The sequence below is a fragment of the Ctenopharyngodon idella genome, chromosome 10 (assembly GCF_019924925.1).
Source record: "Ctenopharyngodon idella isolate HZGC_01 chromosome 10, HZGC01, whole genome shotgun sequence".
NCBI classification, from domain to species: domain Eukaryota; kingdom Metazoa; phylum Chordata; class Actinopteri; order Cypriniformes; family Xenocyprididae; genus Ctenopharyngodon; species Ctenopharyngodon idella.
This window is the reverse complement of record NC_067229.1, coordinates 42,391,306-42,515,000: the sequence shown is the minus strand read 5'-3', so window position 1 is coordinate 42,515,000 and position 123,695 is coordinate 42,391,306. Positions and strand designations below refer to the sequence as shown.

Genomic DNA, 123,695 nt, shown 5'->3' with positions numbered 1-123,695 from the left:
AAAAATGAAATGTGTTCTCTGTTCATGGATGATTTTTCAACTTCAACAAATAGAGCAATTAAGTGAATTTTCAGTTTTTTTTTGTGAATTTAATTGTTTTATATTCTGTATTATATATATATATATATATATATATATATATATGCATACAATATACCTGGACCACAAAACCAGTCATAAGTCGCACAAGTATATTTGTAGCAATAGCCAACAATACGCTGTATGGGTCAAAATTATTGATTTTTCTTTTATGCCAGAAATCATTAGGATATTAAGTAAAGATCATGTTCCATGAAGATATTTTGTAAGTTTCTTACTGTAAATATATCAATTTATTTTTGTGAGTGGATATGCATTGCTAAGGACTTCATCTGGACAACTTTAAAGGCGTTTTTCTCAACATTTTGATTTTTTTGCACCCTCAGATTCCAGATTTTCAAACAGTTGTATCTCAGCCAAATATTGTCCTATCCTAACAAACCATACATCAAAGGAATTTCAAAGAATTGACACTTATGACTGGTTTTGTGGTCCAGAGTCACATATATACATACAATATTTCATATATACTATATAAAACTAGTTTTTCTTTAAATATGTTCTATGCATGACCAGCTCAAATCCAGCTTCATGGGTCATGGACTTTTAGTGCAAACATTTCCACAAATCACTTTTAAATGTGAAAGGGCACTTTAGTGTCAAGCAATCTCACTGAGGCCAGATTGAGATTAGAACTATTGGTTCTGAGGGCAAAGGTCAGAGAGTGACCGCCGTAACTTACGCATTAGTACGGAATATTGCCAGAGATTCATTTCCACTCCCAAAGTTGAGGAAATTCCCCAGACTGACCCGTGAAACCTTTGAATTACACTTCATATAAATGTTAAGAGAGCTGGGAGAGGGGTAGCTGTCAGGTTTATTTAGTCTAATTAAAATGAATTCTTTACTGTGGATTCTTTGTGAGTAACATGCTAAGTGAGTGTTATTTTTAATTTAACCTTACAGATAACAGCTGTAACAGGAACTCACATGTACTTGCCATGGTGGAGCCAAACTACATTATGATCACATCACATTTAGTGACCTATGACATGTAAATCTATCTTATGTAATCAGAGAGAGCTGTGCTTAATTACTGTACAGGAAACATATTATAGATACACACATGCAGTGAAATATTTATCACACACTATAACTATCATGAGAGGCCAAACTCCGTATTTACACAGAGTTCCAGGGAAAAATCTAGAACAGGGCTACAAAACAACACATTCAGTGTCGTGGTGTTAGTAAAATGACACCTGGAGTAAAACCCTAGTGACGCAGATACTGCTGTTTGGGTCGTGTTCTCATTTGGGAGACTCATTCAGTGCCTTGAAAGGAGAAAAAGGTAAGTTCACAGCAAAAATGCACTAAAAAGCAGTAAAAAACATCCCAACCTCTGATCGGTGACTTTTTTTGTGTCCTTTACTCTGCTGCCTGGGTCAGAGTTTATACAACTTTGAATTGATTGAAAGCATGTACAATAGTGCCACCTGCTGGCAGAACACAGAATTATCTATCTATCTATCTATCTATCTATCTATCTATCTATCTATCTATCTATCTATCTATCTATCTATCTATCTATCTATCTATCTATCTATCTATCCAAGTTAATAAACACGTGAGGATTCAATATGCACAAAAAGGACCAATTACAACCAATATTAAGACGCATAAGCCAGACTGCACAACATTTTTAATTCATTTAGTATTTCACACTCAGTCTCTGCAGGGTCTTGCTTACACTTTTACTGAACAGAAACGGTTTCTTCTGTGAGAAAAACTTTCACTTTCGTTTCATGGATGTTAGAACTCACAGTCAGCTGACTTTGATTTGGCCTGTTTGTATGTAGCAGTGATTACCTGCTGTAAGTTATCACCTTAAAAAGCAATACAATTAATTATAGACTAATATTTGTTGGCCAAAGCAATGTATATTAAGTGTTACATTTTTGTTGTTTCCTGAATTGTTTTGTGTTTCATAATCGTTTTACTGTTTACGTTTGCTGGTTTCCATAACAACTTACTCCATACAGTGTGACAGTATACAGGCTATCTGTGTGTATTTTAGTCTTGGGAAACAACAGTTGATTTCTTTAGTCAGGTACTTATTAATTATATATTTCATTGCTTTGTTTATGTGTGTATTGTTTTGTTTATACATGTTTCAATGCGTGTTTACACAATCACTATGACGTAAGGGCGCGCGCGCGCGCGTGTGTGATCCAGACCCAGCTAATGGATGTCAGAGATGTCAGATGTGCTGCTCGTGTTCGTCATGGCGCCTTTGCAGAGCGGATGAGTACAGGGTTTTTCTTGTTTAAACTCTCCCATATTCTACTCCTCTAACTCCTGTATGCTCCGTTTTTACCCTCGAACCTGAGTCCAATTCCTCTGGATCGGAACCGGCCATGACCGTGGAGCAGAATGTCCTGCAGCAGCACTCTCAGAAGGTAACGCGCGCGCACCGCCCGAACACACAGACCCAGTTCGGTCCGGTTCGGCCCAGTTCGGTTCGTCTCGACTCGGTTCGTTCGGTGTCATAAGGCGGTTTATGGTGGCGTTGAAAGTGCCAGTGGCTCAGTTTGATTGCTGCGGCCTAGTTATAGCATCACATTAGCCGCGCCTCACGTTTTTGTGTTTGTTTATATTTATTAGAACATCTTGCACACTTATGAGTTTTAAATCAATTAAACAGTTTAGAACAGTAAATAACTGTAAATAAAACAACATAGGCCCGTATAACTTACAAAAGCCGCGAAACAGTAGCGTTTGTGCTAACAGAGCTAAACCTGCTAAACTTACCCATCAAAACACACTGAAATCTCAGTGAAACTCTCTTAAATCTTATTAAATACCCCGCAGAGTCTCTATTTGAGTGTTCAGAAGTGTAATGATACGTCTTGTTGGGTTTGTGTTTGGTGTAGCGTGTTTGTTTATGTTCTGACACCCACACAGCTGCTGAAAAATGTGTTTGTAAACATTAGGCATTTCATGTTCATTTGTGCCATTTATGTGCGTTTTTGTTCATTTATTTCATCTGTTTTTAAACATTAAACTTTTTCTTGTTGGTTTGTGTTTATGTGGGATTCAGTTTCATCTGTTTGTAAACAGTCTTGATGGGTATGTCATATTTTTGTGGTTTGTAAAAAAAAAATTTTTATGGGTTGCTTAATATGATACATCTTAAGTGCACATTGATGGATGGTTTTGGCTTTTAATAGAATGAGGATCTATTCAGTTAAATAGGCAGATTATTCATCAGATTATTATGTTGTAACTGAAGAAGCGATTTTGTGATCTTAATTACACAAGATGAGTTTTCAAACCAGAGTTGCAGCAGGTGGTGGGGAATATAAAACTTTGTATTTCACATAAACTGAAAGTGAACTGGCTGTAAGTTTCAGCAGCTCTTGTTTGGCACAGAGCTTGTGTTGCTTTATCATGTTACTGTTGAGAAATGTGTGTTACTTAGCCCAGTGCGTCCATACCACGGATAGGGAGGGGTGTGCCACCTTCAGAGTGTTGGGACGTGCACGCTCCGCACATACCACGTTTCATGTCATATCTTGAACGGAAAGGCATGTAATGCATTAGAAGGTCAGTGCAGCATCCCTTAGCCACTGGCTGTAAGTTTATGTAATGATGTCAGTAACTCGAGGCTTATTATGAGGCAAGCAGAGGAACATTTGTGTATGATTCGATAGAGCCCGAGCTAAAATGGTCAGATGAGTAGAAACAGATCAGTCATACTGCGTTTCGGTCTTGGGAGGAGCGCTGTTCCTCCCTCTTCTGTTTGGCACAGGTTATGTTTGTCTCATGCCATTCCTGATCAGAGCCAGGACTGAGATAAAGGGCCAGTACTCTGTGTTTCCCATCCCGAAGTGTGAGCTGTTGTTCTGTTTGCAGCGTGTCCTGATGCACCTGAGTGGTGCTGGTGACAGCAACCCATTTGATCCTGGTCTTGCATAGCCATACTTTTAACGTTTGATCCATTTGCCACATTATTCTTCCAAAATCTGCCCACTTAGACAGGAAGAGACAAAAAAAAAAAAAAAAAGTAAAATGACCAACCGCAGTTTGCTTTTTTTAATATGACATTTAATGTAAAAAATGTCATGTTTACTTTAGGGCTTTTTTAACGATTAATCGTGATTAATCGTATCTAAAATAAAAGTTTGTGTTTACATAATATATGTGTGTGTGTACTATTTATAATATGTATTTATAAACACATACACATACATGTATATATTTAAGAAATATTTACATGTGTATATATTTAAGAAATATTTACATGTGTATATATTTATAATTTAAATTATATATAAATATTTTTTGATTTTTTTTTTAATATTTTATATTTTTCTTAAATTTGTATATGTATGTGTTTATAAATACAAAATAAATATACACAGTACACATATATTATGTAAACAAACTTTTATTCTGGATGCGATTTTTTTTTTTTTTTGCGATTAATCGTTAAACAGTTTTGATAACACAAGCATCATACACTAATATTTTCATTTTATGGTTGTTAACTGATATCAGGTTGATATTAAAATTCTATTAAATGTTGTCTAAATAAATAAAAAATAAAACAAAACTAAATCAATCAGTTTTAAGTGCTACAAGTGAATTTAAGTGTCACAACAAACAGTATAAAATTGGATATTCATTTAGAGATTTGTTAAAGATTACATTTAACAGTGTTTTTAAATTATTAGTGTTATTAAAGATTAACTTTAAGTGAGCATTAGATGACTGCAAAGCTAATCTCAATGTAAAAATAGGGGAAATAAGCACACAAAAAATAAATAAACAGTATCAATCGATTTGAAGTAGTATAGAGAGAATGTATAGTCATATGAGCACAGGAAAGATTAATTTTGATTCAGCAGTTGTCAGTAGGGATGTACGATATTGAAGAAAAATGCAATATGTGATACAATAATGTACAAAACAGAAATTGAATAATCAAATGTAAAAAATAAAACTGCTTAGTCTTCACTGTATGAATTAAATAAACACTGATTCTTATTAAAGCATTAAAAGTTATTCAGTCAAGAGCAGTGAGTGATTTTATTTTTGTCTTTTGTTTGATTAACATTAATGACACAGACTGCAGCAGGTTTATTAGGCTGCTGTCACTTTAAGAGCTAATACACGGATCCAATATACCAATACACACGCGTTTTCTTTTAGGGCTGTTTAACGATTAATCACGATTAATCACATCCAGAATAAAAGTTTGTGTTTACATAATATATCTGAACTATGTATATTTATTTTGTAATTATAAACACATGCACATATACATGTATATATTTAAGAAAAATAAAAAATATAAAAATCAATAAGTATTCACATATAGTTTAAATTATATATAAATATATACATATAAATATTTCTCAAATATATACAAAATAAAACTGCAAAGTACACATATATATTATGGAAACTCAAACTTTTATTTTGGATGCGATTAATCGCGATTAATCATTTTCTTTCTCAGCTGTTTATGTTCACTTAAGACATAACCGACTGTTTACGTGAATACTCACCAAGACGGGCATTTTGATATAATTTTGTGTTTGGCCATATAAGCTGTGGAAGAGTACCACATTGAGTTCTTTTCCACGGCTTATTGTGTTATTATATGTACGTCAACCTAAAATTTTGAATTTACGCAACTTTTTGAAGTATTAAAATCATTCAGTTATCGCAAGCCATTGTGTACATGTATACATTTGCGATATTTCAATATATTGTGCAGCCCTAGTTGTCAGTTTCTGTTAAAAAATGTGTTTTCGCTTGTGTTTTCCTCACAGCACCAGCAGACATTACTGAACCAGCTGAGGGAAGTTACTGGAACTACAGATGTTCAGCTGTTACAGCAAGCACTGCAGGTGACCTATCAGTTTCATTAACTCTATAACCAGTATAGTATGACTCATATGCTTTATTTGCAGCTGATTTGATAGTTGGACTTTAAATATTATTTGCTCAAAGACAAGTTAGTTTCTTAGTGCATGTAATGAAAGGTGTTTGTGTCCAGGTCAGTAACGGTGATCTAGCCGAGGCGGTTGCCTTTCTCACCGAGAAGAACGCCAAGGTCCCACAGCAAGATGAAGCCACCTATTACCAGACGGCCCAAATCACCAATGATAGATACATCAGTGTGGGCAGCCAGGCTGACACAAGTACGTATTTAAATCTCAGAACAATGATTGGCTGAAATCCAGGGAAAGATTATGCTGCTCTGTGATGAAGTACAATGAAATGCCATGACGCAAAGGAAAGCTGAGTGAAGAACCAGCTGTAAATGCTCTGTTCCCGACAGCTAACAAAACTGATTTCTAAGCAGTTCTAAAAAATACAGTTTGTTTTAGATTTCAATTTGTATTTTGGTGCCTGAACTTGATAAGTGGATTGATTCATTAAATTCTAAACTGCAGTGAATTAGCACTGCTGTGTCAAACCAGAAAATTAATATTTTTGCCACGCGTCTTGCTGAAATTCCTCTTTAGGAAAGAGATACTGAAATGAGACATCATGTAACTCATAACAGTGGGAGTTCTGGCAGCTCTTTTATAAATGCATGCACATCATCTCAGAGAGCCAGACCTTTAAAGATACAGCCTGCTGATCCTCCCAGCTTGTTTTAAATGATGATGACACAAACTCCAGTCCTACTGCTGAGAAAATGCTGACAGAGGGAATGTTAGTTTGGCATGCCGCCTCATGTTTTTATTTGAGCTCTCGACATGCGCTTAAGAGATATTCTCTATATTCTCTATCACTATGACAGTGTGGTGTAACCTGTTGATCTGTCCAACTAACGAGATATCAAACAGGCTGATTAATCAGGTGATATTTGAGCATTTTGATATTCTTGGCATTGGCTGAAAAGTGTTCAATGTTACACAAAACGTTTGTATATTTTATTTGATGTTAAATTTCAGTAATTAATAAATTGTAATATTTTAAAATATTACATTAAAATTTGGCCTGTAAATATTCAAATATTATATATTGTATTATGTAATATAGGCTACATAGTGGGTTTATATATAAAGTTTATATATATATATATATATATATATATATATATACACACACACACACACACACACACACACAAACTTATATATATGGGTCAGTGACATATAAGGATTTTCGACAGGCTAATTTTAAAATACAAAAAAATAATATCTATTGCAATTGTTTAAACATTAAGAAAGTTACGTACACATAAATTCATTTTAAAATTTTAAATTAAGTGATTTTAGTGGGTTTTTTTTTTTTTTTTTTAAATCTAGATGAATTGGCCATAGCCTTAAAAAATGTCATATGGTGCAACCGTGATTTATCTTAAAATTAATTCATTTCCATAACATGCTTAACTTTTTTTTTTATTTTTTTTTTATTTTATTTTTTATACAAGTTCTCAGTAATTAAAGTGTTTAGAAACAGAGTATTTGCAGTTCTTTTGAGATTCTGTAAAGAATGACCTTATATTTTTGTTCTATAACTTCAGAGTTGCCTTCTTAAATGTAGTTAACAGACTTATTTTTCCTGTAAATCGCATAAAACTGATAAAAATGTTTTAAAAATACCATTTATTTAAGCATACTGTATCAGTGATTCATATTTCAGCCACAGAAATTAAATATTTTATTTTTAATTTAATACAGTTATTGCTATTATTGGTCGCACCACATGATGTATATGTACTGTATGTATATGTATGTGGTCACCCATTAGGACATCCATAGTAACACACTTTTGAATGTTCTTGTGATTGTTTCAGATGTAATTGATCTCACTGGAGATGATAAAGATGACCTTCAGCGGGCCATTGCTCTCAGTCTGGAGGAGTCGAACAGGGCCTTCAGAGAGACAGGCATCACTGATGAAGAGCAGGCTATCAGCAGGTGGGGTTTTAACTGTACTTTTAACTTTTTTTCTGCTGAATATTTTATATTACTGTAGATTTCAGTATAAAATTAATCACACAACAAGCAGAGTTATAGCAGAACCCTTTCATACCTTGTGCGACCAGACAGAAGTGATGTTTGGTGTCTTTGTGCTTCAGAGTCCTGGAGGCCAGCATCGCTGAGAACAAGGCCAGCCTGAAGCGCACGCACACAGAAGTATGGAGCGATTCACCCAACCCTCACGACAGGAAGAGGATGGAGAACTGTCCTGTAGGGCTGAAGAACGTGGGGAACACATGCTGGTTCAGTGCAGTTATACAGGTCAGTGTCAGCCGCTGTGATTGCTTTACAATTACAAACACATTTGCTTATTTAATGAACTGAAAAGCAACAAATGACAGTTTAATTCATTAATTTTAATTGCGTTTTATTTGATTTTATAATTCCCCAGACAGATTGATTGTGTTAGTCTCACGTATTGCAGATCTAAATGAAGCCGAGTGGCCTTGCATTGCAGTTGTTAAAAATGAGGGGTATCGCTGCATCAATGCTATATCAGTGAATCAGTATATTTAATATTTTTGAAGAAGACAAAATTTATTATGTGTATCTAGACAGTGCTGGATCATGTTTAGAGTGATAGAGTAGTTGAAATATATATGCTAAAAAATATATAATGAGTAAACATTTTTTAACATTTTAAAAATAAATTAACTTTTATTTAGCAAGGATGCATTAAATTGATCAAACATGACAGTAAAGACATAATGTTTTAAAAAAATATATTTCAAATAAATGCTGTTCTTTTGAACTTTTTTATTTATTATATATTATTTATTTATTACATTTTAATATTGTTTATTTGCCTAACTGTAGGCCGTTTACTATTACCAAGCAACTTGGCGTATTAATATGACACTCATATTTATGTGCGTATATCAGCTTTTTTTACTTTGAATGTGACTTCAGATCCTACTAAGGCCTGATTGTTTGTGTCTGTTACACGATGTCAGAACATGAACCATGTAGAGAGCTGAGTAATGATCGCTGAGTACTGTCACATGCTGTTTACCTCCTGTGTGTAACCCGACGCCTGAAGAAGCCCCCGCTCATGTAAGAACCGCAGCCGCTCTGGCGCTCAACACTCTGTGGATTTATAGATCTGGACAAGGAGACTCAAAATGTGTGAATCTGTCACTAAAAACAATGCGTCAGTCATTCACACAATGATACTGTAGTGACACTTCGACTAAGCATGAGAAAAACGCCAAATGTGTTTGTGGGAAAAATGTGCAGTCTTTTTGTGTCATCACAAGGTTGTGCTGACATTCAGTGCTGGAACACACTATTTTCAAACACTGATATTTATCTTTTTTATCTATATTTTTCAGTCTCTTTTTAACCTGCTGGAGTTCCAGAGGCTGGTGTTACATTATTCCCCCCCTGCACGGATGCAGGACTTGCCCCGCAATCAGAAGGTGAGATTGCCGCCTGGTACCCATGTCCACCGTGGTTAACAACAACTCGCATGCCATAAGAGCTTCCATTTCTCACCGAGACACACTTCCAGCAACTGTGACCTTGCTTGACCTGGTTTGAAAGCCTCAGTTGCATGCTGTGACATTATCGTGCTGTTGCGAGCAGTGATTTTCACCCATCTGACTGGCCTGTGACCAGAGGAGGTGAAGCAGAGGAAGTGCTTTATCAAAGTCCCTGTGTTCTAGCTGTTAAACTGTCACACGAGCTGTTCCAGACTGCGTTTTAAAGTGGAAAAAGTAGTGGACAGTGTCTGGCTCAGTAGGCCAACTGCTGTCTGTGTGATTGCTGTCTTCGGGTCTTTCTCTGAGGACCCTGAGTCTGCGAACGGGGTCAGCAGACATGGCCGCTAATCTGAGCTTAACCTCATCCACTGATAGAAGACCACAGAGCCCTGGATTCATTCTTTTCTCTCTCCTTATTGCTTTTACTTTTCATCTGCTGGGTCAGTAGAGAAGCTCTTTCTAGACTTTAATCTATTATTATTTAAGACGGAGAAAGAAAATCCTGATGATGTGAACAGGTGAAGGTTTCTGACCCCTGTGTGGCATTGAGATGTTTTTAAGGCAAGGATCTCCATAACTGATAGCAGACAGACCTAACTAATCAACTCTTATCATTCAAATTCACTTAAAAGGGATAGTTCACCTAAAAAAAGTTTCATTTACTCACCCTCATGTTGTTCCAAACTTGTAAGACTTTCATTCATTTTCGGAACACAAATGAAGGTCTTTTTAATGAAATCTGAGAGCTTTCTGTCCCTCCATTGACAGCTACGCAACTGAGACTTTAACGCTTCAAAAAGAGACTTGATCACTTTATATGATCAACAGATTTAATTTAGGCTTTTATTCACATATAATGCAAACATGCTTGAGCTTCCGTTTACCACAACTGCTTTGTAATTTGATGAATGTTTATGTGAATAAAAGTCTGTTCATCATATAAAGCAATCGAGTCTCTTCAGAAAATTTGGACCAAACTGCTCAATTCATATGGGTTAGTTTTTCAATCTCTTTATGAACTTTTTGAAGCGTCAAAGTAGTAATTATGTAGCTGTCTATGGAGGGACAGAAAGCTCTCAGATTTCATTAAAAAGATCTTAATTTGTGTTCCTAAGATGAACAAAAGTCTTACAGGTTTGGAACGTCCTGATTTTTGGGTGAACTATCCCTTTAATAATTTGCAATCATGCCATAATCAGTGTAAAGTTAACATTTTATGCATTTAGCGGACATTTTATCAGTTGTGTATTCTTTGGGAATCAAACCCATGACCTTCGCTTTGCTAGTGTTATGCTCTGCTGTTTGAGCTGCAGGAACACTGTTCTGTATGCCATTAAGAATATGTTCTCCATTCTCACAGGAGCACAGGAACCTGCCCTTCATGCAGGAGCTGAGGCGCCTCTTTTCCTTGTTGGTGGGATCCAAGCGGAAGTATGTGGACCCGTCCAGAGCCGTGGAGATCCTTAAGGACGCCTTCAAGTCCAGTGAGTCTCAGCAGGTAAGGCACTAAAAGACACATTATGGAAAACAAGATTTTCCTTGCTCTTTTAAAGTAAACAAAAGTGCTTCTGTGTAGACATACTCTAACATTCAGAATGCGAAATTTGGGGTCAGTAAGATTTTGTAATGTTTTTGAAAGTAGTCTCTTATGCCAACCAAGACTGCGCTTATTTGATCAAAAGTACAGTAGAAACAGTAATACTGTGAAATATTATTACACTTTAAAATAACTGTTTCTATTTGAATATATTTTAAAATGTCATGTATTCCTATGATGGCAAAGCTGAATTTTCAGCATCATTACTCTAGTCTTCAGTGTCACATGATCCTTCAGAAATCATTCTAGTGTGTTAATGAAACATGATTATTATCACTGTTGAAAACTGTTGTGCTTCTTAATATTTTTTTATGGAAACTGATAAATTTTTTCAGGATTCTTTGATGAATAGAAAGAACAGCATTTATTTGAGATCTAAATGTTTTGTAACTGTCTTTTATGCTTTCTTGCTGAATAAGTAATTTCTTTTTCTTTTCTTTTTTTCTTTTTTTTTTAGAAAAAAATCGTACTGATCCAAAGCTTTTGAATGGAAGTGTACAATAAAACCTAATCATTTAATCATCATCACAGTATTGACTTCCAAACAATTAACATGTTAACATATGCCTGCCGACATTTACATATTAATGCATATTCTGTATTCAGCAATTTGACTGGTGTGTCATTACTTACATCACTTGCAAAGAGGATAGCTAGTAATAACAGAACTTATTTACATACAGTATATAGTCTTAAAGGTACAGTACATCTTAAAGTCTCAGAGAAACAGTAGCAAAAACAGTCTCTTTCTTTCTAAGGTTCAGCAAATGGGTCATGAAATTGTGACATTTTTACAAGAAAAATAGATTAACATCATAAGTGGGCTTTAGGGAAAAACTAGATTCTACAAAAATAGGGACCTATTTATAGAGCTCTAAATATTTGTGTCAAGGGTCAATCTGTTTTATACCCTCTCAGCATCACAGATAAGCCTGACCTTTTGATTAATATGGTACATGTGATCGTTCTTAGTTTGGACCCATTTTTGGCACATTTGCACTTGGTAAGAGAACAGACATGGGCAAAATTATTTTCTAGGACCAATTGAGACCAGTTAAAACTTGAATACGTTTGTTCACGGTTTGAATTGTTTTGTTTTTACAGCAGGATGTGAGCGAGTTCACCCATAAACTCTTGGACTGGCTGGAGGACGCGTTTCAGATAAAGGCAGAGGAGGACAGGTGAGATCCTGTAACTCCGTGTTCCTCGCTCATATCATTCAGAATGATGTATGACCACATGACAGATTCAGCTGGAACAGGCATTAATGATGATTAATGTGGTACATTAACCTGCGTGACTTCAATTAGCACCGTTAAATACCTGCTGAATACAGTCCCCGTGTGACTCCTATAGCCAAAGGACACTGACTCCTCTAGTCCTGAACATTTCCAGCCCCATGCAACTCCATGTTTGCTCTTGTTCCACACAGGGAGGGAGAGAAGCCGAAGAACCCTATGGTTGAGCTTTTTTATGGACGTTTCCTAGCTGTGGGCGTCCTGGAGGGTGAGTATCCATCGGCTGTATGAGTCCTCTCCCCTAGTTAATGAAAGTGACCTTGTGTTAATGTGATGTGGAGAACCCAAGATGTAATGGTCATTGATGTGTGAGTGGTGTTGGGTTTATTAAACATGACAGCACTGATCATAGCTGTTTATTAGGTGACCTTTTTACCTTCTTAAGATGTCCTGCGTGTGCAGTTCTTTTGCTCATTTGAGCACCAAATTATTCAAAATATCATTGTAAATCTAGTAAAACCTCATAAAAAAAAAAAAATCAGATTTCTTGTTTAAAATGCAAATGTTTAGTGTTAGGAGTGTGTAGTGTTTATAATTAGAGTCCATTAATAAGTACACTACCTAAATTGCATTAAATTGACAGTAAAGACATTTATAATGTTACAAAAGTTTTTTTTTTTTTTTTTTTTTTTTTTTTAAATAAATCTTTTTAGCTTTCTATTCATCAAAGAATTTTAAATTTTAATTGTTAGTATCACAATTTCCACCAAAAGATTAACAGCACAACAGTTTTCAACATTGATAATAAGAAAAGTTTCTTGAGCAGCAAATCAGCATATTAGAATAAGGATCATGTAATATTGAAAAAATATATTAAAATAGAAAACAGTTTTAAATTGTAATAATATTTCAGAATATTGCTTTTTTAATGTATTTTTGATCAAATAAATGCAGCCTTGGTGAGCATAAGAGACTTCTTTCAAGAAAATTATAAAATCTTACCGACCCCAAACGTTTGATCAGTATTTGTATGTGCGAGTGAATGTAAGGCCATAAACATATTCTGCGCAAGTACATTAATGCAAATGATTCATGTAGCTCTGCTGTCTCAATTTTGCATGTTGTTGCATTACGAAATGTTTCAGAATGCAATTCATAATGCAACTCAAGCACTCATTTCATTCTCAGAATTGCCACAAGGGGCATTCTTGCAAGCATTAGTGTAAACCTTCTTCTATGTTCAATTTTAGGCCCACTACTTTTATGATGATGCAAGATTTTAAGCTGAGCAAGTTAGTAAAACTGTCAAAATATTGAGGTAGCTACCTGAACAATAAAACATCTACTGTAAATCTAGTGTGGAAAAATTCACGTAAAGTATGTACAAACTCCCTTTAAGACAAGTCATTTCACTCGGCGGCCAGAAACGCCTGTCGGGCATGTAAGTGCAGCTTCTATCTCTTTGAATGGGGAAACATCAAATTCTCCAAAGCTATTCGCCAGGCTTTCGATTAAATTTCATATTTGAAATCACCAGTGAAATCTGACAACAGCTGTCTCATAAATTTTGTTTCTAAATGCTGGAATCATGACAAAAAACTGCATTTTTCAGGCTGTATCAAGCTAATGCGCATGCGCAGTCCTAAGTGTGCATCTCTATAGGAAGCGCACGTCTGAGCTTCTAGCGTCAGCTGCAGTGACGTGATGACTTTACCAGTTGGTGATTGGCTCTTATTTAGAAGGCGGGACTTATTCCGCCATATTGCATGTTGCACTTTCTCCCATTCATAACAATATGAGTGCACCATCTTTATATATATAAAGTGTTTGGTATGTATAACAGGACCATGTGGTTATTCCATAGCCCACATGTTTCTGGCCTAAACCTAGCCTGGTTCCGGCAGATTTGCGTGTTTGTTGGTTTATTTTCCCTTGTGCATGATGTACTTTCACTGTGGTGTATCCATATGATGCCCACTAAATAAAGTGATTACATAGATAAGATAAGAGATTATAAATATTCGGTGCACATTACGGAGAGTATTTAAAGTCAATGATGTGAGTGTGTGTGTGTGTTCACAGGAAAGAAATTTGAGAACACTGAGATGTTTGGGCAGTACCCTCTCCAGGTTAATGGCTTCAAAGATCTGCACGAGTGTTTAGAGGCAGCCATGATTGAAGGAGAGATCGAGTCTTTGCATTCTGCCGAGAACTCCGCCAAATCAGGGCAAGAGGTTTGTAGAGACGTTTTCTTTCCACCCGAGTGCGCCACAATACCCTCAAACACCTAAAATAGTTCTCATATTCCTTCTGTTGGCCCTCCAATCACAATCTTTGAGGTGAAAGGAAAAAAAAAAACATGTGACCTCTGACCGAGATGTTACATAATGGCTTTTCAGTCATCAGTGCCGCCCTGGGCAGATCCCTTTGCAGCTGCTTCCTGCTAATTACTTCAGCTGAGTGCAAATAAAGAAGGAGATTCTCTGGTGTACATTATTCTGGGCACCAACAGGCTGGGATGTTAATGAAAGCCCAGCACACTGTGTCTCTCTTAGAATGTGATCAGGTCACCAGTGCTCATTCCAGCTGTCAGTATGGGGGGCGGAGCTGGGATGGGTCACATGGATAGGTCTCTCATGGATCATGTTGGGGTTAAAAGACTACTACAGACAGATTTTTGAAAAAACTTGATATCAGATCAATTAAAATTCATTTAAAGACATTTTATTCACTTGTTTCTCACTTGACTATTATTGATAAATGAGAAGTTTGACATTAGTGTTCTTATATGCAAATTTTTGCTGTTTTCCAGCACTGGTTCACAGAACTCCCACCGGTTTTGACCTTTGAACTGTCGAGGTTTGAGTTTAATCAAGCCTTAGGTCGGCCTGAAAAGATTCACAACAAGTTGGAGTTTCCCTCCATGCTGTACATGGACAGGTTAGTGCTATTTACTTTTTTCCAGACTACTTCAAACTAAAATCCTTCAAACTTGCAATTTTTAAAACTACTTCAAACTCTCAGGTCAGGCTTTCTCATGCCAACATCAAAGTTTGTTTTGACAAACTTTATCTAATTTCATAATATTGTTTTTAAGAGATTTTAGTTTTATTTAAACATCTTTTAAATATAGCCTGTTTTTTTTTTTCTTGAAATATTTTGTAAAATGGGGAAAAATCTAACATTGACCTGCATTGTTCACCAGTCAAAATCAAAACAATATCAATGACATCATTGTAATATTTGATTACTAGTTATTTTTTGCATTTATTTCATACTGAATTAGTTCTTTCTTGTATTTGTTGTATTTTGTGTTTTGGTTTGCTTTGGGTTTCTTTTTTTTATTTTTTTTTATTTAGTTTTGTTATGTTTGTTTCATTTTGTTTTGTTTCGTTTCCTTTTGATTAAGTTGTTTCTTGATGCCAAATCAAATAAGGATTCCATACAAGCAACACAAATTACTTCTAGTTTTCAGTGAAACTGTGTGATATGCGATTGATTTCAGGTACATGGACAGGAACAGAGATATCACACGGATAAAACGAGAGGAGATCAGAAGACTAAAGGAGCACCTGACCGTACTCCAGCAGCGACTTGAGAGGTTTGTTAACTCTATTTAACCTCTGCTCAAATCTAGAGATAACCTGCTGTTAACTTACATAGCAGGAAAATCTCAGCTTTCAGCAAGAAAGAAACTGTTAATGGAAAGATGAAAGTCACATGCTTAAGTTTTAAACAACACTTTTTCTTATTTGAGATCCGTTTTTCCCAAAACCTTCTCTGTGCCAGGTATCTGAGCTATGGCTCAGGGCCCAAGCGGTTTCCTCTGGCCGATGTTCTCCAGTATGCCATGGAATTTGCGTCCAGCAAGCCTGTGTGCACGTCGCCTGTGGAAGACATTGATACAACAGCACCACCTGGTGGCATGACTGCACAGCTGCCACCTCCAGCAAGGCAAGTTTTTATTCAACTATTCCAAGAGGGAAAATTTTTTAAGAATAGTTCTGAGATATTAAAGTGTTTTCTGCTTGGACTTCAGCACAGGGGATCAGCCGGATGCATCTGTCTCACCCGAGGGCTCCTGCTCTGGTATGCAGGCCCAGCAGCAGCAACAACAGCAGCAGCAAAGGGTTTCGATCCATAAACCATTCACTCAGTCTCGTGTGCCGCCGGATCTACCCATGCACCCTGCCCCACGACACATCACAGAGGAGGAGCTGCGGGTACTGGAGGGCTGTCTGCACCGCTGGAGGAGCGAGGTGGAGAACGACACCAGAGGTACAAGCGCCCGTGCATGCAAACATGTGCTCAAACTGCATACAACCTGATTTCGGTTTCCTGTTGCTTTGGGCTTTGTAAATTTACATGTTTCTGCTTGATCTGTGTCAGATCTGCAGGCCAGTATATCCAGAATCCACAGAACCATCGAGCTTATGTATTCTGACAAGTCCATGATGCAGGTAAGAAGCTTTTTGAGATCTCCGATAGTTTTCTCTCCATCTCAGAAATGACCCCAGAATGAGTTCATCTTGTACTTGATGCTGTGTTTTAGGTGCCGTACCGGCTGCATGCTGTTTTGGTCCACGAGGGTCAGGCTAACGCAGGTCACTACTGGGCATACATCTACGACCCACATCACCGACAATGGATGAAGTACAATGACATTTCAGTGACAAAGTCATCCTGGGAGGAGCTGGTGCGAGACTCGTTCGGTGGATACCGCAATGCCAGCGCATACTGCCTCATGTACATTGATGATAAAAAACCCTTCCTTATTGAAGGTAACCTCATCTGCATATGCTAATTTTTGATTCTCCTATGAGTCAACACAGTTGTGCCAAATAGTAAAAGCTAAAAAGCTTATATTTGCCATTTCAAAGTAAAATAAAGGAATCAATTATCAATTTATCAATTAATTAATTAAAAAAATACAAAAATAAATACTTTTGGCAAAAATGGCAAATAAATAAATAAATAAATGTTTATTTAACTCATTATTTAGTTAATATTTAAATTAAAAAATAAAATAAAGGAATCAATTATCAGTTTATTTCAGAAGTGAAATATACAGTAAATAAATAAATTTAAAATTGCCATATATATATATATATATATGCATTTAAAAGTGTTTATTGAATTACTGTTTAAATTACATTTTTTTTTAAAACTATTTATACATATATTTATCTATTTGCTAATAAACTGGTCTTTATTATGGCATTAATTAAAAATCATTTGACAGTCGCATTAACATAAGCAGTTGGCTTGCATTGTGCAAATTAAACCACAAAATGTTTAATTTATGTACCATATTATTGTTACAACTAACATTTTAAACATGAATTAAACCATTTTAAATATGTTTTTATTTTCGTTAATTTGGAAAGTGATTTATTAATTTTTTTTTTTTTATCACATTGCCAGTTTGAGAAGTATTTACATTTTCAGTTACATTTATTTACTTGCATTTTTATTTTTTAATGAATAAATTGATCCTTATTTTTAAGTGGCACTCCAAGTTCTCTATAGTTGGTTTATTTAGCTGTATTTTGAGTACAAAATTGTCTCTAAAAGTTTGCTAAATGTGACAAAACATCCTGCTTAGGGTGTTTTCAAAGAAAGAAAAGATTTTTTTTAAATAGATTTTTTTTTTTAAATTTAGAAAAGTCTTTAATGTGTAGATATCAGTTTCAAATAGTCTGTCGTACTTGTAATTGGCTTTATATGAATAAAACCGCAGGTAAGATATGTTCTCATTTAAATAGATGGATGTGTGTGAAATGCTGACTGTCTGCTTATGTATATCTCAGAGGAGTTCGATAAAGAGACGGGGCAGATGCTCAGCGGCTTGGACAAACTCCCTCCTGATCTAAAGGAGTATGTGGAGGCAGATAACAAGCTCTTTCAGAAGGAGATGGAAGAGTGGGATGCTCTACAGGCCCGCAAACTCCAGCAGGAGAAACTGGCTCTGGCTGCTGCTGCCGCCAGTGTGGCCGCCCAGCCCATGAGCACTGAACCCTGCCCTCCAGACAATACTGGTGAGCCTAGTCTGTGGACATACCGTCTGAGACAACTGTCCTTAATTCAAGGAAACTCATTTTCTGCTCTCTCAACAGCCCCCCAGCATGACCCAGAGTACATGGAGCAGCAGTCGCCCACCGGAGACTCCAAACACCTGCAGGAGGACACGGAGAGAGCCATCAGCAAAGCCGCAGCTGAGCATGATGAGAAGAGTCCAGAGGCCCTGCTCAACACAGTAAGACATACACAAACACATGATGAACCAGATCTGGGTCCTTCAGATGGTTCTGGAGACCAAAGGGTGTGTTTAGAAAGTGCTCTTTTCTAGTTGGATGGAGGGCAAACTTTCATGTCTACAAATGTGAAGTCATGGCAGTAGGTCTTATTTGTGTGGGATTAGTTTCCAAGATGTGAAATGTGTTAGTTTTCATCTCATACTATTTGTGCTTTTTTCATCTGTCTTATGAACACATTGGACTTTGGGTATTTGGTTCTGATCATTCAAATATCCAAAAAAAGCTCTTTATATCCATGTTGTGTTGCATTCACGCTTAGCTTCATCCATCTGAATGTGTATTTTTTTTCTACGCTTAAGTACTTTCCTATCCAAGTTTAATATGCACAGTTATATATTTAAAGGTTGTACACTCCGAAGGTCGCATGTGTTGTCCACATATGTCAGAGCATGTCTCATTTCAGATAAATTAAGCTTTATAAAATGGATTGTTATTCTTCATGAGGTGTAAATTTCTGTAATTTCTTTCTTTGAAATGTAATGGTTACTTTTCTGAATCGAGGCAGCCCAAAAGACATATTTGGCTGACAAACGCGACCTCCGGAGGGCACAGCCTTTGAAATGAGACACAGTGGTACTTTTATTATTGCTTCTATTGTTCTCCTCAGTTGTAAGTTGCTTTGGATAAAAGCATCTGCTAAATGATTAAATTTAAATGATTTCCCTGAAAAAGTTGTTTGGGTGGAGCTATTTGTTTGCTCGGCCAATCACAAACATAATCAAAATTCAGTTTGGTGACACTAGTGGCTAAGTGTGCCCAAAGTCCCTTTCAAGGAAAGTCTGTTCACTCGGCGGCCATATTTGTATATTTATATAACGGTTCCGGACAGCTGTTTCAGGCATCCAAGACCAAGTCCTATCTATTTGAATGGGGGAATCCTGAAATCTCAAAAACTGCTTGGCAAACTCACAATTAAATAACATATTTCAAATCAGCAACAAAAACATGAACCATCTCATAAATGTTGTTTCTTATGCTCAATTAGCGTTAAAAAAGTTTTTTTTCGGCTAGATGAGCCAATGAGCATGTGCAGTCCTATGCGCAAGTCTCAGGTTTCTATGGGAACCAGAGCCTCTAACGGCAGTTGCAGTGACACAATGACTTTATCAATCAGCGACTGGCTCTTTTTCTTAGAAGACGTGACATATTCCGCCATATTGCGCGTTGCAGTTTCTCCCATTCATAACTAATAGGAGTGAATCGTCTTTGGTGTGCCACACAAGTCCTGAAAAGTGAAGCCAAATCATTTAGTATAGGTCATAAACCCCGCCCTCTCCATGGGACGTGAGCCAAACTAAAAAATCCAATTACACTTCAAATATTTTTTCCCCAGAGATGGCTTCTGTCCTTTTAGGTGGTACTTATCACGCTGATGTATGTTCAAGTGTTCGTTTTTCCAGTAAGTTTGGTTTTAGTTATTTGATGCTATAAAAATGGGGTGTAATGTCATGATTGACAGCTGTGCTTGCGATTGAGTCTGCGGGAGTGGGAGTGGGGGTGGGACCTTGATACCGTTGCTCCACCTCAGGATCACTACTGTGCACATTCTGGCTCTAAATGACGTAATCGGCAAGGACCATTTCTGGGATATTTTGGCTTAATTTTTCTACAGTGAAAGGGAGTGGAGACGCGTTGTACATCTTTTTTACAATCTATGCTAGTGGCGTATAAACATCACACTTTAGCTTTTAAGTAACAAATCTGATTCAAACCAGGGCAGTTTGTATCAATCATGTTCTCACTGAAATAAAATATTATATTTTTTTTATATATATATATATATATATACACACCAAGAAAGATGATTAGTTTACTCACAAGTACATGGTCTGTCAGTTCTTCTGGTCCACTTTCTTTTGCGGCAAGCTTTTTTCCCCTCTCTCTGTCTTTTTTAGTCTCAGTCATCTCATCCCGACAGCGAGGTGACCTCTGACCCTTGCCCTCCACCTGACCCTGAGCAGGACGACTCCGCCTCTCCGCCCGCACCTCAGCGGGTGGTGGAGGTGGCCATTCCTAATGTAGGAACCTTCGTCATTCAGTCGAAGGAGGGAGGTTATGATGATGAGGTAGAGTTCTTGGAGGCGTTTGGTCATGAGAGTGCAGCCCTAAAAATCCCAGCATCCCTTTCACAACGTGCTCTGGCTTGCCAAACCCATTTCAGATTATCATTATTTGCAGTTTACTCCCACAGGACTGCCAAACCACTAATGTAGGCCCCTGTAAAATGTTACAGAATAGGAAATATCCTTCCATTTTGCTTGATTTTTGTCCTTCGTGAAGCATGTAGCACAAGCTTCAGATCATTGTGCTGTTTATTTTCACTTTAATTTAACGTCTGCACAGCTGACTATGGTGTTCGTAGCTGATTTAAAGAAGCAAAAGACACACTAACCTGCATGATGCTCCTGTTTTGTATGTTTAATCATCCTCAAGTGCTGTGGGCATGATATCGAATTAGCTTTTCTGTACCAAGCTAATTTGTTTACTTTAATGGGTTGGCTCAAGTTCGTTCGCTGGTGGCTGAGCTGTGGTGTGATTGGCATGCGGACTGCCCAATGAGAGTTTTGGAGGTGTGGCCGGTGTAGTAATATCCTTCCCTCCTTGGGCAGGCAATGATGACCCCAAACATGCAGGGTGTCATAATGGCCATTGGCAAATCCAGGAGTGTTTATGACAAGTGTGGGCCTGAAGCAGCGTTCTTCAAGGTACATGACCTGCTGCATGCCACACCCCCTGTGCATCTCATTAGCTCTTTGACCACACCCCCTCCCCCTGAGCATCTCATTATCTTTGTGAGCTCACTTTTTACACCACAGGCTATGAAAAAACCCTCTGCATCCTGTTTTAATATACAAATGAGGTTCTTTATTGTGTATATTACTCATTGTCCAGTGTAGATAGAGAAGTGTGTGTAGTTCTGCTAATGAGGTTATCTGGGTGATGCTGACACAAGATTGGATCGATACCAGTACTGGAAGCTTGTGTCAACACTGATGAAATTACACTAGTGCTGTCGATACATAATTCAGTGTCAGTTATTCATTATTAATTTATTATTATCTAGGTGATTAGCATGCAGTTCTGTTTAAGGAGAAACATAAAGTAATTTGTAAGATGATTTGTATTTGTTGGGTTTAGCAATTAATTTGTAATTAATGATTAAATTAAAATATTTATGTAATATTTATATATATACTAAATAATTTTATATATTTACTAAACAAATAATTTTTATATAATTTTTTATTTATATTATTTAAAGGGGCTATATGTAGAATTATTTTATATATTTACTAAACAAAAAAATGTATTTATATTATTTAAAGGGGCTTTATGTAGAATTGTTATTAGCAACACCAGTGGGCGTTAAGTGAACTGCAGCCAGCAACTTACTAGAGACTGAGTGTGATTTGTTCTTCGCTTGGAAGTAAAAAGAAGTTCCCTTTGCAGCGATATACTTTTAATGAACATCCAGATGCCGTCGATAAATATGTGCTCCATGCTTTCCTCTCAATAGCAAAATAAAAACACAACAAAAATGACAGTGGTGAGAAAACAGCAGTTAATAAAGCATCTGATCATAGCAACATGTGAACAGATGAGCTAAATAAAATTACACAGTTATGATTATAAAGTGTATTTGAGACCATAGACTATATAGATCTGACTATGTGAGACTACAGTTTAAATGAATCCCTTTTCATTGCATGATACATTGACATTATACAGAAAGCATTCATTTCATCTGTCATTGAATGGAAGAGGGGCTCTCCGGAGCGCGCGTAAACGTCACGTCCTTTTGAATTTCCTGGCAAAAGCGTCCTGGGTCCTTCATATAAAAATCAGTCTACAGGTTTTCATTGTCAACCTAGGAAGTCGGGGAAGGTCTCGATTTTAAATTTCGTTACAAGTTGTTCACACATTGGCAATAATTAAATAAATATATGAAAATTCTTACATATAGCGTCTTTAATAATTCATATGTTAATTGATAAATATTATAACAAATATTTATAATACGTGTAGCAACTTCCCTCACACATAAATTTGGTAAATGCTAAAAAATATATATTTAATGAATCTCATGTCATTGCATTATGCTTCATGTCACACTGCGCCGTTTGGGAACGGTACCGAAATTTTTCAAAATTATGATCTTGAGGTACTGCAGTACGTTTTTGCTATAGTATACTGTGCAGTCCTACGGTCACCATCTGCTGTCAGCTAACTGTAATTGCTGCTGTGTGTTGAGAAGAGTTTTTGTTTTATAAACATCAGTTTTGTTATCTTAGGCAGTGCAGTATTGTGTACTTCAGACAACATAGCAAAATAAAGTGAGTACTAGTTAAAATCTGTGCATTTAATTCCATTAAATCATTTAAGTGGTAAGTGAAAGTTTTTTTTTTTAATTATTATTGGCAGATCTCTATTGGCCTCTGTTGTTTTGTGTCTTCACTGATGTCCAGCTGTGTATTTTCACTCTGCACGCAGGCTGTTATTTCTACAGCTAAAGATGTTTGGGCCACATACATTACAGTCACATGCGCTAAATCAGTCGCTATTTTTTTTTTATCTTCTTGTCTCGATGGAAAGATTGAATTAATTTCATGCTCATTTTCATTTTGTTTTAACACTTTCTTTCTAAATAAACATGCACATCTATCTCTGCACATCTCAAACTCTCGTTTTATTTCTTTCCTGCTTTCTCTCTCGGCTTCTTTCTCACTGTAACAGGCAATGAAAGTAGAGTACACTCGTTTACTGAGGTTCGCTCAGGAGGACACGCCCCCTGAGAGAGACTACCGGCTGCAGCACGTCATTGTTTACTTCATACACAACCAGGCGCCCAAGAAGATCCTGGAGAGAACTTTGCTGATGCAATTCGCAGACAGAAACCTTGGCTTTGATGAGAGGTATGAGTTATATGAACCATCTCTCTACGAACTGCAAAGAATCTCTTTAAAATACAAGCAAGTGCCAAATAAAATGACTGCTTTTTTTGATTGCTTAATTTAACACAGTAGCTGGGTAACTCTTAGAGAGAAGTTTATTTTATTAAATTTAAGTTAAGTTGTTGCTTGATTCCACATTAAATCATATGGATTGTATATACTTGACACAATGTTTCCAGTTTTCATTTTATTTAATTTAAATTTAATTTACTTACCCCCATGTCATTCAAGATGTTTATATCTTTCTTTCTTCAGTTGAAAAGAAGTTAAGGTTTTTGAGGAAAACATTCCAGAATTTTTCTCCATATTGGGGACTTCAACAGGGACCAACAGGTTGAAGGTCCAAATTGCAGTTTCAATGCAGCTTCAAATGGCTCTACATGATCCCAGCTGAGGAATAAGGGTTTTATCTAGCGAAACGATCGGCCATTTTCAAAAAAAAAAATTTATATACTTTTAACCACAAATGCTCATCTTGCACTGTTCTGCCATTCGCCACGCTTTATGTAATCATGTTGGAAAGGTCACGTGTGACGTAAAAAGTACTGCAGTAGGGCGAAAAACTCCATCTCATTTTCTCCTCAAACTCCTTATTTTCTCCTCCTTTTTTTGTCATTTTTGCCATTCTCCCCGTCAAGTACGGCTGTACCCGGTGACCCCCGCACGGCCATTGTGCTCGTAATATAATCATCAGTCCTGGAATAGGGAATTTGACTTAAGGTATGTTCCAAATGGGATATATCGCTCTCCGAAGGGCACTTTGGAGTGAAAACAATCATGGCCGCTATATTGAAGGGTCATTTCAAACCGAAGTGCTCTAAACTGGCCACTTCAAAGGATTGAAGGATTTCGAAGGGTACAACTGATTGACACTTCGGGCCCCCATAATCCTTTGCACAGGGAAGTTGTTTTGCATCACAGAATGGGTACAGTTTGATTTTACTTATAAATGTATGTAGTATTTTTCTATACTACTGTAATATTTATACAGTTAGATTTGGTACATTATTATGGTCAAAACGACATTGTACTTGAACAAAAATACTTTACAGCTCCCTTTATCAGTCCATTCAAATGTTTCAAATACATAGACACGATATACAATATGGTGCAATAAACCAAAAATAAAGAAATAAATAAACTAACGTTAAACAAAAGGCGCAGCCTTGCACAATCTACTCATCGTTCAGAACGTGTTTTTTGGGGGGTCAACCAGCGTACAAAATGTGCGATGAAGGCGTCTCCTTGATTGTACACACTGGATCGGTACTTTCGCCTACGTCACGCGTGACCTTTCCAACATGGTTACATAATGCGTGGCGCATTGCAGAGCAGTGAAAGACGAGCATTTGTGATTTTAAAATTTTTTTTACATACCAAATATAATATGTAGAGTCCTTTGAAGCTGCACTGAAACTGCAGTTTGAACCTTCAACCCGTTGGTAGCTGTTGAAGTCCACTATATGGAGAAAAATCCTGGACTTCTTTTTGTCTGAAGAAAGACATAAACATCTTGGATGACATGGGGGTGAGTAAATTATAAGGAAATGTTAATTCTGAAGTGAACTAATCCTTTATTGGAAGTTAATAAAATCTGAAAAAGTCATGGACATTTAAGTGAATGCACTTTTTTTTTTTCTTTTTTTCTTTTAGTTATGCTCAGCTCTAAAATATTTTTCTCTTCAATCTTTATAAAATGTGTTAAATACAGTAATCATACAAAAATCCTGGAAATTCATTGGTCAAAAGATGTGTGTTACAAAAATTACTTTTCCCTATGTTTTTATTCTGTTCAAAGTAAGACAATAAGTACATTGATATTTTGTGCAAAAAGTAATTTAAATATTTAAATACTTTTGGTGCCACTGTATTTCTAACAAGTTTGGCTCTGAAATGCATTGTAACTTCACTTATTAACAGTGATTGTATTCTACAGCTAGTTGAGCATCACATCGACAAATATGAAAGACAAGCATTAGCCACACACAATGCCGTAGCTTGACAGAACCGCCTCACTGATAACTGATTGATTTTAGAAGAAGGGAAGCCTATTCCAAAGGCCAGTTCCATCTCAAACCTCCCAGACTGACACAGAGAGTGATTATCAGCTCGTCACAGCAGTCGCTGCTGTTTCTGATCATTGTGTTACCAAACAGCTTCCTGTCTGCACGCCCGAAAGGCTTTTGTCTCGCTACACAGTCTTGTGTCTCCAGAGCAGACTGCACGCTCCGGTGAGGAACGTGATCCATATTCATAAGCAAATTGATTTCTTTCTCCTCTATTTTGAGCGAGGTAATTAGATTGATGTGAGCGCGGCCCCAGATGCGACGCTATCTTTCCATTTTGTTTTGGGTAATAAAGTATGATTCATGGGCAGAGGACGCAGCTCGTTCCTGAGAGCATCTCATGAGTCACGCCTGAGCTCTAATGTGGCGGCCCTGTTCTTCCCTGCAGGTGTAAGAGCATCATGAAGGTGGCACGTGCTAAACTGGAACTCATTAAACCTGACGAGGTGAACATGGAGGAATATGAGGTGAGTGAAATGTTTCTTAATCAGGGTTGGGCTCTGTTTGAAATTGAATTGTGAGTGCTAAGTCAGTTTCTGAATTAAATTGAACTGAGGTGGTAAAACAGGACACAAAATCATCTAATTTAAATGATGTACTTATGTTGTGTCACACAACTTGTTGGACTAATGATTCTTTAATAATAAGTCATTTGTGTGACTATGTTGAATTTCTTTAAGATTGCAATTTAGTCATTTCCTCTTCCTGTTGTTCCAATTAAAATTTCAGTTCTGCTTCCTGTGGGGTGTAGCCAGCTCATTTAAATGTTGTTAGAATTTTTTCCTTTTTTTTTTGGACACAGATGTGGCATCGGGATTACAGGAATTTCCGTGAGACGACAGTGTTCCTGTTGATCGGCCTAGAATTATTCCTAAAGAAAAGGTGACGCTTTAGTCATTCACTTCTTGACTTTTCTTTTAATGTAAATTGTCTATGAAAACAATCGGAACAAAGAGCCCTTGCCAGAGACCTTTTCTATAATATCTCCACTAGATGGCAGCATATTCTGTCTTATCAACTTTATCTTGCCACAAAACAGTACTTGCTTCAAGAAACATTTAGCATGTAACCTTTTACTTATTTCGTTACATTTTATTATGATTGCAAATGTATTATTTTATAAATATTTCAATTACAATTCCATATTGTGCAGTATTAAGATGCTCTTTTCACTCTTTACTGCAGTTACGTGGAAGCGTTGCTGTACCTGATCTACGCCTATCAGTACAACAAAGAGCTCCTGGCGAAAGGGCCGTACAGAGGTCATGATGAGGAACTGATTGCTCATTACCGCAGAGAATGCCTGCTAGTGAGTAAATTAACCACCACCTCTTAACCCGCATCTATGTCCGGATCAAACTGTGCTTCCTAAAAGCTCCAAAACTGCCTTCAGATCAGTCTAAAACACAACGATGCACACGCTTTCCTGTAAACATTGTTTCTAACGCCAGTGACTGGAACAAGTCTGGTTAGCTTTTCAGTTCAGAGTGCATTAACCGCAATAGTTTGCATATGTGTGGTTTTGCAAATAGAATTATGAATAAACATTTTATCTTTCAAGTCTAAAATGCTGTTTTCATTTCCTGTCAAACTTTCGATTAGGGGAAAGTTTTTCGTACTTTTATGGCATTTGGATTCACTTAAGAATTAAAAGTTGAAGCTTGTAATAAAAGTTTGCTTTGACTTTGCCTTTCACTGCCATTCTCCCCGTCAAGTACGGCTGTACCCGGTGACCCCCGCACGGCCATTGTGCTCGTAATATAATCATCAGTCCTGGAATAGGAAGCATACTGCGCTCAGTGTGTAAACACATTAGCGGGAAGCACGTCGCTGTCCTTGTTTCACCTTTTGCGAGCGCTGCAGAGGCCTTGACTTCATCTCAAGCTGTGCTGTTTACCCTCTGCTCGCTTTAATTGAAAATACTGCTAACATTGACATAGCTAATGTACTGCGATGCTTCCCCCCCCCCGTATTCTAGCTAGTTGCTAATTCCAGCAGTATGGCGAAAGGGGTTAGAGAGTTTACCCACCGTGTAGTTTAAGAGCGTTTAATTGCAGTGGCAAAGAACAAAAGCTTTTTACATCAATAAAAACAGTCTGGGATGTGGAGGATGTTTTTGTCGAAGGGACAAGGGTTTGCGGACTGTGTATTGATTTTTTATTTTTTTTTTTCTCCATTTTGTGTGTCCCGCAGAAGTTGAATGAGCACGCGGCCGCCCTGTTTGAAACAGGTGAGGAGACGGAGGTGAACTCGGGCCTGAGCATCATGAACGAGCTGGTTGTGGCCTGTATTCCACTACTGCTAGTGGATGAGATGGAGGAGAAAGACATGGTGGCTGTGGAAGACATGAGGAACCGATGGTGCTCATACCTGGGACAGGAAATGGAGCGTAAGTCTTCAGAGTGGGATTGTTTGGAATCTCACGAATTAACTAGATTCCTGGGGGTCACAATCGAATCGATTTTCAATTTTTAATCAAATTTCAAATTAATATAGTAACTATTTAGACTACTTAAAAGACTATTTATGTCTTTCATTTTTGGATAATAACGTTCGATCTGAGTCTCAATTTTTTTCTAACCTTATTAAATGTATGCATAATCTTTAATGTTAAATTCTTACATTTAATCAATAAATTCAATTAGAGTAATAAGACTATAGTGCTGCTGACAAATCTAATGAAACTAGTATTAAAAAGCAAAATTTGGCATGGAAGCTGCACCTGATGTGGCATTTATAGACCTTATGTAGCCCCGCCCCTTTTCAGCGCTGCGCTCGTTGTCTTTGGACATCTGGTTTGTATTTACGCAGCGATCTTACGTATTTATGAATCTCGTGCCACAAGATCTCGCGAGATTAAAATGTGACAGGATTTCTCATCGAGGTGAAAAGCTGTCTCGCGAAATTGCCGTGACGGAGTTTGAGGGTGAAATTAGGATAGAATATGCCACCGCTATGTTCACATTATGCATCCACTGTCATTTTGTTTTTTATAGAAATAAAAACCATTCAGTTCAGTTGGATAGCGGTCGCTTCAATCTCATCCAGCTCATCCAACACAAGCTGCAGCACTGTATGTAGTGCAGCAGGAATTAGAGTTCACTAATCATGTGACAAGAGTAAGTGATGAGAGCCTAAGCGTCTGATAAATGTCTTATCTTGTAGAATGCGCGCTCAGCACCACCGTGCGAAAGCAAAAGTAAAACGCGAACGCGCATTCAAACACGATTTCAGTACCCTGCATTTTGAAATGCAGCTCAGAGTTGGCATAAATGCATTTACACTGCAATTACAATTGTGTAAATAATTCTAAGAGATTTTTAAAATGACATTTTGAATACTAAAATATGAAATCATTTAAAAAATGAAATATTTTATATATGAAACTAAAACCACCAGTAGATGTTTGCAATTTCCTGTTTTAATGAGTGAGTCATTGAAACATTCACCAAGTTGATTCATTCGAAATGATGCAAGTTACTGTCTTTATAAATGGATCATTGAATCATTCACTCAAACAAATCGTCCAAAAACATTTATGAACGAAGCCCAGTGTGTGGATCAGAGACATTCAACGGTTCTGCTCTGGCTTTGTTTGAAACTATTTTCAGTGGCATTCTAACTTCCTTCTAACAGGCTCCATCACACAGTGAAAACATTCACTCAAGCTGTGTTTTTATAAGGCGTGCACTCTATAAACGGATGCTGGACTGTGGTGGACAACATTATTAACTAACATTTACATAATCAAATTTTTAAATTTGAGAATCAACTCAAATTGGTAGAAGGTAGAAAAGTGATTTTCCTCCCTACCCCTAGCAAGTACACCTTACAGATACTGTATGAGCTTTTTATGTGCCACACACACTCAAACTTTCGTCCTTTTCTTCACCAGCTAATCTGCAGGAGAAGCTCACTGACTTCCTGCCCAAGCTGCTCGACTGCTCGACCGAGATCAAAAGCTTTCACGACCCGCCCAAACTCCCCTCGTACTCCACGCTGGAGCTGTGCGAGCGTTACGGTCGGGTCATGACGTCACTCACCCTGAGCCGGACCCCTGCAGACGGCAGATGAGCTGCTCAGACTTCATCTCTTCTCCACTAACACATGCCTTCCTTAAAGCAGGGCTTTCCCAAACCTACCGACCTTTCCTTTCTCTTTTGCTGCTAGAGATTTTAACTTTATCCTTATTGGTATTATTAATATTATTTTGAGGATTCTGTTATATTTTAAAGCTAATGCAACTGCAAGGACGGTGTGAAACTGAGCAGAGACAAAGAGGTATAGTTCACACAAAAATAAAAGTTTGGTCATCATTTACTCACTTCATGTTGTTCAAAACCTGTATGAAAAGGAGATATGTAGCAGAATGTTGAAGTGGATGGGGACCAGACTTAACCGTGGTCACCATTTACGTTAATTATATTGAAAACAAGAAAGTCATACGGGTTCTGAATGACATCAGAAATAATGGTAAACTTTCATTTTTGAGTGAACTATCTTTTCAAAGCAGTTCTTTAGACATTGGTGCATGCAGCTTTAGCTTTGTGAAACGAGGTTGAGGATTCATTTCAATATTTCGTTTTATTTTAGTTTTATTCCCCCACCCATCATCCCTTTCACATCAGAAGCAGATCAACCTGCCACGCCGCCCTCAGTCTGTTACAGTGTTACTGCATTGTTTGGTTTTGTTTTTCTAAGGACAGTGAGACAAAAAGCTGGAGGTTCTCGGACGGGTCTGTGGACCTGACAACTGGGACTTTAACACAAGTTTTAAGTGCTGTGGTTGGCAGCCATGGGACATACTGTGGCTTGTTAATACATTGAGAGAATAAAGTTTTATTTATGGCTCTTTTAGGCCAAATACATATTTTTTTAAATGTTCCTAATCTTTATTGAACTTCGCATTGATGAAATGAAACTGTGCTGTGCTACTTTGGGTATCTCAAAGAGAACAGAGTATGTTTTGCCCATGGACTCGGATAGATTTGACTGCACCTGAATCCTTTTTAGACTTTTCCTGAGTTTGTTTTACCATAAAGTTTCATAGCTACAGAAAAAAGCCAGGTATTGAGTAAAAAGGCACAAACACTATTGCTATCCCAAAGAAAACCAATAAGAACACAGTACTACGCTAAAGTACACAGTACTATACTGTACTACAGTTCATCGCTGTGCATTCGTAGTATAATGCGCAGAGTGAACATGCTTTGTTGCATTGTTTCAAGATAGCTTTAAGGGGGATTTGATGCCAAGCATCAACTAGAACTAAAAGTTTAGCGTTCACACTGGTGGAAAACTCCTGGATGGATGCACTCAGCATTACCATTGTACATACTTACACCTTTATGTTTGTGTCAAAGAGTGTGCTTTTCTTTTTTTTTTCTTCCTTTTTTTGATCAGAGCAGCTTGTTCAGTGCATATGACTTTAAAGGCTATTAAACAAAGCTGACACAAATAAACAAACCAAAACTCAATGTAAATGCATGATTCTCTGATTTTATCCACAAGTGAGTGATTTGGGGGAGGGGCGTATACAGTGACTTCACGCCTGCAAATGCCTGTTTAATGTCTTTTCATAGCTATTATTCTTATTCTGGACAACATGGTACAATACATTTGAACAAAATGGGTAAAATTCTGAGAAGTCATCATTAAAACCTAAGAGCAACAGGCTTTCTAGGAACTGTTTTAGGGTGCTTTCACACTTTGTTCGATTGCCTGGTCCGAACCCGAGTTCGATTGCTACCCCCTTTCTGCCAGAACTGTGTGTGCACCCAGTGACCCACTTTAGAAATAAGGTCAGTGATGGAGAGATGCGGAGCAGTCATGTATCACGAGGCTAGCCAAAGACCTGCTTGTTATACAGAAAGGAACGACTGGAATGACTGAAGGCACTAAATACGATTTCTCCTAAAATATGTGGATTGACAGCATACAGTAATCTATTACCCAATTCCAGGCTTAAAAACCTGGTTACTTCATGAAGGTAAGACCAAATAATATGTTAGGATCAAGTTGCATTCTTTTTTTTTAGTATTTGTAATTTGGCGATGCTTTTTATTTTATTCAGGGAAAAACTAAATAATAATAAAAATACATAAACCCTTATTTCGATAAACTCCTACAGCGAGAATATTCAGAGCTCATATAATTTCGTGATAAAAACATTTTTGTGTTTGTATCGTGTTGTAGAATAATGGAGACGTTGCGCGTGACGTCAGTTTGGCGCGAATCGGCGCTCGCGGCACGTTATGACGCCTCTGAGCTCGCGTCAGTCTTATATTTTTATATTATTTTAACGATGTTTGTTGTTTTGTTGCAACAAAACCGTTTTTTTTTTTATCCTTTCTAGATAATATTTAGTCCACACAAGGAACAGTTCTGCCCTGACATGCACATGAATTATACAAGTAGGTAATGACTGACATTTGTCGTTTGTTTACAACACATCAAATTAACAACCCTGACAACTTAAATACTTAACGGAATTATATCATTTAAAGTCCAGGCATTCACAAATATGAATATATATATATCACAAAAACATGTTATATAATTGTCATTCGGTGTTTAAAGACATCAATAAAGTCTATTTGCTGCTGTCCTAGGATGCTAACGACACTTGAAGACTCGTTAATCTGTCACTCAGGAGAAGCTGGTAAGTTTGGTACCAAATGTTGGTTTGTAGTTATTGATAAACTTAAAAATATTTTATCATTTTTTTTTCTTACAATAGCTTACTGCTAACAGGATTGATTGGATGAATATTTTATCATATTTGTCTTACTACATATATTAGTTCATATTTGTCATATTTGTGGAATTAATACAAAAAATAGATCTAGACATGAGACTATATGAATGTGCATTAACTGTGAAGCTTTATATAATGTAACAATATTAATATAATTCATTAATCATTCATAAAAGTGTATCATTTTTTTTTACAGCAACCATACAAAACGTATAAATTGATGCTTATTTTTCCCCCTTATAAGTTTTGCAGTTTTGCTTAATGCCATTTTAGGAATAGATTAATCCAGGGCCTTAACCATCATCCATATTCCCCCAGTAGCATTCATAATAGTGGTCGACCAATATGGGTTCAGTAGTTGATTCTTCAATTATTAAATTTGTTCACTGCTGATCCTGAATATTTGCGTTCAACCTTGGATTAGTCTTCAAAATGAATTTCCTGCAGAGTTGGTTTACTGAGACCATGTTAATCTGTGAAGGGATTTATCTGCTTATGTCTCATTATCTAACCACGTTCAGACAACCGGAACTGTTGCTTACCTTGTAATTGAGTTTTTGTCCGCTCGTCTTTCTTCTTCACTTCAATGAATCATTGCTTTCTGATGCCTTAGGGGGCTTTTTTTTATTAGTTTGTCTTCAAAAGGTCAGGCGGTGTATCTGTTAAACATGACTTGTCCCAACTGTTGACTGTCACACTCCGCTGATAACAGCCTGCCCGTTTCCATGGTAATATTTCATTGTCTGACTGTCTAGACACCCGGTGACACCTGACACGTTGAGCCCGGGGGTCGCGGTTGGCCGTGCGAGTCAAAAATCGAAGGCTCAGCTGCCCTCTGCGTCTGTTGTAGGTCCACAGAGACATTAGCAAATACATTGCAAAATGCAGGGGCCTGTGTAAATCACTGCTTCTTTTAATAATGTAAGGCCATTTGTCATCATTTTACTGAATGACGTGGTTGTTCTTTTGTGTTTGAATAGATTTTTTTTTGTTTGTTGTAAGTTTTCTTTTGTACTTTTGTCATTTTTATTAGGTTTTTTAATTAAATTTCTGTATAGCTTTAATTCATTTTTAGTTTGGTTTTATTTTTAGTCATTTTAGTTTTTTTAAACTTAAATTTATTTCTTCGGAGCCACGAACATGACATGCTAGAAAAATAAATAAATTGTGCGCACGATTTACTAATTCGTTCCCTCTATTTACCAAACCGTGTGCATGCTTTATAAATCGAGGGAGCAAAATAGTAAATTGTGCGCACGTTTTAGTAAATCGAGGGAACGAATTAGTAAATCGTGCACACGTACTATTTTTTTCCTGCATGTCATGTCCGGGGTTCTGTATATTTCAGTTAGATGCCAATGCAACATTTTTAAGCTTAAAGTAGGGCTGCATGATTAATCGAAGTTAAATCGCACACAATTTGGCAGTTGCTAATTTTTTTATGCGCAGCTTGTCAGTTAAGTATGCCTAAATGCTGCTCCATCTGAAAGCCAGAGTGCGCTCTCGCATAAAGACATAAAAAAGATAACACGTGTCTTTTCAGGAAATCCCTATGGGCATCACACTATCGCTGTAGCTGAATAAACAGAAGATTGAAACGCTTTGATTGTTTAAACATGACTAATAAACACACGACTACAAAAATATATCGTTTATCTGAGTTCTTCAAGCCTTCTCGTGGTAATTTCGTGATAATGAAGTATATTTATAATGCAATGCTAATCGACATAGCCTTTATCACTGTATAGAATACTATGAAATAATATGTTGTGTTCCTTATTCTGTGTAAGAAGTCACATCATCTCACAGAAGGATGTTATTTCAAACACTCATCTGACGTTATGAAGTGAGTTTGGAGTAAAAACATGTTATTAAATGCTGTCTTTTGTTGGACAAGGGGTTCATAAATGCTTCTCATGTTTGGAAAGATATTTGACGCATGTTGCTTTTTCAAATGCACGTTATAAGCGTCTTGCAGTGTTTTCAGATGGAGCAGCATGTACTACTGATCACAGAGCCGGGCTTCTCCAACAAGCTGCGCATAAACAAAATAATCACACTAAGCCAAGCGGTTTAAGTGCAATTTCAGTTTAAAGGGATAGTTCACCCAAAAATTATCCCATGATTTACTTATCTTCAAGCTATCCTAGGTGTATATGTCAGACGAACACAATTGGAGATATATTTAAAAAATATCCTGGCCCTAATAAGCTTTATAATGGTAGTGAACAGGGGGCCTGTTTTTTTGAAAAATGCATCCATCCGTCATAAATATAATCCACACGACTCCAGGGGGTTAATAAAGGCCTTCTGAAGCAAAGCAATGGGTTTTTGTAATAAAATATTCATATTTAAAATTTTATTATGTATAATAACTGGCTTCTGCCAGACATATACACCTAGGATGGCTTGAGGGTGAGTAAATCATGGGATCATTTTCATTTTTGGGTGAACTATCCCTTTAATTTATCTATCCCGATTAATTGTGCAGCCCTAGTTTAAAGGGACAATTCACTCAAAAATGAAAATTTGCTGTTAATTTACTCACCCTCAGGCCATCCAAGATGTAGGTGTCTTTTTTTCTTCAGTAGAACACTAAAGGCGATTTTTAGCTGAAACCGTGGTCCTTGGTGGTTCATATAATGAAAGTCAATGACTACCGTCACTTTGAGAGTCATACATATATTCAGGCAAAACAAAATTAATATCCTTGGCTCCTGACGGACTGATGAAGTGAAATGATCAGTTTATGCAAGAAACTAAACATTATTTATAACATTATTACCTGTAATCCACAGCCTTGGCAAAAAGTCCTGAGCACATTTATGACAGTCTGCAGTGCGAGCTTCTTGTCGCGTAATGACGTATGCGCAGGAGCTCAAACGTTGGGAATCTTCCTGTCAAAAATTATATTTTTCTGATTGAGAATTACAAGTCACCAATTCCAATACGACTTGAATAAAAGTCTTAGGCCTGGTTTCACAGATAGGGTTTAGATTAAGCCAGGATTAGGCCTTAATTCAATTGGGACATTTAAGTAGCTTTTATAAATATGCCTTAGCAAAAAAACATTACTGATATACAACTTGAGACAAAACAATGGCACTGGCATATTTTAAGATATGTCAGTGCAAGTTGCTTTCAGTTAAAACAGCTCAGACATGCATTTTAGTCTGGGAGTATAGGCTTAAGCCTTGTCTGTGAAACCGGGGGATAGCGTATCTGATTTTAACAGTACTTGAGTATTTTACTTGTACTGAATGTAGGCTTAAAGATGCACCAGTCCTTAACCCCTAATCGACATGCCAGTGAAAAAAAGAAACAGTTGATTTGTGAGGAGGGCAAACACATTTATTAAAATCAAAATAAAACTGAACACCTCAAAATTGCAATAAATCAAGGTCAACACAACAACCCTTTAACATTCAAGTCTCAGTTAAGCTCAATTGCTCAAAAAGGGAATAAGTAAACCAATATCCTTCAAAAAGGTCTCATTATAACAGATAAATAAAATAATGTTAAGTAAAATTAAATAGTCAAAGGCTACTTGCACTGGACGTGCTGGTTTCAGCTTCATCACCAGCTGCAGTCATGTCCTCATCTCACATATAAAACAACTACCAGCTAATGCATTTGCGTTAAAGGGTTAGTTCACCCAAAAATGAAAATTCTGTCATTTATTACTCACCCTCATGTCATTCCAAACCCATAAGACCTTCGTTCATCTTCGGAACACAAATTAAGATATTTTTGATGAAATCCAAGAGGTATATGACTCGTCCATAGACAGCAATATAATCAACACTTTCAAGGTCCAGAAAGGAACTAAAGACATATTTAAAACAGTCGACGTGACGACAGTGGTTCAAACGTAATGTGATGAAGCGACGAGAATACTTTTTGTGCGCAAAAACAAAACAAAAATAACAATTTTATTCAACAATATCTTCTCTTCTGTGTCATTCTTATACGTTCTTTACGTTCAGCACTTCTTGGTTCTAGGTCAGTACGGCCTACTCATTATTGGCCGGCTCCTGCGTCAGCATCACACGCATGCGTCATGCTCACGTGATCAGCTTTGACCAATACTGAGCTGGAATTCAGGTGTAAACACGGAAGCCTTCACCGTGCTTACTGCGTCACCTGCGTAAGGATAATGACAGAAGAGAATTGTTGTTGAATAATTGTTGAATAAAGTCATTATTTTTGGTTTGTTTCTGTGCACAAAAAGTATTCTCGTTGCTTCGTAACATTAAGGTTGAACCACTGTAGTCACGTCGACTGTTTTAACGATATCTTTAATACCTTTCTGGACCTTGAAAGTGGTGATTATATTGCAGTTTATGGACAAGTCATATACCTCTCGGATTTCATCAAAAATATCTTAATTTGTGTTCCGAAGATGAACGAAGGTCTTACAGGTATGGAATGACATGAGGTTGAGTAATTAATGACAGAAATTTCATTTTTGGGTGAACTAACCCTTTAAGTAGCTTGTTGACATGTTGGGGTGAGTAAGGGCAAAACACACAAGATATAGTACCTTCAATGCCCTGTTGATGGTGATATTCTTTTGTGTCAGAAATAAACTGCTGCAGAAAATGTTAAGTGCCTAGTTCCCTTGACAAAACGGCAATAGGATTTTTTCTATTGGCTTTTGGATGATTGCAGTAAATAAGGTCTGTAATCAACAAAATTGTATGATACTTATAAAGTTTTGTTCATAAAAATAATCTTCACAACTTGAATTTTGCAGCCTTAATACAATTGTCAAAATAAAGCTAAATTTAGGATATAAATTAACTATACCACATTTGCACGACTCCTAAACTTCTGACAAATCTTTTAATCTTTATTTAAAATCTACAAATAGGAAAGTTTGACTTAGAATACTGTAAGAATGCGAGTATAAACACAACGAGGCTGTGAAAGTGAACTTGAGTTTTCCTGTTCGGTGTGATGATGTTATTGTCCCTGGCAGCCTCTGTAGTCCCATTTAGCCAATTGTTACTGCGATATCACTTATGTTTTTTTACGTCACAGAATAAAACGTGAACATAACTTGAGCTTGTGTTATCCAAAGACTTTATTTCAAGCATTTAAAGTCAGCATGAAACGGAAGTTGCAATAGTTTTTTCTTCTCTATTGTAACGTATTGACAAGTGCAATGTCTTCTTGAACAAGAAAAAATGTAGGGCGGGACTTGATTTTGTCTATTAGAACGTTGGATCGTTGTGATTTGCTATTGCTGCAATGTCATGTGACTGACAGGTTTTCCTGCCCTCACGCCAGTAAACGTCATCAGAGAAAAGGAGAGATAAGGGTGAGATGATGTTTACAGATAAATCATTTATAATAAATACTGCAATATTCCATAAAGAATTGTTCATTTTGATTTCATGGTGACTTTAGCCAAAAACCCATTCAAAAATCTTGTTGACTTAGGGAAATGCGAACTACTTTCCTGGTTTTAGGACTAATTCCTGCAACAAAAAAAAGAAAAGAAAAATAATTTATTTTTGGGGGGAAACTATCACTTTAAAAATTAGGCCTAAATTTTTTTGCTTGGCTCTTGGTCTTCAGCTTTTATTTCATTCAACTCATTCGTCTTTCTCAGTGCCATAAGTCTAACACAACCTCTGATTGTCTTATTTTGCTGCAAATCTGGTGTTTTGTTGTTAAAAATTCTGTTTAGGTAGAATTCTTAAGATTTGCTTAATGATCTCACTCTGAATCAGCAGTAAAAAAGAGAACTAAACAAATATGGCCGCTCTATTGTCTTTTTTGCTGCACTGAGTCCCGTGTGATTGGCCGATTGTCGCAGCACACAGTCTTAGACTTACTCTATATTTTCTTTTCACTTGTACAGTCTGTTTCATTTATTATTATTTTATTTCAGACTGTCCAGAATGATCTTGTCTGACAAAATTCAGGACCAGGAGTGGATTCAGAGCGTAACCGTCTGCTAAAATATCCACGGTCCCTTGAGGCAGCCAGAGGCTGTTCTCTGAGAACCCGGCAGAAGAGGACATTCTGTTCAAAGCTATTCAATGGAGATATTTTTTGTTCAAGAGTTTTTTCCCTTCCTGAACTGAATATCAATCAATGGTCGCCTCTTTAGTGTGCTAAAGCTTGAGAAAAGAATCACGCCACCACCAGAAAAAATAAATAAAATAAAAGCACGAAAGAGCGAGAGCGAGAAAAATGAGGTGATATTGCCAGCCTTCGTGTTTAATGATGCTCTCTCCGAACTGCTGCCGTCTGGGTGTCAGAGACCGTGATTTTACCGCAAACACTGCAGCCCAGCGGGGTGCGCGGTTATAGCGAGACGGGTCGGGACGGGGGCAGTCAGGTTGAGAGAGTTAGGGGGGCTCGGGGTGGTTTTGGGACCCTCTCAAGGTGCCTCTTCCATGGAAACGCAGCTGGCTGAACAAGATTCCCATCAGTCGACAAATAAGAGACAAGCTGGGCTCTGTCTCCGCACGGGCCACACTGTTACCAGGAGCCGACAGCCAATCGCGGCACCCCAGCGGCCTCGTTTCGACAAACGGCTCTTTTCTGCGACCAATCACAGGTGAATAGCATTGTGACATCACACAATAATGAATTAGACTCATCGTAAAGCTTTTCAAAGGCTGATTGGCCCTCCAAATGAGTGATTCTGCCTCAGAAGTCAGAGCGGCATTGCTGATGGAAGGCCATCTCTCTTCACTATCTTTGTCCTGGTTACGGGATTGCACAGTTGGGGCCTTTTGAGCGGTCCCCATGTTTCCCAGCTCTGCATTTGGTTTTATTGTGCATTAGTGCTGACCCTGACCAATCACTTTCAATCACCATAATTCTCTGATTACAGGAAATATGCCATGAGATGGATGAATAGCTCTTAGGTCATTTCAACCCTGGACGGGTTCCAGAGTTTCACTTACCTCTGACGTGCCGTCAATCTCTCGCTCTCTCTCTCTGTCTCTCTCTCTGTCCCTCTCTCTTTTTCAGATGCATAGATGGCAATCGATTCTTCACCAATGACACTAGTGAACTTAGAGACACTTTATATTGGCATCGGCCAATATCTTTACCTGTTTGCAAGTTTAACAGAAGTGGTAGTTTCCCCTTGAGTCAATTTTCAAGAGTGAATAATGTGCATTTTCCGGTTTTTCAGTACTATTTAGAATATAAAATGTATAAAATGTATGATAAATGTATCTGGACTTGGATCTTGTCTAAGCTGTCAGCTAATCATAAAATCATAAACCTAAACCATAAATCTTTACCTGATTTCTGCAAAAAATCTGATTTGACTAAATGACAATATATGTATCAATGTATGTCAATTTAATGTAGAAACTGGTATGTTGAACAACTTGTTCAACAAAGGATAAAGTTTTTTTGTGTGTGTGGCATAATTTCCAACTTTTAAACATAAAATCAATTAAAAAATAGCTCTTTCTTCATACTTGATACTGGATTTGAAGACAAAATCTGATCTGGTTAGATAAGTTGCATGAACTTCCGGATTTTCTTTTTTGGTGATTTCTTGCTCCTTTTTGCACCTCAGTAGATAAACTTGCATTGTTTAAAATTTGGCTTTAGGGATATTTTTTAAATTCTTGTCAAGTGCTTGCATGGCATGTCAGTGAGCAAAGCTACAACTTTTACTAAGAGCTACATCAGGGTTTCAGATCGTTGCTCTGCAGACTGCAGTCTGAATAACCCATATCTATAATATTCTGACAAATGCAGCAGAAAGTAGCTCTGGTTCTTAATATTTTAAAAAATGGTTTGAAATTAATGTATCTAGTCCTGCAATTTAGAGGAGTGGAGCTGGAACATATATTAGATGTTTATCTTAGTTGGTCCTTAAAAATAGTTTGAACTATTTTATGTTCATGTTGGTCTTATCTGCAGATTTAAGTACAAATGGTTTTGTATTTAATAATTATGGTGTGGTTTAAGTAGTCTGTTTGCTATGGACTCATTTTATCTCACAATAAAAATTTGTAGATGCTTAATTCTCAAAGTTATCTCATTTAATTGTTCACATTTTAACTCTTTTGATTCAAGTTTTTATTACCTCAGTTCTGTTTAATTGTCTCTAAGCTGACCATATATAGGTAAGGGTTCAAAGTCAATTAAAATTATTGATATTAAGTGTTAAAGCTCCCTTTATTTACAGCACTCTTTCTAGTTACTCCACGTGTTTAAAACTTGTTTTGTGCCACAAGTGTCAGTTTGACTAATTTGTCATATACGTAATGTTCTGACTTCTGACGTTTTTATTATTTTCTTTTTTCTTTTTTTTTTGCTGCAGACACTTGAAATGGTGACGTGAGTGAAAAGACCCACAGCCTCGTTAAACATGATTTGAATTCTCCACATTTTCAGCTCGCCTTTCCTCAAGTGACTCAGCCAGCGCAGCAGCTGATATCTGGAGTTTAAGAGCTTCTGGAGAAGGTGACAAAAACACTGAACACATTTCCTCCACTGTTACGTTTTTACTAGTTCTGTTAATTTTATAGTTAACTTGAAATGGTGGCCCATCTTACTTCTGTAATGTGTCGAATTTTAAAGTGAAACAGAGAATGTAGGTACAGAACTTTTATCAATTGTAAAATTTATGGGATTTTGAAAAGCTATGTGGCTCTGTTCAGAACAGAATGCTAGCATACTGAATACTGCACAGTATATAATACATGCTGCCTACGGTACAATGTAATCACGTGACCTCATCAAATTGCAATAGAGTGTTCCTGTAGCTCAAACAGTAGAGTATTGTGCTAGCAATGTCAAGGTCATGGGTACCCAGAGAATGCATGAACTGTTGAAATGTTGAATGCACTGTAAGTCAGTTTGTATAAAAACGTCTGCTGAATGCAATCTTTTTTGTCATTTTGCATTTTTAATCCAATTTGGTGTAACTTTTGGCACTCTGTTAATAAAATAATGCCAAGAAAGTTTAAAATCACAGCTGATATTACTTGCAGTTCATCTGTCACATTAGAAATGGCAGGTGTTATCAAGTGCACAATATTCAGTGTTGTATACTGCTCATTTTCGCAAACGTAAGCGATACTAGGAGTAATATGGTAGTATGGTATTCTGACGGGTGGTTGAAGAGGTGGAGTATAAAAATAAGAGGGATGATGATGTCAGTTGAAAAGAAAACTCGTTTCAGAGGCAGAGCAAGTTGATTTTGTTAAAAGTTTACAATGATCAGTTTTAACAAAAAGATGAATCAGTCACAAAAAGAATGTATTAAGAAAGTAAATGTTGTTTTGATGTTGATTGTAATGTTTTATAGAAGTTCTCAAAGAAAAGTAAAGCAAATTCTTATATACACAAATCTTTTCAGGAAGGTTAAAGGATTAGTTCACTTCAGAATTAAAATTTCCTGATAATTTACTCACCCCCATGTCATCCAAGATGTTTATTTCTTTCTTTCTTCAGTCGAAAAGGTTTTTGAGGAAAACATTCCAGTATTTTTCTCCATATAGTGGACTTCAACAGGTTGAAGGTCCAAATTGCAGTTTAATTGCAGTTTCAGTGCAGCTTCAAAGGGCTCTACACGATCCCAGCCGAGGAATAAGGGTCTTATCTAGTGGAACAATCAGTCATTTTCTAAAAAAAATAAAAATGTATATACTTTTTAACCACAAATGCTCGTCTTGCGCTACTCTGCGATCTGCCACGCATTACGTAATCATGTTGTAAAGGTCATGCGTGACGTAGTCGGAAGTACTGCGGTAGGGTGAAAAAAAACTCATTTTCTCCTCCAACTTCAAAATTGTCTGACATCGTTGTTTTATTTTTTTTAAAGGGCGTTTGACTTAGTCTTTGCATGTTCGCTTTGTAAACACTTGCTCGGTACTTCCGCCTACGTCACTACGTGGCCTTTCCAACGTGATTACGTAATGTGTGGCGCATCGCAGAGCTAGTGCAAGTCGAGCATTTGTGGTAAAAAGTATATAAATTTTAATTTTCTTTAGAAAATGACCGATCCTTTCGCTAGATATGACCCTTATTCCTTGGCTGGGGTCGTGTAGAGCCCTTTGAAGCTGCGCTGAAACTGCAGTTTGGACCTTCAACCCATTGGTCCCTGTTGAAGTCCACTATATGGAGAAAAATTTTGTTTTGTTTTTCTCAAAAACCTTAATTTCTTTTTCGAATGAAGAAAGAAAGACATAAACATCTTGGATGAAATGTACTTTTGAAGTGAACTAATCCTTTAATATTATATATAATAATGAATAGTATAAAATCGCAAATGATTGTCTCTCTCTTCTCTGCTTTCAGCAGTGCTGTACTTACTCTAGACACACGTCTGTTTAGTGGTTATGCCTGCTTAAACACACACACACACACACACACACACACACATAGGCTCTCTTACACACACTTGCCGTATCTGACCCCCAGGTCACGCTGAAGTGACTTTGTGCCCTGTTTGTAACTGGGCCTCTTTGAAAGTGGGCCTCGCATTCCTGCTCCCTCGGACGGGGGATGTCCTGCTTATTACCAGCGAGTAGGAAGTTTCTGCCGTTAGGGATTATGTGCTGTTTCCTCGCCCAGAAGCTTTCGGCTTGTCCCCTCCCACTCTTGAAAAAGCAGCGAGTCCACAAACTAGAAAACGGTACGAACTAAATACCTGCCTCTCTGACCACCAGCCTCAGCCTTTCAGCCCCGCTCGTCTGCGCTTGTGCGATTGCTGGGAGGAGGCATCCGCGTTCCGTCCGCTTTTGTGTGGTTGTACAGAAGTGCTGCGGTTGGGAGGAGGAGGAGGAGGTGGAGGGGAACAGCTGCTCTCCACACAGAAGCCGGTTTCCTAGCCTGACAGCCAGCGAGAGGCAGTCAGCGCCGGGGCTTTTTTCCCGGGGGCCCTAGGGTTGGTTCACCAGTCTCCGCAGCTCCGGCTAGGAGGGAGATTTTTATGGCGGCGGAGAAACACGAAATGGACCAGAACAAGTAGGATTCTCTCCTTCACAAGGCCGGGCACTCGTGTTCAGCGTGAGTACTCTGCTGTTTTTTTGTTTTTTGCTAAAGTTGCATGGACACAAAGGATTGTACAGTCCTCGATGTTCTTTTTGTGCTGTTTTGTTTGGCTTCTCTCTGCCTCTCTGAACCGTCAAGAACTCAGTTTCCTGTGAGAAACAACTCGGGCAGTTTATTACTCACGTTGAGCTGCAGGTTTTCGTGAAAATAATGCTTTGTGCTTTTGTATTGCAGCTGGGCTAAAGGGTCACGGCCAGAGGCATCGGTGCTGTGTGTGTATGTACATATTAAATACGGACTAGGATCTGATAAAGACCGTTTATGAATGTTTGTAAATCCTCTGGTATTGCTTTTGGAAGTTATGGGACTCGACAGCATGCTTTGAACTTGGCAGAGAGTGAGAAACTTTGCGTGAACTGTTGGAAGGACTGTACGGAGAGACGCTCGCACTTTTACATACTCATGGCTGACGGGTTTTGAATCAGTGTTGCTTTCACACAGTATTTAAGGAAATCTCTAAACTTGTTCATTCATTTTTTTGCCAGAATATTTTTCAGGGAGTTGCATTAATCTTAAAATTAAAATTAATTAAAATTAAATATATCTATCTATCTATCTATCTATCTACCTGTCTGTCTGTCTGTCTATCTATCTATCTATCTATCTAAATATTATATATATATATATATATATATAGAGAGAGAGAGAGAGAGATAGATAATCTAAATCATATATTGAGGCCCTTTTGTTTACCTTTCTAAGCAGCGATTTCATTAACAGAGACTAAATTAATGGACAATATTTAGTGGAAATGGGCAATTCGAGTCTCTAAAGAAAAAAATTAGTTTAGTATCAATACTGTTAATTTATTCAGGAACTTTGGGAATACATCTGCTTTATGTTGTAGTATACAATACATATTTGTACTAATGAATGTCTGGTGTTTTCCAGTGTACAGTAATTTCTTAGTCAAATTTTTTTTTTTTTTCAGTCAAAAAGTATCTTTGTTTGGTTCTTATCAATCTGAAACCTGGTGGTTACCTTTATTCACATTATTTATTTATTTTTTATTTTTTTTATACAACCTGTCTGATGCTATGGCACCTGTTCTTTCAAAGCCGGAGTCTTGTAAAATATCCTTTTCTTTAAGAAAAGCCCCTGTTCACCTTTTTCTGTTGCCCCCGTAGACGACCTTGTGTCACAGGAATGAGATGTTTGGACAGGCATTATCGTACGGCTTTCTCTTCTAGAGTGCTGTTTCAAAGCACGGCCAGAGGCATGGAAAAGACGGAATGCACAAAAAGAAATAAGCAGGAGGACAAAAAGGCAAAGGAGTCGAGTAGTTTTAGCTTAGCTTGGGTTGTGGTGCTGCTTACGGTTTCCAGGGCATTTTTGTGTGTGTGTGTGTGTGTGTGTGTGTGTGTGTGTGTGTGTGTGTGTAAGGTGGGATATTGCAGTTTAGTTGTCAACTTAGCACAGAGAGAGAGCGAGGGGCCACCACTGAATCTAGTTCTCTATTTTAGGTATGTAGGTCACTATCCTCTGAAGTAGCAGATCTGCACACCTTCTTAATGAGGGCTTCTGAAGTCTTTGTGGCAGATGGTTTATTTTTGGTTCTTTGCTGTTCTATATTAAAGTTTCTTTGGGGCACATCAAGTTGATGGCCTGGCTTTTAAAAAACACAGAGATATCGTCTCTGATCTCCTCTCTTCTCCAGTACTCAGTTTAGACCAATCTAATTTGAGGTTCATCCTATTTCTATTGGGCTGACCTTTCAGTGACCTGAGCACACTGTAAAAAATTATTTTCATGATTTGTTATCACACACATTTTTTCTTTTGTCAAATCAAATTCAATAATTAATGTGATTCAGATAATATAATATTTTGAGTTTCTGTTGATTAAACCAATCGCCTTCATTGTATTAACTAATTTTTTAAAATTTCAATGAACTCAAAATTTTAAGGCAACTAGGTAACTTTTTTAAGTTAAACCAACATTTCCTCTTTACAGTGCAGAAATACCTGCACAGCAACAACATACCTAGAAACCTAAGTGGGAAATACATGTATATATATATAATTTATATATAAAATTTGTATTTTTCCCCCTAGGTAGTTTTTTTGTTGTTGTTGTTGCTCTAGGTTTCTCTCTCTCATTCTATATTTAATTTTACACAATTTATAGTTACCATATTTTCATATATAGTTACCACATTATTTTTTAGCAATATTTTATGTTAAAATTTATATGAATGATGTAGAGAAAGTCTCATTTAATATGACGTAATTAAAGCTCCATGCAACTTAATTATAAAAATGCTGAAAATCAGTTTTTAGATGGAATATAGCATGTCACACCCTAGGAAATCTAATTTTTCCCAAAGTATTTAATGTCAGCTTTCTTAATCTATATCTGTGTCCTTTTACATCTGTATCTATAGTTATATATAGGCTAACTATGGCAGGATGATATGCTATAGTTACAGCATATAGTGGCATTATTGCTTTTGTTTTTGTTTCGTTTTATCAAGGTAACTTTTGAGTTGAGGTAATAGCCTATAAAAAAAAGAAAGTGCATGAGCTCTGTGGGCTTCCGTATGTTTAGAGACAGTCATTACTTTTGCAGTTTTATTTTGTACAACTATGAACTTGAACTCTTCACACTGTGCTTTAAAGGATGCGGTCCTTGTCTCGTGAATTAAGCACAAGATTTGTAATGACTTTAATTTCATGCTGAAATTGGACTGTAGAAACAATGTCCAATTGTTTAGCTCTTGTTTTAAGTCTTTTGTCCACACATTTTGTTCTGGTCTGCGCTGGAGCAGCATCAGAAGTGACGCAGATTAGAGAGAACATTGGTTCAGCGTCTAATGAGCAGTTCTGCTCTTAACTTCGTGATTTTGACAGGAAGGAAAGGAACACACATTTTGTGTGTGTGTTTTCATCGCTCTGCTGCGGTTCTAACGGGCTAAAAGGTGGATGCGTACTTGCTCTCGGTTGACAGGCAGAACGCAGAGTGCCGAATGTGTTTAACTGCCTCGCAGGCTGTAAATTTGTCACACTGTCATTTGCCCAGAGGAGAGTGAAAACCGCAGTTTGCCACAGAGCTTTATGAACTGTGAGTTTCCAGGTGCCGTGTGGTCAGACAGTTCTGGTAATCAGGATCCGGGCCTGACGTGTTTTTCTAGGTATTAGGTTTCCTCAGAAGCTTATGTTATAAAGATCATAATTGGATGGATATGGATTGTGCAGTTGAAAAACTTTTTGATAGAAACTCCACTGTCTTCAGATTAACTTTACTCTCTGTCTACTTATTCTTATTTTTAAAAATAGTCCTTTAGTTGATTTTTTATTTTTATTTTTTTATTTTTTTTTTCATAATTTTTTTCCTCATAACATGGATTTTTATCTCACTCAAATAAATATAATAAATTTATTTTAATTAAATAAAAATAATTTTAGGCAGACTGTCCAGCTTTGATTCTATCACCCAGAGAATTTTTAAGATATTAACTTTTTAAGCATTTATTTAATAGATAATATTCTTTATTTATTTATGACAGTTTTATTATGTTTTAAATATTAACATGTATGCATTAATATTATAATGATACATTTTTATCCAGCATTTCTTGGTTTAACTTAAATATAATTCTTTATGTTTTATTTTAAGATTTCAAGTGTCATGACATTGTGTTGTAAGCGTAAATGTTTCCCTCATTCCTTCAGGCTTTAGTTCATTAATTTAGCCAGATTCTGACACTCCACAAATTATTAGTTTGACTACAGTTGTCAGTGTAAAGGTTTCCAATCCCTGGTTTAATGTGATTTATAGAGGGAAACACACACACACACACACGTTTTGTTATCGAGAAATGGCACTAAGAAGCTTTCTTTCTCTCTATCTATCGCTCTCTCTCTCTCTCTCTCTCTCACACACACACACACACACACACACACACACACACACACACAAAATGTGTCCTGGAGAGCCATAAAAGAGATGATGTCATGTCTGAACTGGAGACTGTGTGTGTTTGCACTGATCCGTTTCTCATTCAGAACCATTGAATGGGCCAGATCGCTCTGAAAGAGGACCAAAAAAAGCCCTGAAATCCCCAGCAGACAGCCTGAAAGTTCCCTATTCTAGTCAAATTTAATTTAACTCAATCTTCTATAAAAAAAAGTAGACCAGGTTTTTTGTACATTTAAGGGTTTATATACCTTTTCCAGGAGGATTTATGATGATTGTAAGACTGAACAATAAAAGAATTTGAATGAAAAATGTCATAATCCTTCAAAAAGCCTATTGGAAGTGTTTTTTTCTCTCTTCAGTTTGCTTTTTGTCAGGTAACTTATTTTTAACATATTGAAAGGCAACATTTGACTTTCTATATAGAAGGAAAACGTCTATAATAAAGATATTTAATTGTATTGCTATTACAGTATTGTTTTTGTTTCAGGGAGATATTTTCCAAAAAAAATTGCAGGTTTGACAATATTTTCTGTAAGTCAATATGATAAATCTATTGTGAAAAGCAGTGGAGGGCTATTATGTCTGTATGCATTTTTATCTGTTTCCACATATTCTACAAAGAATCCTGACAAACTGTTTGTGCAGGTGTGATAGTTGTGAACCTTTTACTGGTATTTTTATTGACCTTTCGGAGTGTGTGCATGCAGAACAAAAGAAACTATTGTGTTTGGTTAATGTTCACTACGGTCCCCTAGTTCATATGGCATCACTGCCTACTCACTGGTGACAGGGCTCTAGAGGTGAAACCCATCTCCTTGCTTTTACGGCTGCCTTGTTTTGTCCTTGTTTACTTGTTTAAATGTCCAGCAGTCTTTCATTCTTGCCTTTCTGATGTCCTAAAGGGACGGGGTGGGACTGCGTTGAGAGCTGCTCTTCATCAAGGGCTTTTGACTGCTGTCTGAAGAGAGGGGACCATTTCAAGCACAAAAGGCAAACACACATATTTAGTGTGAGACAAAGGCTGTCCTGGGCAGCTCGGTGAGGGGTTAAACTCTCCTTTTGTTTGCATGCAATTAGAAGATCACTAGTTTGTCTTGTTCTGTCATCAAGACTTTAAGGTTGATACTCAAGAAACCTGTCAAGAGCGTGTTTGGGACATATTTCACCACAAAATTAAAAATAAATTTATAAGAAATTAATTTTTTGACATTTTCATTAGAGTTGAGCACATTTTACCCCCAAATTCCTACTTAAAATTACTGTAATGCAAAAAAATTCTCACGACTATATGTGAAAATAATAATTCCATATTTAAATTGTAAAATATTTATAGACCATGGTATTTTTTTGTTGTTGTACTGCTTAATATTTGTTTTAAATAAAAATAGCTCCATGAAATTAATTTTTTGTAATAAAGTAAAACATTATCATAATGAGAATCACCAGAATAATGGGAATTTTAAAAAAAAGTATAGGCCTAATGCCTGGAAGCATTACAATAATTGGAAATTAGCTGTAAAATTTGCCTAATTGACATTAATTTAGTGTCACAATGCAAAATATGATTATCCTTTTGTTTTTCTGGTGAAATGTGACTCATGAGATGCATTCTCAAATACAAAGCTGCTGTAGGTTTCAGAAGCAATCAGTCTCCTACAGTTGTTTATGAATGTTTGAGTGATTTTCTCTCTCTATTATTGTACAACTATTGTGTTAACTTATAGTTCTTTGGCTGTCTAACTTTAATTTTCTTTCTTTTTTACCTTCTCTACCTACAAAACCAACCTCTATCGAGTTGTGAAAATGAGAATGCTAACAACTATTTAACATCTTGTAAATGTCAAGCATATTTTAGATTTGAATTTTTGAGAGGAAAAAGAGAATTCCTCAAAAAGGGATCCTCCCATTCTAGGGCAGACACAGGGGAATGCATGGCCAAAGTGTGTGTGTGTGTGTGTGTTGGACTAAAGCGCCCTTGAGAGGCAGGTTTAGAGGCAATAAAGGGAGATCTGGGAAGTGGAAACTCAATAGCGGCAGGGGCTTGTGTTGCTATTGTGCTCATGAAGTCTCCAGCATCTGTAGACAGCAGCCTGTGAAGTAATGAGTCGTCTAGGTTTATATTGACCGGTCTGGTGCGGTGGCCATGGGGACGATTACATTTGCTATTGAGAGTGAAAGGATTACACATCTAAAATAATTGAAATGCAGGGAATGAATAGATGGAGGTGGAAAATGAGGCCATCGCTCTGCTAACCAGGCTCCCTCCTTCCCCCTTTCTGATTTTTTTTCCTTCACTCTGACGTGACGTCTCAAGATTCAAGAACATGACAGTGGAGATTATAGCTTTTTTACCCCCACTTTTTTAAAGTGCAGGTGTTTTACCATAAAAGGCACAACTAAACTGGCTTATTATATTATATTATTTTATATTATATTATATTATATTTAGTGCTGTCAAATGATTAATCACATCCAAAATAAAAGTTTGTGTTTACAAAATATATATGTGTGTACTGTGTATATTTTATATATATATATATATATATAAAAAATGCACACACATACGTGTATTTATTTAAGAAATATTTACATGTATAAATGTATATTTATATATAATTTATGTTATATATATATATATATATATATATATAAATATAATATATTTTTGTTAAATATATACATGCATGTGTGTGTATTTATATATACATAATTAATAATAATTAATACATATTATGTAAACACAAACTTTTATTTTGGATGTGATTAATCGTGATTAATTGTTTGACAGCACTAATTATATTATATTATATTATATTATATTATATTATAATAATAGCAAGTTAATTATGTTACTTAGGGCTGCACAATTATGATTAAAAATGATGTTGATATTTCAGCCATACTTATTAATTTTGATTATTATTAGAATTGACTAATAGAATATAATATTTGGTAACACTTTACAAAAAGGTCTTATTTGTTACTTACAATAACTAACAATGAGCAATACATTTGTTACAGAATTTAATAATCTTTGTTAACATTAGTTAATAAAAATGCAACTGTTCATTGTTCATGTCATGCATTAACTAATGTTAACAAATACAACTTTTGATTTTAATAATGTATTAGTAAATGTTGAAATTAACTCTGAGATTAATAAATGCTGTAGAAGTATTGTTCATTCTTACTCCATGTTAACTAATGTAGTTAACTAATTAAACCTTATTGTAAAGTGTTACCGAATTTTATAATTATTTGACATTTTGACGGTTAAACTGTCTACATTGCAAGACATGTCTGTGATTTTGGATGCAGTGCTTAACTACTGTAAAACATGTTACAAATTATACATTTTCTATGTAACGGGACATGAACAAATATAAATACACTAATTGTTACTTTTCATGATAGTTCATTGTACCATCTGTAATCTTAACCTTTATTTATTTGATTAATTGTGCAGCCCTAACATCCTTTTATTCATTTTAAATGGCAATGATCTGGAGAATGTGCCAAGCTTTAATGATTCTCTGGCTTTACATTTTAAACTCAACTGAACAGAATTTGATTCCTCTACAGATGAAAAGCCTCTCCACTAGGACGATACACTAAGGCTTTCTCTGTGAGCGGGAACCCGATCTGGGCCGGGACCGGCCTTCAGGCAGCGGGGTTGGGTCTCTGTTTACAGCCTCCGTGATTGGTTTCACTTACGGTCGGCCGGAGAGGCAAACATATGCGTGCGCTCGTGAGAAAGCTCTTGAGGGGTCCGACGAAGCAGAGGGCTAGCGTAACACAGCTGAGGGATTCAGAAGTATGAACCAGAGCCGTCTGCCAGCAGCCGAGTGCGGTGAACCCTGTGCCCTGGTGTCGGGGGGGAAAGAGGGGGGTGGGATGTGTCGGTCGAAATCCCCAGACCACGCTGTAATAAGATCAGACCTTAATGGTGGTCAGGGTATATTTGAGCTCGGGTCCATATTGGCTCTGTCTGGAGTGTCAGTTGCAAAAGTGTGGGCTTTTGAGCAGCAGAGGTTTGAATGTATCTTTGCAATAACCGAGCACTGATGTCATGTTGTTATTTTGTGTTTGTGTGCAATGTCGGTCCGGACCGGATTCTGCTCAGCAGAATATTCAACACAATCTCAGGCCTTTTTTCTTTTGGAACGACATCTTTGGTTCAATCCACAAATGTTATTAATGTTCCTAGACCACAGAGCTGCCTTTGGGATCATTTACTATGATTCAATTAGACATGTTTTGTGTTCTGGAATTCTTGATTGTATCTCACGTTGATCAGTTTGGTCTGCTGGTTACGTTCAGCATTTCGATTAAAATGGAACAATTCTAAACATTCTGAACTGAATTATTCCACAGTTGTTTGTTATGCTTAAAGTTCTAAAAAAGAAATATGTGAGCATTTTTATTTGATGTCATTGTTAAATTCTTAATTCTGATATCTTTTGCAAGGTTGTTGATATTTTTTCCCCCTTTTTTATTTAAACTGCATGGTTATGAAGTAGTTCCAGATTTGTTAAGTATATTAAAGTTGCATATCTCGTCACCCTTTTTTTCTCTGAACTTTTAATTGAAAAGACCAGAAAAAGACCAAGAAACTGGTCAAGCAAATTGGGTAAATTTACTTTTCATTTCTAATATCTTTATTAAAATTTCTTATAGTATCTAATTTAATAAGCATAACAATTTTTGCAGCTAAGCAAAGTTGAATTTGATGACTATTATAGTATTTAATAATGTGAGTTTAAGTCAATTATTTCTTACCTCATACACACACATATATTAAGTGAATTCAGGTAAATCAGGTCACTTTTGACAGTCATCTCAATTTCAAAAAGTGCCTCAATTTACTTAAATTCTTCCTCTGTATATAATTGATGTTTTTATTCTCATTGTATAGAATAATAAATATGTACTTGGGTGCATCAAAAAATTAATAATTAGAGGCAAAGAGAATGTTTGGACAAAAGAGTGAATAAATATGCAACAGGTTAAAGGGATAGTTCACCCAAAAAAGAAAATTCTGTCATTTACTCACTCTCAAGTTGTTCCAAACCTGTATGTATTTCTTTCTTCTGCTGAACACAAAAGAAGATATTTTGAAGAATGTTAGATACCGAACAGTTGATGGACCCCATTGACTTCCATAGTATTTTTTTCCATACTATGGAAGTCAGTGGGGTCCATCAACTGTTTGGCTACCCATATTCTTCAAAATATCTCAGCAGAAGAATAAAATTCATACAGGTTGGAACAACTTGAGGGTGAGTAAATGGTGACAGAATTTTCATTTTTGGGTGAACTATACCTTTAATATATTATCACTGTATGAAAGCTACTGAAGTATTTATATATATGAATATGTCACAGATTTACAGAATAGAACTGTTTTTGTTCCTTTTGTAATTAGCATCCTTTTGTAAATTAACTATAATGAGGCATATGTCAGTAAATCAAAACTAAATCAAAATAAATCAAAACAGAACATAAAATTGCTACATATATATGTAGAGATATCTTAAAATTGTTATATTGTCATATTGTTTTATATAAAACATCATTTCTGAATGTTTTTGCATATTTGAATAAAAATGAGATGGCAGTATTTGTAGACCTTTTTCTTAAGGTATACATGCTTAAACACTAATTTCTTGCTATTGTTTTTTGAGTGGTGTGTGTTTGTTTGTGTGTAGATCTTCACTGTAATAGCATTCAAGCAGCTTGTCATCTCTGTTTAATGTGGACGGATCCCGTCTTTCAGTTCCACTTCTCCTGCTCCATTCTGTCCCCGTCCTGCTCTGGATGGGGTCCATGGGTCCACCTTAAAGAGCAGAGGCTCTGTTTTGTTTTTTTATCTCTACATCCCCGTGTTTCCGGGTCTATGAACGTAGACATGGCGTCACAGGAAATGAGGTGTGTTTCGTATAACCCGGACGAGCCCACCAGATCTGTGATGGTACGGCCTGGGTGGAATATTAATCGTGTGTGTTTGTGTTTGCACATGCGTGTGCACACGTGTGTGTGCATGTGTGTTTGGGTTGACAAGCTGCTCTGCTTGACATTGGGGTTGACCCGTGTGTGGCAGGCTTACATATGGCGGAGGTGTTGTTTAAGGGAGTGGGGGTTCAGGGGGTCTATTCTATATGAAGAGACACAAGGCAAAGAGGATTTTTTTTTTTTTGTTTCTTTCACTCTCTGTCCCTCTGTTGACTTCCACTCTGACAGGATCTTGCACTTTCAGGCGCTGATGTTATGAAGCATTCAAATGGTAATGAGGGCTGAGGGGGGGGGGGCAGATTCTCACATAAACTTGATTTGTCCATGAATAGCAGCTTGTGTTTGTCCTGACCTCTCCACTGCCCGGAGACACCAACTACCCCGACCCGTTCAGATTCCCGGGACACACACACACATTCTCTCTTTCTCTCCCTCACACACACACACATTGTCAAAGAGAGACCACAATTGTCAGCTCTTAATATAATGTTTGTTTCATTTTTTCATGTTCTGATCAGGTTTCTTTTTTTTTCTTGCCTTTACTCCTCTTTTTGTTGTTTGAATTAACTGGATGCTTGTTTTGAACTGATCCCTTATGCTGACTGACAGTGGGAATTTAAAATAAAATAATAAAAGATTTTATACTATATACTTTTTATATTCATTAAATAATTGTGTACTTTATAAAATCATTTTTAAATTTTCTTACATATAATTTTAGCATTTTATCGACTGATTGACTATTATAAAATAAATATATTACATTATCAATTAATAATTTAATTGAGTTAATAAATACATAATTTTATATTTTATAAAATAATTATTTTTATATTTTATATATAATTTAATTTTATATTTTTCTTAAAAAAATATTTTACAATATGTAAAATAAAAGGATTAGTAAATAACAACTAAATTAGTTAAAAATGTATGTTTTTGGGGGGTCACTGTTCAGTCATTGTGTTCTGTTGTTATAATATTTATAATATTCTGTTTATTTATCTATTCCAAACACATCTGGTACAGAAGAAACAAATATAATTTCATTGGCATTTTCTCCTGTTTCTGCCGTATACACAAAAAAATGTTCTAGAATAATGTCCCTCAGGCTATTTTTTTTTTTTTTCTGATTAACAATTGAAATCTTCCTCCGATCGGCTCTGGTCTGCCACGTCACATTACACTTCCTGATTATGTGTTAATCAGAGCCCTCCCACACAAACACACACAGTTACACATTTTATTGCCTTACTTGCCTTGGTTTTTCCCTTCTAATGGTTCTCATTATCACTATTAGTTACTTCCTGACTGTTAAACTCATGTAGTTTAGTGCATCAGTTGTCTCTTTAAAAGCTTTTGAAGCTTTTGTGCATTTCTTACTTTTTTTTTTTTTAATCTTTGGAATTTCTTTTTAGCTCAGTCAACAGTACTGATGATTAGAAAACAAATTTGTATATATTTTGTACATTTTTTAAATAGATTTTTTTAAAACCCACTTTCTTTAAACATATTAACAAATAATTTTCAGCAAAACAACACTGATATACTTTGTGATATAAGATTTAAGATGCAATCATTTTTGTTCTATAATTTTTAATCAGTCACTTACAGTAAGTCTTGTACTTATTTTGTAATTTCAACCAATGAACTCATTGGGCTTGAAAAATATCCGTTAAGAAGCATTTGTAATATTTTTGTAAGTATGTCCTTTCTCAGCAATGAACACACTGCTTATTATTCTCGTTGGTGTTGCCAAGGGCTGAACCAGATATGAATCTGTAGGTCAGGACTGCAGGTGACCCCAAACACCTAACTCATTTTCTTCTGGCTGTAGAGATACATCTGACCTTTCCATAGTTATATCCTGACACACCCCGTACACAGACAGTGAAGTGAAACCACTGGAATTTCCCTTTAAATATGACAGTGACATCATATGTGTCATTTGGCAGAGGATATCTGGGTTGCGTCACTGGGATTTTTGGGTAAAAAAACAAACAAACATTGGTAACACTTTACAATAAGGTTTCATTTATTAACATGAACAATACTTCTATAGCATTTACTACTAACATTAACAAAGGTTAATAAATGCTGTAAGAATGTATTGCTCATTGTTTTTTTATGTTAGTTAATGTATTAACTAATGTTAACAAATGAGACCTTATTGTAAAGTGTTAGCAAAACAATAAATGAGTCAGTAAAGCAGACGTCATGAACATTAGCTCATTCTCATGTTCAAAGCTGGGTGCGTGTGCTTCTCAAGGGAGAGACCTGTGCTAGAGCGTTACTTCGTCCTTAAAATGTGGGTGTTTAGACACTCCAGGAGCTCGAGCATCCCGCCGTCATACAGACGAGCATTTACTGGTCTGCACATAATTAAAAGCTCTTTGTGCTGTAATGATAGAGCTGTTCTTTTGTTCCTGTTGAGCTGATCTGAGATCGGGAATTGTTGAGGCTTTATCGTTTCAGCTTGCACTTTTCTGTCAGTAAGATTGAAGAGTCTCATATATGCGTTTTTGCATGTCATTTGCAATAAATCTTATCATTAAAAACTGCTTGATGGTTAAAACAGTTGCAAAACTTGACAGCAGTAATGGGTAATAGAGCTGTTAATTAGCTATTGTGTGCCGTTAAGTTAACAATAGGGTCGTTTTACAATGCATTAAAGAACAATGAGTCTGCCGCAGCAGCGTCTGAAAGCAGGTGAGTGTGTGTTTGACCTATAGGGGGTGGGAGGGGATCTAAATGTCAAACAAGAGAGCTTTTATAAAGTGAAGGAGACGCTGGGGCCTCTGTGTTGCGCCTTTTCCTTCCCAAACAAACACATTCAGTACATTCAGTTGTTCTTATGGATATGGTAGCTTGTTTCCGCCATGAAATAAAAATAAAAAAGGTAAATGCGACTTTTTATCTCACAATTCTGACTTTTTTCTCGCAATTGTGAGATATAAACTCACAATTGCAAGTCAGAATTGCGGGATATAGTCAGAATTGCGTGATGTAAAGTCAGAATTGCGAGAAAAAAAGTTAGAATTACGAGTTTAAATCTCGCAATGCTGACTTAATAACATGCAATTCTGACCTTTTTCTCTCAATTGCGAGTTTATATCATGCAATTCTGACTTATTTCTCGCATTTGCGAGTTTATAACGCAATTCTGACTTTATATTATGCAATTCTGTCTTTATAACTTGCAATTGCAAGTTTAAATCTCGTAATTCTGATTTTTTTTCTCAGAATTGTGAGACATAAACTCGCAATTGCGTGTTATACTGTCCAATTGTGAGGGGGGAAAAGACTGATGTTTTTTCCTGCAATTGTGAATTTATATCTCACATTTCTGACTTTATAACTCGCAATTGCAAGAAAAAAAGTCAGAATTGTCAGATGCAAACTCGCAATTGGGAGAAAAATTCGGAATTGTGAGATAGGAAATTCGCAATTATCTTTTTTATTTTTTTTATTTAGTGGCTAAAACAAGCTTCCATATATGGATGCTATAAGCATCTTTTATTCTAATGATTTTAATGCATTTTTATGCCAATTAATTTTGGCATTTGCAATTTTTGTTGGCAAAATAAAATAAATTTTTGCATTTTGACTTTGAATTTAATATTAATATTTAATATGGATAATTTTTATATTAATGTTATTTTTAATTAATTGTTTTGTGCTTCCTAATTGGTTTTAATTTAAAAAAAATTCAGTAGGCTGTTTAATGGCAGATATTGCGAGTTAAATGAATGCTTTTTCTCCTTGGCAATAATGGTGTTAAATGTTAAATAGCTTTTTTTTGTATTTAAGGTTTGTGCCTGCTCAGAATTTGACTTTCAAAAATAAAGCTAACCTGAGAAATACTTAATGCAGTGAAGACTGTGACAACTATCCCTGGTCTCTGCTGTTTATTATTTGTCAGAGTTGTTTATTTCAGCAGGTACATGTATTGCTAACAACACAAATTGTGAACTAACATAAAACCATAGTCTCTCACTGTTCATAGCAGGTTTATGGTGCTCTTTAAAATGTCTCACTTTGACAGTCTGTCTCTTCTCTCGCCGCACCATTTAATCAGTTTTGTCCTGGTGTCATTCAGTTACGGCACAGATGTGATGGATGAATGACAGCCCGTATAAAGATGTAGATCAGTATTCGGACTGGGGATTATTTTGATCTGATTGATTTTATGAAAAGCTTCTGGTGCTAATTTGTGTTTTTAATTGACATCAGATTATTTGTTTAATTTCCAGCAATCATTCCACAATTCAGTTAATTGCAGTAAGGCTCTTTACAGACTTTTTTTCTGGAACATGTCTGAATGGTTAGTTGTGGTTGTGTCGGAGTGTGGTCATGTGAGTTCAGTGGCTCTCTGGAAGAGATTAAACTCTCCGTCTCCATGCTGCCGGAGTGTTTTCTGCCGTCTTTCCCACCCAGGTGGATCTCTGCATGTGGTCTTCCTGAACGCCCCATTTATTTCTCACAAACTAGCAGGAGAATTCAGCTTTGCATCTTGCTTTTTATATTTTAAGATTTACCTTTAAGCTTTACTGTATATGCAACATTTCATTCATACTGAGAATTATTAAATATTTCAAAATAGTAAATAGATGTTCATATGGAAATAGAAAATGAATAATAATTAACATCATGCTGAAATTTAATTGGAATTTCAGTTTTGCTATATATTGAATGCAGAAAAGAAAATGTGTTTTATTGTGTTTGAAATGCCTGTATGGGTGACATTTTGCCTCAGGATTTTCTGTATGTATTTTTTTTTATGTAATTCAGTAATATTTGAAATATAAATATTCTTTTTTCCTCCCTAATATTTACTTAAATATGCACACAGACTCTGTTTTGTATTAACTTGCTGTTGAACATTCATAGCTGATTTAATCATAAAACATACAATATTTGATATTATTATTGTAAATACTATATATAATTGCTCTTAAAAATAATAATCAGCATCACCGTTATTACTATTACAATGTATTATTTTAAAGTGTTATATTTTACAACACAGTCAAATGCATTAATATAAACAGGCTTATTGGAACTATACATAAATTACTGTAATGCAAAAATTAAACTGTCTGAAAAGCAGCTTTTTAATTGTAATATTTCTTTTTAAATGATTCATACAACATATATTTTTGCAGCCTATGCTGTTTCCGATATCTGCAAACCTGTGTCACATAATTGGGTTAGTGCATATAGAAAATGTAAAGGTTTGCTATGCTTATTAATAACATCCACAGTATGTCTACAAGGCAAAACCTTTTCAGTTATCTTATAAATCACCTTTCAGAAGCATCGAGCTGCAGATTTTATGTAAAAGAGCACATTTTATTTCTGCCGTCTGCTCCTATCTGAGAGAGCTGCGGTAAAATTGCCCTGCTCTTTATTCGGAGTGTGTGTCTCTTCCTATAGAAGATCTCATTTTTTTCCATTCTGCTTTTACGCCATTGATTTTCTGCGTCCTGACAACAATGACATTGTCTTCTCACTTGGCTGATCTCTTTCCTTCCTTTGCCTTTGAATTTGCTCACTTTCTGCTGTGGTTTTGTCCGTCCTCCACGTCTCTGTGTCAGATGGACAGCGACTCTCTTCATCTCTGTGTCTAAATCATTTGAATAAGAACAGAGAGACACATGGACCTTTAAAAATGCATTTCACTGCTGACTTTTTACAATTCTTTAAAGAGAAATGCAACATATAAATTGATTACAAAATAACTTAAAGAAAGTTTAAAAATTATTTGATGACATATTTCTTTGAATAATCGATTTAATGTTATTAAATAATATATAATAAATTAAAATATAGTCAAATATTTTATTTGAAATAAGTTGTTCCTGCTGAAAATATTAGCATTTGTGAAAATCTATTTAGTGTCATTCTGTCACAATTAAAATATAATTCTTATAATTCTAGAAAATGTAAAATATAATACTAGATTTAGGTCTTAAAACCCTGTGATCAAAATCATGAAAAAAGAAAAGACATTTATGCAAGATATTAAATTAAAAATTAAATCATTTGTGCATGTATTTCTGGTACATTACATTAATTATGGATGTTTAATATCAGACTGAGCATAACATTTGAATGATAATTTATTTTTATTATTTCATTAGGTGTGTGTGTGTGTGTGTGTGTGTCTGTGTGTCCATCTCTGTCGTCCTTCACAGCAGAGAAACGTTTCAAAGATGACAAAAAAATTTGTCCCTTTCCAAGGTCACAAAAACAGACTCTTCATAATTAGTAAGAAAATGTGTTAATTTATTTATCATTAGTTCATGTAGTATAAGTTTAAATTCATCTGTAAGATTAATCTGGATGAATTTGCAGTTAAAATAAAAATAATAAAAAAAAAAAATCAAAAAATGTCAAAAAAAAGAATTAAGTTATTTTAAAGGTTAATACACCTGACAACATCACTCATTTAGACCTTTTAAATTCATTTTTTTATTTTATCACTCCAATCTCATTTTATTTTCTTGCTGTCTTTTATTTTTGTTAATTGCATCTTTACTGCAACATTAAAGAGGAGGAGAAGAATAGTAGTACAACAAAACTATATATATATTCATTAAAAATGTTTTTAATACATTGAAAAAAAGAGATCTTAAAAAATTATGATCATTAAATGAAATTAGACATGAGAAAGGAGCAGTCAAGTCTGACCAGAAGGAAAAAAAATGCTGGCTAAGCTAACTGTTTCACACATGCACCGACAGAAGGTTCGATATGCATTCGATCGATGAATGAAAAGGCACAATGGCAAAATCGGACGGGCTTCTTTTCAAAACCACGTCCCCAGCGTTCCCCGCAGTCTGCAGTTCCACGGCAGGCAGAGAGCAAGGGTTACATCAAGGCTGCTCTGTGGACCGTGCAAACAAGTCTAGACCAATGACCTGCTGAATAGCCCCCTTTGAAGAGCACGCAAGTTCGGTCGGGATGAAGAGAAATTGAGGCGGACCCTCTTTTGAGTGTGGAGCAGCCCGTGGCCGCTGGGAGGTAAGGGGCAGGGGAGAGCGACAGCATCTGCTTCCATGGTTACTGGCCGGGCATGGAGACCTCGCTATTGTGGAGAATCGGTTCTCATGCTCCCACCAAGGAAATGTCACGCATTTTAAGAGCGGCCGGTCCAGGACGCTCTCTTCATCAGCCAGGCGCTTTTTCTTCCCGACTGTAATCAAACGATAGCACATGGCAGCTTAGAAGACACGAGAAACTAAGGAAGGGGTGGGAGCGGAGAGGAAGAGATTTTGTCACATGATCGCAAATCAAAATCTTATTTTGGAGTAAGATATTTGGAGCGAGATTTCTGTCTGGTGGTGATCCGGAGGGGGTGGGGGGTCCGCCTCATGTTGTGATGATGGATCGCCGTAGAAAGGGCCAAAGGTCAAGGTTTATATTGTGAAGTCGGGGGTCTTTTGTTGTGTGGGGGTCATATTTATGTAATTTGACTCGTTTGAATACTGAGAAAGTTTGGTGGTCTTTTTTGTCCTTAAAAGCCTATTTTTGAGGTTTGTACTTTTTAATAGTTGAGTTTTTTTCACTATACTGTTATTTTTAATTGTGCACTACGGAAAGGCAAGCGAATATATTTCATGATGGTGGATGTCGGGTGTATGTGGATGGTTTGCTGTTTGTCTTTCTGTGGGGGTTGTGGTGGAACGCAGAATTTGGCCGTGCAGCTGACGCCTGCCCTCCCAGTGAGAACACAGAGGGGCCAGATGGCAGCGGTCTACCGAGGGTTCAGGGCAGAGGATTTGCCGGAGGATCGTGGGAAAGTCTTAGGCTCAGTTCACCTGCTCAAAGAGCAGCATCAGGATTAACACCAGCCCAGATTTAACCCGCAGTCCTGAACACAAATAGATAATCAGAACCCTGGAATATATGCGTCTCATTTGAAATCGTGCTACCTGGATTTTCTTTTTTGTAAAAAAGAAAAGGGGATCTCTTTCAAAACACTCTAGAATAGAGAGTAGATCTGATGAACAGATTGCTTTGACACATTATTTCTGTGAAGAATTAAGTTTTGCACAGCAAGATCAATGTAGTAATAGAAATAATAATAATAATTATATTTATACAGTAATAAAAATACTGTATAATACATGTTTTATCATATTACAGATTTCTTTCTAGATATAGAAATTAGAGTTAATCATTTGGAAATTAGAGTTGAAATAATTAGTGAATTAGAGAATTTTAGGACTTAAAATGGTAAAATTCATATCTTTTTTTGTTGTTGATATTTCTAGTAATATATAGTACATATAGGCTTTATATATGTTGGTTTTGTAATTTTTCTGAATTGTATGTCATTAATGAGGATGTTTACAATTCGTATGTTTGAATTGTAATAGATTGTCTGCTTTGTCTGGATTTTTGTTCGTGTGTGTGCATGCGTGAACACACACGCACACACACACACACACACATATTCAGCAGAGAAATATTTAAAAGATGTCACATCATTTAAATCACGCCCACTTCTCAAGTTTACAAATACAGACTGTTTGTGTTTAATGAGAACATAAAAAACATGCATTTTGGCATTAATTGAACTGTTTGTAAATGCATTTGCAGGGTTAATCTAGGAGCTTCTAAATTAAACATCCCCCAAACAATTTTTTTTTTATAGTCAAAGATTCAAGGTGCACCTGTGACGGTATGACTTTCATTTGTTGTTTTTATGATTTATGATATTGTCTACCATGTAGATAGAAATGATAATTTGTGTTAAACAGTAATTTGTGTTAAAGGGATGGTCACACAAAAATGACAATTCAGTCATTATTTACTCACTAATATCATTCAAAACTTGTAGAATATCCAAGCTGCTCTTCCATGCAATAAAAGAGAATGATGACCTTGACTGTCCAGCAAATTTTTTTAAGGTTTTTATTGAATAATGATTTACATTTCAGTCTGTTCCTCACACTAAGCTAGCATGTGGCTTCAGAAGACTTGAAATATAGCATAATACTGCTTTTGTGATGGTTTTATGTTTTTTTTTTTTTTTTTTTGGAGCTTGATAATCCCTGTTTCACTTTAACTGTATGGAAAAGCGCAGCTCAGACATTCTGCTGAACATCATCTTTTATGTTCCACAGAAGAAATATTTGAAATGTGAATATGAATTCATTGCGCATATGACATTATGGTTGAGTAAATGATGAAAATTTTCATTTTTAAAAGTCAGACAAGCTGTTTTCCTGTCCCACCTCAAACCTGAAATTAAGCATCTGTTTGATTGCACCATAAACCTAAATGAGATTTGTGGTATTGTCAGAAGCATGGTTCAATATTCAATTACAATCACATTTTCAATATTTAAAGGGGTCATGAACTACTTTTTTTTTTTATTTTATTTTTTTTTATAATGTTCTCTGAGGTCCACTTATATTGTTATCAAGGTTTTTACCTCAAAACATCCTAATTTAGAAGTAATAAGCCATTTTCTATCCTGTTTTGACCCTCTCTTTCGAACACTCTGTTTTGATAGGCGTGCCGCAAGTAAACGCCCACTGCTATGATTGAAAAATATCTCTTACATAGTTGAAATATTTGCCAACAATGTGAAACATTTATGCGTATTACCTTTGCTTTGTAAGTCTTTGTTGTGCCAAATAAAATTAAAGTACCAGTTAAAACCAAAATTAATGTTGTTACCAGTTATAGTTGACAAAGGGTGGCTTACGGTGTTTGTCCCCCTGTCGTTCTTATAGGCTATCATTGTTCATCCTTCACTATAAAGTTAAAAACGTCATTTGCAGTGTCGTGTTTTAAATAAAATGAAATGTGTTGTAATGTCTTACTTGCAAAACAGATGATGTCACTCACTGAAGCTTTTATTCAGAATTACAGCGAATGGCTTACATCAAAACAATAACAAAAGCAGCATTCTCTATGTGCTTTCTTCCGTATCCGATAATCCAACACTGAAGCAAACGAAAGAACAGCAAATCACAACTATTCAGTTTGACTATAAATACTCAGTACATGTCAAACGATCTGTATCGGACAAAGCAATAGTGACACGTGATAAAAACACTGTTACTCACACTTGTTTGTTGCAACATTGCTGTCGATCCAATGTAGTCGGCACTACATCATCTTTTATTTTCAGTCTCTCTAAAAAGCCTGCATCGAACTGTGTCTTCTTGTTTAAAAACAAATCCACAGTAAAGTGAACTGAACAAACGAAGAGTGTCTTAACTGATGCAATCTGACTGAAACCTCTTTAAAAATAAAAATCATCCACGCTTTCTTCATTTTAGGATCACAAATATAGTAATGCAAAAACTTGGCACTTTAAAACATCTTGTAATCCTCAGAGGCATCTCTATCATTTTGTTGCTGGAGTAATCTCGTGTTTGCGTCTCTCTCGTATTTACTACTACATGACATGCGCGAATCGGTGGGCGGAGCTAAAGTGGCAATGATGTAGAAGTAGGCATTGATCTTCTTCTGCAGAGGCGGTCTTTCGTCGCATTATGACGTAATAATGTGACAATCTGAAACGAGTCATTTTCTGAGCTTGGTTTCAATAAAAGCTGTGTTTGGACTAACAAGGAAGTTTTGAGTTCTGAAACTTAAGGCCGGTTCACACCAAGAACGATAACTATAACAATAATTATATTTGCATCCACACCAATAAACGATAACAGTCTGTTTATTCCAAGCTCACGCACTGTGGTTTCAAAGTGTGTGCAACATGTTTTTGTTGCATTTACACGGCTTTAACCAGCAGATGTCCTCAGCATGCTATGTTTCAAGTGAATAGCTAGTGTAATCGATCTAATCTAACAGTGAATTTAGCTGACAAAGTCAGTATAGTGGAATAAAAACAACGCCTAGTCTTTTTCACTGCAACTTCGAAGGCAACAAGACAATGTTGTCGAAACTAGCGCTTGATACCTGAGGTAATTTTATGTTACACTGTTTGCTAGCCTGGCATAATGATCTCATCGTTAATACCTCTCACCATTTATTCCGAGGGTATGAAATGATATATATCAAATTTCTTTAAAGTATCCTTAAAAAGGGTTCTTTCTGTTTTTTTGGCTTTTTCTGGACATCGATTAACTTCTTTGCAATGTCGTCTGCCATTTTAAATCTGCGAGCCCTTAAATTAGAATGGATTCTGATTGGCTGTCAGTGTTTTATCGTTCAACTGCTGGAAAAAAAAATCGTTCTGAAAGATCCCAACGATATCGTTTCTCTATATCGTTATCGTTATAGCTGTGGTGTGGACAGTGCTATTCTTTTATATTTAAAATGATTTTAGAACTATATCTTTATCGTTATCTTTATCGTTCTTGGTGTGAAAGGGTCTTTACAGGATATTTCTATAGTACAATGACCTCTTATATATCAAAAGATCATGGAAAATTTGATTTCTTAATTCATGACCCTTTTGAACAGATGAGAAAATCTAAAGGTTTGCATAAAATGTCTGGCCACAGGTCCATTAGCTGTTTGTGTTGTGATCGGCGAAAGCAGCGCTTGAAAACACAAGTCACACATAAGCTGTCTGTCGTTTGACTAAAGAGATACAAGGACATGTCTTGTGTCTGGTCTCTTGCTGAAGCTGATTTCTTCAGCCGTTCCTCAGGGTTCTCCGTCATTCTTCGGTGTGAGAGGTGGATCTTGGCGTACAGTCAGAAATTTGGGCCAAAAGGGATTTGAGGTGAAGACAGAGAGCACTCTGTTAGCAGAGCCACGTGAGGACATTCATCTTTGTGCGTTTCGTCCAAGTCCCTCATGTTTCATAAAAGCAGCTGAACGCAGAAGCCATGACGGGGCGATTGTCTGCTGACAGCACAGGGGCATCGTGGGTCAGACTGAAGAGCTCTCCTGCAGCTGAGACATCAGACACATCCACATGATGCTGAGTAATGATGTACTGCTTGACTTACACTTTGAACTCTGGGAATGTTTAAGAAGCCTCTCTTGAGTTGTGTCATACAGGCGTTGTTTGACTTCTGCTGTAGTTGATGATTCTGTTTGTGCTCTGGTTTTCACTGTCAAGTAAGTTTGTTGACGTAAATCAGTGTGGAAACTTTTTTGTTTTGAAATATTAACTTTTTTTATTTGTTCTCTCTGAAATTGCATTCCTCTTGTTGGAGTTGAGTCTGAGTTTGTCTAGAGTGTTTCAGCGACCACTAGAGTGTTGTAAGTATAACCAGGCACAACATGGCGAGTTTCCAGTGATAATCAATTTGTCTGTTCACTCTGCAGGGTTGTGCAAAACTCAGAACTGGCTCCCTTTTGTGTGAATTTGTGTGAATTTTAATTGAATTAGCCACACACCAAAGGAAGTTTAATTGGAATTTGAATTGGTAGACAGGAAGAAGAATTTGTAGAATTTATGTGAATTGTAATTCAATAAGTAATGCATTCTGGCAGATCTGACGATCTTCCACATCCATCTATCTATCTATCTATCTATCTATCTATCTATCTATCTATCTATCTATCTATCCATCCATCCATCCATCCATCCATCCATCCAATTGGTCTGTCTCATCCATCCATCCATCCAATCGATCTGTCTCATCCATCCATCCAATCGATCTGTCTCATCCATCCATCCAATCGGTCTATCTCATCCATCCATCTATCCATCCATCCAATCGGTCTGTCTCATCCATCCATCCAATCAGTCTGTCTCATTCTACTGTTATATATATCGTTCTGTCTATCGTTCTATCTATCATTCTATCTATCTATCTATCTATCTATCCTGAGTTTTTAGATTTTCATGAAATAACGATTTGTTCATCAAAAACGATCGACAAGTTTCGATGTGCAATGTGTTATTTCCAAACTATCATATGGCTTCAGAAGTCTTCAAAATATAATGCACAGGCATAAGTACTACTTTTATGGTACCCTTTTGTTATACTTCTCGACTTGACAACCGTCATCCCCAAATTCTGCAAAATATATTATTTTTTGTTACATGGAGGCGAGAAACAGCATGAGAGATGACAGAAGTTTCCATTTTTCAGTACAAAATGGCAAAAAAAAATATAATTATCATTCATCTTTTGTGAAACATATCTACTTTAGAAGAGTTTGTACAAAAATACTAAGTAGAACTAAATGCAAAAAAGTAGTTCAAGTCAAGTCCTCATAATGGTGCACATCAATGTGCTTGGAAATCAATGTGTGGCTGCCAACTTGAATTCAGCCCTGTGACAGACTCCTGATTCTGGGTAAAGCAAACAGGAAGTGACTAGGTCGAGATTATGGCTGCCTGGAGTTTCCACAGGGCCCCCTGCTGAGTTACATGTTCTCAGTTTCTTTTGTTTGCCGTTAACCCGTTAAACCCCTCATGAGAGGCCTTTGAGAAAAGTGTCACATACCCCGGGGGGTCATTTTGTTAGGAACAATGATCCTAAAGGAGTTACACACCATTGCAATGGTCCACTTCCCAAAGGCTGAGACACTTATGCTCTAAAACAAAACAGAGGTAATCCATTCACATGCAAGGAAGCTCTGGCTTTAGCATCAAAGCTATGAGTGATCAATACAGACAAACATTAACCTTAAGCAAAACATTGGTGCTGTCAAGAGTGACCCTTTAGTTGTCAAATCAAATCCTGAGTTTGTTTCCATCAAGATATCTGCATTTACATGAGCTTAGTTGCCGGCACTTAACGCACGATTATAATCGCAGCAGAGCTGTGTCTGTGTGATGGATGATTCTGAGCTCAGATGTCAGTGTAAAATTACAAACTGGTCAACAAAGACTCCATAACACAGGTATGGTGTATATTTATATATTAGGTTGTGTCAGATAAAAGCAAAAAAGGTCCAGTAACCAAGTAAGCACCCTGATTGGATCTCTCTCCGTATGAGGAAAATATTAAAGAGTAAACATGTTCTGTTTGATCTGCACCATTCAGAATTGAATTGAGAAATTGTAGTTATATTCCTGAATGTAAACTGAATTTGAATTTAGGTAGCAAACAGGATGCAGAATTGAGATTCAAATTTGAATGCAAGAAAGAATTAAGATGAACAGAAATTCATATAGCTGTAGAAATCCAAAGTATGCCAAGACAAACTTTGAATGTTAGCTTGAAAAAGCCTTGTGTAAAAGTTTTAAGAAAAAGAAGTTTAAAAGCTTTGAGGTTTGAAGATTCATAGGCATTATGGACAAATAAAATGGTAGATAGAAGGATACTCTGTAAAATGATCTTTCAAAGTTGCAATTTTTGTAAATTTTACAAAAAACTTTCAGCTCTTCTACTTCAAATTTTCACATTAATTCAATGTGTTATTTGCCTTTTTTTATTTTTTGTAATTGTTTGTAAAAATTTACTAGCAATTTCTGAATGAGAATTGTTTCTAAACTATTTTTTTCTATTTTCAAATTCACATCATTTGAATATCACAACATCATCATCAAAAAATAACATGCACAATATACGGTAGTATTTACGAGAAACCAGAGGTCCAGGGAGTACAAGCATTTCATGGAAAACCCACACTACCGGGTGTTTTGAATGCATCATTGCTTTCTGAGGAGAGAGTAAAAATGGTGCCTTGAACGGCTTCAACATGCTGTCTGTCAGAGACGATAACGTGCATAATAAATAACGCATGTGAGTATAAATTTGTTCTTCACTCACTGAAATTGAATCGGAATGATCAGGGAGCTGAGCAAAATACGTCACACGTCATGCTAAAGAGAATAAACGGCAATCCAACTCGAAAACCTTTGCCGGGTTGCCGGGACCTTTCATGCACAAACAATGCATTCTGATTCTGACATTACTAATTTGAATATTTTCAATAATTTTCTTTTCTTGAATGATCTTTTTTTTCCATAATTTTGGCAACAGATGAACTGTTAAATGAGTAATCTTGAGATGAGTCGCTGTAGTTGTCCAATTTGACTCTCATATGCTGATGTAATATATATTATAAACTTGACAGGTGGTTTTTATAAAATGTAGTTTGATCACTATCTTCTCACAGCTGTTTAAAAGATTAAGGCAATTATCAAAGTTATATAAAATGCTGTTTAATTTTCCAATAAAAGATGATCATTTTTTACATGATTTGTTACATTTAATTACTTCTTAGCAGATTTTAACAGGCTTAATATTTCAGTCCGCTCCTTACCCAAATCTATTGTATAGCTGGAAAAGACTTATGGGTCACTTTTATGGTGGTTTGTTGTCATATTTGGACTTGACAGACCCCATTTACTTTACTGTGAAAAAGCCAGCTTAAACGTATATTGCAAAATATTTTCTTTTATGTTCTTTGGAAGAAAGAAAGTCACATGGGTTTGAAACAGTCCTGCCCTTTTTGTGCATAAAATTGCAATAAAGAAGTTTTAATAACCATTGTCACGTAGAACGGTTTCTAATTAAAGAGGTGATGCTGATTATCTTGTTTGGATGCCCATCCCATTAACTTATTGTGAAAGTGCCACAGAGAATTCCTGATTTTCCTAAGCTTCTCTCACCTTCATAGGGCTTATTCAATGATTTTCAATGTCCTGTCAGTCTAATAATTCATAATCATACCGTTCAGAGTGTCATGTTTGCAAATTCTGTTATTATTAAAGAAATTAGGTTACTCTTTGTATGCAAATGAGCACTCAGTCTCACTGTCTTTGTTCAGAGGTGGTGGTTTTTGTGTTGCACAAAAATGCAAAACAATTTTGGTTCAGCAATTTACTGCACGGTGTAGGGGTGAATCGTAATTATGCCTTTCCATATCATTCCTGCTGTGCCCTTCCAGCATTCTGCTGAATCAGCAATGGATCAGGCAGCATAAAATGCCGTGATTTTCACGCTTAACGCTTTTTATCATGGCTGCAGAAAAATGAGCTTAAGAACAGGACAGACAGTGCGTGCGTGTGTCTGTATTGCACCGCAGTCCATACAATTGTATAAATTTCACCCAGTTAAGTTTGTTTGTCAGGCTGCAGCTAAACGTCTAGAGCTAGAGCTTTATTCTCTTGGTTTGTGAAAGCCTGAGATGATGTTGGAGATGTCAAAGAGCAGGACTCAATAAAACATCCTTTTCATGGTGATTTTAGAAGCATAGAATTTAATATATTCCACTTGATTGTGAAGACTAGCTTTTGCCGGCCTCTATAATTGTAGATGATTGCCTCAAATGAGCCTTAAATGTGTATTTTAAGTGTGTAATTTTTTCTAAAAGCTTGAACACATTTGAGCAGTGTCTGAGGTCTCCTGTCCATGTCTGCAGTGTATTTTCTAAGACAACAAAAGCCAGACCAAGAGAGAAATCAGAAGGAACAAGCCCTGAAAAGACAGGAAGCAGAAAGGCAGGTTAAAACGACAGTCTAATTCCCCAACGCTGTCACATTATGAAGCTGGAAACATTTATTAAGCCATAAGCAAACATTTTGTCAGGATTTTGTCTAGATGTAATACAAACGAATATATAGAATGCCACATTTGTTCAGAAGATTCAAGTGAATTCTTGATAAAGAAGGGATGGAAATAAAAAAAATACTGGAACTGAATGATTTTCAATACATTGTGTTCTGTTACACCATACCAATATACTCTGAATGTGTTTTCCGCACTGCTGATTATGACTTAAAGGTTTGAATCGCTTCAATGACTCACTCACTGATTCAATCAGAGCAGTTCTTGATTTATTCACATATACTTTCATCATGCCCAACTCGAAATGAACCAAGAACTTTTATAGTGTGTTGTCTGTACTTGAAGTCAACATGAAATCAAAATGGACCCTATTCACTTTATTCATTACTTGCTCTTTCTCTAAAACTTGACATGCAAAAACTTGACGTAAAACTAGACGTGCCGTCTATTGGATAATTTTTTTTTTTTTTTTTTTTTTTGTCTATTGGATAATGTTAACCAAAAGCCAATTATCTTTTTAAGCATTGCAATTGTTTTAGAAATTAAATTCTGTTAAAATGTATCACAATGCAAAAGTAAAGTGGATTGCAATCAGCAATCCAATCAGTGTAGTTAAAAATATACATTCAGATCAATTTTGGCACACAACCATTACTCTGAAAATAGAAAGATAAAGAAAATATATTATCAAAAAGTAGTATTGTTGTTCATTAAACTGATAGTTGAAAATTCTGTCATTACTCATCCTCATGTCATTCCAAACCCGTAAGACATTCGTTCATCTTCTGAACACAAATGAAGATATTTTTAATAAAATCTGAGAGCTTTCTGTCCCTCCATAGACAGCTACACAACTGACACTTTGATGCTTCAAAAAGTTCATAAACTGATCATAAAACTAATCCATATGAATTGAGCGGTTTAGTCCAAATTTTCTGAAGAGACTCGATCGCTTTATATGATAAACAGATGTAATTTAGGCTTTTATTCACATATAAACATTGATCAGCAAACATAAACAGAAGCTCAGACAAACCTGCTTGATGTACAAGAAGAAACCTCTTGCGGAAGATCAAACGTGCTGTGTAAAATGAAAATGAACCTCAATGGTTCTCGCACACATCAAGCAAATATGCTTGAGCTTCTGTTTACTGATGTGTGAGTTGATGAATGTTTATATGTGAATAGAAGCGAAACGAAACGAAAGTCTTACGGGTGTGGAACGACATGAGGGTGGGTAATTAATGACAGAATTTTCATTTTTGGGTGAACTATCCCTTTAAGAAACTGAACCATTAATCAAAATCAAAATCTGAACCAGAATAATTAAATTCCTTACAATTCTCATACTTAAGCAAAAGTTGTTCTCAGAACGTGTCTGATTAGCTGAAATCAGTCTGACAGCCTCCTTTGTGTAAAAATCTCCATCTCTGTAGTTATAATGAACATGAAATCCTATTTGTGTCCAGTCCGGTGAGTTTCAGAAGAGTTGATGAGCTATGCTGAGATTCATTTTTTCCCCTTGGCTCGTTACCTGGGCGTCTTGAGAGTAAGCAAGACTAATTAAGCCTGAAGTCATTTAAATTCATTTTAATGGTCTTGGTCAATTAACATGCTGCTTTCTCAAGTCTTATTTAATGCCATTTTTATTGATCGGCTCCTGCGTTGTCACATATGGAATACTTTTTACTCTGCCAAAGTTTAATATTCAAAAGTCTCAATGTATTGATTGATTCTTTGTGATGGTAAACAAGATCTATGTATGCTTGTCGCTCACGGTTAGCAGAGTTTCAGTAATCGATGTGCACTGTTCACGCATTACGTCATTTAATTAAAAGCCCTCTTAAGGTTTCTGAACTGCTCCGAGACTAAGATTTTGTTATTGACCATAATTTAATAGAGAGCTCAGCCAAACCCTATACAGTATTTATAATATTTGATTTTCAAGAATTAGCATAAGTTCCTCTCAAAATGGAGTACTGTTGCATCTCACTTTTAGATTTAAGGTGATGAATTGTCATTCAAAGTGGAGTGGGAAAACTTTTGAGGCATTTCGCATGATCTCTATTCCGCAAATCAGCAAATTAGAGTTCGCGCTGTGATTGGATGACCTATCCGATGGTTGTAAAAGCTGCCCAGCAACATACAACAGTTATGATTTCTTATTCTATGTAAAGACTTTAAATTAAGATTATTGATTAAAGTTTAAGCCTGTACCCATAAATAAATTAATGAAATGAGCTTTAGTTTAATTAATGCCTTAAACTCTTTTTTCTATGCGTTAGGTTGCTCTGCTCCCATTGGCTGTCGGTGTGCTCTGCACCAGCTCTGCTTCCCTTTTCCCCGTCAACAGCCTTGTTTCTCAACCTGTCTCCGCCCACAGGAGGCAGCTGCGTCCAATAAGGCTCGCTGAAAAGGTGTCGCTGTTTAATACAGACCCACCCAGCTGAACTGATTGGCAGTTGGGTCAAACAAAGTCATTTTCTTGGCTCGTTGCCTGGCAAACTCTGCAAGCGTTTAAGGGAAAGCAGAAGGCATTGGTCTCTCTGCACTGGGATACCTCAAATCTCACTGCACAAAACCTATTTGTGCCTTTAACTTTGTTATTTTTTTAGTTGGCTCAGTCTCCTGAGGGTCTAAAGCAAACGACTAACTGCGCTGAAAGTAGCAGATCTGTTTGTGTTTGTTTAATCAGCCTGCAGATGCATTTCATTACATTTACACAAATCTGTTTGCATATGCATATCCCTGTTTTTTTTTTTTTTTCTGTCACGTTACTTGATTTTAAAACTCATGTGCTTAGACAACTTTTTTTGCACATATACACTGAAGTAAAATTGGTGTTGGATTTCCTTTGAAACAATTTTCACTCAGAAATTGCTGGTAAATTTCACAAATAATTACAAAGAAACGTGAAATTTTGATGTAGAAAGACTGAAATAGTATTTTCTTGTAAAACATACTCCAATAACAACTATGAAAAAAATATTATATGCCTGTATTAACATGTGCAGCGGCTCTTTTTGTGGCTTGAGAACAGTTCCGATGAAGAGCCGTCACACGTCGTCTTGGCTGTAAAACGAACTATCTGCCCCTTGAGCTTATAGTCAGTGGTGCAAGTTTGCAGTGCAGATTAATAAAGCATGTAGAAATAATGTTTGACATTTTACTTTCGGCAGAAATGACTCGGTTCGCATATATGGGGAGGTCAGTGGTTTGAGGAGGGGTCTGCAGTGCAGACGAATTTCGTTCTGGTTTCTCATATCATATGTGGAAGATTAAAGTCAGACTATTCCGTCACCTTCGCTGACATTGTTTATAGAGTCGATGAATAATTGCCATTAAGAAGAAGAGCACCCAGTGTTGATTTTCCGTAGCCATCTGGTTCCTTCACCCCTGTGAGCAGCGCATGCAGTTGGTTCGTCCCACTGAAGGGACCGCATTACGACTGTTTCACATTACTGCGACGTCTGTCTGATTTTCCCCCCTGTCTGGTTTTCAGTGGTTCGATCTGTCTTGCGGGAAAACCTCTCTCTGCTCTGTTTTTTTTTTTTTTTCTCGTCCAGTCTCAGTTGATCTTTGACCTCAGTGTCCTGCTTCTCCAGATCTGAAACTGTTTATATGTATCGTTCACCCAAAATGAAAATTCTATCAATACTAACCCTAATGTTGTTAGGACTAATAATGTCGTTCCAAATCTTTGGACTTTCTTTCTTCTGTAGAACACAAAAGGAGAAATTTAGCAGAATGTCCGAGCTGCATTTCCAAAAAATGAAAGTAGATCAAGAGGAGCTGTGGTCACCTTCCATTTTGACACATCATATTGTCATCATGGTATTTTGGCCATGGTAATACCATGTTTTGTTTGTTTTGTTTGGAGCACATACCATGTCATTCTTTGATGTATCAGTAACACTTTATAATAAAGTTCAATTTAATGACATTTTTAATGCATTTGGTATCATGAACTAACAATAAACAACACATTTACATCATTTATTAATCTTAATGTTCATTTCTAAATATGACAATTATATTTTAAGTTTTTAAATATAAATGAACAAACATGATGTATAATGAACCAACACAAATCTATGAATTAACAATAGTCTGGATGAATAAATGCTGATACATTAACTAATGTTAACAAATTGAACCTTAATAAGTGTTACTGTCATACCATAGAGCATTGTGTAAATACATTGGTACATAAATATAAAAATTCCTCAGTATCATGGTATATATCATTCACAATCAGCAAGCTGGAAGAGCCTCCAAATGACATGCGACAGACACGCCCACCTCATGCGTGTTTTTCAATCATGCATGGAGCTGACACCGCCTGGCTAAATGATGTGAGGAGAACACGCGTTTCGCTGCATAAATTCAATTCCTTCCCCTGTTGAATGCGGGCTGTGTTTGAGTGCTGTGGTGTGACTGTCTGACTCAGGGTGAGGGGAGCGTCTCACACCCTGTGGCAGAATTTATTGGTCCTGCTAGTTCAGAGTGACGTGAAAATAGTTTATCCTCACAGGTCTGCATCTTCAGGGAATATATTAGCCCGCTCTGCACCATCAGGAAACGCACACACACACTAAAACAGACTTAACATTGTATTATATAGTTTATGGCACAGATTCTCTCTGCAGTTTAGTATGAGGAAGAAACTCAGACTCTCACAGATGTTCCCTGCATGTTGATCGCAGATTTGGACAGAGGTTTGTTTAAGAGATCAAGCTTGCATTGGCAGTGTTGCTGAAAGTGGTTCATAATTCATTTTTAAAAGACTTGTCATGTCAGCATTTGTACATTTAATCTGGAAATGTCTTTACTATCTTTAAATCTTTTTTGATAGCAATTTAAAAAAACTTTTATTAATAAAACTAATAATAATAGTTATTATTACATTATATCATGCTTAACTAACTAGTATTGCAGTCAAATAGAATGAGCAGATATATATGCTTAACATATTAGTAGCACATGTACCTTTTGAATATGAAGATGTATGAATATATACACACTCTAAAAAAATGCTGCGTTAAAAACAACACAAGTTGGGTTAAAAATGGACAAACCCATGTTTGACCCAACCTGCTGGGTAGTTTTATTTAACTCAACTATTGTTTAAAAATTACTATATTGCTCACTTAAAATGAACCCAAAATCACTTATTAATCACTTATTAATAAATGTTCACCTTTTGATAATTATTGTTGCCTTTTTATTATTATTGATTTTTAATTTACAACCTATTATGGGTTCATTTTAAGACAGCCATATAGTAATTTTTAAACAATAGTTGGATTAAATAAAACTGCCCAGCATGTTAGGCAAACATTTAACCCAACCGCTGGGTTAAAACATCCCAATTGCTGGGTTTGTCCATATTTAACCCAACTTCGATTGTTTTTAATCCAGCATTTATAGAATACACACACACACACACACATATATATATATATATATATATGGATGGATGATGTAGCTCACGGTTTTGTTCAATTATAAACATATATATGTGGTCCTGAACTGCAACAAGTTGTTTTATGTTGAGGAAGTAATTACATTCTGCCTTCAACCTATTCTATAAATTGAGATTCAATTTGCAGACAAGGACCAGATTTAGATATCATCTTTTCCCAGTTCATTCTTTTTGTGTGCACAGGGCCACACCAATATATACTCACATGCATCAACTTGAACAGATCATCTCTTGTGGTTTGATGCAGATCTGCTGACTGTTTGTCTGCTGTCAGAGTGTGTTGAGAAATTCATCCATCCAGGAACAAAGGTGGATGAGTTCAGGGTGATCAGATCCAAACATCTAGTATTATGAGCGAGATTGTAGGCGACTCAGGGTTGTGTGTATTTTTGTGTGGGAATTTTCATCTTGGTCCTTTGCTCTTCTGGACCAAGAGATCATTAGGATGTCATGACATATTTTATGTTCAGTTCAGTGAGGCGCTTCTCTTAAGTGCGCTTGTGTGTCCAAGAAAAGATTCAAAAGAGATGTGACATGGCCTTTAACCGAATTAGTTCCAGCAGGTCCGATTTCTAATCTAGAGTTCTTGCCGTTTATGGTGAAGCTTAAAGTGGCCCCATACAATATTCAGACACTTAAAGGATTTGTTCACTTCAGAATTAAAATTTCCTGATAATTTACTCACCCCCATGTCATACAAGGTCTTTCTTTCTTCATTGGAAAAGAAGTTAAGGTTTGTGAGGAAAACATTACAGGTTTTTTCTCTATATAGTGGACTTCAACGGATACCAACGGATTAAAGGTTCAAATTGCAGTTTCAGTGCAGCTTCAAAGGGCTGTACATGATCCCAGATGAGGAATAAGGGTCTAATCTAGTGAAACGATCGGTCATTTTCTAAAAGAATTAAAAAAAAACATTTTTAACCACAAATGCTCGTCTTGCACTGCTCTGCGATGCGCCACGCATTACATAATCATGTTGGAACCGAGCAAGTATTTACAAAGCGAACGTGCAAAGACTAAGTCAAACGCCCTTTACAAAAAAAAAGGTAAAACGATGTCAGATGATTTTGAAGTTGGAGAAGAAAATGAGATGGAGTTTTTCACCCTACCGCGGTACGTGGTTTGTTTTTAACCATTGGTTTTGTATCCAAAGCTTCAGTACATAATGGCACTTGCATCTATCTGCTGCAAATGTACTGCAAATGCTCTAAAGAACGTGGGAGTCCAGCAGAAATGAGATACACATTCTCTGCTTGCAATATGTCAGTCACACTTGTCAGGAAAGTGAATGAAACACATTTTTATCAAATCATATGTCATTAATAGCGGTTCACTTCCGTGATTTAGTGTGATTATCAGCAGCGAACCATACCGGAGTTCACATTAACTGTATCCCAGACCACCCTTTTTAAGCGAACTCAGGAACGATTCGCAGGTGCGCACCCGAGTTCGGAAGACAGCGTTCATATCATCCAAACAAACCGAACTCTGATGTCAGTTGACCCCGGGTGTGCACCATAAGTGCTAGTGTGAAAGCACCCTAAATGTTTTTTTTTTTTTTTTTGGTCCGGACCAAACGAACCAAGTGAACCGAACTACAAGTGTGAACACACCCTATCTATCTGTCGATCTGTCAATCTAATCAATCTATCTATCTATCTATCGATCGTTCTTTCGCTTTCTAACGATCGATCGTTCTATCGCTTTCTATCGTTCTCTATTGTTTTAGAACTAGTTCTATCCATCATTCTATCTATTGTTCTAAATATCTATCGTTTTCAATTATTCTCTATCATTTTCTATCGTTCTCTATCATTTTCTATCGCTCTATATGTCAATATGTTGTTAATTTATCTATTGATCATTCTATCTATCGTTCTTTCTGTTTGTAAGGTCTATAAACCTTTAAACTTCAAAACTTTTAAAACTTTAAAACAAGGCTTTGTCAGGAAATCAGGAATTTGAGGCATTCTTAAAGTGATAGTTCACCCAAAAATGAAAATTCTGTCATCATTTACTCACCCTCAGGTTGTTCCAAACCTGTATAAATTTCTTTGTTCTGTTGAACACAAAGGAAGATATTTTGAAGAATGTGGGTAACAGAACAGTTCTGGGGCACCATTGACTGCCATAGTATTTCTTTTCCTATTATGGAAGTCAATGGTGCCCCAAAGTGGCCTGGTTACAAACTTACATCAAAATATCTACCTTTGTGCTCAGCAGAACAAAGAAATTTATACAGGTTTGGAACAACCTGAGGGTGAGTAAATGATGACAGAATTTTCATTTTTGGGTGAACTATCACTTTAAAGGTGCACTATGTAGTTTTTCGTCTGCTATAGGTCGCCTATTCAAAACAAAGGCGTAGCTTGATGACGCCAAGTTTAAGCGTGGAATCTTGGTACATGTGGTCTTCACCTTACAGCCAGTGGAAAAGAATCGGGACGGGACTCGGGCAGAAATCATGTTCATGGATGAGATTATTAACATTACTCTATTATGAAGCAGAGCAGGACCGAGTGTTGTGGGAGCTGAACGAGGCCGCTGGAGCGATTGTTAATGAGAGATGAACGCAACACACGCCTCACGAGCAGCGGAACTTTTATTATGCCACAGTCGCCGGCGCCGTTTACGCTTTTCCGGTCATGAGTATGAGGTGACACAGCTCCGTTTATCATATTAGATACATTTGAGTGTGTTGAAAATTATGTTATAACATTACTCTGAGCGTTTGCTTGGCGGCTGCTGTGAGACACTTGTTGCACACTGCAGTAAGCTAGATCAATTTTAGAATATCATATTAAATGCTGGATGGCTTGTGTTGATAAACGGCATGCGATTAATTTTAAAGCGTATTGTATGATGGAGAAAATTCTGTATTACGGTTACTAAAAATAAAGCTGCATCTGATTATGCTATGTTAGCTACTTGACAAAATACTGTTTTTACTGTTGAGGCATGGTAAAGCATGGTACTTGCAAAAAATCAAGAAAATTATATTTAAACAATAAGACTAAACGTGTTGAGCTATATAACCATAATTAGTTTTCTGTCTATAAATGTATCAAAACAGTTGTTCCCTTGTCTGTATTCCCACATGTAATATATGTTAAAGCGTCTTTGGTGTTTCCATGGTTTCCACAAAATAAAACCGGAAACTGAGGGTAACGCCGATATGACGCCATTGACAGGCGACTCCCTTACACGTCCCGGATCCTTGGTTAAAATTGCGATTTTCTCACGATTTGCAAATAGTTGGAAACATTTGGGATATTGTAAATACTCAATTGAACAAAATATATAACACTGGCCTAGTGGTTTTTGGATATTTTACTGCAACAATTTTACATATTGCAGCTTTAATGCAATTCAAACTCTGGTATCCAGACCTTACTCTATGAAGTTATAGTTAAGTTCCCCCGTTAACTATAGTTACTTCCTCTTGCCTTCACCTCATTTCAACTCTGAGGCTGTAGAGATTCTATACAGAGGTCATCTGTGATCTCATGTGCGCGGCTTTAACGAGATGCAGGAAACGCCCACATATGTGCCCCTAAGTCTGCTATCACACTTTATAAAGCCCTAGTGGGAAACTTCATCAGCCCACTACAATCTACAAACTACAATTATGACTCACGGATGGATGATGAATCGCTGTCTGTGTGTTTGAAATAAAGCTTCACTGAGTCACTCCATTCACACGCACAGGCAACAGGAGACACGTAGTCCGATGGGGCGTTTTTTTCTCAACTACCGCCTGCAAGCGAATGCACTCTTCGCTGCATTCCAGTGCAGCTTCGCTCAAGAATTACTCGAAAAGCATCGTTAAAATATTAAGACGTTTTCTCTTCTCTTATCTTCCGAGTGACTTAGCATCATTGTTTGAATTCAGCTGATTTCTATGTCCTCTTGTCCTTACGATGGGCATCGTGCCAGGTAGAGGTTGCCATGACTTCCAACGCCACCCCTTTTCAGCCCCCCAAGAAGGTATTTTTTTTTGTGGAATGCTCGGCGAAAGGTTTTATTTTAGACAAAAGATGTCTACTCAACATCAGCTGAATGCTTCTGGGCTCGAGCAGCATCATGTGACCCGCTGGTGAAGGTTTTGTGAAGGTGCCAGGACAGAAAGGGAGAAACTTGGAAAGCGATGCTAGTGAGAGTTCTTTCTCTTTTTTTCCTCTCTTGTCTTTTCCTTGCTGAGAAAATGGCGGACTCCGCAGACTTTCTGATTTTTTATCTAAATTATTTTGGTATCAATCCCTTTTGTTAATTTTGAATCTCACAGGTTGTTTTTGGTGGAGTAAATATGGTGATCAAACTGTTTCCGAAACTCCAAAAAAAGTCATGATTCTGAGAATGAATGGGTGTAAAAACCACCGCCCACTTCGGCATGGCTCAAGTGTACTGTGAGTTGAGCGTTTACGTCTGATGAACTTCAGTAAGCAGGTGAGGCAGTCAAAGAACAGCAGTTGTTTGCGAAACGCTCACTTTTACTGCCTCAACAGCTTTTATGTTGTCTTTTAAAACCACTGTGTTCTTGTCTAAGCTCACCCTGATCTCGCAGACAGTCACGCATGGTGTTCTCTTGCAGGGATGTGTTTGAACAAGCTGTTTCTGCCAAACTTTTCAATATTTTCAAGCCAGACTGTTTGTGTAGCCATCTAATTATTCACTGTTTGATTGAAGTGAAAATATGATGGGTGAAGCATTATTTTATGATTTATTTAGGTTCCTTTGTGTTAGATGTTTGTCTGATTGTTCAAACGGAGTACCTGTCCTACACTCTAAAAAATGCTGGGTTAAAAACAACCCAAGTTGGGTTGAAAATGGACAAACCCAGCAACTGGGTTCTTTTAAACCAGAGGTTGGGTTAAATGTTTGCCCATCCTTCTGGGTAGTTTTATTTAACTCAACTATTGTTTAAAATTACTGTATTGCTTGCTTAAAATGAACCCAAAATATGTTGGAAATATATGTGTCTGATTTTTAATTTCCAACCTATTTTAGGTTCATCTTAAGCCAGCCATATGGTAATTTTTTAAACAATAGTTGGGTTAAATAAAACTGGTAAACATGTTGGACAAATATTTATCCCGACTGCTTTTTCTAAATAAAAAAAAAAAAAAAAAATGTATTCATCAAATTCATCAAAATGTAGTAATTTGCTCTGCCTCTGAAATGACTTTCCTTTTCAGATGACATCATCAAGCCCTCTTATTTTTCATCTCTTCCCCTACAACATCCTGTACTGTAGACACCACTTTTCTTCATCCAGTCAATTCCTGATGGATAAAATAAAGTCCCTCCCTACCTTTTTTTCTCAATAAATATCCTGTTTCACTTAGAGATATCTCATATTATGGAAACAAAATGTATTAATTTAATTTACATTTTCTACAGAATGCTGAATTGAATTACTGTATGTATTTGCTATAGACTCTTAACTGTGAAGATCTTTCCTAATGTTGTGATTTCTTTGTTTTCACAGCACAGAAAAACAAGAGCAGATATGCGGATACTCCTCCACCACTGAAACTCGACCAGGTCAGTGGATGATGTTTTTGTCTTTCTCCCATCTCTATATTACACTCCATGTCAGTGTTTTGTTCATGCAGGGGAATATTGCTGTGGTTTATCTGACCTGATAGCTCATCCACAAAGAATCGGGAACATGAGTATGACCCGGGATTGGGTTTCATGAGAAGCTTTGACCACTTGTCACAAACCCGTAGATCCGATCTTGTGGCATAATCGGCAACCCAAGCTCGATTCTGTGGGTCTCTGTCACTGTGGTGAACTCAGCGCACTCTTTGAACTCGCTAAAGCAGTGGTTCTCAAACTTTTTCAGGCCACAACATTAAAAGAATGCGGAAACCACCAACTGCCTAAGGGTTAGTTCCATTATGTATATTTCCCTCATGTCTTTCCAAACCCATAAAACCTCTGTTCATCTTCGGAATGCCTTTTTTGATCCCCCATTGAAAGCAACATAATTACCATCATTCAAGGTCCAGAAAGGTAGTAAAGACATTGTTAAAATAGTCAACGTGACTACAGTGGTTTAACCTTAATGTTATGAAGTGACGAGAATACATTTTGTGTGCAAAAGCAAAAACAAAAAAACAACTTTATTCAACCAATTCGTCTCTCCCGTCAGTCTCTTACGCTTCCAGGTTATACGTCAGAACGCCGATTCAGTATTAGCCAACGCTGTCCACGTGAGCAACACGATGCATGCGTGATGCTGACGCAGGAGCCGGCCAATAATGATTCGGCATTCTGACGTATAACCTGGAAACGCTGCAACGTAAATAGCATAGGGGAATGACAAGGGAGAGACGAAATTGTTAAATAAAGTTGTTATTTTTGTTTTGTTTTTGCGCACAAAAAGTATTCTCGTCGCTTCATAACATTAAGGTTGAACCACTGTAGTCACATCGACTATTTTAACCATGTCTTTACTACCTTTCTGGACCTTGAATGTAGTACTTACATTGCTTTCTATGGGGGATAAAAAACCTCTCGGATTTCATTAAAAATATCTTAATTTGTGTTCCGAAGATGAACGAAGGTCTTAAAGGTTTGGAATGACATGAGGGTGAGTAATTAATGACAGAAATTTCATTTTTGGGTGAACTAACCCTTTAAAACAGCTACCAGGTTTAGTAGTGCACAAATTACGCTTAGTTTATATTTTATTTTTACTAAATAGCCTCACTTTTACCAATCCATAATTTTGTCGATAAATTCAATGTTGGTGCTTTTTATCAATTTTACTTCTTTATTGTCTATTTTATTTTTTTAATTAGCAAATCAAATCATGGACCATTCAAGGTTTGAGAACCGCTGCTGTAAATGGATAATACATTGACAATTTGCAAATGCATCATATATAAAACAAACAAACAAAAAAAACCCCAGAATAATTCCTTCTCTGAAGGGCAGAAGATGTTTTTTGCTCCTGGAGGTCCAGAGGAACAGCATTGTGGACGTGTGCATCCAGGCTGAGGTAGTAGGTTGTATGGTTTCGAATGACACCATGGGAGTTAACTGTACAACCTTCTAGCTTTCCCTGGAGTACACTCATTTCATCAAGCAAGACGAAGTGGGAACCTTCTAAATGGCATCCATTGGATTAATACAGTATGTCTTTGCTTTTTCCACTTTTTAATACATAAATTCAAGAGATAGATGCAGTAGCCCACAGATGATTCAGAGTCATACAGATAATTGATGTTTCCTGTTCCTCCAGGATGGGACAGGCTGTCAGTTTCATTGTCATTTACTGTGTTGTTCATATCTGCTGTTGGACAGAAGACATGCAGCATATTTTTAGTAATATAATACACCATCACTAAACTGACAGCAGGAACCACCACAGAAACCACCCAGTATCTCTTTCAACTAACAACAGTATGATGTCAAATCGTCTTGTGTTTTATCATCACTGCTGCATATCAGTCTGTTTTCCCCTGAGACGCTTGTGATGGCTGTTTATAATCAGACTGCATTGGATATTTGGGAAAAAAACTGCAGGGATTGGTCGCAATGGTTGACTAGTCGACTGGTTTATCTAGAATTTCTTTTTATTTATCTTTTTATCTTTTTTATATTTATCTCTGATATTTTTTGTAACAGTGTTTTAATTAGTGTGTTGACAGCTGTTGCATCTTTAATTCTTTTCTATATTTAGACTAATTTAATTGTTCAGTCAACACAATAACTAGTTGACTTTGAAAATGTAGTTCTGAACATGCCTAGAAAGCAGGAAACCAGTATATTCAAATTGAACCACATTTAGAGAACAATAATTGTTTGTTCTTTGGGTTATATATAACATGAGATTTCGGCTGTTAGAATGAGAAGTTCATTTCCTATGATCTGTCATCCAAGTTTAATTTAGCTTCCTGAATCATTGAGGATTAAAGGGATTTTTAGAGGGCCAAGACATAAATAGTGTGAAATGGAATTTCTAAACTGTAGTGTACAGCACCAGTGTTGTTGGTTTCTGGATACAGTGGCCTTTCTAATAATCAGCACTGATGTCACTTCCTAAAAACTGGAGAAGTGGTTGATGCGGGCTATATTTGGAATGCTAGCTCACTACTTCCTAAAAACGTCAAAGTTTATACTGTATAATGCATACTGTTTTTAAAAAGGAAGTGAAACAGTAAAAGTATTGGTAACACTTTATTTTAGAGTCTTTTAACTAGTTGCTTAGACTGGACATTTAAAAGTCATTTAATGCTTTGGAGTACAGGAGAATATTGCAGAAATATCCCACAAATGAAAAGTTGTTTTCTAAAGAGGAATGATCAGATGTTATTTTTCAACAAGACAATGCTCCTGCCCAAATTGCAAAGACAACCAAGAAGTGGTTTGACAACAAGTCCATCAGGCTCATGTCTTGGCCTGGTCAGAGTCCAGATTTGAACACTATAGTGGATATTTGGTCTAACTCAAATGAACTGGGAGACATTTTTCAACTACTTATGAACAGTTTGAAGCCATTTACATTGAGTGGAACAACACTGACTCTTCTTCTTGTAAAAAGCTGTCTGCAAGTTGGTGAAGGCTATTCCGTGCTAAGTTACTTTAAGTATCTACAGTATCTGTGCAATTCTTGCTAATTTCCTGACCAGTGATTTGTGATTTAAAATGGTTAAGACCATTAAAAGACCACAAATTGTTTTTCTTCCCATTTTTGGCTAGGCTCTTTTTTTTTCTTCCTTCTTCTTTTTTTGCCCAGAAGTGTAGTCGTAGACAAGAATCCAGATTGAGTGGTTCCAGACCTACTAGTTGAACAGTTTTTATACACTACCGTTAAAAGGTTTTGGATCAATACGTTTTTGAAAGTCTTTTATGCTCACAAAGACTGCATTCATTTGATCAAAAATTCAGTAAAAACAGTAATATTTTTTTTTATTTTATTATATTGTTATATTATTACAATTTAAAATAACTGTTTTCTATTTTAATATATTTTAAAATGTAATTTGTTTCTGTGATCTGTCAGAACAGTTGTTCGGAACAGTCGTACCATTTAGTATTTAATATTTGTGTGGAAAGAGTGATGCAGTTTTTTTACTAGATTTTTTGATGAATAGAAAGTTCAAAAGAACAGCATTTATTTGAAGTAGAAATATTTTGTAACATAAATATCTTTTGATCAATTTAATGCATCTATGCTGCTATTCAGCTATTCTTGCAGACCCCAAATTTTTAACTCTAGTGTATGCTTATATAGCATCTTTGGCCAGATAATGTTACTGTGAAGCTCATATTTATGAAGTATGTATGTGGTTGTAGAGCCTTGTATGTCATAAAGCGACTTTAAGAAATGGATTACGTCCAAATAGCTTGTCTCAGATAATTTAGTATTTTAGAAATGTGATTAATCCATTTGAAAACGCAGAATTCCTTGTTTGGGAATGTCCACAAGAATTGTTGAGTATCTGGCAGCAGACATTTCTTTGGCATTCAAAACTCAAGAATAGGTTTTCCTATGAAGTATGCTTCCAAAATTTGGGTTTAAAAGCTTTTGTTCTCATTTTTCAGTGGCGTGTTGAAGCTATGCAGTTTACAGCCTCATATGTCTGTCCGGCGTCTTGTGTTGGTGGGTCTCCAGCATGAACGCCTGCAGTCTGTGAGGCCCAGTGTTCATGAAGTATTTTAGTCTGGCCTGAAAGCCCCTGTAAGCACACATAGGCCCCACAGCAATGCAGCCAACATGGTGAAAGGGACTTAACTGCTATCAATTAAGCACAGACAAATGAGCAGTGAAATAAATGAGGATTCAATGGGCAAGCGTAAGAGTCTCCGTCATTGATTCCCCTCTCACACGACGACAGGGTTGGAACGAGCTTAGCGTGGCCCCTCTAAAGCTTGAAAAGACGCGGCTCCTCTACCCAAGGCTTAAGTCCACTTCAGCCCCCTTTAGTCGGGTGTCAGCTGTCTTTCTCTGTCAGCCAAACCTTCATGCAGCTTACATCTGAATTCTGCTTAGGCTTTTAGGATTTAATTTATAGAAAACAGCAGTTGAAACTCTTTAAGGGATAGTTCACACAAAGATGAAAACTCACTTTTAATATAACAAAAGTCAGTGAGGACAGAGACTGTCAAGGTTCAAAAAAGATGCAAGAAGTATAAAAGTAGTCCATATGACTCTTGTGGTATATTCCACATCTTCTTAAGTCATATGATATGCTTTATGTGAAGAACAGACTAAAATTTAAAGGGATAGTTCACCCAAAAATGAAAATTCTGTCATTATTTACTCACCCTCATGTCGTCCTGAACCCGTAAGACTTTCATTCATCTTTAGAACATAAATGAAGATATTTTTAATAAAATCTGAGCAATTTCTGTCCCTCCATTGACAAAAAGCCGCTTCAAAAAGTTCATAAAGAGATCGTAAAACTAATCCATATGAATTGAGCGGTTTAGTCCAAATTTTCTAAAGAGACACGATGGCTTTATATGAACAGATGTAATTTAGGCTTTTATTCACATATAAACATCATTGGTTCTTATGGAAGCTCAAATGTGCTGCGTAACACAAGAATGAACCTCATTGGTTCTCGCACGTCAAGCAAACATGCTTGAGCTTCTGTTTACCACAACTGATGTGTGAGGTGATGAATGTTTATATGTGAGTAAAAGCCTAAATTCAATCTGTTCAGCGTATAAAGCAATCGTGTATCTTCAGAAAATTTGGACTAAACCGATCAATTCATATGGATTAGTCAGAATTTGCATTTTTGGGTGAACTAATTAAGTTGTTATTCACTAATAATGTTCCCTTCCAGTGAACTGCTGTGACTGGATCGAGTCAATGAGTTGAATTTGAGAACTGGTTCATGGATGAATCATTCAGATTACTTCTGTGAACTAGATCAACTGATTCGTTGAAAAAAATCGGACTCAAAACAATGATTCATTCATGAATCAAACATCACTACTTGAACTCGGTGATTTAACAACTTCAGTTTCCGTTTGTTGTTCAAACAAAGCTATCATATGACTTCCGAACACTATGCGAGTTATATGAAGCATTTTTATGGTACTTTTTTTTTGGTAATTTTGGAGCTTGACATCCCCGGTCCTCATTTTTTTCATTAAATTCAGAAGAGTGTCCTGGATGTTCTTCAAAAATTCATATTGTCTTCCACAGATGAAAGATAGTAATTCGAGATTGGATTGGCCTGAGGGTGAGTAAATAATTTTAATTTTTGGGTGAACTTTGGGTACGTTGAATTGGAGGGAAAGCCCGTCGTTTTGTTTTCCATACTTTCCTGTTTAAACTGACAGAGGGAGTCGAGCTGCTTTTATTTTAGGAGGGATTTTTCCGCCTTCACCTCTGCTCTCGGATGACTCTTCCAGATGTAGCGGCGCGAACCCGGCTTGAAATCCTGCTGGTTCAGCAAAACCAAGTCCAGCTGGCAGCCGAGTCGAGCTGCAACTCGTTGGTTACAGCTGTGCTTAGATTTATGCGATGGCTGAACAAATAAATTAGTGGATTTGATCGGGAGAAAGCTGAAGCTTTTGTTTCAGTGAGGCGTGGGTCCACAGAAAGGCAGAGAACACCAGTGTCCTGAAAGGTTTTCTTTGTCATTTCAAACGATGAACTGTTGTTGCAACATTCTCATTTGAGGTTTCGGCAAATCGCCATAAACAGACTTTATGATTTTGTTTATGTGCACAATCTTACACCGATTATGCTCAAAAAGCTGAAAACATCATGACTGTCTAAAAAATCTTCTTGCTTGTAAATGATTTGAACAGCACACCTAGATTTCTGTTACCGCTGTTTTGCTCTATATGTACAGACGTTTATTGCCATTCTGTCAGCTTATTCAATGTGCATATATGTTTACATTTTGGTGTCAAGACAAACTTATAATTTCTTGTGTAAACATGGTTTTCTTGCGTTGTTGGGTTGCTATAATGAGTAAATTTTTTAACATTATCAGCATTTTGCTGCACTTATCGTAAACATTATGCTCAAAGCTCAAATTACTTCTGATGTAAACAAATGTGTACGAAACTGCTTTGTGTTCAAAAATGTATTGCAATATGTAATTTACAGATTGCCCTGAAATGACATTCGCAATCCATTTAACTTCCAAAATATTCAGTGGGAAATTACATAGGTCAGGACTTAAAGGGATAGTATCCCCTTAAAGGGATACTCGCAACTGACACTTTGACGCTTCAAAAAGTTCATAAAGAGATCGTAATCCTAATCTATATGAATTGAGCGGTTTAGTCCAAATTTTCTGAAGAGACTCGATTGCTTTATATGATGAACAGATTGAATTTAGGCTTTTATTCACATATAAACATTTGATCTAAGACTTTTTTTTGTGTCCAGAAATAATGCACTGACCAATCGTGCACATAACGAAAATAAATTGGGTAATGTTGTTTAAATTCATCGTTGTGCCATTATCTAAGATGGTATGTCTTTTGTCATCCAATTCTGTCTGATTCTTCCAGACGTGTGACCAAAGCCTGCTCATTGATTCTGATTAGAAGGTCTGTGATTGGCCGTCTACCCTTTTGCCCCCTGTACACGAGAGCAGAGTACTGATGAACATGACCTACTGGTCCCAGACCGCTGTCAACCTTAACAGGGCCACAGCTGCATCAGGAGCAGCCAGACGTTACTGTGGTGATGAGGTGCTGAGATTTATGACAGATGAATAAGAGTAATCTAAGCGTAGCAGACAGAGGTGCTATTGATCTGTCTGGAGTCAGGGCAGCGCTGCTGCTGATGACACTTTTTCCAGTCAATACGCATTTGACCTCTGACCCTGCATGAGAGATCAATGAGTTTGATTCGAATGGGCGGGGCCTTTGCGCTGGGCTGCTAGCCAGTCCGACGAGATGTTATAGCAGTTAAAGACCTGCGTTCAGCAGACCTGAACACTGTGTACATATGTGTGTCTGTGCACTTAGATGTTCTCTGTAAGGGTCTTCTGGGTTTTCATAATTGAAAGATGTTGGATAAAACTTAACCCTACTGAGTTGTTCTGGATTTGTGAGTTTATCATCATCACATCATACATAGTCTTGAGGTGTTAGCATCAAGAGGTTGCATCACTATTAGATATGTAGAAATGCCTAACATTAAGTATTACAGTTCAACATGTAACTCATCCCACATTGTTTGTGCTACAGGTATGAACGACATCTTAAAGGGATAGTTCACCCAAAAATGAAAATTCTTTCATTATTTACTCACCCTCATGTTGTTCCAAACTTGTTTCTTTCAGTTTCTTTCTTCTGTTAAACACAAAAGAAGTTATTTTAAAAGGTACATAACACACACAGTTTCTGCCAATCTCATGTTAATCTTGGGTACCTATAGAGTAGTATTGCATCCTTGATATCTCCGAAGAGTCTTTAGTTTTATCAGATTTATAAAAGACAGATACACTGTACCGATTCTTTCAAAAAACAGCCGAGCTCCTGGAGGCGTGCTGTGGGCGGAGCTAAAGAGTGACGAGCATGTGTAGCTTTTGTGTAGTGATCGTCTGCAAGCTATCGATGGTCAGCTAAACAAATGTATTTGAACACACAGGTAACACTTTATTTTATTTAACTAGTTGCTTATTAGCATGCATATTAATAGAATATTGGCTATTTAATAGTACTTATTATTCTACATTCTTAATCCTACCCAATACCTATACTTAACAACTACCTTACTAACTATTAATAAGCAGTAAATTATGAGTTTATTGAGGGAAAAGTCATAGTTAATAGTTTATATGTGTTTATATGTGTTCCCTATACTACTGTGTGTTACCAACACACGATTGCATTGCATTATCCCTGGATAACTTTTGATTCACTATACATTTGTGTTGTTTACATTATATGCACTTGCACGCCGATTGCCAACAAAATAGACACTTGATGTAAGTCTACTTAACACCTGCGGTTCCGACATATTTTTTATCGCTCCATCTTTCAGTTTCAAACTAACTGTAAATCCAGCGTTGAACTGGCCCATAAGCACCGATCCTGGGGGCTTAAGCAGCCACGGAAAACATAAGATATTCTCTGTTCATTTTAACTGATAAAAAATTGATTGCAACTTTCAGACATGACTTTATCCTTATTTTGATAGTTAATTTGAGGTGGTTTCTATGGTTATTTTGATGAAAAATGTCGAGAGCACATCAATGTAATGCGTGAGCACAAATCTCTCAGCTCCACTGTTCCCTTAATGCTGGGTTCTTTGGGAAGCAAGGTTATCTTTCCCACACAACCAAAAACACACTTCTTTTGTGACATTGTTGATTTCGTGGTCTAAAAGCAAAGTGACAAATCTTACCCGAGCAAGACCTGTGAAGTGCTGCCGACGACTTCCGTAACCCGAACAAAGTACGCGTATGGGCGTGCTCTTGCTCTCTCGCTCTAGTTGATGTGTGTGCGCACGCTTTTCTAGGAGAAGTGAGCATTCAAAGAATTCCATCCTTTATGACGCCATACAGGGCCATACTCGAAAAAAACTTTCTGAAACTTATACAAACTCTGAAGGAGTGTATTTGGCACAGAAATATTCCGTCATAAGTCCAACTCGTTTTTTTAAACTAAAAGCAAGAGAATCCAACTCTTTAACAGTGTAAATAAGTCAGAATGCATGAAATAGCATTAGACATTCCCGTTTAAAGAATGTTGTTAATCAGTTGATGGTAGCCATTGACTTCCATGGTAGGAAAAAAAAATATCATAGAAGTCAATGGCTACCGTCAACTGTCTGGTTACCAACATTCTTCAAAATATCTTTTGTGTTCAACAAAAGAAAGAAACTCATACAGGTTTGGAACAACATGAGGGTGAGTAAATGATTAATAAATGGCATTTTGATAAATAAATGGCATTTTGAGGCATTTTGGCATTTCTTTTTCTAAGCAATCAGACGTACAATTTTCAACAGTCGACCAATAAACTGGGTGAAAAAATTCCATAGATGTACACTGAAGAAAGGACCGAGCCATATAGACTTCAGGTTGGCATTTGTTACTTGAGATAGTAAGCAATCACCCAAAACACCTTGGCTACACTCTAGTAACCACCAAAAACGCCTTAGCAACACACTAGCAACCATCCAAAACACTTCAGCAAACACCCAAAACACCTCATCAACATCCTAGCAACCACTCAGAACACCTTAGCAGCACCCTAGCAACTGCCCCCCCCCCAAAAAAAAACTCAGCAGTGCCCTAGCAACCACCCAGAACACCTCAGCAGCTCCCTAGCAACCACTCAGAACACCTTTAGCTGCATAGCAACACCCTGGCATAGAGGAGATGAGTTTTGCACAGGCAATTGCTACTCAAATTTTCTTCACAAGATGTAAAAGCTGTAATTTAAAAATGTTTGGCTGTGAATTAAATGAATCATTGCATTTGGAAATTACTAGATTTGTGTTCGAAAATAGGAGAAATAAGGGATTTCTAAGTGTGTCTGAAGGCTTGTAAAGTCAGAGTTTAATTAGAGACGGATGTCAAACTTAATATGTTTCTCTTTGTGTAGTGGTTTATGGTGTTTTCGCTTCTGTCTAGCATTCATTGTGTCTTTTACGTTTGTGTGTGTGCTGTCTGGTACTGTGTGGTGACAGCGCTCTGCTGATGGCCTGTGTGTGTGTGTGTTGATTGATCACCATCATTCCCTTTCGGTCCCTGCCGATCCCACCAACCTTCCTCACACACACACTCACAAATACATGCTTCTCCACTCTACGGCGTGATAGACTCGAACCTGTACACTGCTCACTTGTATCGAAAAACCAGACGCTGCCCAAGATGGCGTAAGTTTAAAACACTGAATCTATGTGGATTTGTGAGCTCTCACGCTTTATGTATGTGTGTGTTTGTGTGTTCGGAGCTCTGCATTGCAGTAGAACAGACGTGGCGAGTTTGTGCATTAAGCTCGTAATCAATGGTGTATGTGGTGGGCAGTCGCCACCCAGCACCCCTCTATGATGGGGTCACGACTCTCACACACCCCCCAGTGCGAGCAGAGGGGTCAGAGTTCATTCAGGGCCACTGCCACACAGATAAAGATGCGTCTGGTGCTCAGAAAGCCACACAGCGAGTGCACGTTGTCATTTAAAATTTTCATTTAGTACTCAGTTTTAGCAGTGCATATGTTATCACTTATGAATCAATCTTAGACATATGTGCGTGTGTACATTAGACCTGATTCATGAAATACAATGTGTACGTCATTCAATACAATTTACGTGAGAATGAACTAATAAACTGAATGTGTCAAATTACATGCAGAAATTTGTTCTGCTCAAGTCTCATGAGACCCATTATATTTCAGTTCAAATTCAAATTGACACTTTCAGTCAGTTTGCATGGTTTTTCACTTTTTTTTTTATTTCACCTTGTTTTGTTCCCGTTGACATTGTTTTTCATTGTTTGTTGTTTCTTATTTTGTTTTCATTGACTTAATTTTATTTACATCATGTTGTTTTGTCTCCATGTTTTGCTTAAATTGCCCTTGATTTCACTATTTTGTTATTTCTTCTCCTCGTTTTGTTTAAATTGCCATTGTATCATTATTTTGTCTCTTCGTTTTGTTTAAATTACCATTGTTTTCATTATTTTGTTGTTTCATCTCCATGTTTTGTTTAAATTGCCATTGTTTTCATTATTTTGTTGTTTCATCTCCATGTTTTGTTTAAATTGCCATTGTTTTCATTATTTTGTTGTTTTGTCTCCTCGTTTTGTTTAAATTTCCATTGTTTTCATTTTGTTGTTTCATCTCGTTTTGTTTAAATTACCATTTTTTTATTTTGTTGTTTCGTCTCCTCGTTTTGTTTAAATTGCTATTGTTTTCATTATTTTGTTTCGTCTCCACGTTTTGTTTAAATTGCCATTGTTTTCATTATTTTGTTGTTTTCACCTCGTTTTGTTTAAATTGCTATTTATTATTTGATTTTTGATGCTTTTATGTTTTGTTTGCTTATTTTTCTTATTGTTTTCCTTTTGTTTTTTTCATCTCTTTTTTTAAAGATGATGTATTGCTTGCTTATCCCTAGATGTTTTATGGAATTATAATTTTTGCTTTTACAAAGATGACAACAAATTGCTTTATCGTGGCGATCAAACACTTTTCCGCAGCTTTGGCGGTGGGGTGGTGGATGACCCTCCTCAGTCAGTTGTGGAAATGTTGTCACAATATTGTGACAGACAGATTGTCGTGTGGCTGCACAGAGCGCCGTGGAGAGTGAGACGCCATTTCTGGCTGCTGGCTGGCTGCGTTTTTTCGTGCCTTCGGAGAAAGTGAGGGATTGATCAGTGCAGAGGGGAAGCGGAGCTGAGATGAAGAGAGGGAGGGAGGAAGAGAGACGGAGGGGAGGGCGGGTGGGGGGGGGGAGCGCTCTCGCTGCAGAATCTGCCGCTCGCTGGCACTCAGTCACACAGAGAGAGCGAGAGCGGGTCTCACAGACGGCCCAGGTACAGGTACAGAGACGCCCGGGACAGGTGTCCGGACCGGAGAAGGATGAGCGGGTGAGTGTGTGTCGCTAGCGTAAGGTGTGTGTCAGACTGACGAGGAGGGTGACAGTGGCAAGAAGATGATGGTGTTCTCACGAGTGTCTACTTTTGGTCACATCTCACTGTCTGACGAAGTCCAGGATGTTTCGCTTGTCCTCTTTTTCTCTCACTCTCTCTTTTTCTTTTTCCTTGAAGATGACAAAGCTGACACAGGTTTGAAGGTAGACATTTTGTGTGTGTGTATGTGTGTGTGTGTGTGTGTGTGTGTTTGAGGCACGTGGCGGCCGCTCTCATTTCCGGGAGTGTCCACACACCGTCTGGTCCCTAAGGATGAACGATGCTGCTTATTTGTGGGGGGGGGGGGGGGGGGGGGGGGGGGGGAGTCTTCAAGGTGTGTGTGTGTGCATTAGATGTGCGTTTGCAGTGTAAATGACATGCATGTTTTGGCTGCCATGTGCACTATTGGATTTGCTTGCTGTCAATGTTGTGCGGTTGCATGATCTCGTCTGCGCTCACAAAGTCACAAAAAAGACAACTTATTGCAAAAGCCGTCAGGAACAATTGCAGGCGATGCGTGTCTGGGTGGGTGGGGGGTGGTCTTGCGGGGAGCTGTGTAAGCCGGGGACCAGTTTTTGTTCATTTTGCCCCAACGCCAGTTTACCAGCTCTGATCGTGGCTGATCAATTGCCGCTACATGCTTTTCGGTGTAATGGAGTCAGTGGCGGGAGATGAGACGCAGACAGACAGACACACACACACACACGCACACATACAGACGTTTATATCTGCAGTCAGAGGCCAGCGGTTCTGCTCACCAGAGATCCTGAGGATGAGAAACACAGGACAAAGAGAAAGACTGACCATCTGACTGGAGGCTTTTCTCGACCAACAAAGGCTTTACTTGCCCGCTCGATGGACAGCTTCAAATCCGACCGCTCGTTTCCTCTTACCTGATGTTTTTTTGTCCGTCTGCTTTTGTGTGCATGGCGTTTGGTGCATGACATACCTGTGTGTTGCGTGTCTGTGACTCTTAACTCTGAGAGAACTGCAATGAAGGCACATTTTATTTCCATAGGCCGAACATTATTAGCAGAATAATATTCGTTACACCGGACAAAAGAGGACGTGAGGGTGCAATATGTATGTGTATGTGTGTGACTAACCTGTGCGGACACCGCTGCACTCCTCCTGGTCCCTGAGACCCTAACTTGTGAGCTTTGTGTGCTAAAAATCACAGGTTAAGCTCTTGGGACCTGGGCAGAGGGCAAAAGCACTCGATCCTCTGGACGTGTCCCGACAGAGCCGGACATGGGACGGATGTCTGTGGGAGATAAGAAAGAGAAACGGTGGAAGACGAGAGAGGATGCAGAACTGGCATGTCTATGAGACTTAATATTCAATATGTTCACATGCCTGTGATGATGATGATGGTTTCTTCTTGTTTTTAAATAAAACTCGATCTTGTACGTCTGCTGAGATGTTTTTTCTTTGGGGTGAGGGGTGAGGAGAGGGTCGTCGTGCTAATCGCTCAGTCTAGCTGTCTGGTCGCCGCTGCAGCTCATCTATAACCGACCTTTATCAAGAGGAAGGGCCGGGATTATCAGTTATTCCTTCATTGGTTTGCTTTGGTTGCGATCAAGAAGTCTGCGATTTAAAAAAAATATCTCGATATCTTATGCATACAACAAAGATTTTCATTTTAATAAACGTAAAATGTACAACCATTTTAACGGTGACGCCCTTCATAGAAGATCTCAGCACCTGCACTATTATGAAACATGTCTACTTGGCTTTATCCTCATGTATCCACCAGATGTAATGTCATTTTTTGTTTAATCCAATAATGTAAGATCTGTCTGATGCATAGCCAAACAAGTCTGTGTAAAAAAAGCGAGCGACATATTGAACCAACATATGCTGACACCTTCATTTACACAAAAACGATTCCTATGAATAGACTTTATTACCTAGTGAAGCCCAGACTTTGTGTTAGCAGAACATGAGGCTTGCAGATTATTGCGCTTGTAGGCACAGCACGCACAGTCGTCCATGTTTATATGGATCTCAATGTGTCGTAATGTTGTTTTTGAGCAGAAATGACATTGAACTCCAGACGGGTGGTAGTTTTAAAGGGTCCGGTTGGCACGGAGCTGTGGGCTCCTTCCTGTTTTAAAGATGTGAACTCATTAAGTCTTACGCCTGGCTTTGTTCTTTATCTCCCTGGAGTGTTTAACTTTTGAAAACCTAATTTTGCTAAATTACCCACATTAGAAATGTAGTTTCAAAACAATTGATTTCTCCCTATTGCTCCCTCTTTCTCTCTCTAATTATATTTTTCCCCTGCTTGGTTTCGCTCTGAACAATGGCGGATGCCAACTAATCAGCCTGGGTCTGTGCCACAAAGCTCCCAGCAACAGCTGAAGCTCTGCCATGCTCTGTGCATACCAAGCAGTCAGCCACGACTGACGAGCGCCAGCCTGGTGCCCAACGCGGGGTCAGACAGTTTTATTAGGATCCGTCTGACACTCGGCACAGGCTGGCAATGCCAACGCGCAGATAAAATCTCGTGTGCTGCTCACACTATTCATCTGAGCTAGCACATAAATACTCCCTCATCCCACACGCTCTCACACACACATGGACCATTTCATCAGCTAGATGAGAAAAGGAACAAAGACTTGGATCAAGCCAGGAATGAAGATTTTGTTATTTAATAAATGACCCGACTTCTGAATGGTCCAGCAAGCATCGGGCTCTGATGTCTCAGCCTCACTGACGTGGTTTCATATTTACATTTTTGGCTGACAGCATTTCGGACGGTTTCATTTGTGTGTATCAGAGCAAAAAATGGTTCGTTTTCTGCCTGATAAGTCTGACCAGCATTTTCAGACAGACACATACTTCCAGAAAGACACACAGACAGACAGACATGCAAACAATAAATGAATCAATGTGAAATAGTTTAAAATCAATAACATTATATACAAGTTCCCCATATTATTTGTCTAAATTGCCTGGATGTCAGGTTTGCTACAAATAAAACAGATGGACTGATAAAAGTTACACACACACACACACACACACATATATATATATATATATATATGTGGATATGTATGTGTGTGTGTATATATCTATATATATATATATATATATATATCTTGTTTTATAATCTTGTTTTAAGGATATTTAACTGGACAATTTAGATGGACTGATAAAAGTTACACACATACATGTTAATGCTGTCAAATAATTATTTGCGCTTAATTGCATTCAAAATAAAAGTTTGTCTTTACATAATATGTGTGTGTACTATATTTATGTATATATAAACACACGCATGTATATATTTAATAAAAAATTATATTTATATATAAAGTATATATAAATGAAATTATATATATACATGTATACATGTAAATATTTCTTAAATAAATGCATGTATGTGCGTGTATTTGTACATACATAAATATACACAGTACACACACATTACTTTTATTTTGGATGCGATTAATCGTTTGACAGCACTATATATATATATATATATATATCAAATGTGTATTAAAGGAATGTACAGAGAGAAACAGTGTTCACTTGTAAATTATAAACATTTTGAAATATAAAATAATTGAAATATAAAAAAATATCGAATAATTGTTATAGACGAAAGATTCCAGTGATAAATCTCAGAAGATAAAGACCGGCCACTGAGGAATTAAAAGAGCCTGCTGATGGTGTGTGTGTGTTTTTGCTAACCGTGTGTGGTTTAAATAAACTTAACATTTGTCTGGGATAAAGGTACTGAAAGTAGATTAGGCACTGAGAGCTCAGGCGGGAGAAACTGCAGGAGCCGGGTGAATTTACAGGATTACAGGAATCTTTCTTCCATTGGTTGTCAGGGATTGTTGTTGTGCGTGTTATCGGCGCAGGTCAGAGGAAACAGTGGGCCCTTCTCACTGCTCACTGCAGGTACAAATAACAGGTGTATACACACACAAAGAGTCTCCGAACATCTGCCTACATCCAGACACAGAGAGAATGATGAATACTTAAACGTATGAGAGCAAATGCCACAGAATTCACTTATTTATGAAAATAGATATGGAAAATATATCAGTCACCATAATGGTGTCAATATTAGTCATCTTTTTTTAAGCAGTTGAATTTAATCTGTGCTGTACATTAAATCATTTTGATTTCTGACCTCACTTTATGCAAAACTAGTATAGTTTTAATATTGGCCATCATAGCAGTCATCAGACATAACGTAAAAATTATTTGATAAAACTGATAGTTCTGAGTTTCAATTCTGATTGACATTTGAAGCCAGGGTAAAATACTTCAATGCATATTACTTACCGTAATTCAGATTATTGTTAATAAATGTAACTGTGTTGAACATTAGCATCTTTGGCCTCCATTGGAGGCCATTCATAAGTCAATTTATTAGTTTCATGTCATATTGAGCCTATAAGAAATCCATTTCCTTATTGTTTAGCCACTGTATCACACAACTCTTGTTGCTTTTACCTTTAATAGGCTATTGTTATGGACCTACATTTCTATTATATGCTGGTTCCCAACCCAAAACCAGTTCTGTGTTGTACATTTGTGTTGTTTTGATGGTTAATCCAGCTTCAGCACTTACTAAGAGCTCAATGCGATGAAGCTGAAATCTCAAAATGTGCTGTTTTAAGAGTTGAGGCCTGTTCACACCAAGAACGATGACTATATTAGCGTCACACCAGTGCACAATATCACTCTGTTTATTTTAAGGTCAGGTCCACACTAGTTTTAAAAGGAAAGCAATCCTCATCCATACTGCCGTTTCCACTGCGTTTCAGAAAAGATCTCCGTCCACACTACACGACCGAAAACGCATGTCACATGACCATTCATGCACACTGGGCATGCACGTACAAGTGTAAACAGTTGTTGATTGTTGAAGATTGCTCTAATAATAGCTTGCCTCTTGCGCATATATGGCTGCTAAAAAGGACAAGTTAGCAAAGCTTGCAGTTCTGTCTCCATGTCATTGTTTATACTAGGGCTAGGACATTACATGGAATCTCAATTCACAATATGAAGAATCTGGAGCGATTCTGATATTTTCCGATGTATCGCGATTCTCTCTCGAATTGATTCTAAGCTTAGTTTTTAAACAGCAGATGGCACTACTTTACGTGCTTTAAAAACACTTGTACACTGCCTGTTTCCAGTTCCTTTACACACACCACTTAAACCTAAAATAATCGAAAACATTTGAAGCGAATTACAAATCTTGCATCATAAAAGCATTCTGAGCCGAGGTGCAAGAATATTTAACCACTTACATGACTCAGCCGAACGCACTATATCGGTTCCATCGCCCCAAAGTCAATGGGTTTTTTGAATGGGTTTTTGCTAAATCGTCTGAAATAAGGTCTGTGGTTAACAAAGCCTCTAAATATTTTCACGTTTTGATCTATGACATAAAACACACCAGTTATAACCCGCTTGTGATTTTTTTAAACCTTTATCATGTCTTAAAAACGGCGGTTGCTAACAAATTGCTAAAAGGGACTACTTCCTTTGGCGGGGACTTTAGACCTCATCATGACAAACAGGACATTTGGACAGCATTTCTCATGAAAAAGTGGATAAGTATTCATATACAGCGCAGATCATAATCAGCGAGCATGTTTTTAAATAAAGTTGTTTTTAAATGAAGTTTGAGGAAGCTTGGTGGTGGTGAAGTTGATCCGTGACCATGGTGTGCTGTAGTCCGTTTATAGCCTACTGTTAGCTTTTTATATCCGACGACTTTATTTAGGCTTCAAAATGTATAAATGTTGTGTTAACTTGTAAAGATTATCTTGATAGACAAAACGTGCAAGTGTCATAACCCTTTGTTAAACACAGAGTTTATTTTTTGTGATTTTCCAAAAGTCTGTGAGAAAAATGCATTGGCTTTCGATCGAGGGAACCCGTGCACCGCTAACTTCCGGGTTGGCCTACAAAAACAAGTCATCCCTGAGGTACTCTATTGCTGTCCAGCATTCTTCTTCGTGAGCATTTGAGCGTGTGGTTAAAGACTAGCCTAGAGCGCCATCTGCTGTTAAAACTAAGCTCAGAATCGATTAGAGAGAGAAAATATCAAGATCGATCCAGATTCTTTGTACCGATCGAGAATCGATGTATCATCCCAGCCCTAGTTTATACGGTTGTCGAGGCTGTTACTGTTACTGTGTTCCTGTAGTGTAATGGTCATATGATAGGGGCTTGACGAATCAGGGAAGGATATGCAATGATCCAGAAGACCCAATCAGGGAGCAAACGTGGGCAGCCACGCCTTCGTTTTCAGAAGTCTCCATTTTGGTCCTTCTATACTGAAACGCAACCCTGGAGATTTCAAACTAAAACAGGGTCTTCAGCGTTTTTCCAAAAGTCTCCATTTTCGAGGGTCGAAAACTCTGGAGTAGTGTGGACGGCATAACTGTAGCAAAACTTCTGCCTTTTTAAACGAAAACGCACTAGTGTAAACAGGCCTAAGGGTGCACTGCAGTTTTGTCGTCTGCCATTTTAAATGCTCAAGCTCGTTACAGCAGGAAGGATTCTGATTGGCTGTCAACGTTCAAGCAATGGTCATTCATCAAAAAAAATCGTTCTGAAAGTGATTCCAACGATAGTTTCTCTGTGTTATTATCATTATAGTTGTGGTGTGGACTCTGCTATTCTTTTATATTTAGAACAATTTTTTAAACTATATCTTTATCTTTATAGTTATCATCCTTGGTGTGAACAGGCCTTTACACTTCATGAACATGTGGATGTCCGATAGTCCCAGGCTAGACATAACCCAGAGGATCTTTTAATATCTCAAAAAAACAAAACAAAAAAAAAAACTTAACATTCATGTATCAGATTGGTACTTTATAATTTTCACCAGTCTTATAAAAAAAACTGATTCTAAACTTGATAACATGTATTAAACATCAAATTAGGGTCTCATAAACCCCGGGTATAAAACAACAGTAACACTTTTTTTAAGGTTCTTTTAACTATTTGCTTATTAGCATGCATATTACTAGAATATTGGCTGTATATTAGTACTTATAAAGCAGAAATCAAAGCCTTATTCTACATTCTTAATCCTACCCAATACTTAAACTTAACAACTACCTTACTAACTATTAATAAGCAGTAAATTAGGAGTTTATTGAGGGAAAAGTCGTAGTTAATACAGAATATGTGTTTCCCATACTAAAGTGTCCTAAAGAAACAATGTCCCTATAGTGGATAACAGTTCAATTTCTTAAAAATGCTTGTCTACTTAATGATTCAAGGGTTAAAGCTTCAATAATATATGTCTGCTGGGGTCTGATAAGGTCAGACAGAGATATTACAAGAATTTGAAGGGAAAATAAGAAGTAATTTTGAAGATGTCATTATTTTTTATACATCTCTGGGACCCCAAACGTAAAGAAAGTAAATCAATCTCAGCAGAGAGTAATGGCTTATAATTGGCCTGCATCAGTCTAGAGGACGTATCTCCACACGGCCCGTCACTCATAAAGTCTTTCCTCCCTGATTCATCCTGCCCTGTGTACCCTGTGACCGCCTGCCTTTCTCTGTGATGTCTGCAGCACTGCTGTGGAGGCGTTGCCAAGGAAACGCAGTATCTGGCTGGCAGCGTGCTGGAGTTATTGAACCACAACTGGCTTTTTGCTTTAGAGGATAATTAGCTTCTGTCTCACAGGTTTCTCTCAGCCGATGGGACTCCAGTGGAACCTGCGGCTGCTCCGAGCGTCTTCCTCCTGTCAGAGCTTTTAACCCGTCGGATGGCGGTTAGCGATAGCCGCAGGTGCTCCCTTTACCTGCACGAAAAGCTGCGTGAGCACTCCAGAAATCCTCAAACACACACACACACAACCCAGACATCTTTTTGTTCTTCAGCACACAGTGAGCTCTGGCAGAGAAATAAACCTGTCTGTATCATAAAATTAACTCTTTGTCTCCCTCACAAAAAATGAGTTGATCCCTGTTGTGAAGAAGTGTCCCAACATAATACCTCAGATTTATTTGATGTTATTTTTGTATTAATTGATTGAATTAATGGTTTTAATTGCTGTAATTCTTTCTTTTTTTAGGTGTAGAAGAAAGAAGTTTTTTTCAGCTTGCAAGTAAATCCCAATTCATTTCGTATCATTATACACATTCTTACTAATTACTAATGTATGCCATACAACGATTTAATCATTTCAAAACACAATCACTGCATTGAAAAATAAATATCACTATATTTGTCTTATTTTCCAGTAAAAAAAATAAAAAATCTAAACAAGATAAATGTATTTGAAAAGCAATGGATATTATGCATAAATACTGACTTTTCAGTAAATATATATATATATATAATTTGCTGAAAAGCAAATCATAATCATATCTAAAAAATTATATATATATTTGCTGAAAAAATCAGTATTTATGCATAATATCTATTGCTTATATATATATAAAGAAATAGAAATTTAGTATCGGTGCATCTCTAATATATACATAAATTAGAGATGCACCGATACTAAATTTCTCCACCGATACCAATAACCGATTATTCAGAGTGATATCTGCCGATAACGATACCGATACCAATAGTTTGGGGGTTCTGCCTTTTATAACTTTTAAATTAATTACAATTACATTATAATTAATAATTAGTCATTATATTTTTAATTATTATATTTTAAAATAAATGCAACTAAAAACTTTATTCTTTCCATTTCCTTAACTTGTTTCAGAGTAACTGGTATCAGTTATAAACAAACACATTACTCAAATTAATATTAACACACATTAACTAAATTCTGAAGATTAAATTAATATTTATTAACTTTCTGAATGTTATTAATTCATATAATTACTATTAATATTGAACATCAAACTGGTTTCTTTACACAAAGCACAAATTCAGTGTATTTTCCTGCCCTCTTTTGATTGACAGAATATATCGGCCCTGACTATCGGCTGTTTTTAAACTGAAAATTGGCTTTTATCGGCCAATACCGATTATTGGTATCGGCCGATTATTTATATATATATATATATATATATATATACTTTATTAATAAATAAAATATTTTATTTTATAATATTTTATCAATTTTGATACAGTAAATGTATCATATTCATATTTTTATTGGAAAACAAGAATATAATTGGTGAATATAATTTTTCCCACCCATGTGTATTGCAGAAATGAAGCAGTGTGTATGTGTGTGCAAGTGTGCAGTGGCAGTTTCAGCAGGTAAGTTTGACACAGATACACTCCTGCATTAAAGGAGGCGGACAAGAGAGACAGATCCTTTGACATTCTGCTTTCACACACTGTCCAGTGACACACACGCACGCACACACACATGCATGCATGCACACATTCTCAAACTGCAAACACCTAATAGTCTCTGTCCTCTTGCATGTTTGTATTTTCAAATGCTGTAGATGTTTAAGACTTTCTAATAAATACTGTTTGTTACTGAATTAATTCTTGCCTCCTTTTTGGTGTCCCTCTCTTCTTCTGGTATACATTACTTATTTAAACTCGCTAATACAAGAAATAATTACCCTAACACACTTTTATAATCTCCCCCCATATGTAAGTGCAATGTTTTCACGAATGAAGTAAACAATCACAAAGGCAGGTGGCTGTGGTTCTTCTTTTGTGTTACACGTTAAAGGTTGTAGCAGCAGCACAGCATTAGTTACATGTGTGAATGTGTGTGCGCACAGCCTTGCTGGCTTTGAGAAGTGTGTTTGTGTGTGTGTGTGTGTGTGTGTGTGCGACCCTGTGCACTTGCAGACGTGTGTGTGTGTCCTTACCCATAGAGCGGCCGGCCAGGCTGCAGATATCATCCATCTCCTTGTCACAAAGCGCCGGGGTTGCTGGGTAGGCAGCAGACAGCCGCTCGGCGCTGAGGATGGGAGCTGAATCCTAATTCCGCCGCTCCTCTCCCCCGCCTCCCACGACGGAAAATCGTTAACCTCAGGATTGGAGAACAAAGCAGAGAGCTTTAGCCAGCTAGCTGCTGTTAACGCAAAACATCCCAACACAAGTCTCCAAGAGACATGCTGAAATCATGCAAAGTATGTTCAGATTTGTGGTTTTTGAAGAGTATCTCAGTTCCAAAACCTAGTGAGCTGCCTTTTAAGCATTGGAACCTTATTAGTGACCTATTTTGGAACATTTTACATTGCAAATCTGTGAGCATCTCACATATTATGCTAGAGACTAGATTCGGTATTGATTTCAGTAGAGTTTGCTGCTAAACTAATAGTGTGCTACACTTAGAAGAACAAAAATACATGGCTAGCACAAATATAGATTCAACTCCCAATTGATTTCAATAGAGATTGCCATTAGCATGTTGCTAAGCTAGCAGTCTTACCCTAATTAAAAATACACTGCAAAAATTAATTACACTAGTAATTAATTACACCTGTTTTAATTGATACTTTTAGGTATATAGAAAGAAATAAAGGTTGATTTATCATCAACATTTCTCTTGTTTCATCATCTTTCTTTTTTTTATCCACTGAGATTGTTGCAGGTCGTTGCCTTCTCTATGAAGAATACATGCAATGCTGCCATATAATTTGGCTATAATGAGGTATCATAGAATAGAAAAGTGTAATAAAGTTCGTCAGTGTCCCCTTTTTCAGCCGCACTGGTATTTTTTCCATTCATTTTTTTCAAAAAAAGAAAAAAAAGAAAAAAAAAGTCTTTGTAAAAGAGTTATAAGCCATTAACCAAGCCAATCAGCTACGAGGTAAATCAAACACTACAAACTTTGATTTGAAAATCGGACAAAAAGACAAAGGTACAAGACTATGTACTTAAAGGCTTTAGTGAGGGAAAGAACTACAATCCCATGAAGCATTGCGAACAGCATAATCAAATTAAAAATGATAGAGAACTAGAAAACTGCTTATGTACAAATGTTGATTATATATAAAAACTAGAGATGCACCGATACTAAATTTGTCCACCAGTAACGATAGCCAATTATTCAGAGAGATATTTGAGAGTGATATCCAATACCGATAGTTTGGGGGTTTGGTGCATTTTCCTGCCCTCTTTTGATTGACAGGATATATCGGCCCTGACTATCGGCTGTTTTTAAACTATACCGATTACTGGCCGATATATCGGTGCATCTCTAAAAAAAACAATATTATTTTAGGTTGATATATGTATACGAACATTTAAGTTTTTTGATAGCGTAGAGATCAACTCGATTATGTCATTCGCAGTGCTCCATGGGAGTGGGCGGAGCTAAAGAGCTATTTTGCGTGTTGTTTTTTTCAACTCTGATTGGTTTAATTTTCTATACAGCATCATGGGTATGGTAGTTTTCACCAGGAATTCTGCTGTTAAACAATTATTTAAAAAAAAAAAAAAAAAAGGATGAGGGATGACGGCAGAAGCAAATACCATGGATTAACAACCTCATAGCTCATGATAAGTCTGTCTTTAAAGGTTTAACAGAACTCGTTCAAAATCTATTTCCTTATGGAGTTTTCACTTCGGGAACCCCACTGTTGCACTCTATTACAATACCTATGCCTAATTAAGATAATTATTAAACCTTAAAATGCTGCTTTAAAATGTTTTTCACTGGTAAGAAGATCCAAAAACTGCTCTTGTATGGTGTGGGCTGATGTTTGTACATCCAAAATGAAATTAAAATTTCATGCCACTGAAATCCTCAGATGTCCTCTTGCTACAGGTTTTAACTTTTCTTTAACTATATAAATGTTTGGTTGCCTGACCTGGGTGAGTTACTGGTAGTAAATCAAGGCAGTACTATTTTTGCAGTATGCAATTTATACATACTATGCAAATATGCACATTTTCTCTATGCATAGAATATCTGTATGGAACATAATGCAGTATGCAGGCAGAGTACACTATTATGAGTACTATTTCCCACAATGCAATGTTCTCAACTTGACCTTTACCATTGCCAGTATGCAAGGATGATATGCAAAATAACCACGATGACAGCGTAGAATATTAATATGTTTAGTGTTATATAATTATAGTTGTCTCTCTTTTTTTTTTACGCTAGAATTACATTACATAATATCCGATCTTAGACACTCCCCAGCCAGCTTTGTTTTGGAGAAAGTGAAGTCTGTTTTTTTCACAGATTCAGTGATCTGTTTACTCAGGCTGTTGACCATCTATCTGCCTGTAGCTCTGTGCGCGAGGGCAGGCGATTCTGTTATAGCTCTTGGAAGTCAGCCTCTTTGTTGTTTTGAACTCAACAGAGTCTGCAGGCCTGGGAAACAGATCCGGTCCCACACACAAAGGAAACTTTGATTCAAGGGTGAGTAAAACAAATGCTCTGCTTGTACATTATCAAAATCTACTGGCCTTTCTTCTGAAGTTCGGCCTCAAGGGAACTGGCATGAAAAAAAAAGAGGAAAAAAAACCTGAATTATCTTTTATGCAAACTAAACAATCATCCCCTCAGAGTAACAAACCTAACACTTGAATCCTGGAGTCCAAAGTAAACAGCGGCGAGCAGGAGGAGGAAGATACAGAGCATGACAGCAACTCTTTTCTGTGACTTATCTGGAAGTTCAGGTCTGAGTAAACTCTTTAACCTGAGAGTCCAAATGGAAACGTTTAAGGTTTGCCTTTTACCAGAGATTTTATACAGAGATGGGAATAAGTACATGAAAATATATCAAAATAAAGTACCAAATACTGTGTGGAAAATATATATTTAATACAAATACGATATTTTGTATTTTGAAAATACACAAAAAAATACATGTGAAATTGGCCATTCAGTGAAGTATCCATATTAAGCTGAAATCTATCTGGACATATTCTAAATGCAAAGAACATTTTGGTGTGTACAACGGCTTAGAAACTATAGTTTTCATTTCACCTACCTCTACTACCTACTTTTCAAAAAGACTGGGTTTAAGCTGTCGTCTGTGTGCCAGTTCTACTCCTAACCAGGTTTTACTGCAGCCTATTGTGGTGAACACTACTAAATGAATCACATGTAAAACTGTGGGAACTTTTAGCAAGGAGTAGGGATGGGTGATTAGACCAAAATCTTATATCACGATATGAGTCATTGAGTCATGGTAACAATATACATCATGATATAGTCTTTTTTTTTTCTGGAAATAAGGTTGTTACGATACCAAAATTTTAGAAACCAGTGAATTTTCACTATTCTAAATACCAGTTTCGATACCACAGCAAAAACTAATACTAGGCTAACTAATTTAAGTAAAAAGTTCAAGCAATTATTGAAGACAAGTAAACAGTAATAAAATAAGAAAAAAGAAACAAATGACAAGCAATAGGACAACTAAATACTATAAAACAAAGAGAAAAAAAATAAGCTAAGTTTTAGGTCTACCTAACAGAAGTAAGAAATACTACAGAACTTGAATAAAGTAATCAAAAGTAAAATAAAACACTGCATAGTCTTCACAGTATAAATTAAATGCTCAGTGATATTTATTAAAGTTACAAAAGGTGATTCAGTCATGCGCAGTGAGTGATCTTCTCTTTTTCTTTTGTTTGATTGACATTAATGACTAATTAATAAACCTGCTGCTGTCACTTTAAAAGCTAATGCACGGACACAATATACTGATACACATCTGACAGTTTACCTTCAACACATAAAGTGACTGTTTAAGTGAATATTCAAATTTTGACATATTTTTGTATGTATTTGGCCGTTTAGCTGTGTACAGAAAGCTGCCTGTCAGTGTGTGAATACTGAATATGAGTTAATTCTCTTTTTTAACATCAAGCACATCCCTCTAAAGTGTAAATAATTCCTGCCCACTAAAAGCTGAACGGGTATATTTGCCTACCGCAATTTAAACTATATAGAAAAAGTTACATCGATTGACGACTGATATCATCGCCAAAATACTGCATTTCACTCAGTCCTAACAAGCTGTAATGCTTGCTAATTGATAAAACCAACAACCGATTAACTATCAAACTGACTGGCTAACGCTATTTTTCCCCTTGCCAGTGATCTTTTATTCCTCCATGTTACCTGAAGGCAAATCTGAATGATTTTGCGTTTTAACCTTAACCAACAAGTAGAATCGACCATGACATTTTCACCTTATCTTATTCCCTATTAATGCAGAAAATTTGCTTACCTAAGATGGAGGCGTACAGCTGCAGCTCACGTGTATGATAGGCTAGTTGGGTTTGGGGGGACCAGAACTAGTTAATACAGGAAATCAGCAGCCAAATAAAGAGGTTGATTGGCACAAAGTATTTTATGTATTTTGTCATGATTTGACTGAATATACAGTGTTGGCTAGAGATGTTATCACATCAGTCTCACGCCTGCATGTGAGACTGCAAATGTTAAAGTGTCATGGTATTCCTTTAAAAACAGTGTGACAGTTGATGATAGCATCGACATCCACAGCTGGCTGGAGGAGGGCTTTCCTGCGCACCGTAGAGAAGAAGAGCCGCTCAGTGTCCACGTGTCTTCTGTCGCTCAGATGCTCAGTGATGCCTGTTCTACTTCTGGAGCTCATACACAAACACTCATACAGCTGTGTGTTAGACATGAGCGCGCGCGTCTGTCGCAGACCGGGATCTGACAGCCGAACTCAGCCAGAACACGAGGGGAACTTTTATAGCATGCAAACAGATGGAGCTGCCCAGCTGTGGCGGGTGGGCAACCCGTCTGACGGACACGAGGCTTGTTGGAGTGAGTGTCCCGTCCACAAGACAGCTGTGAAAGTTCAATGGTCTGTGAGATGAAGTCCATCATCTTGTTGACTCGCACCTTCGCTTTGAAGAACGAGCTACGTCACATCAGACAAAAACAGGGCGAGATATGGCCAATAAAGATAATTGACCGATTTTCATTTTTGAATAGGCCTACTATTTTGTCAAAATTAAAAATTAAATTTTTAAATGTTACAAGTGGCATCACAACTTTATATACAGTATGAAAATGCATATTTATTTTGAGATTAGCTACATTTAACTGTGTTAAATATTAATGTTATTTAATTATTATCGCTAAATGAGTCTTAGAGCCACTGTAAACATAAGCTAGATTACATCACTCAAGCCTGGCCAATACCGATTATTATTTTCACGTTGTCATCAATAAAGGTAATTGACCGATATTAAAAATTGTATACTATATTATATAAATACATTTTAAAATAAAACACAAAAAAAAAAAAAAAAATTTACAGTACAAAAATGGATATTTATATTGAGATTTGCTTAATTACTGTGTTAATAAATTATTAATGTTTTTTAAATATCTTTAAATGAGCATTAGAGCCACTGTAAACAGATAGCAACATACTGGAGCGGTATTACATTTTTGGCCAATACTGATAAGCCGATAATTATTTTCACATTATGGCCGATAAAAATAATTGACCAATATTTAAAAATATTATGCTATTTTAACTAAATAAATTAAAATACAATATACTAAAAAATAAAATCAATATTTTTTTAATACTACAAGTGATTTTACATATTACAACATTATAATGAACAGTTTGATATTTATTTTTATATATTTATTTTGAGATTTGCACATTTAACTGTTAATTAATGTACCTGTTTTTAAATATTATCTTGTTTGATGACAGAAAAGGTAATCTAAACGTAAAGGAGCGCAGGAATCCTAACATGCAGGAATACGAGACGTGGGTTATTGTAGCCTGAAGATTGTTGGCCTACGCTTCCACTTTTCCAGAATTATTATTATGAAGTTTGCATTGCCATGGCAACGGATCTACTGCGGCGTTGATGGTCAACACAGGTGAGTTATCTGACCTCAGGCTCTGGCTGACCACTCATACTGATGAGAAATCAGCTCTTCAAACTCCAGCTGAAACACTAACCTCTGACCAGCAATAATGCAACAGAGATCAGCCGTAATATGGAATTACAGACCAATCGTTCTCCTGTTTAGTGGAGTGACATTTAATAAACACTGAGCAATCATTCTTATATCTATCACCTATCGCCTCATTTCGTAGACATCTGAGCTCTTTGAAATATACATTAAACCTGTTTTCTGGAGACTTCCTCACAGATGTCCCTGGAATTAGACAACCTGCATATGGCTTCCTAAAAAAAAGGCAGCAATTATCTTTAAATGACACACTGATTGTTATAAACCTGCATGGCTATCAATATGTCACAGCAAAACTGTGGTAAAGCAGTCTGGCTGTCATATGTTTTCAGAAAGTAATGCTGTTTTATTAAATAAAGTCACAGATGTTACACTTAAAGATAAACATAGGAAAAACCCATGCAGTTACTGCTGAAGTAGTTCAAATTGAGTTTAGAGACCTTGTCTATGAATGGGACATAACAAATAGTAAAGAATGTCTCGACAAATTGGATCTTAGTCCATTGCTTGGGCTGCAAAAGAAACTATATCAAGAAAAAAAAAAATAGTACCAACTAATATCCAGAGCACTACAGTTTAACTCTCCAGTGGCTTGTTCAGGGCACTTGAGAGTTGATATTCTTTTAAAAAGAAACACTAGGGACATCTAGTGGACAAACTTATAAATACTTGGGGTACATTTTCTAAGCACACTTAAAAGGATAGTTTACCCAAAAATGAATTTCTTTCTTCTGCTGAGCACAAAAGATATTTTGAAGAATGTCGGTAACTAAACAGTTGATGGGCCCCATTGACTTCCATAGTATTTTTTTTCTTCTCCATACTATGGAAGTTAATGGGTCCATCAACTGTTTGGTTACCGACATTCATCAAATTATGAGTTCAGCAAAAGAAAGAAATTCATACCGGATTGGGACAACTTGAGGGTGAGTAAATGATGACAGAATTTCCATTTTGGGGTGAACTATCCCTTTAAGATCTTATAAAACATCTAAAGATTTTCATAATGTCTGAGTCATTCTGTGATCTTGGTCATTAATAGGGTAAATTAAGTTAAATTGGGCCACTTTTTACCATTTATCTCTACTGACAAAGAGTGGCTCAACCTGAATAAACAATATAACTTGAATATTTTCACTTTAAAAAGGCCCTCAAGCTATATTGTTTATTCATAAACATAAACAGAATCTGCTGTTTTTATGTTATTATCAAAATTGTATTATTATAAATTATAGTATTAAATTATTTATTAGTATTATTTAATTTTTTGGATTTAAGTCTGTGTAGTCTACAGTTATACCTTTAAACACTGGCTAAATTCAAATCTACAATGTACAGTTTTTGTCTTCTGGGAAAATGTTGATGACTAGCACTGCACAGATTTTTGTCCATTAAAATGCTGTCTGTTTTTGCCCCTAATAGACTATTAGGCTACCTGCAACCAGTAGCAATCAGTAATATAGTTACGTTCCCAATCAGTAATTAAGCCCTACATCCTGCCCAAACTTCCTGTTGTCAACAAAGATTAGCATTTATGTTGCTAACTTTCGCCAGACTTCCATTCTTTTAACCTAAACGCTCTCCAGTGAACAAACTTGAATGTCGCTTAAATTAAATGACAGGCGCCTCTAAGTTTTCTGATTGGCCAGTACTACGCGCGGGCTGCTGTTTCAGCGCTATCTGTCAGGTAGTTGTGAATTTATTTTATTATACACTAGCATAAACTCTCTGACCTGATGTAATTTGGTGCCGCACGCACTCCCGCTATCCAGAAGGGGGCAGCAGCGCGTCAGTCTTCAGTAATTAATATATAATGTAGAATAATATCTAATCTGAGAAACCTGGCAAGAAAAACATGTTACGCGTTCCCCATCGTTGATAATGTGACACTAATGTTAAAGGATGGTTTGATAAAACAGAATCTCTGCATGGATGAGACACTTAAATGGCAAAATTGAAACTGGTGATGAATGGCCAGCAACCCTTCACACACAAACACATGCAGTTCAGACACCACACATACTGTCTCATCATTTCATCAAACATATTGCTCAAATTTGATCTGCCGTTTATGCGTCCCGTGAGGCCGCTGGCTGCATGAGAAATGCTAAACTAATAGGAATTGATTAGCGACGGATCTCTCGGGCTGTTCATTCCCAGCGGTTGTGCTGATTTATGCAGCCTGTCAGTCTGTCTGATGAAGACAGATGCACTCAGAATCACTGCTGCACAACTTCACTTCAGTTTGCTGCATTTTAATGGCTTTAATTCAAAGAGGAAATTATTATTATACAGGCTGATTGAAGTGGTGGCAGATGGAGAACACAAGTTGTGTGTGTATGTGTGTGTGTGTGTTGGTTTGTTCCTGTTCCCAGTATTCATACACACACAGGTGTCACACACCACAGCCAGCTATCCTTCAAATGAAGAAATATAGCAAATACATGAGAAGAAAATAACTTTTAAAATGCTGAACAGGACTTTGCATTCTGTCCACACATATCAGTCTTGCACATAAATGTGCAGTTTTTAAGTTCTGTGAAGAGTAAGAGCAATAGGTATGGATAAAGGTCAGCAAAATTATCATCTATTTGCAAATAAGTCTGGGAATAATAAAACAAGAGATCAATACATTTAGTGTTTATGCATATGAATGTGTTTTAGGAAATCTAATATTCAATTCAAATATGGCTATAGCCAAAAACACATAAGTGCACATTTTTGAGCATGTGTGAAATGCGTAGGGTGTTATAAATACTGAGGAAAAATGGAGCTTGCTAGGGGGGTTTAGGGGCATATTTCCCTGATGTGCATATGTGTATTTTAAGACATTTGAAGGCCAATAAATCAGTAGTGTTAAAACCATGTCCGTGGGCAGAAGCATGAATAAATTTGTCAAGCTAACAGATTTTTAAACATGAGGATCAGGTTAAATGTTGGAATGAATGATGCACACTACAAACTGGAAAATCATAAGTTGATAGTTGACAATACACAATCATATTCCAAACAGGAATGGCCTTAAATAAGAAATGTTTCAATACCTGTTCTTGCTTTCTCATCTTCATCACCTTTTCTCTTTCTGTTTCTCTCAGTCTCCTTATCTTGCCCTGTATCTCTTCCCTTCCCAAAGCTGAGCTTTGATTGATAGTCTTTTCATTTTTGTCTGTCAGTGAAGAAAGTAAACAGTGTCAACTGATATTTATGTTTTATGAATCTTTTTTTTTTTAGACGTGAAGAGAGGTTTAGAATAATGGTTAATCAGTATAACCTGACGAAAATATATTTATTCAGTGTTATCCACATATATTTCATCTGCAACAGCATTGTGAAGTTTCATAATGATACGTTTGGTCATTAACTTTTAAATGCAAACACATGAGGAGAGCTCTCCGCATGAAAGACCCAAGACTGCAGATCAACGTGCTACTACATTTCTCTGGGATACGGTAGGAAATTAAATGAAATTGAATGTGGAGGATTACCTGTGACAAGATGATTGACAGGGCAGTTTAATCGCTGACAGGAATGGATGCACATATAGCGACAGAGCGGTCCGTTAAAGACGCAGTTTATGATGAAGTATGTCCCTACTGTTCTGCTACACTCAAAAGTATGTACTTATTCCTTTTCAAAAACAGTACATACTTTTAGGGCATAGTATAAGTAGGCGAATTGGGACGCAGCAACACTAAAAGAGACAAACCTCTCATCATTTTCAGGTTGGGCTGGTCATGTGATAAGGCAGCAACCGGCACCTCATGTTTATCACAAGGCCAAACCATACAAGGTAATGTTACCATTATGCTATTTTTATGCTTTCTTGGGCATTTTTGTTGTGAGTGATTGTAGTTTAAAAGACTTCATGGCCTGGTTTTACAGACAGGGCTTAGATTAAAGGGATAGTTAACCCAAAAATGAAAATTATGCCATAATTTACTCACCCTCAAGCCATCTTAGGTGTATATATGATTATCTTCTTTCAGACGAACACAATCAGAGATATAATAAAATATCCTTGCTCCTCCAAGCTTTATAATGGTTGTGAATAGGTGGCCACAATTTAAAGCAAAAATAAAATGCATCTATCCATAATAAAAGTAATCCATACGGCTCCAGTGGGTTAAAGGTCTTTTGAAGCGAATCAATGCGTTTTTGTAAGAAAAATATCCATATTTAAAACTTTATAAATTCAAATAACTAGCTTACGGTGGATGACCGTACAAATACTGCTCAAGTCGACTTGCGCTAAATGAGTAACCCCCAACACGATGTATGATGCAGGATATAGGAGTAGCGTAAGCATAGACGCCTCTCACTGTTCAAACAAATAGGGCTGCACCTTTCCAGACATGAGAAGCATTTATTAACCAACAAAAGACAACATTTAATAAGATGTTTTTACTCCAAACTCACTTCATAACGACAGTTGAGCATCCTTCTGTGAGATGATGATGGCTTCTTACACAGAATAAGGCAGTCGTGTGTTTATTAGTCATGTTTAATCAATCAAAGCGTTTCAATTTTGTGTTTATTCAGCTACAGCGATATGACACGTGTTATCTACTTCTGCGGCAGGGCATATTTAGAGTTTCTGCGCAAGAGCACTCCCTAGCTTTCAGATGGAGAAGCATTTACTACTGATCACAGAGCCATACAGCTCTGACAAGCTGCGCATAAAATAATCCCAGCCTTTGCGTGCGGTTTAATCATGATAAATCATGCAGCCCTAGTCAGAGGTTGCTCTTCCGCCACAAATCGAGGCGTACGGCCATCTGCCGGAAGCTTATTATTAATAAAGTTTTAAATATGGATATTTTTCTTACAAAAACCCATCGCTTCGCTTCAAAAGGCCTTTATTAACCCACCGAATGGATTACTTTTGTTATGATGAATGCATTTTATTTTTGCTTCAAAATATGGCCCCCCATTCACAACCATTATAAAGCTTGGAGGAGCAAGGACATTTTTAAATATATCTCTGATTGTGTTCATCTGAAAGAAGATACACCTAGGATGGCTTGAGGGTGAGTAAATCGTGGGATAAATTTTATTTTTGGGTGAACTATCCCTTTAAACCAGGATTAGGCCTTAGTTAAATTAGGACATTTAAGTAGCTTTTATGTGCCTTAGAAAAAACATTACTGGTGTGCATATTGAGACAAAATAATGGCACTGGCATATTTTAAGATATGTCAGTGCAAGTTGCTTTTAAAACAGCTCAAACATGCACTTTAGTCTAGGCTTAAGCCTTGTCTGTGAAACCGGGCAAAAAGGTTTTAGTTTAATCTCCTCCTCTGTCGCAGCACATACGTTTTATAATTTAGAAGTATTATTCTTTATTTTCTTCTCCTCGGAGAAAGAGTGAAATTTTTGTATTGATTTGTGCAAAATCTTGTAGCCTTTCTCATAAGCAAACACATCTTTAAAGTCTAGACAGGTAGAATGACAGGTGATAACCTGTATGGATCAGTGTTTCATGCAGTCAGTCTTTCATGAGCGACTGTGTGCTTCTTAATCTGACCTTAGCATGGCCTGTCCTTTCACTCGCCATGAAACATCTGCCATTTCTATTTACAGAGAAAAGAGTCCTCATTAAAAAATCTATCCATCAAAAACCTTTCCTCTGATTCTCATTCATATCACCAGCAGCACTGGATGTGCTTTCTAATGAGAAAAGTGTCAATACAAGCTTCACTTCCTGTGACGGCTGTCTTCGGCGGTGGGCTACACCAGCTTTGATGAGGTTGTCATGGTGATCAAACATCCGTTGTGGTGCTTTCTGACAGAAGAACAGAGCAGGCAGCTTGACATGACTGAAGCATAACTGAGCTCTCATAGTTGCAGGAGAGACACATGCTTTGGTCTAAATTACACAAGCTGACAGATGTTCTAATCATTTTTTTTTCTCCAATTTTGTATTCAAAACCCTTCTGTTCATGTTTTTAATGACTTATGTGGTCCCTGAGTTGGGATTTTAGATTGAATGCAGGTGGTTTGTTCTTCAGAGCTTATATGCTTTGCTCTGAGAGTTTGTGTAGCATCAGAGCTGGTGTCTGATGCTCACCTTTCCATTGCTCTTGAACATTGCAGAACTGTGTGATTTGTTGAGCCGGGAGCTGGTAAAAGGTTTGGACATGATGTATGTTTGCCGAAATTGCCATTTATATCTACATCTCAAGCTCAGAGATAAGATAAGCATTTGGTCTGTTTTCTCTGAGGTGATATTGCCTCACAAACTACTGTAAGAATTAATTTTAAAGGGGTAGTTCATCCAAAAATGAAAATTCTGTTATCATTTACTCACCCTCATGTCATTCCAAACTCGTAAGACTTTCGTTCATCTTCGGAATATAAATGAATGATGTTTTTAATGAAATCTGAGAGCTTTCTGTACCTCCATTGACAGCTATGCAACTACCACTTTCAAGCCCCAGAAAGGTAGTAAAGACATCATTAAAGTACTCAATGCGACTCCAGTGGTTTAACCTCAATTTTACGAAGCGAAGCAAGTGCTTTGTTTGCGCAAAAAAAATAATAATTTACCGGTTTATTTACAAAAATATTAATCTCGAAGCGCTTTCACGCAACAATGTCTGCTCTCGAATCAACACAACACACATGCATCGTGGTGCTCTCATGAACACGTGTTGGATATTAATGCTTTGTAAATAAAGCAGTAAATTATGTTTTTTTTGATCAAACAGAGCACTCGCGTTGCTTCATTAAATTGAGGTTAAACCAGAGTCACGTGGATTACTTTTATGATGTCTTTACTACCTTTCTGAGGCTTGAAAGTGTCAGTTGCATAGCTGTCTATGGAGGGACAGAAACCTCTCAGATTTCATCAAAACGATCTTCATCCGGTTCTGAAGATGAACGAAAGTCTTACAGGTTTAGAAGAAACATGAGGGTGAGTAAATGATGACAGAATTTTCATTTTTGGGTGAACTATCCTTTTAATGGTAAACTCTTGATATATGTAATTTCATGGATAGTTTGAGGCAAAAAAAAAAAAGCATTTATATAATATGTTTTATTCATAGCTGTTTTTATTTATAGCTTTTTATATATGAAAAAGAACAACCTGGTCATTCTGCTGAACATCTCCTTTTGTGTTTTACTGGAGAAAGTAAGTCATACAGGTTTGGAACAACATGAATGGTGAATAATTAATGACAGGTTTTCTAAGTGAACTATTCCTTTAAACAGTAATTTTGATATATATATATATTATTTTATAGCTTAGACTCTTAGCATGCTCAATCCTTCTACAGTGTCTTAGAGTCAAGATCTTTTAGCCATGTTTGGGATGCTAAGGATCCCTTGATCCTTTTATAAGAGCCGTGGAGGAATTGCTTTAATCTTCAGCTGGTTTGTAGGTGGCTCTTTTGTTTGTATGTCTCCAAACATTTCTTCCCTTCACATCTTCAGCAGATTAGAGGAATATTCATTTTCTTAGCATACAGTATCTGCTATGCTCACAGAGATACCTGCACCTAAAGATGTTTGTGTGTGTGTGTGTGTGTGTGTGTGTGTGTGTGTGTGTGTGTCCAATACCTTTCAATCGTTTGTAATAATTATGATTTTTGTTTGTTTTTTACTATTTTTAAAAGACATCTCTTATGGTCACCAAGTCTGCATGTATTTCTATTGAAATACATTTTAAAATCCACAAAAATATTAAGCAGCAAAAACAGTCAACTCTGTTTCAATATTGATAATAATAATAAATGTTTGTTGAGTAACAAATCAGCATATTAGAATGATTTCTGAAGGATCATGTGACTCTGAAGACTGAGTAATGATGCTGAAAATTCAGCTTTGCCATCACAGGAATAAATTACATGTTAAAATATATTCAAATAGAAAACAGCTTTTTGAAAATGTGTAATTATATTTCACAGTATTATTGTTTTACTGTATTTTTGATCAAATAAATGCAGCCTTGGTGAGCATAAGAAAGTTCTTTTTAAAAACATGAAAAAAATCTTAGTTATTCCAAACTTTTGACCAGAAAATCAAATCTGCTGAATTAAATGCTTGGATGGATGGATGGATGGATGGATGGATACAGTAGATAGATACTTTATGCCATATGACTGATTGAGGTTTTAGTGGATGAGATACTTTGTGGATCAAATCTTGTTGGGTGGAATGATGTTTGCAGGAGTTTGTGACCTGGAAAAGGTCACGCATATTTTCCGAAGGGAGTTCAGGATGAACCTATCATGCAGTTTAATAAACTTCATGCCTTTGAGAACCATAACGCTCAATTCCAGGACAGTGTTTCTTCTGCCGATATTCCTGACATCAATAACGTTCTAACAGGGGACATGATAAAAAGCAACAATATTGATGGATTCTTTCTTGTAAAAGGAACTACTGTCAGAGTGACTGGAGCAGTATAAATAATGCATGCTTCGCTCGCTCTCTTTCACTCTTTAATAATAGTTGCAGCTAAAAGTCACATACAGAAGGTCAATAATGACTCTGAGTTGGATTGCGTTTGCTCTCCTCTGAGATGCGTTTGGCACCTTTGATCTTTGCAGATGACCTTAGTGGACTGAAAAACAATTATCCCCGCTGATTCTGTCTCTCGGTGCATGAAATGGCTGCTTGCGAGAAGGAACGAGCCTCATGAAACTAGTGGATTTTTGTTACTTTTCAAAAAGCCTTTCTTTAGAAAACTTTTGCAGACTTTAATGATGCTTAAAAAAAATTCAATTGCTTATAGTACAAGTGAAAACAATGTCTTGCAAGCACCACTATTAACATTTTCCATCATCCATCATTTGTACTAAATATATAAGATTATTCTATACGTACTGTAGCAGTTTTGCTAAGACAGGCCACGCTTCAGTACCCCACCATCTGTCTGTTATTTATTTGAAAATAAATAAATATGTATTCATTAATATGGATAGGACGAATCTCACACCTCACCTGCTGCATTGGCTCTGAGGCTGCAGTCTCTGCTTTCCTCTAATAATATCTGATCTGTTATCTGAAGTATTTACTCGCTCGACTGAACCTAACAAACAAAAACAGAATCCATCATTATTTTTGTAGTTTCCTGTTATAGTCTGCCTGTAAACAGGCTATTTCTCACAATCTTATTTTAAGCACTGAAAAATAAATTCTTACATTTTTCGAAAATGTGAGTGGTGCTTGCCTGTTTAAAGGGTTAGTTCACCCAAAACTGGCAAAAAATTAGTTTATGAATTTATAAATATGGGTATTTTTCTTTGAAAAACCAATCGCTTCACTTCAGAAGGTCTTTATTAACCCACTGGAACTTTTATGATGAATGGATGCGCTTTTTTGGGCTTCAAAATATAGGGTACAATTCACTACCATTATAAAGATTGGAAGAGCCAGGATATTTTTTAATATAACTTAGATTGTGTTTGGAAGAAAGTATTTATTCATTTTTTTTTATTTTTTTGGTCAAATATATTTGTGGCATTTAAAGTGAATAAAAACAGTTACGGTTGAGAGGACAGTTTAGCCGAGAGCAGAATGAAACATTGAGCCGACAGGAATCTTAATGAAGACTTACTTTATGTCATCTGGTGCCCTCGATCAAGGTGACTTCAAGCATAGCCTCTTTCAGGCTCTCATCACAGTCCTCAGAGCTTTATAAGCCTTACTCAGTGGAAAAAAAGTGTTAGAGTCTTGTGTTAATGAATATCAGTTCCTTACTGTCTCTTCTTTCACCTCCCCTACCTCTCTAAACACCTCTTGGTACTGCATGTTCAGCCATTAACAAGCTGTGTGATTTTTGTTTCAGCAAATATGAAAGCTGCCAGTTTCAGGCTATATTTATTACTGACACACTTGTTTGGACCGATGTGTTCTTTGCGTCTGTCTGAGACTATAACAGTCTAAATGGTGCTTGTGCTTTATTAGCCTTACTAGGATTGATTTATTCTGTCAGAATGGGAGTCTAGAGGACAGAGAGGTGAGCCGAGAGAGACAGATTCTAAGAGACACTCAAAGCATCTAAATCATCATCACATTACATTGAGCTAACTACTTGTGTGTATAAAACAGTGGTCGACCAGCTTCTTTCCAACAGCCAGTTTTAGAAGCTATTTAGATGCAAAATTTTAGAGGCTAACTAGGACTGCACGATATTAAAAAAGTGTGATAAGCGATAATTCGTTAAATAATGCGATATGCGATACGATAATGTACAAAACAGAAATTGAATAAACAAATGTAAAAATAAAACTGCTTAGTCTTCACTGTATGAATTAAATAAACACTGATTCTTATTAAAGCTATAAAAGTTATTCAGTCAAGAGCAGTGAGTGATTTACTCTTTGTCTTTTGTTTTTCGATTAACATTTATGACACAGACTGCAGCAGGTTTATTAGGCTGCTGTCACTTTAAGAACTAATGCATGGATCCAATATACTGTTACATACTCGTTTTCTTTCTCAACTGTTTATGTTCACTTAAGACAAACCTGACTGCTTATGTGAATATTCACCAAGACGGGCAATTTGACATAATTTTTGTGTGTATTTGGCCATATAAGCTGGAGAACTGAATTCGGAATCATGCGCTGTCCGAGCGGCGGCTTTCTGTGTGCATGTGAGTACCGCATTGAGTTCTTTTCTTTTAACTCTTTTTAACATTATGCATATCACACGTAACAGTCATGTGTCCAGTCTGTTCTCTGCTATCTGCGTCAACCTAAAATGTTGTCTTTACATAACTCAGTTATCAGTTATCGCAAGCCATTGCAATATGCATGTTGCACTGTGTACATTTGCGATATTTCGATCATTTCGATATATTGTGCAGCCCTAATGCTAACCAATTTTTAGATGCTATGGCGCCACAGCCATATCACCCTGTAACCCATGCTGGTTGCTCACTGAAGCTAAGCACGGTTGAGCCTGGTCAGTACCTCGATGGGAAAAGTAGCCTCTTGGGAATACTAGGTTGCTGCTAAAGAGGTGTTAGTGAGGCCAGCAGGGGGTGCTCATCCTGTGGTCTGTGTGGGGATGGGGTATGGGTATAGTGATGGGGACACTATACTGTAACAAGAAGTGTCCTTCAGATGAGACGTTAAACTGAGGTCCTGGCTCTCTGTGGTCATTAAAATCCCTTGGCACTTCTCGTAAAAGAGTAGGGGTGTAACCCCGGTGTCCTGGCCAAATTCCCTCCATTGGCCCTTATCAATCATGGCTTCCAAATAACCCCATCTACTCAATTAGCTCTATTACTGTATGTATGTATGTATATATATATATATATGTGTGTGTGTGTGTGTGTGTGTGTGTGTGTTTTGTGACATATCAGGACACAAATTTGTATAATGACATGGGTATAACATAGGTATTACAAGGAGAGGGTGACTTATGAGGACATTACCCCATGTCCTCATTTTTCAAAAGGCTTATAAATCATACAGAATGAGTTTTTTTGAGAAAGTAAAAATGTGCGTTCCTGTGATTGGTAGGTTTAGGTGTAGGGTTGGTGTAGGGAGATAGAAAATATGGTTTGTACAGTATAAAAACCATTTTGCCTTTGGAATGTCCCCACAATTCACAAAAACAAACGTGTGTGTGTGTGTGTGGAATCAAGTCTCATGTTACTTTTTTGACAATTTTATGACTTTCCTCATTTTAAAGATTTATATATATTGTTTAGCTGATTGTGTCTGTAATTTCAACTTACTCATAATCACTCATGAACAACTATAATTTCCACAATTCCCTTGATTAAAACATGCATTTAGATGATTCATAGATCTGTTTCTCTAGTCCCAAATCGCAATGATGCTCTGCAGGGGGGAAATTACAGCAGGACATTATGAAATCACTGAATTGTATCACAGGGTGATAGATTGTTCCAGCAGGCTTACCGTCACGCAATATTTAACAGATGGACGGACTGCTTGATGCGTGTCTTGGATTTGTTTGGCAGAGACCAAACAGAGCAGCCGTATGCCAAAGTTATTTAAGTCTTTCTCTCAGATTCATATAAGCACCCTGCAGGAGAGAGTCGAGGAATGTGCTCATATTTTAATAGCAGACTTTATGGAGAATGCTCTGAAATCGGTTCTGAAACCCAGAAAAAGTGTAACTTTTTTTTTTCACTTGTAACTTTGAATGCAAATCTCAAGGGTTCAAGGTTTGGCCCAGTTAGCCCCTGCTGGTAGATGCCATAACTACACCATCTGCCTGCAAAAAGCATCATATTTCTTTGACGGCCTTTCAAAGCTTTGCACTATTTACTTGGCTTCAAATTCTGTTTTTTTGTTTTGTTTTTGTTTGTTTGTTTGTTTGTTTATTATATATATATATATATATATATATATATATATATATATATATATATATTTCATTATATTATAGTGGTCATTTTTAATTATAATATAATTATTGAAATGATTAATATTAAAATATATAGCTAATAAAAATATTTATTATTATTGTTTATTATTATTCCACATTCTGAGTCTGTAGGCAAGGTATTTTTGAATCTGATTGTTAATGCAGTCAGATTTATGGCAATAATTATTCTATTTAATAGATTATTTAAAACCTGCTTCAATTGCATTAAAATGTACTTTAATCAAGATGCAAAGTTTGTAACATTGTGATCAAAGACATTTTGTCTGGCTTGTTTAAAAGAAAAATGATTTAAACAGCCAAGATTGATAGAGGAACATGCTGGTCTCCTGTGAACAGCTCTTCTCTTTAAATGTAGCTAGATGTGCTAAAGAACTGTCTTTCACTAAGTAATTCCGCAGTCACAGCATTTTTCTTTCAGGCTGCAGTGACATTAAACGCTAATTATAATTTTTGAAGCGCTCAAATGGAAGGACTAATGCACCAACTAACTATCTAAAAACTTAGAAACATCACAGCATGCTACCATCCTTTAGTAGCCGGCGAAATGAAACATTTGACTTCGAAATTGGTGCCTTCCTGATTGCCACTGTGGAGAAAGAAGGAAGCCTAAATTCAATCTGTCCATCATATAAAGCGATTGTGACTAAACCACTCAATTCATATGGATTAGTTTACGATCTCTTTATGAACTGTTTGAAGTGTCAAAGTGATAGCTGTCAATGGAGGGACAGAAATCGTTCAGATTTTATTAAAAATATCTTAATTTCTGTTACAAAGATAAAGGAAAGTCTAACGGGTTTGGAACGACGTGAGGGTGAGTAAATGATGACAGAATTTTCATTTTTGGGCGAACTAACCCTTTAAGATTTGGCCTCTGCTCTCAGGCAAATCTAGGGTTGCTCTTCTATCTGAGGTTCTGTAATTAGCTCATGCGAGTGTTGTAGCCTTTAAGATTTTTGCTTTTCATTCATTATAGCAATAAAATGACTGAAGGACACAGGCTGTTTGTCATATAAGAGCAAGATGTCTTATCTCTGTTTCAAAAGGAACATTTTTTCCTGATGCATCTCTCTGGAATGAATGCATCTGTGTCCACTGAAGATGCTTTGACCCTGAGATTCCAAATACATACCAGAAACAGTTGACAAGCAGTAATTTTCAAATAAATACATACATGGATTTTAGTTAAGGTACCTGAAATGCCGCAGTATCGTGTAATCTGCTTGAGGATAATATTAAAATGGACTAAAACTGATACTATGAGAATTAATCAGTTTAATGATAACACAAACTAGACACAGTCTCCACACTGCCAATAATACATCAACCACAAACAAAAAGCACACATAAAACAGACAAACAAACACAGCATTTCAAAGGCTTTGAGAGATGTCAGTTGTGTTTTTCACTCAGGCACTTTGTGGCTCTGTGTCCTCCCTCCAGCAGGGGGCAGCAGCTGCACTCATGTACCCTCACCTGGGCACGTATTCCTGTGGAAGGCCGCTGAGGTTTCTGTCTCTGAGGGCTTTATCTACTGTGTGGATGTATTCATCTATACGAGCTCTCATCTCAGGGGTGAAGTGGTCAAAAGTCAGGCTACGAGACCCAGAGCGTTTGAAATGGCCGTCTCTGTTGCTCTCCGTGCATAGGAGTCTTTCCTCAGGAATGCTGATGTTCAGGAAAGTGGTGATAGTCTTTAACTGAGGGACTAGATCTTTCTGAAGATTTTCAAAGTGTACCACCAGCAGGCGGTGGGCAAATCGCAACCAGGCCAGAGCGTGAGACACCCACCAGGTTGAATAGCTGTCCACAAACTCAGACCACTCTGTGAAAAAAAAAACAAATATTATTGTTAAAACTAAACTAGCATCTCCCACAAGCTTAAAACTAAGACTGCATTTTGGGAAAAAAATTGAATTGTGATTTTAAAATGTGATTTAAAATAAAATTCCAGGTTATCAATATGTCTGTAAAATAATAACAATAACATTAAAGTCGTCATGAAATCAAAATTGAATTTATTTATATTGTTAGCGCATATTACTAGTCTTGTGGTGAACAATTAATCCGTGCAAGTTAATGCACAGAAAAAAAATTGTTTGTCGTGGTAATCTTTAATCAAAATCTGAAAAGTTACTTCCGGTCTGGAATGGCGTTCCTTCTCTGATGACGTCAGTTTGACGGCTTGGGTTGAAAACGCTTAAACCACTCCCCTCCAACCGTTAGTCTGCTATGAGCGAGAGATGGAGAGGAGGAGCGCTAAAGTAAAACCCTGCCCTCTATTCAATATTCTGTTTCACTTGGAAATACGTCACAACACTGGACAAAAGTCGTTTGCAACTTCCGGTTCATGGGGACTTATTATTATTATTATTATTATTATTACCAAATAAAAATATAAACATTACAACTGTTAAATTACAAGGCTGTCTTAATTTCTTCATTTTTTTGACGGAAAACAGGAAGACCTTAAAAGGGACAGTTCACACAAAAATAAAAATACTGTCATCAATTACTCACCCTCACGTCGTTCAAAA

At 36.8% G+C, this 123,695-nt stretch overlaps 2 protein-coding genes and 1 long non-coding RNA gene across 12 annotated transcripts in view; 2 read left to right on the top strand and 1 right to left on the bottom strand.

Annotated features, from left to right (window-relative positions):
• Positions 1-2,168: 2,168 nt before the first annotated feature.
• Positions 2,169-31,176, top strand: usp25 (ubiquitin specific peptidase 25). 3 transcript variants are annotated; one of them, XM_051908211.1, is made up of 26 exons: positions 2,169-2,498; positions 5,880-5,957; positions 6,107-6,251; positions 7,862-7,985; positions 8,147-8,309; positions 9,380-9,466; positions 10,890-11,027; positions 12,231-12,307; positions 12,559-12,632; positions 14,447-14,598; positions 15,177-15,304; positions 15,870-15,965; positions 16,154-16,318; positions 16,404-16,642; positions 16,754-16,824; positions 16,917-17,145; positions 18,175-18,402; positions 18,481-18,620; positions 20,577-20,747; positions 21,291-21,386; positions 23,416-23,594; positions 26,088-26,166; positions 26,502-26,581; positions 26,885-27,008; positions 27,893-28,088; positions 29,595-31,176. In XM_051908211.1, exons 1-26 carry the CDS (start codon positions 2,457-2,459, stop codon positions 29,771-29,773), a joined length of 3,480 nt encoding a protein of 1,159 aa, XP_051764171.1. In that variant the 5' UTR covers positions 2,169-2,456; the 3' UTR covers positions 29,774-31,176. The 3 variants fall into 3 exon arrangements, with proteins under 3 accessions (XP_051764171.1, XP_051764172.1, XP_051764173.1); XM_051908212.1 differs by lacking the exon at positions 20,577-20,747 and having other exon boundaries at positions 2,176-2,498; XM_051908213.1 differs by lacking the exons at positions 20,577-20,747; positions 21,291-21,386 and having other exon boundaries at positions 2,186-2,498.
• A 519-nt stretch (positions 31,177-31,695) lies between these two features.
• On the top strand, positions 31,696-102,371 carry LOC127520257 (uncharacterized). Of its 6 annotated transcripts, XR_007932076.1 has the most exons (7): positions 31,696-31,972; positions 32,055-32,116; positions 32,311-32,360; positions 40,765-40,907; positions 80,818-80,873; positions 93,047-93,072; positions 94,089-102,371. It is a non-coding gene; the product is annotated as an uncharacterized LOC127520257 (long non-coding RNA). The 6 variants fall into 6 exon arrangements; XR_007932073.1 differs by lacking the exons at positions 31,696-31,972; positions 32,055-32,116; positions 32,311-32,360; positions 40,765-40,907 and adding an exon at positions 42,614-43,457; XR_007932078.1 differs by lacking the exons at positions 31,696-31,972; positions 32,055-32,116; positions 32,311-32,360; positions 40,765-40,907 and adding an exon at positions 77,647-79,775.
• A 20,044-nt stretch (positions 102,372-122,415) lies between these two features.
• wscd1b (WSC domain containing 1b) overlaps positions 122,416-123,695 on the bottom strand; it is an 11,731-nt gene continuing 10,451 nt past the window's right edge. For all 3 annotated transcript variants that reach the window (XM_051911170.1, XM_051911171.1, XM_051911172.1), the window contains one exon: positions 122,416-122,983. In XM_051911170.1, the coding sequence (XP_051767130.1) occupies positions 122,631-122,983 (353 nt within the window). In that variant the 3' untranslated portion in view covers positions 122,416-122,630. The remainder of the gene's footprint in view (positions 122,984-123,695) is intronic.

Coding starts and splice junctions, on each gene's coding strand:
- usp25 (XM_051908211.1), top strand. CDS start 2,457: ATGACCGTGGAGCAGAATGTCCTGCAGCAGCACTCTCAGAAG. Junction 16,643..16,753: donor GGTGGAGAACGACACCAGAG/GTACAAGCGCCC, acceptor GATCTGTGTCAG/ATCTGCAGGCCAGTATATCC. Junction 16,825..16,916: donor CTGACAAGTCCATGATGCAG/GTAAGAAGCTTT, acceptor GCTGTGTTTTAG/GTGCCGTACCGGCTGCATGC.